The 144,179-nt window shown below is 46.4% G+C and overlaps 1 protein-coding gene, 1 long non-coding RNA gene and 1 pseudogene across 5 annotated transcripts; 2 read left to right on the top strand and 1 right to left on the bottom strand.

Annotated features, from left to right (window-relative positions):
- The first annotated feature begins 29,923 nt into the window (after positions 1–29,923).
- Positions 29,924–73,988, top strand: LOC120845450. 4 transcript variants are annotated; one of them, XR_005716653.3, is made up of 6 exons: positions 34,396–34,532; positions 34,998–35,079; positions 39,094–39,165; positions 40,961–41,199; positions 66,638–66,736; positions 73,733–73,988. It is a non-coding gene; the product is annotated as an uncharacterized LOC120845450 (long non-coding RNA). The 4 variants fall into 4 exon arrangements; XR_005716654.1 differs by lacking the exons at positions 34,396–34,532; positions 73,733–73,988 and adding an exon at positions 29,924–29,964 and having other exon boundaries at positions 66,638–67,377; XR_005716655.1 differs by lacking the exons at positions 34,396–34,532; positions 73,733–73,988 and adding an exon at positions 30,613–30,650 and having other exon boundaries at positions 66,638–67,377.
- A 12,494-nt stretch (positions 73,989–86,482) lies between these two features.
- On the bottom strand, positions 86,483–87,193 carry LOC115318140 (the record flags this gene model as incomplete). The annotated part of the gene is made up of 1 exon (XM_029977853.2): positions 86,483–87,193. A coding segment is annotated over one exon (711 nt), but the record flags the coding sequence as incomplete, so codon positions are not given.
- Positions 87,194–144,151: 56,958 nt separating this feature from the next.
- The window catches only part of LOC115310518, a 4,222-nt pseudogene continuing 4,194 nt past the window's right edge, over positions 144,152–144,179 (top strand).

The raw sequence follows: 144,179 nt of genomic DNA, 5'->3' as shown, positions 1-144,179 counted from the left end.
CCTCTGCTTTCAGAAGCACCTCGTCAACTTTACGGGCCCGACGCAAAGCTTCTCGCAACTAAGGGCGTTGCAAGACTCGAACTCGCTTACCGCGACAGGACAACAATTCAAGACGTCTACGTGCTTCACGACGTCCACACGTCCTTGCTCGGAAAGCCCGCCATCAATGATCTGCAGATACTTACATTCGTCAATGCCGTCACCCAGAAGGTAATCCCAACAGTCGAATTTCCTTCACTATTCCAAGGTCTCGGCAAGCTGCAGAAAGAACACCGCATTCGCTTGCGCGATGGAGCGGAACCATCTTGTATCAACTCTAAACGCCACATCCCGATACCCTTGTACGAGAAAACAAGGTTGGAGCTACAGCGAATGCAGACAATCGGTGTCATTTCTCCTGTTGACGAACCAACCGAATGGTGTGCGCCCATGAAAGTCGTCCTCAAGCCAAACGGATCGGTAAGAATCTGCGTCGACTTTACTGGTCTAAACCATCACGTCCTGAGAGAATGGCATCCCCATTCCTTCCGTCGAGCACACACTCGGACTGCTGCACGGCGCGAAGATATTTTCAAAATTAGATGCTAATTCGGGATTTTGGCAAATTCCACTGGACGAAGGCAGCAGGAAGCTCACCCCCTTTATTACACCCTTCGGGAGGTTTTCCTTCAACAGACTACCTTTCGGCATATCGTCTGCTCCAGAGTACTTTCAAAAACAGATGTCTAGTCTTTTGCATGGCATTAACAGAGTGGTCTGTCACATGGATGACATCCTCATCTGGGGTTCAACCGAAGAAGAACACAACGAGACGCTACGCACCGTACTGCAGCGATTAACCAAAGCTGGATTGACGCTGAACGAAAACAAGTGCCTATATAACGTCCAAAAGCTCACGTTCTTAGGCCATCAACTAGACTACAACGGCATCAGACCCGATGAAAGGAAGGTAGAAGCTATTTTGAAAATGAAACGCCCGACAAACAAAAGTGAGCTGCAAAGAGTACTGGGTATGGTCAGGTACCTTGCCCGCTTCGTGCCAAACCTTTCAGAGGTTCTTCAGCCACTTTCATCCTTGTTGTCGAAGAAGCAGGAGTTTCTTTGGGACTCTCCACAGCAACAAGCATTTGACAAATGGAAGACAGTATTATCTTCTCGTCCCGTACTGGGCGTATACGACCCCGGAAAGGACACAGTCGTCAGCGCAGACGCTTCCTCCTTCGGACTTGGAGCACTGATCCGGCAGCGACAAACAGATGGCAAGTTCGCTGTGATTGCATACGCCTCAAGATTGCTCTCAGACACCGAAAAGCGCTACGCGCAGATTGAGAAAGAGGCTCTTGCCTTAGTCTGGGCATGCGGGAAGTTCGAGGATTACCTGGTTGGAAAAACGTTCAAGCTGGAGACAGACCACAAGCCGCTCGTCCCCATCCTCATGTCGAAAAATCTTGACGACTTGACACTCAGACTCCAGCGGCTGAAGATGAGGATGATGCGCTACCAGTACAGCGTAGAATATGTACCAGGGAAGGACCTACTAGCTGCTGACACACTTTCCCGAGCACCTCTACAACAGACAGGGGACACAGACCTTGAAAAAGACGTCGAAGCTTTTGTTTGTTCCTTGAACAAAGCTATCCCAGTCAAGGACCATTGCCTACAATGGCTAAAAGAAAGCCAAAAATCGGACACAGTCTGTAACCAGCTACGAAAACTAAGCTCAAAGGAGTGGCCATCCAGAAGAGACTTGCCACAAGACCTGAAACATTTCTTTGAGCACCGACGCCAGCTCACCGTAGAAGACGACTTGCTCCTCTATGCAGCCCGTGTCGTCGTTCCAGTCTCGTGCAGAAAAGAGATCATGCACCTCCTTCACGAAGGCCACTTCGGCATCACGAAAACACAAGCAAGAGCAAGGGACTGTGTCTGGTGGCCAACAATAGCAGCAGAGATAACTGCCACAGTAAAGCAATGCAACGAATGCATCAAAACCACGTGCAATCGCAAGATGCCGCTTCTAAACACGGAATTTCCTGACCGACCATGGCAGCGCGTTGCAATCGATCTTTACTACTTCAACAGCCACTGGTGGTTGATCATGACAGATTATTTCTCAAGGTACCCCGAGATAGCACGGCTTGAGAAACTCACATCGCTTACCGTCATTAACCACTGCAAATCAATCTTCGCTCGCCACGGCATTCCAGAGGTGGCAGTGTCCGACAATGGGCCTCAGTTCTCGTCATCAGATTTCGCTACATTTGCTCGAGAATACGGGTTCAGGCATACCACCTCAAGCCCATATTTTCCCCAAGGTAATGGACTTGCGGATGCAGCCGTGAAATGCATCAAGAAACCAATGGAAAAAACAAAAGACCCATACTTGACCCTTCTCTTTTACAGGTCGACTCCGCTGAAAAACAGCTACAGCCCCGCTGATCTACTTATGGGTCGACGTTTACGAACCAAGCTCCCTATTGTTCCCGAGATGCTCATGCCTCACATGCCAGACATGAGAAAACTTCGCGACTTTGAAGAACTATACCGAGAAAACCAGAAGAAAGACTTCAATCGACGACATGGCGTACGCACACTGCCTGAAGTCCTAAATGGAGATGAAGTTTGGATCACTGACATCAAGCAGAAAGGTACAGTGCAGAGACCAGCAGAGGAACCCAGGTGTTACTTCTTAGACACTGACAACGGGGTTGTGCGACGTAACCGAACTCATCTTGTCCCTTTTCCTGCAAATGTCCGGGAGGCGGAAGTCGTTGACTGCGAAGATGCTCAAGAGGCACGTACAGAATGTGAAGGCAATCTTCATTCACACACGAGAAGTGGCCGATGCGTCAAGGCTCCCCAAAGACTTTGACTCTTCTGTATGGGGGAGATGTTGGATAGCGCTGCGCTGAGCAGCCGAGCAGATAGAGCTCCGCGGCTCGTGCGCATGAACCCGTGCCTTGCGCCCGTGGCTAGAACGTACCCGGCTCTGAGCCGATCGCCATATTAAACCCCTTGTTCTGCCTTTCTATCGTGTCACCGTTCCCTGGCGCAACTTGCAACACGACATGCAACAAACTCCATACCCCTCCTGCTGTGCCCGTGGGATATCAACTTACCTTGCTGAGGCAGCCTCATTTTGTCACCGCGAGTAAAGCCTAGCTCCCCTTGTCTGGAGGTGTCTTTATTCATGTATTTTATTTACATTAGAATCACTTCGAAAAATAAACAATATATACAACACTTATTTACAGCATAGCAATAGATTTGCAACACAACATTGACATATGATAGTCAGACGGACGAAATAATTACAAGGCTGACAGAAGACATGGGAATCTGTTTAATCTGGCTTATATATATGGCTACTGGCCTTTGAACTGTCCGAGTTGGGTGTGTGTTCGCCTTATTTTCTGTTTGTGTAGTTCATCTGTGGACACCGTGCTTATGCTTCGCTGTCTGATATCAAGTACTTATGTCACCTGTGCAACAGACAACATGAGATGACAGGCGTGGTTCTCCATAGGTTTATTCTCAAGCATGTGGCCATTTAGTGAACTAAAGATGTCTTTGCCAATGAAGCGCTTCATCAGCAAAGGGTGAACACACTCACCGATGAAACGGAACACTGTAGTGGGCGACTTCTTCGACCGCTCGGGCCGATTACTGCAATTTCGTGCACTACACAATCCCATCGCGGTAAGGAAACACCAACACGATTCGTCCACACAATCAAGCACGACCGCCGCGATCGCAAACGATTTGCAAGGTGAATCTTCGATAGAGACTACCCCTTTGATGTCGTTCTCCGTCGTCAGAACTGTTGCTCAAGCGCTGCCTTGCGTTATCACGTGAATTTCACGCTCCGATGGTTCACAGACTCCGCATCTCGACGATCTCGGGCATCGCCGCGTCGCTCCTCGGTCGGATCCGTCCGTCATAAAGTTAAACGCCAAAACAACAGGGATACGAGAATAGATGCAGACAGGTCCAACTACCCTAACTCGCCGTCTTAATTCCGCCCGTCAGTTTCGACGGCTCCGTAACTCGTAAATGCCACCGGACGAGGTAGAAATTTATAGTACACCGCCAACCGGCGCACTTCCGGGCCGACTTTTTTTTTTATGACTAGGCTTCAAAAAAATCACGTGATGCCATCCCCCTGCTCAAAAGGGATTTTTCCTCTGGCGTGGCTGCTCATTCCCGTTATATCTCAGGAAAAACTCCTCCGATTTGCGTGCGGTCTTTTTGTTCTGTTCCTAAATAACTTTGTGAGGGCAATGGCAATCTTGTTTTCTTAAAAAACTGGGCTAAGAACGTTTAATATAAAAACAGTTATGAATGTGTGCTTGATCGAAAGCTAGAAGTTCAATGTTTTGCTACAAATTGTCTCAAAGAATGGAAAAAAGAAAGACTCTGTTATGGCCTGGGGTACCTACCCAGCGGTCACCATGACGAATTCCCCACTGCCACGGCCTTTTGCGGATTCCCCAGGATGGCGATAAGGGTCACATATGGCGCATCTTGAGGAACTCTTTTAACTCGAGAATGAATAATCATGGCCTCATGAAACTTTGGAGTTTGTCCTATGTTAGTGTTATAAACATGCCCTAATCGTTTCATTTAGCTATCTTTACAATTTAAAAAAAAAGTTCGTTTTCCGTCTCCACCCAAGTAGCACAGAATTTTCTAAAATCATCGGCCATGCCTCGGCCATTGCTAGGCCAACAATCAATTTGGTCGGCCACCGGCAAATCCTCGGTGGACAACCAAAAACCATGGTCGGCAAAAGCCAGGCCACCGATGCCTCGAATTCAGCTCGGCCATTGGCAAAGGGCAGTGCTCGGCAAACTCCCGGCCATCCAAGGTATTTTTTTACATGTTGGCCACCAAGGAAGGGCCTAGCCCGGCATTTGCCCAGTTGCCAAGGCCTTGTTTTCACCTCGGCCACAGGGCAAAAAACAAGGACCGGCATTTGCTAGGGCACCGAGGCCTTGATTTCACCTCGGCCATTAAGCAAAGACCGAGGGCCGGCATTTGCCAGGTCACCGAGGTCTCGTTTTCACCTCGGCCATTGGGCAAAAAACAAGGACCGGCATTTGCTAGGCCACCGAGGCCTTGATTTCACCTCGGCCATTAAGCAAAGACCGAGGGCCGGCATTTGCTAGGCCACCGAGGCCTTGTTTTCACCGCGGCCATTGAGCAAAGAACGAGGGCCGGCATCTGCTAGGCCACAAAGGTATATCCGAGCGTCGTTTTCAGCCTGGCCATGGAGCAAATACCGACGCGGCATTAGCCTGGCCACAGATGTATAACCGAGGTCTCGTTTTCACCTCGGCCATTGGGCAAAAAACAAGGGCCGGCATGTGCTAGGCCACCGAGGCCTTGATTTCACCTCGGCCATTAAGCAAAGACCGAGGGCCGGCATTTGCTAGGCCACCGAGGCCTTGATTTCTTCTCGGCTATTGAGCAAAGAACGAGGGCCGGCATCTGCTAGGCCACAAAGGTATATCCGAGGGTCGTTTTCAGCCTGGCCATGGAGAAATTACCGACGCGGCATTAGCCTGGCTTTGTTTTCACCTCGGCCATTGAGCAAAAAACAATGTGACATTTGCCTGGCCAGAAAAGGCATAGCCGAAGGTCATTTTCACCTCGGCCATGGGGCAAATAATGCTAGCTGTGGCATTTTCATTGCCACTAAAGGTATAGTAGACGGCAGTTTTCTCCCCAATCTAAAGGCAAAATAACATGCGAGAACAGATGTTTGTGTTTGTAGGTTCATCATTCGATAGCGTGTTGATTGAACATATTTGAAGGGATATCCAGCTAGTTTTCGTTGTAGATTCAAAGTTTGAAGTGAGACGCATGCCGAAATGACAGAGACGAGCTTAGAGCATCGCCGCCGGGCGTGTCACGTCCGAATAGATAACTGTCGAGCCAGTCCATCCAGGCTGTCCTTATTCGCACTCCGAGTGCGGATAGTGGGCGCGTTAAGTCGGCGCTTCTTTACTTCTACTCCGACGCTCCGAGTTTCATACTCCGAGCGCAGCAACTAAACGGCGCATAGCGTACAAGAGCGCGATACACCGAGGCTGCGTTCCAAACCTACTCGAATGGATCCGAGTTACACTGGCCGATTATGTCACGTGACAACAAAAATAGAGAAACGCTGGACGCGGGTAGGTTTTCGATAACCACCTTTACCCTAGAGTTAGATCGGTAGATCGAGTAAGCTCCTTCCGACCGTGAATACGGGTGGCAGAAGCCGAAAATATTTCGAAGATAAATAATTAGGCCCGTGTGGAGCCGCAGACTCTAAAGCAAAAGAGACTGCAACGTATGAAGTTTCTACGAACGTTTTAATATTCCTGAAAGGTTTTAAGACCCGTTTCGTGCACATATCTGGAAGGTTACCATGGCCGATCTACAGGGTGAAACAAGGAGACGCCAGGCTCTTCAAATTAATTGAAAAATTCGGTCTCTTATAGCGAGTTCGTTTCGCACGCACTGGCACCGTTCGAGTTCTCTAACAGAAGGCATCGCACTCACAGAGTGTTGCACGGAAAACTGGACTCAAACGAACTTGCCAAATGCACCGAGTGCAGAAGACTGATGCTGCCGCCATCTATGTTGTAGAAAAGGCACCGACTTCAAACCGAAACTAGCGCCTTTCTGTTCCGAGCATAGAGGTTCTGAGTGATGCGTGGGAATGCGAGAATGCAGTTGCTACCAACGTTTATCTACTAACGTTGGCAACTGCAGCCTGTAGTTTATAGTTGCAATGTCTTCAAGCAGCTCGGCTGCCGTAGAGCTAGTTACAGACGGCGTAAATTTCCGCAACCAGCTGTCTACAAAGCAGCTGGTTGCGATCTTTCAATTCTTATAACCGTTTACGCTGAAGAAAACTAATGATTCTGTCCGAGCAGAAGCTTGATCCATTTGAGCATGGTATTATGCGTGAACCACTGAAAGGGTACGGCTTAAAACTAGCCTGTTAGAATATCCAGCGAAACTGGGATTTTCGATTTAAATCGTCACTATAGGTGGATTAGATATTAGCTTTGGTGAGGGCGTCGAGAACGAGAGCTTTCTCGAACAAAATACGACGGGGCAAGTTAGCTGCTTAGGTAAATGTTAAACATGATGATGTTGCCCAATCCTCGGGTAAAGTCACCATCTTTAGCTTTCTCTGATGCTTATTGGGTAGTCAGAGGGGGAGTTTTATCGACAAATGTTCAATTTTTCACCCGCACACGGATGGTGATAGAAATCTCGAGGGTCGCTGTTGCGTTTGTTCTGAGCATTTCTTTACACACTGGTATATTTCAGCGTTTTTACGGCAACAGAGTGATTTAAAACCTGCAAATGAATCGCGGGTTGTCAATTGCTTCCTTCGTGAAATAGCAGGCGCTCACAATTCAAGTTCGCGTTTGATTTCGTTGCCCGCGGGACATGATTTCTATCAGAAAATCTACTTTTTTTTTTTCCGTAGAGTAGATTGTTGGGCTAGTTGGTTTTAGAATTTGGAATACATTTTAGCGCTCAAAAAACAGGGACAAAGAGGCGAGAAACAGACAGCACAGTGCGCTTTTGGAATACATTTTAGCGCTCAAAAAACGGGGACAAAGAGGCGAGAAACAGACAGCACTGTGCGTCTGTTTCTCGCCTCTTTTTTTTCCGTTCGGTTCCGCCACATATCGTAGGAGACGAACCCTCGTCGTCTGCTCCCGCTCCTCGCCGGCCCCGCCGGAGCGAGGCATGACGGGATTGCATTTTGGCGCACTCCCGATTTTCTCGGTGCAGCGAGCGCATGCACGCGTGGGGTGTCAGCGATGAAACGAACTCGGAGAGTGCAACCACTCGTGGAGCGCCGGCCGAAACGAACCCGTTCCTTGCTGCGAGTGGGCACGCGTGGGCACGAGTGCCGTGAAACGAACTCGCTATTAACCTATCGCGCTACGACTTTGTGCAGCGTTGCCCACAGATGGTGCATTTTTTTTGTAAAATTTGAAAAGAGCGAACTTACCTGAAGAAAAAGTAAAGAAAGAAAAAGGCTTAGCTCCTATGGAAACGCAGCGTAGCCACCGGTCTTCAAACAACACGGTGCCGTTTCGCACGGGCCACAAGAGATGGCGCAAGCGGTCGTGACGCCAACTGCCGCCAACGAACGAGCAGACGACGCAGACAGGAACTGCAGTTCCTTGTTGTTACCGCACTTGTTTTTGTTTCTGCGATTGTCGCCGCCCGCGGAACGCGCTCCGCTTTTGAGTCGAAAAGATTGTCTGCTTGAGGCGCTGGCTCTCGGCGCCGTATGCTCGTTCGTTGGCGGCGTTCGTTGCGCCATCTCTTGTGACCCGTGCGAAACGGCGCCGTGTTGCTTGAAGACCGGTGGCGTCGCTGCGTTTCCATAGGAGCTAAGCCTTTTTCTTTCTTTACTTTTTCCTCAGGTAAGTTCGCTCTTTGCAAATTTTACAAAAAAAGTGCACCATCTGTGGGCAACGCTGCACAAAGTCGTGGCGCGATAGGTTAAGAAACCGAATTTTCCGGTCGATTTAAAGAGCCTGGTGTCTCCTTGTTTCACCCTGTATTTATAGGGAGTATTTACTGGCGGCCATAGCTATGTGCGCGACTGCTGAGCCTGTGCTGACGGCGTGCTTCCATAGTTCTTTCGCCACGTGCGTTTCGCACCACCAAGATTGCCGGTCTTAGGAGCCTATTAACGTGAGCTCGTTCCGAGCATGCGCTCTAAACATCGCCCTCAAATATGGCGTCCAGTGAATACTCCCTATTGACCATGCATGCTGTTACGATTTCAATTAAAGAAAACATTCTTGAACCGGCTCGTCGACGCAGGAAACCCCCAAATTTGTCAGATTCCCTGGTTCCGTCGGTTCCGTCTCGCAGCGAGACGGAAGCACGCCGATACCGGCGCACCGTTGTTCAATTGCACGTCAATTCGTTTTAGGCGGTATGCATGGAGCAAACCTTTCCCGCAACGCTAACTGGTGTTTCGGCTTTCCAATCTAAGTAGTGATGGGACGAATCACTGGAGATTCAGATTCGGTCGGATTCGGAAATTTCCGAACTTCCCGTGACGAATATTCGGCAGATTCGGAGATTCGTCAGGTTCGTTGCTGGTTGCAGACGGCACTATGAACCTTGTCGTAAGCCTCACGAATGCGGTCAGTTGTGTTCCAGATTTCGTCTTGCTTGCTTCAACTTATGGTATGTACTGTACTGTCATTCTAAATCCTGGCACGCGCCCAGGTCCAGCTGAGCTGACCGGTGTGGTTGGCGTAGGCCTAACAAATGCACGGTTTTGGTTTCTGTGCGGTTTCGAGGGGATCGGTAAAATGTAGCGAAATGCTGTCTATTATACATAATGTGGCGCAACGCTCAATAAATATATTCAGGCAAGGAAATGATTCGTCTCCTTTTCTAGAGCTAGCTGCGTAAGACGCGAGAGCGATGAAAAGTGTTGCTCGTCCCAGCTTCGACCGCGTACGGCACCGGCGAAGAAAAACGTCACACTGGCACTGTCGTTTCTTCGTCTCGGCAGCAAGTATTGTATACTAGAACTTTATTTGATGAAAAAGAAACAACATAGGGGTGTCTAGCGCAACTTTATTGTTCAGGAACAAACACTAATTAAGATATCATTAACTAGAAAGGTACAAATACTCCTTCCGCCGTACATAGTACGGCGCAAGGACTTTTAGATTGTTTCCCGTGTTTCGATAACAATACCGCAGTGGACACACGTTAAAGATAATCGAATCGAACATACTTACATATGTGTGGTGTGTGCTACTGGTGCTACTATGACCGTAATTATGGGCACGAGATGTGTTCCTGCCGAACTGCACGTACGGCATCAATCTCTTGTGGGGGGGGGGGACTGCTGCGAACCTCGGACGAGCGCGGTCGACGTCTCTGGTAACCCCGGAGTATGAGAACTTGATCTTCACGTAAACATCGGCTCGCTCCGTCGACCCGCCGCTGCACTGGCTGCACGTCCGCTGAATCCCGCCGGGCTGGGGCGGCCACGCCCAGCCTGACGAGATCCACGGGGAACTTTTCATGCTTGCGTTTCGCTGGAAGGGCAGCCGCGGTTGTCACTGCCATGGCCCCGCCGACAACGCCGGAGGTCCCTGGTCCACAACCGGCTGTCGCCGAACCGCCCAAGCCACTCGGGCGATGAAAACATGCGCTTGTATGCTTGTATTTCGACGTGCACCAAGCATGCCTATTTTGGTCGTAATCCGGAACCGAAACCAATGTTCCCGCGATGCCTGGTTTCCATTCTCGACAAACATCCAAAATATTATAAACAAAGCGGAGCATTTTATTAATTACTATGATATTATATTACAACATTATTTTGTGCACTTTGTAGAATTTAGTGAATTTAATATCACGAAAAGTTGAAACACTCATCAACGTGATCTGGCAACCATGGCAACGCTTTGAATATTTCCGAACTTTTCCGAATCGCTTGAGATTCGGCTACTTTTCCGAATATTTCCGAATCTTCAGATTTGGCTCCAGTCAACTTTCCTCGCCGGGGCCTGGACCTGGTGGTGTAGGGATGGGCGCGTCCTGGTCCGGATGGGGATGACCGATGACGGTGGTCGCCCGATGACAGCCCCCCGGGAAGTTGATACTAATAAAAAAAAGGACTAAAAGTTGTTCGATCCCGCTGAACACATTGCGACGTTGGTTGGCTTTACAGTGACCAGTGTGGCCACGTTTATTATGAAACAAAACAACTCAACAGTGAGTTAAAAATCCCAAAATTAAACCCCATACTTTTGTTCCCAGTCTCCCAAAATCGAATCGAAGCCAAATCTGCAGAATCCCTCTAGGGGATCCTTCTGTAGCCTCGTAGGGGCCTCCTTTCCCCTCAGGCTCCAACCAATCCCTTCAAATTTCACCACTCCCACGTGGTACACTGTTCTCCAATGGTCAACAAGCTGTCAGCCTAGCACTTCCAACGGCCAAATCCAAATTCTTTCTAGAATCAACCCCTGCATTTTTCGCAGACGGGCTGGCGCCAACAGCTAAATTATTACAACGGGTAAAAAGCGACAATTTGATACTAAGTGGCAAAAACCTCTATGTACAGGCACATTCGGCTAAAAGCTACAAGCCTCTCCAAGCGCGGGCTGTCCCGCTCCCGGTCCGAGCAGGCTTCCGAAACCCGAGACGCTTCTTAACGACCGCGGGGGGAACCGCTCCCGCGTCGCGGCCGCTCTGGCCCCGCCGACACAAACATAGAAAGCTAAAAAAAACAATGCCGACGCAACTCTGGAAAGATAAACTTTCCTAACAAAAATCACCTTAACTAATAAGCAGGATTTTTACAAACTTAACAGCTCCGAATCTCGATTCGGATAAAGATTCGTCCCATCACTAAATCTATGTATCATTATTCGCTGCGGCTGGGCTAAGCATTCTAAGCAGGGCAGCGGTCTGACTGTCCTTTCATCACAACTGTTCTGTCGCTGAGCTATCAGCACTTCGTCCGAGAGATCAATTCGTTTTCAGGCAAGACGCACGAGCAAACCTTTTCCTCAACGCTCGCTGATGTTTTGGCTTTCAAATCGAAGTATCTTTATTCGCTGGGCTAAGCATTATAAAAGGAAAAGCGCGGTCCTAATCTCCTCATCTCTGCAACTTTTCTGTCGCTGTGCTACCGGCATGCTACCGTTTGACAGACGAATTTCTTTTTCATGCGAGATGCACGAACAAACCTTTTTCGGAACGCTAATTGCTGTCTTAGCTTTCAAATCAAATCGTTTTTACCTGCTGGATTAAGCACTGATCAACTGAAAAGGGGCAGCGCTCCGGCTACGCCTCTCGACTCGACGGTCTCAAAAGCAGCGCAGCCATCTCGTTTGTTTACGTGACGTCATGGAGCGCGAAGAAGTCACTCGCGCTACGAGAAATTTTCGGTGCACGAAGAGCGCGCTCGAGTGTCGGTCTCCGGTGGCACTCCTGTCCGTTTAGTGAAAGGAGCATCAAACTCTCGCGCTCCGGAGCACGGACTCAGCGCGCCCGGTGGTGGATTCTAATCTGCACTCCGAGTGCGAATAATTTTGGATTCTTATCCGCACTCCGAGTGCGGTTTGTGCTGGATTCTTATCCGCACTCCGAGTGCGGATTGCGTGCGGAGGCGCGGACGCTCGTTAGCACGAAGCTGTTGAGTCTGTTGGATCTTATTTACCTGCACTCCGCGTGTGGCGCGATTTTGTCGCGGGAAACTATGAACACAGTGGTGTAGATGTTCTCAATTTTGTGTTGTGAATGACATCGGCTTTTATGCAGCCTCGACGAGTCAGTGGGAATATTGGCGGTTCTAGTTTCAGAATTAGATTAATTTCAAGCAAATATTTTTGCTTTTATTGAAAGAAATAACTAGCCTTGGGTGGTGCACTTGAGAGTAAACGGTGCTCATGCCTCGGGGATTGGACGCAGGTGATCAATGTGTATATATCTGTTTGTGGCGGGGGGGGTGGGACTTTTTTATTAATATTTTCACTGTGGCTAGCATTACGTCCAGTCGGAGCACTGAAACGCGTATACCTAACCCCCCCGCCCTCCTCTCTCTCCCCCGTGAACCTGGGAAAGGCGGAGATTTGGACTTAACTTGGGTTACGTTGGACGTAACGCTAGACACTTCGTAATATTTTACCCACTCCAAAACTCGGGGGCATCCCACTCACATCAACCCCCCCCCCCCCCCCCCCCAAAAAAAAAGGTTCTGGCGATAATTTTTTTTTCTAGGGTTAAATATTTTTATTGACGAAAGAAAAAAAACTAGAGCAGTGCACAATTTTTTTCCTGTATTGTCTTGTGCTTAGATGCGGTGGCATAGGAAAAGGGGGGGGGGGGGCAGGAAAATCAGTCATTTCCAGTAAACAATATTATTAAAAAAGACCCTTCCCTTTCCTATGCCACTGCCCTCATCATCTCAACACAAGGCAATACACGTCTTCTGAACACTTTTAACACTACTAGATGGGGGAATGCCTGAAAAGTCCCTGGCCATTTGTTACTGTAGCTTTTCTTTTTTTTTTTTTAAAAATGATTTGCGCGTTTGTGAGTAGACGACGATAGATGTGATGGCTGTTAAAAGTTGTGGGTTTCGGGCGCAGCGGCAGCGGAAGTTTGGGACATCTGTGTGTGTGTGTGCTTGAGGGGGGCGGCAATTGCGCCTTGAAAATTGTTTGCTCGCCGTCCGTTTCCACATTACTGACCCCACCAGCTAAGCACCACACAATGTTAATGCGCTAACTGTCGCAAAGCTTCCGTTTTTTTTTTTGTTTTTTTTTTTTTGCAAATAATAATAATTTGTTTAACAGAAAGAAGAAAAAGAAAATACTGAAGGAAAAATAGGATTGCTTATTTCCTGCTTTCATGCCTTTTTACAGGTCCCCGGAGCGCGAGTACAGTTCAATCTTTACCCAAATGCGCCACTTAGCGCTAATCAATCTCGAAAAAAAAAAAAAAGAGAAAAAGAAAGGTGAATGTTTTGCATTTGCAGGTGAGCTAGTCGGTGGTGTATAAAAAAACACAATTAAAACAGCGCAAACGAACACAAGGACAATTAGAAGAAGGGACACAGATACAGCACTGACTCACGTCTTTTTATGTTGATGTGTTTTAAGAAGACGAAAAAGAGAGCAAGTCGTGAGTCAGCGCTGTGTCTCTGTGCCGTCTTCTACTTGTCTTTGTGCTCGTTTGCACTGTTTTAATTATATGTTTACGATTATGCATTTGTTTCAAATTGAACTAATTCCGAAACACAGGTCTTCCCCCAATTAAACACCGTGCAACTACTAATATTTCTGTGGAATCGGCGCGGCCAACATCAGTGATGTGATTGCTGCACCACTTGTGCCAAACTCTGCGCCAAGGGGCTAACTCTGCTACATCCTGCTACATTTCGCCAAAATATGCAGGGGTGGAAGCGCTGCGCCAATTGTGCCACCCTGCGCCAATTCACTTCCCGGCGCCAGCCTGCTCCAAAACGCCAATTTCAACTTTTTTTTTAGTGTTTTCTCTAAATTTAGTGGAAAACGGTTGGTCACGGGCCACCATGAGGTGGGTACTTTTGCTTAGGTGTCACTGCGGGTGACTCGTACCAACTCGACTGGGGCTCCGAACCATGTCTAACCTCAGGGCGATTCGTCGATTTTAGTTAATCGAGAGTGCGATGTCGTTTTTTACTACAAAGAGTTTATATACGAACACATCGGTTTGGTTTCGGGCATAGTTGGTTGGCGCGGTTGGAGCGCGCATGCAGTTGCCCGTGGTCCCGATTTGCCGTGATCGTGGAAGATGGTGCCTCGGCACCGGTGGGCTACCTTGGCCATTAACATGAGCAGAAGTAAGTGGTCTTTACTAGCTTTACCTGTTATTTGGTAGCCTACCATATTTGGACGCTTAGCCGTGAAGAATCGCGTGCACAGGCACATCCGTTCTCGAGCTCATTTGTCTTGTCAAAACGAAACCAAAACCATCATTGTGTGCGCGAATGTGCACGCTGTCGTGTGTTGTCTACCGCCGTCAAACCACTGGCGAAAACAATACCCGCGATCTTAAGCGAGTTGGTTAATTGGCAGTGCTACACACTTTTTTGCTTCTTTCGTTTAGCGTGGAGGAGTGGGGGTTACATCAGAAATGCCGTACAACACTCCCGCGCTGCCGATTCCTGTCAAGAACGCACCTTAACTTGCTATAGCCACTCTACTCGTATATGTTTCTGGTTTGGGGGGGGGGGGGGGGTTGGGTAGGGTAGAGAGAAGTTGGTGGGCTTTTTGTCACGTAAGAAGGCAGCCTGCCCCGCAGGGATCAGCGCCTGATCAGCTACATCTCATTTTCAGTCTCGTTCAAACTGTGTGGGGGACAGTGAGCGGACTGCGTGTAGAAGACAGCGCCAGCAGGAAGAAGAAAAAGGGACGCTCGTGGTAGGTGCGCGAGGACGAGAGTTGGAAGGGCCGTGAGGAACGAAAGAGGCGGTGCTGAACGAGCCCAGGCAAGACCCGGACCACAGGGCAACCGTGGCCTTCTACAGCATCGACGGCACAATTTGAGTATTTATAAAGTGTTTGTCTATGATAGCGCTCCTTGTGTGACTTCCTCGGAGCGAGTAGAACTAGGCCTGATCGGGAATTGACAGGCGACCCACATAACTGCCCCAGTTATGTGGGTCACCTGTCAATTCCCGATCAGGCCTAGTTCTACTCGCTCCGAGGAAGTCACACAAGGAGCGCTATCATAGACAAACACTTTATAAATACTCAAATTGTGCCGTCGATGCTGTAGAAGGCCACGGTTGCCCTGTGGTCCGGGTCTTGCCTGGGCTCGTTCAGCACCGCCTCTTTCGTTCCTCACGGCCCTTCGAACTCTCGTCCTCGCGCACCTACCACGAGCGTCCCTTTTTCTTCTTCCTGCTGGCGCGCCGTCTTCTACACGCAGTCCGCTCACTGTCCCCCACAACTGTCTTCTCTTAAAGCACTTCTACTGAGTGCACAATAACTCATAAGCAAGGGTGAGGCAGTTAAGGACATGGACAAGGTGGGGAGTGGACACCTCCTGCTAAGAGATGTGAACTCTAAACTGCCCAAAGTACTCGAGCGCATAAAAGAAATTGACTCTGCTCTTCAAACTGTGAAAAAAAAGGTGAACTTCAGTTGTTTCTAAATTACACAGATTCAGCTTAGTCACAACCCTTTTTTTTTGAACATGGAGCCTGTGGGCTCTTCTAGTCAGTGTTTATGCTGCATATGTATTAGTGGCTGTGATATTTTTAAGACAATATATTTTTCCATCCAAAGTAATTAGATATAGCTTAGTATGTTAACTTGGGTGTAGGGATTACTGTATTTTATGAACAGGGATTAAGAACATTTGTATTTAATGAAAACAGGTCAGCAAGGACTGCTTTATTCTGAAACATGTTGTGGTACCTTAATTTTTTTTATGGAGACACGCAATGCACAGCATTTTATGGAGTACATAAGGTTGCGTTGCTCTTCTAGTCGATGCTTAAAGCTGCATATGTACGAGTGACTGTGGTAGTCTAAAGATATAAAATACACATTTTATTTTGCATCTGAATCCTTGTCAAATGTCAGTAGCCTTGTATTTTGTTACTAAACTTGATATAGCCCTATTGAAAAAGGCCAATATGAACTCGGCTTATTGGAAATATTGTATTCCAAAGAAGGTGATGGAAACCAATAAAAACTTATTGTTATCCGATTAACCCAATACGCACGATGGGAATTCATATCGGAGCACAATATCCCGATATAGTATGCGGTTATTGGTATACAACAGGATATTGGAGCACAATATCCCGATATAACTTGCGGTTATTGGTATACAACACGATATCGGAGCACAATACCCCGATATACTACACGGTTATTGGAATAGAATACGACATCGCGTGCATATTGGTGACCGACATGGACATACTGTACGGCCACACGATATACAAATATTGGTCGTCGATCATGGGACCAAAGGAGAATACAATATGATATCGCGTGCATATATCTCAGAACGCGGGTACCAAGTTACCAACATACATTACGTTGGCATATCCACACGGCAATACGCGAAAAATATATTGGGTGTGGATACACACATAACATAAACGTTCTGCGTTGCGAACACATTAACATTGATCGGCAGTGCAAGTATGTACAGCTGTTAGTACGGCACACAGTACACACAGCCTCGCGCGCTTGAAACTAGACAACCACCAAACCATTCAGAATAACTAGCCGGAACACCCGCCGCGACCTACCTTTTAATGAGAAAGCCCAATAACGACGTGCTCATTGGAGTGATCGTTTTCCAACAAATGTTTATTGCAGTTGTAATGCAACAAAAGTTGATCGCCTAACGATAAACCCAACGTACCGGGATACAATTCGATTTTGCAACACACCATCGCAATACAACAAGAAATTATCGGTGTTGGGACACGACCACCACATCGAATACGATATCAATACGAAGTTACCGACGGTGAGAAATACAACATCATGACACGATATACTAGTTACCGGTGTTGGGACCGAAATCGAACGCTATACGTGACAATGTCGGTTCGCACGATAAAATAATGACGGTGAATAGGTTTGACAGGTCCCGTGCATGTGTAGTTGCTTCTTACGCACACATTTATCGATATTGACCCACCTTTCTGGGTAATCCTACGTGGTACACAAAATCCACGACGACATGCGAGCACATTTCACCCACCACTTTTCGTCGCCTGTTTCGCAAGATACACACACTGTCCAAAAAACGACGTGAAAAATACGTGCACTTGCGCCATCAAACGATACGTTACAGCCTCGTTTTTTGAGAAGACAGTTTCCATCACCAACACGCGCGCGCGCGCAAGCAGTTAGGGCCTAAGTTTGGACTTCGAACTGTTCGAACTTCGAAGGGAGCGAGCCCGGCTGGCCCGGCGCGATGCCGGCGTCGCCGGCGTGCTGGCGAGCCGCCAAGACGAGCGTGCGCAGTGCGCAGCGCGCAGCGGGCGGGCGTCGGTTGTGCCACTGTCACCACTATGTCTGTGTCAACGACTGTGTGTTGCGCGACCCGGCCAGCCTGGCCAGCCGGCGTGATTGGCGTTCGTCGCACTCGATGTCGTTCGATGTCGCTCGATGTCGTGGGCATCGAGCGAAACCTACACACTTTCAATTGCTTCGAAAGGTACGTATACACGACTCTATTACTTGCAGCATTGAGTGCTTTGGCGTACGCGGATCAAAGTAAACACCGAAGGACAGAAAGGATACGTGAGGTTTTTAAATCGAGGCCTTTTTGAACGCCTGTGTCCCCTGTTGAAAGCACCTAGCTGTGCTCTGTTGCAGGCGTCATTTCGACTGCGTGTGCTCCAATGTAACGTCAGTCACTGTTCACACTCTGCTAGCTTTGCCAGTTTGTTATCTCATGTACGAAATAGACATAGAAACCAGCGCCGCGTCTCTTTCGGATACTCAGCCTCCAGCCCCCTTCCTTCCGGCGTGCTTTCTGCCGCGCCCGTTCGGCTCATTGGATTCGCGGGCGCGTCAGGCTCGTTCGAAGAGGCGTCTGAAGCTGACGAGTCGCCGAAGTGTACCGGAGCTTCTCTTTAGGAAAGCCGCAATCGACGCTCGGCGGCTCGGCTCTGAGCTCGTACTTTTCTCCTCCCGGGTATACCATGAGTGCCGATGAACGAATTTGAAAAAGCGCTAGCGAGTGACTTTGTGACGCCGCCCAACTGTCCTTCTATCAACGGCGCAAAGCAAATGATGTACAGAAAAAAAAAAAAAAAAAAGACGCGTTTTTTATATTTTGTTGGCCATGTTTCACCTAAACACAGAGTGAATCGCGGCTGTACGTCGGTTGACTCATTATTGTGCCTAGATTGTAACGGAACCTTTTTGGTGTGATCTTATTCTGATATCGTTATATCTCGCCTTTTTATCTTGGCTGCACACCTCTAGACGACATTCTACGCATTGCACTCCTCGTCGACATGTCGCTGGTGCTTGAGACTACTAATTGAAAGTCACTGTTTGCTCACTCCTTGGTGCACACATTTTATGTTCAACATCAGTTATCTGAAGGAGGCTCCATGAAACCCTGGAATTTGTTTAGAGGTACCTCTACATACTGTGTTAGAGTGCTGTTTTGTGCGTTGTAGGTTCGCACAAAATCAAATTGCACGTTGTAATATACCCTTTGACTGTTTACTACAATTAAAGTTGCAATGAAACATTGGCCACGAGAGGTGACTCGGCCAACATGGCCAACAAATTCCTCACATAGTTTTCTCCATGGGTCATTTTGGATGTTGACAAATTTTCTTGTGAATAATGAGTGTTATGCACGTATGTTTCTTCTACTTTTCAGACAGGTACTTCAGTTAGATAAACCCCAGCAAAAGCAGCAAGAGAGTCTCGTAGGGTCACACCAAGGATAACGGCATTCCTGCTCGAGTCCCGGGTCTTCTCACCGAACTTCACTGAGCATAATGGTACATTCCCTTTCCTTAACTTTGTGGGAGCCAAGGGTGAAAGACGACGCAGAGGGCACGTGACAGGCGGTCGGCGGAGAAAGAAGTCACGAGCTGGCGCGAGACAGTGCGTGCTGAGCGAGGCTGGAGCTGGGCAGGAACATCGGAGCCGGGCTGCCTGGCTTGGAGCGGTCCACCAGCGAGGTTCAAACCGGACCGGTAGAAGCGGCGAGTCCTGGCCATCTAGTCTAGGCCACGACGATCCCGGGGTGGTTCCGCAGCGAGACTCGGGCAGTGATAGCCCGGGACAGCCAGCCTACGCAGCGCTGGCATGGGAAGGACGATCCGCAGGCCTGGACACTGACTCTGACTGTGAGCTCTGATCGACGGACGACAACAAGGGTCGGCGTGCCTGGACTGCTGGCTCTGAACGACGGGCAATTGTGAGGTAGTAAACTTATTCGCTGTCTTCTCGGTGCTGTATGTCACTCCCTGGGTGACGGGCGGAGCGCATACCGATTGGGCGGTGATTATTAGTAGCTAAGCGAACTCCATAAAGAAACCAGTATTAAAATGGCACATCCAACGTGAGGCTCATTCGGTATGCCTCTGCTTCTAGTCGTCCCCAGGGAGTCATACGGATTCGTTGAGCGGGTTGTTCACTAATGCTAACGATGCCCGTTGAGACAAATATGTTGGAATTTTGGCGACTTGTCTCACGGCAGACCTCAGCAGGTGTCTCCTCGAATCAAGTACCTAAAGGGCTTGAAGAACGAGGTTGAATACACGCTTTCTCGGGTACCCTAGAATAGTGGTTGGCAGGAGACTGGGAGCGCGGTTAAGATGTAAGAAAGTCGTCTCCAGAGGCAGAGGAGAGTCACGGCATGTTCGCTGGAAGGCAGGATAACGAGTGGCAGGAGGGGAAACAGCCAGGACTCATTGCAGATTTAGGATTTAGGCTTGGGGTGATGCGGTAGGCAAGTAAGCGCTTGTCGAGGCCTGGAGTGCAGATGGGTTTTTGACAGTGGGTGTTGGAAAGATTGCGGAAATGGCAGTTGACACCGGGAACACTGGCAGACGAGATTGTCAGCGGGTGTCGGGTAAACTGGCGGAAATTGCGGTTGGCACCTGGAACGCTGGCAGGCGAGTTAATGAGCACTATGATTTGTAACTGCTGGGCCAAGACGGCTAGTTTCTTCGCGTCAGTCCAACAGTCGACAAAAGGCGGAGGGACGACTCTCCCTTGAGGGGGGTCGTTCCAAGAAAGCTACGAATTGATTTAGATGATTCTTTCTCGACTTCACTCTGGCCGGTCGTGGCACTGACAGCAAGACTTTTAATAAGTTATGTCGCGTCACGGCCTGGCCGGGGATGCGGCGGTAGACATTTAGGTGGCTTGTAGCTGTCCAGCTTGCCTTGAGGTGTGAACGGTTGAAGCGGGCTTGCTCGCCGAGCGTGAACGGTGGAAGCAAGCCTAAGGCCCACTTCAGACGGGGCAATTTCCCCCAGCAACTTAACGTCGCAACACCAGCAACACGGGCCGCCTGCGTTCAGACCCTGCAACCAAATTGCTACAACTTGCCATCATCATCATGAAATTTGATTTTTCTTGCACTATATAGACGCACAACTACGTGCTAAAAACATGTTTTTATATCTTTGACTGGCATTAATGCTCACTCATGTTTCTGAAAAAGTTTATTTCTAAAAACGATCCATTTGAAACCAGGACCAAGTCTTCAGCTGTCATCCTCACCACCACAGGGGTGTCACGTGAAAATATTGCATCCCTGATTGGCTGCTGCCGCTTCAAACTTTTCCAGTTTGTTCGAGTTGCGTGTCTGTTTTAAGCCGAACCTGATCTCAGAAATTCGTGCTGATCTGGGAAAACCTAGGGAATTACCCGCCAGCAACCTCAAAATTGCTAGAAAAGTTGCCCCATCTGAAGCGGGTTTTAGGGAACTGAAATCAAGGGCAGTGGAGCTCTGGGTTCAAACCCACCTGGAGACGTTTCTTTTCTTTTTGCCTTTTTTTTAGTATACAGTATATATATATTTATAAATAATACTTTTTTTTAAGTTTTAACGTATAGACGCATAATTTACACACTAATTCACATTCAGAAGTGCCTTTATTCACACACTGTGGCTCCCTAGTGCTTGCAATAGCTTCTTGCTAAGCTATTGCAAGCTCTGCAAAGGGAGGGGCATCTTCCCACCCTTTGCAGGCTGTAAAGCTGTGGCTTGCACAGCTCTAGCAGGTCGCACCTCGCACACTGGCTCCATCATCAAGCATAGGGGCTGCATGAGTCGCGCCACACCGTAAGGCTATATACGGTCGGGTCACAGCACCTGGGACCATTCGTCGCTGCATTCAGCTGTGGTATGGTGGCATGGTCAGGGCATGAAGCAGGGGTACAACTTGGAAATGCTCATTTTCATCACATTTGAAGCACATTTTTTTATTACTTTTGTGTCGAGTTGTCAGCATTTTAAGGGCGAGGAAGCAAGCAGCAGCGAGAGCAAGAAAAAAAATTGAAACCCGCTCTTATTGAGAATTTATTACAAGCACTAGGAAGCCGTGGACTATTCTTAAAACGCTTCTAAAGCTGAATTAGCGGATAAATTATGTGCTAGTGCCTCAAAAATAAAAAAAACAAACAATTTAAGTATAATTAATAAGGATAAACATATACACCAGGAGGACTTCAACCAGAACAACACAGTCTGTAAATTTGAAATTTGACACCATAAACCGCTTGGCCACCACCCAATTTTATTTTTAGGTCGTTTATCGAGGTATATGAATTTCGTTTGCAGCTGTGGGCTGCAAGAGAGATAGCCTTATTTTCATTTACTTTACTATTCCCACCAAATATGGCAAGTGACCAAGAATAGAACGTCATTTGTCGGCCGAGGCACTGTGCTTGCATCAAGGCAAACTAGCCTGGCTTGGTAGGCTTATATCTTGTTTCATCACCCGTTTAGGATTCTGTTGTCGCTCATCAAAAGAGAAAAAAAACTAAGTCTGACTTATTCTGGTGTGCAGGTACCCTTGGCAGTAAACTCTGCTAAATGGGGCAAAATATATATTATACATTTTTTAGCAAATATGCATTGTTTTAGCAAAATGAGCTACACTATTTGACTAAGGTGAAACAGAACGAGCCTTTCCACCTGGGTCTGTTTCCATCTTTCGCAGACACTATTTCCTGGTTTTTGTGGTTTGTATCAGACTTTTGTGTCTCTGACCGGCCAAAGCATCTGTGTTAGACTCAGACTGGTTTCTTTAGGATATGTGCAGGTATTCTTCGCAGCAAATGGCTGCCAATCATGAACACGAGTTTGTTCTCGGCCACCAAGAGCAAGTATTTTCAAGGTGAGCTATTGCCTGCCTATATTTTATTTATTTATTTATTTGGTGATACTGCCAGCATTCTGTGGAACGCCCAGGCAGGAGGTGTACAAAAACAATATTCAAAGACAAGCGGAAGTAGTACAAACAAGCAGACAGCGCCACTGCTCAACAAAGTGCGAGAGTAGTGCTTCAATAAAAGCATCTAATGATCTCAAATCAAAACACTTTCAAGAAGCTTATTCCACTCACACGTGGTTCTAGGAAAAAAGGATGCTTTGAACAAAGTGGTTCCACAAAATGGTTCGACAAGTGTTAATTGGTGTTTGTCTCTCATGGGCCTTGTTTCGTTAAATGAAGTGTAATCACACAGACGCAGTCGCAAATTACCCTATATCATATTATAAAGAAACTTCAGCCGTCCGTTTTTCTCTGGGTTGCCAAATCACTCAATCCCGATCTTGGGTACAAATCTGAAACTGATGACATAAACCATAATGGTTGTACACAAACTGCAATGTTTTTTTTTTTTTTTTGCACAGTCTGTAACATATCGATTGACAGCTTTGTATGAGGGTCCCATACAATACATGCATATTCTAGCATTGGTCTTATGATGGTTTTATAAGCAGTCAGTTTAGTTTCAGGTGAACACAGGTTAATATTTCGTCTTAAAAACCAGAGCTTCCGCATTGCTTTACGAGCTATAAACTCAATATGTGCACTTCATGACAAATCAGAGGTAATTAAAGCTCCGAGGTATTGATATTGGTTAGCAGTATCGAGTGGTACTCATTTGATAGAATATGTAAAAAAACAAAGGGTTGTTCTTCCGCGTCAAGGCCATTTGAACACGCCTTTTAGAGTTTAGAACCATATTCCATTTTATGCACAATGCATGAACCAAAGATAGACATTAATTTAATTCTTCTTGATCAGACGGGTTGTTTACCTTGGCAAATAAAACACAATCGTCAGCAAAAAATCGGCTTTGTACATTGGGGTGGTGTATCTTTGAATCGTTAATAAAAATTAAAAACAAAAGTGGCCCAAGGACCGAGCCCAGGGGCTCGCCCGAGAAAACGGGTGACTCGGGGGGAAAAAAACGGTCAACACTAACACACTGCGTTTAGTGTTTCATTCTCCTTGGATGCCATTTCCTATGTGTAGTGGTCTTGCATTAGTATTTTTTGTCTCCCTTCTGCAAAAACACCCAAGTTTAATTAAGACCGGGTTCTTTCTTATACATGCAGGTCTTGGTGGCAAGCACCAGCCAATCAAGGCCAGAAGTTTGCTCTTTGCCGCTCATCGCAAGTGTTTTCAAGGTGAGTGATTGATGCCTATCTGAGTTGTGTGTTTTATTCCTCACAGACACTCTATTTCCGGTCTTTATAGTGGACTTGTGTCAGGCTTTTGTGTCTCTGTCTGGCCAAAGCATCTGTTAGACTAAGACTGGGTTCTTTAGGACATGTGCAGGTATCCTTCGCAGCAAATGGCTGCCAATCAGAAACACGAGTTTGTTCTCGGCCACCAAGAGCAAGTATTTTTAAGGCGAGCTATTGCCCGCCTATATCAGTGATGTGATGGCTGCGCCAATTGCGCCAAACTGCACCAAGGGGCTAACCCTGCTACATTTTGTCAAAATATGGGTAATCTGCGCCGAGCCTGCGCCAAAGGGCCAATTTTGGTCGCCTTTCAAAACCGAAACTAAACTAAGTACCGTAACTGAGCATGCATGAGCTAGGCGGCACAAACAACCGCCCGACACAAAATATCCTGCATCAATCGTCCATGGTTTTTTTTTAATGGTCTTTTCCCGCCATGCCGTCTCTTCTTTCATGCTCTCGTAGTCTCGTAAGCAATAATCTCGTCTCGCGATTTTTTTTTTTTAACGATAGATGTTGGCGTGTGTGTGTGCTGCAACGCTAGCGTGCTGGGTACCAGCCATGACGTGGCGCTGTGAAACGAAACTATGTTTTGGCGCGGCGGGAGTTGCTTTTTGAGCTGAAGCTCTCGCTCCTGAAATCAACGGCCACACGACATTGCAGATATGGAGCTTCCTAAACTGAAACATAAGGACCGCCGCATGTTCATCAACATTCATGTTCTTGTTTAAAACATACGCTGCTACAAAAATCCCTCTCTAACTCAAAGACTGCTGTGTCGATGTATTGATTACCTAGGTTTCTCTTGGTGGGCTTTCTTTCGAGAGGGACCCCGGTACGTGCAAAATGTGTTCTGAAGAAAAGTTGAAGTGAGCTAAAGCAAGGAAGGGATGTTCGCACGCTGAACCCGCAGAGAACGCTTGTTTGTCTCGAGTTCAGTCGTTGCACAAAGCGACCCTGGCTCGCGATGTCTTGTATCAATGCGCTCAGGTTCTTTTTTTCTGTGTTTAGCTCGTACCTCGCCTGCCGGCCTTGCAAGCACGCGGCGCTGGACTCTTTTTTTGTCGCATGCTGGGCAGTTACCTTTTGCATAGATTTTTGGCAACCAGTTGAGACGGAGCGGAGAGGCATGCTTTCGGTTTCGATTAAACAGCCGTTTCGCTCGCGCGACAAAGCACATGCACCTGCAAGCCTGCCGGAGTTTCCCTCACGTGCATGCGAACCAACGATGCGAACATAATTGCACGACAGAGGCACCAGCCGGGACGCTTGCAATTTAGTGTTTAACATTTAATTACTTTTGACGAAAATCTGGCACGTCGGCAATCAGTAAAACGGTGGCAAGCGGTTTTTCGGAATTGCTTGGCAATGCCTACAGCACTGTACACTTGTGGGATGTCGCAATGTCTCTTTGGGGACATTAAAATTGGACATTCAATACTACCCTAAGCTAAAGCAAAGCTTGCTCCAGCTTTGCAGGATGTTTCGAAAACCAAAAAGAGATGTGTCATGTCATTGGCATTTCAGTTACATCTTGATAGACTCCCAGGTGGCCAAACTTGACCATAATTGGTTTATTTCGGCGAGCAAGATTCCCTTCGCGTGTCCAGCATTTAAAACAAATATTTTTATTTTTATTAGAATATCTGCTTTAAAAGCTACTTTTGCTGCTCCAAAACACTGTTTTGGCTGCTCCGAAAGGTGCTCCAAAACGGCTTAGGCCAATCACATCACTGCTATATGAGTTTCAGCATTTGTCAAGGAGCGCAAAAATCAAAGCCCGGGGGTTGGCCATTGCAAAAATGTTGACTCGGAAGCGCATAGGGAGGAAGCTTTACAAAAGTATCCACCTGCCTCTACAAGTGAAACCGAAACTAAGAATGTGGGTTCCATTTGAAAAAAAAATTGTCAGCCCGAATTAACTCAAGGCGGCACGGAGCAAACAAGCCACGGTACTAGTAGGCTTGGTTCAGGCTTTTGTAGGGGTGGTCGATGACTCGGTGTTTTCTAAAAAGTTATCTTTTTCTAAAAGTGTGGTGGTCAAATATTCGGGGATGGGCATTGAGTCAGGATCTTAAGGTAAAAATTTCATCCACATGCCGGGATTCATGTGCCTTAGGGGGACAAGGCCTTCAAAATTTTAGGTTCGCAAAATTGGTGCATCAGTATTGACGTCTCATTTTACATCAGGCCTCTCATTTTAAAACTCACTATAAATGACATGTCTAAAATTCGTTTGGGTGTACTTCCTTCCAGCAAGTATATGGTTCTGTCTCAAAAGCTCTAATCTGATGTTGACTGCACCTCAGGTCTCCACCGACAATTCATCAGGACGAGACCCAACCGGGACATTAGGGATGAGTGGCTTAAGCAAGGAAGGCTACATATACGACAGCTTCTTGCGGACAAGAACCGAAAATAGATAGACGGTGGATGTTTCATTTGCTATGCCTTTTGGCATGCACATTCTGTTTGTTATGATTGAAAATTCCTGCAGAGTTCAATTTCAACTATTGTAAAAAACCGAGCATGCGCTCAGATCGCAGAAGCGCCTACCCTCTGATTCGAAACGATCCGCAAATAAGCAAAGGGCATACCAGACACCCATACACCTGTTTTGAGCCATGCTCAAAATATTAAAAGAGCACATAAGCGCCAGGTGCTTTGGCGTCTTTGCCACAATGGCGCCGGTTGCAGAGCTGACAGACCTGTGAGTGGCACAAGCCATGGCATGGCCTTTGGGAACCAGGGAATCGAGATTTAAAAAGTAGCACAGAAATTGGAGGCGGGTGGTGAAGGTGGGCAGAGTTAACAGAAAACAAGGATGAAGGAAGTTCGTCGCATGAGGAATCTATGTCCAGTGCATATAATTTTGAGTGTGCTGTAGTTGGCTACTCAAAAAAATTGTTACTTAAACGTAACTAATCGCAAATCTCTTGCAGTTTCCACGGCCCACAAGCCTGCAGGCGCCAGTTCATTCTTGTTCAAAGGTGAGGATTCTAGATTTTCTGGATTGCTCTGAAGCAGCAATACTGAAGCCAGACAAGCGGTACGGCATATTTAATTGACGGAGCCCAGAACGACTGGGGACGCTTTCACTGAAGCTTGTTTTGCTGCAATACACGCTTGTATTGCAGCAAAACAAGCTTCAGTGAAAGCGTCCCCAGTCGTTCTGAGCTCCGTCAATTAAATATGCCGTATCGCTTGTCTGTCTGGCTTCAGTGTTGCTGTAGGCGACAAAACATGTGCCAAGTTTTGTCACAAGAGGCATATTATGTCACGCACATGTAATTTTGATTTTATCCGGCTTAGTGTGCTGTAGGTGGCTGGTCAAAGAAATTGGTACTTGGACGCAACTAATCGGAAATCTTTCTGGCCGTTTCCAAGGCCTAAGAGCCAGCAGGTCCCAGTTTGCTTTTCCTCAGGGGTGAGAATCCCAGATTCCCGAAGCAGGAATACTGAAGCCAGACGACCGGTACAGCATTTTTAATTGACGAAGCTCAGAACGACTGGGGGCTCCTTCATTGAAGCTTATTTTTCTGTAATACACGCGAGCGCTATTGACGTATGCCTAGTTACGTCGCAAGAGGTTATCTATGTCCCGCGCATGTAATTTTTTAAATCTTTCCGACTTAGTGTACTTGAACGTGACAGCGCAGGAAAAATCGAACTCACACCAGACACTCAGGAAGACAAGCACACGCGCTGAACTTACAACTCTTGTGTATTCGACTGCTTCATTTTTCTCTTCAGCGTCTGGGTTGACTTTTCAGAAGTTGATAAGTAGAAGAAGTAGCACGAAATACAAAGGAAAATTCTAAAGAGAAGGCAAAAGAACAGTAAAAGAGAAGACAAATAAAGAAACGGAAGAAATATCTATACGAAACACATTTACAAATCGTCCCTCTCCCTCATCGCTATCATTTAGATAGAAATTGCTGCTCTTTGGTCGACAGCGCTATAGAAGGACTACTTACACACTTGTCCTTCAGCTGTGCTATCCTTTCCGCTTCCATTATTTCTCTAGTCAATGCGTCTCTACTCCTACCTATTACAGAACAATTTTCAAAATGTGCTATACAGCCACAATCGCGACAATGGATTCCCAAGTGTCCAGCTACGACTCGGTGGGTGTTATAAAAATGCTCTCTTAAACGATCATTCAAACACGTTCCAGTCTGGCCTACATACTCTCTAACACATGAGAGTGGGACAAAATATACAACTCCTTCAGTACAATTTACAAAGCTCTTTTGGTGCTTTTTCGAACTACCAACTTCCCGGTGTGCCGATCCGTTTACCTTCCGGCACAGGCTTAGAAGCTTATTTGGTGCTGAAAAAGCAACATTAATGTTAATGCAGTTACCTATCTTTTTTAGACCGTGCGAAACTTTATGTATATATGGAACAACGGCCGTCCTTTTCTTTTCTGTATTGCGTTTAGGTCGTTCACCCCATCTTATTCTCTTTAATAAATCCTCTGCCACGGCTGTAAGTAATGCGCTAGGATATCCTGTTGACTTTAACCTGGCGATTTGAGCATCAAAGCTAACCTTAATTGAATGAATACATGACTTATTGCTTTTCAGACCGCGTCAGGATTTTTGCAAGGTGGTTTCCTTGAACTGCTCACCGTATATTTTAAATCTATGTTTGCATGTTGGGAGGGTAACACCTTTCTTCAAAAAGCAGGGGTATGCATTGGTTCATGCATAGTACCAGTTTTGAGTAACCTTTACCTCGCGCATCGGGGCCGGATCCTTTCACGTAGCTTAGATGCTTCTTCTGTTGTGAAGGTGTTTCGCTTTGTTGATGATTTTTTGATTGTGCTAGATTGTGCAGCTAAGGACTTGCAAATATTAGTCTCTAATGTTCTTTCCTGTTGTAAATCCTGTATAGATCCACCAGAAATCACTCATGAGCTCTCCAAAGAAGGTTCCTTACAATTCTTTGACCTCAGATTAATTTTTTCGGAGCATCATGTATGTTGGTCATACAAACCGAGAGGGAAGAAACCTCTTAATTTTCAGTCAGCACACTCCAAGCTTGTTAAGCGAGGCATTGTTAAATTATGTCTCACCAGTGTGCTTAATAAGTCTTGTATTCATTCACTTAAGGTTAGCTTTGATGCTCAAATCGCCAGGTTAAAGTCAACAGGATATCCTAGTGCATTACTTACAGCCGTGGCAGAGGATTTATTAAAGAGAATAAGATGGGGTGAACGACCTAAACGCAATACAGAAAAGAAAAGGATGACCATTGTTCCATATATACATAAAGTTTAGCACGGTCTAAAAAAGATAGGTAACTGCATTAACATTAATGTTGCTTTTTCAGCACCAAATAAGCTTCTAAGCCTGTGCAGGAAGGTAAATGACGGCACACCGGGAAGTTGGTTGTTTGAAAAAGCACCAAAAAAGCTTTGTAAATTGTACTGAAGGAGTCGTATATTCTGTCCCACTCTCATGTGGTAGAGAGTATGTACGCTAGACTGGAAGGTGTTTGAATGATCGTTTAAGAGAGCATTTTTATAACACCCACCGAGTCGTAGCTGGACACTTGGGAATCCATTGTCGCGATTGTGGCTGTATAGCACATTTTGAAAATTGTTCTGTAATAGGTAGGAGTAGAGACGCATTGACTAGAGAAATAATGGAAGCGGAAAGGATAGCACAGCTGAAGGACAAGTCTGTAAGTAGTCCTTCTATAGCGCTGTCGACCAAAGAGCTCCAATTTCTATCTAAATGATAGCGATGAGGGAGAGGGACAATTTGGAAAAGTGTTTCGTTTAGATATTTTTTCCGTTTCTTCATTTGTCTTCTCTTTTACTGTTCTTTTGCCTTCTCTTTAGAATTTTCCTTTGTATTTCGTGCTACTTCTTCTACTTATCACGTTCTGAAAAGTCAACCCAGACGTTGAAGAGAAAAATGAAGCAGTCGAATACACAAGAGTTGTAAGTTCAGCGCGTGTGCTTGTCTTCCTGAGTGTCTGGTGTGAGATTAATTTTGCTGCGCTGTCACCGCCAAGTATGGTTCACCAACTCGCCCAAGCTTCCATCCTATCGACTTAGTGTATTTTACGGGGCTGCTCAATGTAATTGCTACTTGAACGCAACTAATCGCAAATCTCTCTCCCAGTTTGTCCCAGTTTCCACGGCCTACAAGCAAGCAAGCACCAGTTCGTTTTTCCTCAAAGGTGAGCATTCCAGATACTTTAATTAGGTGCACGGTGTAAGATAATACTCTTCAGGTGAGGACAGCGCGCTCTTGGCCACGGCCCGATGAAGTTCGCCCTTCACACTCTCTCACTTTGGTTTCAAGCAACGCCAGCAGGTGACTCGTCGACCCGTGGGCACGTTCAAGACGGCTCGTGCCGCCTTATGTACCACACGCGCAGAGCTCCAGCGAGGTTGTCACACGTGCAGAAAGACCATGGTGTACCGGGGTGTCATGACAACGAGATAATGATTTTTTGCTGTCACACAGTTTCGCCGTTTGGCCGCCGGTGACACTGGCAGTCGCGGGCACGGTGGCAGTCGAATGATGCAGTCTTTCGGATGCCCGTCGAACGAACACTATTTGATTCCTCGTGCCGCGCGTTCAGCCCCGGCGTGTCCTCACCTAAAGAGTGTATCTTTCACCGTGGTTAGGTGCAAAGCAGGAACTGTAAAGCCAGACGAGCCGATAGGTTTATTTAATTGACGGAGCTCAGAATGATCCGTGGCAGTGGAATGGAAGCTTATTTTTTCACAATCAAACGCAGACATAATTTTGAATCTATCCAGCTTAGTGAAGGATTGCTACTTGTTGCGAACTAATCACAAATTTTTATTTTGCAGTTTCTATATGGCTACAGCTAGCAGGTGCTGCTTTCATTAAAAGGTGAGGATTTCACATTCTGTTTTCAAACAGCAAGTTTTTGAATGAGGGTCCTAAACAATTAACTTTCTTTTGCAGTAAATGCCAGATCCTCCAGTTCAGGAATATGTTAAATATATTTGGTATGGATAAGCCCAGTGTTTTGCTTCTTTATTCATCATTTGACAACAACACTTTTTCTTTTATCACTCAGAAATACACACAAGAAGAGGCTGCGTTGCAAAGAAATGTCGTGCTGAACGTGATATTCCAACTCGCATATAGTTTTATTGGTAGCCGATATAATATATTGGATTCCAATATCCATAATACGCTGAGTATATTGGAATCGTAAACCCTTATTGGATCCCCATACGACACATGGGGATCCAATAAGGGTTTATACGGTATTGGATTCCAATATTTTCAGCGTATTATGGATATTAGAATCCCATAACAAATCCTTATTGTAATACAATACAATAAATGTAATGTTTTCCAATACACTGTCTATATTGTATTGCAATACAATAAAAAAGATATTGTTTACCAATATCCATAATACGCTGTTTATATTGGGGTTTTCCAATAGGGAGGGCTTTTTAAGTAGTGATTGAACATGTGTATTCTTTATTAAACAAAAGCTGTAGTCAGCGAAGGTAGTTTATCTGACACCTTGCAGTGGTTTAGTTTTCTGGATACATGTTTACAATTGGTCTATTAAGTAGACGGTTTTGTACTGGCGTGGCTCAAGTTAGGCTTTTATTGTCGGGGCCTCCCATATAAAGTCTATCATGACTCTGCCTGCTGCCGGAATGGTTCTCAAAGCCTTTCCTTTGCATAAATTGCCAATATTCCATATTTCAATGCAATAGAAATAGAAAAATGTGTATGTATGTTGCTTGAAAATTATTCTGGGATGTGCATGCATATATTTTTGCTTCGTTTTCACATTTAGCAACAACAAATCACTTTTAGTCACCTGTTTGACCTCCGTGACCTGCTCCAAAACCTACTTCTACGGCTACAAAACTTATTTTTGCTGCTCCCGAGCTGCTCTAAAGCGAGCGTTTTACTGCTCCAAATTGGGACTTTTGCTGCTCCCAGCCCTGCTACAAAAGGCTCTAGCCCGCTTCCACCCCTGAATATGGCTAATCTGTGCCAAACCTGCGCAAAAGGACCAATCTTGGTCGCCTTTCAAAAACGAAACTAAACTGAGAACCGTAATTGAGCATGCGTTGGCTAGGTGGCACAAGACGCTGCCCGACGCAAAGTACCCTGCATCAATCATCTATGCAGTCTTGCATGATTTTTCCCGACGTCTCGCGTTTCGCACTCTCGTCGTCTCGGGAATCTCATCTCGCGTCTTTTTTTCTTTTTTTTAATATTTTAGTGATAGACGCGGCGGTGTGCGCGGACACTCCGACGTTAGTGTGTCGGGTTCCAGACTTGCCGTCATGCTGTGAAACAAAACCACGTTTTTACGTGGCAAGAGTTACTTTGTGCTCACAAAGCTCACAAAGTAACTCTCGTCGCGCGACGTCGTGTGTTGCCGTCCCCACTTTGCTGCAGATATAATGCTTTCTAAACTGAAACGCATCGACATTCCTGCTCTTGTTTAAATCATACGCTGTTATAAAAATCCCTCTTTAACTCAATGACTGCTGTGTCGAAATAATAATTACCTAGGTTTCTCTCGGTGGGCTTTCTCCCGAGAGGGACCCCGGTACGTGAAAAATCTGCCGCGAAAGAATGTTGATGATGAGAAGTGACCTAAAGCAAAGAAGGCAATGCCTGCACGCTGAACCTGCACAGCACGGTTGTTTGTCTCGAGTTCAGTCGTTGCACAAAGCGCTCCAAAAACTTCTTGACCCTGGCTCGCAATGTCTTGCATCGATACGCTCAGGTCCTTTTTTTTTGTGTGTTTAGCTTGTACCTCGCCCACCGGCCTGGCAAGCACGCACCGCTGGACTGTTTGTCGTATGCTGAACAGTTACATTTTGTACATGTATATTATTTTGGGAACCAGTTGGCGACAAAGCGGAGTGGCATGGTTTCGGTTTCGGTCGAACAGCCGTTGTCTCTGCTCATGCGACGAAGCACGTCTAGGTGCAAGCCTGCCGAAGTTGCCCTCACGTGCATGTGAACATGATTGCACGAGAGGCACCATCCAGGACGCTTGCAATCTAATGTCTTGCGTTTGCTTACTTTTTATGAAGATCTGCCACGTTGAAAACCAGTAAAACGAAAGCAAGTGTTTTTTTTTTGTTTTTTTTTTCAGAATTGCTTGGCAACGCTTACAGCACTGTATACTTGTGGGATGTCTCAGCAGCAAAAACACAAGCAGCGAATTCCGCCCAAACACGTCGTATCACAACACAACACAAAGTGCCCTTCGTTTGTCCAGCATTTAAAACAAATATTTATTTTTCTAAGAATGTGTGCTCCAAAAGTCACTTTTTCTGCTCCGAAACACTGTTTTCGCTGCTCCAAAAGCCACTTTTGCTGCTCCAAAACACACTATCTTGGCCGCTCCAAAGGCCACATTTGCTGCTCCAAAACACTGTTTTGGAGCAGCAAACACCTAAGTGCAAGACCTAAGCACAAACTTAGTGGGACTTGAATGTGCCTATTATCAGTGCTGCATTTGAAATCAGAATGGCAGTGCCCTTATATCTGTCCTTTCAGTAAATTTTACATGATATAGTTCCTTAAGCATCTGTCCCTTTGCAACACATCAGGATTACAAAATTGTCAAATGATTTTTAATAATTTTAACGACCACATTTTTTTTTTCAAAGTTCAGTTTACACTTTAGGGACAGCGACCATCCAGTGGTAGTTTTCAGCACTTTAGAGACGTCTGGAGGCAAGTTGGCTCACCAGATAGCAAAATTCGTTGTCATAGCACCGTTCAAGACCAATTATTGGCTACAATTGGAGGACGACGACCATTCCGAGGTAGTTTTCATCATTTCAGAGACGTCTGGAGGCAGGTTGGCTCACCGGAAAGGGAACTTTGTTGTCATAGCACCATCTAAGATCAATTATTGTCTACAATTGAAGGACGACGACCATTCCGAGGTAGTTTTCATCATTTCAGAGACATCTGGAGGCAGGTTGGCTCACCGGAAAGGAAACTTCGTTGTCATAGCACCGTCTAAGACCAATTATTGGCTACAATAGGAGGACTACGACCATTCCGAGGTAGTTTTCATCATTGCAGAGATGTCTGGAGGCAAGTTGGCTCACCAGAAAGGAAACTTTGTTGTCATAGCACCATTCAAGACCAATTATTGACTTCAATCGGAGGCCGATGACTATCCCGGGGTAGTTCTCAGTACGTTGGAGCCATCTGGAGGCAAGTGTGGTCACAAAATAGAGAACTCGAATATAATAGCACCATTCAAGACCAATGATTGACTATGATATGGGGACGATGACAATACTCTGATTATCTTCAGCATTTGAGTTTCCTTTGGAGATCCCCCATCGCCTTGCAGAAGTGTCTCAACACCTCTCGCGGAAGTGTCTCAACGTCCTTCTCAGTCGTCGAAATGGATGGGCATTGGCTCCTTTATGACTGCCACTCGTGCATTCTTCATAGAACTGTATCCATTCAAACGCATTTCTTTGCGAGAAAACATTTACATTTCTATAATACTGTGCACAAAGTTTTTTTTATGTATATCGGTATATTCATATATATGGAATTACTGGACACCCCTTCATATCACGAGAACGATGACTGATTCACTTGTACAAATTAAGCATGGGACAGTCATTCTTCCTAGCACCTCAGTCCCAACTGAACTGATTTAACAGATTCAAGCCTGCACAGCAGTGACTGGAGATACAGCAACCTTGTATGAAAAGTGCCGATAAGACAGTGCAGCCAACAGAAGGTGTAAGTTGACCAAAGTGAAATAAGTTTTTAATCACCCTCGTACGACATGGATCCTTCGTAACGTCTGCATTCTGGCTCCAACCATACTTATTCATTGTTTAGTTTACTTCATGAGCCAATCTTAGTAACGGAATACATATAGTATTTACACCAAGACACTCTTTGTGGCTTTGTTTTAAAAAATGAAAGTTACATTAAAGCGGTTTTGCGCAGGAGAGGTATACAGCCAAGGGAACATAATATAGGGGGCTAATTGTAACGATCAGTTGGCTAATTAAGTAAAATTTGTTAACTTTTTAATAAAGGAAAATAGACATGTGGTTCCAATTAGAAACTTGTTCAGCGTCACCTAAGGCCACTATATCAACTCTTTTTCAAAAGATATAACGCAGGGGCTGTATATTACAGCGTTCCATGAAAACGCTCAATTTGGACGCGTTTCTAGGTTTCGATTTGTTATTGCAGTGCATCTCTGCGCCCACGGTCCTGCTCGACAGTGGCTGAGACGTGCAACACAGTTGCGCCCAACTTCCCTCTATGCTACAAGGTAAGCGAGGGAGTGGCTTTGCGCCGCGACTACCGGGGGAAGAGGAGGAGGAGGAGGAGGAGGAGGAGGAGGGAGGGAGGGAGGGAGGGAGGGAGGGAGGGAGGGGAGGGGGAGGGGGAGGGGACAGGATTGCGGGCGCAGAGATGTGCTCGGATAAGTAAGCGAAACCTAGAAACACATCCAAATTGAGCGCTTCATTAGAACGATGTAAAATGCTGCCCATGCTTTATGTTCTAAAAAGAGTTGATTTAGTGGTTTTCAATGGCGCTTTGCAAGTTTCTAATTGGAACTATGTGTCGATTTTTAATTATTTAAAAAGTTAATTAATGAATTTTAAATAATTAGCTGACTGATCGTTACAATTAGCCCCAATACTCTATCCCCCTGGCTGTATAACTCATCTGCACAAACCGCATTAGTGTAACTTTCACGGCTTTTAAACAAATCTGTTTTGAAAGAAACACCTGGTATATCTTTGTGTAGGTTAAAACTTTTCTACTTTGACCTTATTATGGTCATAAAAGTCAAAATTAAATATGTTGTTAGCCTTCAGAGAGTGATGAATCAGTCAGCTATGAAATTAGACTGTTTGTGTCTCCACTGCAGAAAGAAAACTTACCATATGCAGCACGAATGCTAACTTGGGGTCTTTACATGTAACCTTGTAACTTGACCTTCTGACTTTCTTTGTGCTGCATCAGTCATTATTCTGTTAGCTCATAAAATTGAAGATAGTTAATTTTAGGTTAGTTCAAAAAGCAAGCTTCATTACGGTCTGGTTTCTCACTTATTTTAAATAGTCAGTGTTACGTAAAGTTTCCCCAGATTGGTAAAGTTCCATCTTTCTGTGGCAGTCGTGCATTTCATTCCTCTGGTTCTATTATGCTGTTCTAATTTCTATGCCTAGGTGTTGAGGGTTTTTCTAAGTGTCTGTTAGTTCTGTCTTTTAGCAAACAAATACAAGCTGTGCCTTAGACCTAGACATTGTACAAAGTTTCTTTTCTATTTCACCTGCTCTGCCTCAGATCTCAATCATGAAAACCAACACTAGGATTATCACATTAAGCTTAGGTCATTTATGACCTACATGATTTTCCAAAATAAACCATTCAGATTCCCGATCAGCCTTCATAAGCATTTCATGTTTTTGTTAGTACCTGAATTATTTCCTTAAGAAATTAGATGAGCAGATGCTCGAATAAGCAAGGCTTGAGTCTAGGGCTGGGGTCCAGTTGCTTGCCAAGGATAATTTAACCATACATGTTTGTATAAAAAATTTCCAAGTGCAGCCAGAAAACAGAAATACTGGGTATTTTCATGATGCCTACTTCACCACACAACTTATGTGCATTGCAACAAAGTGCACCCCAAAAATAAAAGTAAATATTGTATTCAATTTTCACAACAATTTAAATATATCGAAGTGCAAATACAATTACTGAACGATTATTAGCTTCTACGGTATTGCAGAACATGTTGTAACATCTGTACCCAGAGGGGCATGGCGTGTGAGCTGTGGCACAGTACACTGCCTGTCTCCCTAGTTGAACGTAAGGCGGTGGCGGTCTTTGAAGTATGAAAACTCATACTAGGTCATCACATTGTGTCTATGAGAACAGTCATCTCTTCGCACCACCCGCCACAGCCTGCCCTAATACAGTGCTGAGCAAATCTCGCATCTTAGTCGTTAGGATTTCTTGTTGCCGCTACAAAGTGCGGTCACCAGATAAGTTTCGACTGTAGAACGACACAGTTTTCCGAAGCTAAGATTTTACTCGGGAGACAAAGAAACTTCTCTTAAAAATTGTCCCAACACTAAAAAAAAAAAAAGCCTTTTCGTTGCATTATTGTCTAAATGCGTTGTTCACCGCAATTTAATGAGAACGGAAGAATGGGGCTACAATCGGCTGATCGCCGAGATCGTGCACTGCCGCTATTCAACGCGCTGATTGGAAAAAAGGAAATGCGTTGAAAGTAAAAATCTGACGTTTACAACACCCTGTAACTCCGAATTAGAGCACAGCTCTTAAAGAAGACGAGGGAAGGGTACTGAGGGGAGGGTATACCCCCTCTCCCTGCTCCTCCTCACCCACTCATCCTCCCTGCTACTCCTCCCCTCCTCCTCATCCTCCTTCACCTCCCCCTCACCTCATCCTTCAAGCTCCTCTCTCCTCCCCTCCTTCCTTCTCTTCCCCCTCCTCCTCCTTCCTTCCCTCCCCCTCATTCTCCTCCCTGCGCATTGCATCATGGGTAGTGTTCCATAATGCACCGTGCGGTTACGCCGACTCCACTCAAGCCGGAAACGGGTGCCTAAGAGCTGCGCTCTAAGATAAACAAGGTTGTAAATAGCAATACGTTACAGATATGCGCAAATAACTGCATACGAATAAGCACGCTGAAATAAAAACCAATGGGAAGATGGATGTGAGCCGTGCGTGAGCCCCACATCTGCATACCTTCCCTGGTTAGGGCTAACACACACTGAGACTGGAAAGTCAACTTGAAAACGGGTCGATAAACACTTCACATAATATTTTGCATCTGTCGCAATCGAAGGTCATTCTGTTGAGGCTCTCACGCTGCTGTAGCCTAAAACACTTTGTACAACCAATTTCGTCCACCGTGTAGACCGCCACAAACCAGCCGGCATGTTTTAAATCCAGGATTAAGAAACGACCAAGTAAAGTACCCGATGTTGAGCGCTCACGATAGGCATGGTTTAGTGCTAGGTTTAGCGATAAGTGATTTTGGTGCAACAGAACAAAACCAAAACTCGGCTTAGGTTCCCTGCTAAGCTCTGATTTGTGTTAAGCTGCATTGGTGCAACTGGCCCTAAGTCTCAGACCGCCGCACCTTACTGTCACGACCAAGAAGGCACCCAAAACAGGCAGTAGAAGGTGCGGGAAAGGCCGTCGTCTGCTCTCCGCTCCTTATCTGGGAAGCAGCTTTACCGCATTGCACGCGGAGAAGCCGTTGTGGCATGCCGATAGAGGCGTTCGGAGCGCTAACGACAACATGCCGGCGGAGATGATGGAGAGAGCCTAGATTTAAGAGAGGGAGCAGTAAGTGTGCCTGCATTTGATTGTCGCCTGGCCAGTCTAGCGACAAAACTGGGCAAGAAAAGAGGGACATAAAATATAATACAGATGACCCAGGCTTTTAACTTGCAACAAAATATATATTGGCTTCAAGTTGCTTCCCAAAGCTCCATGAGGGCGTGACACAAAGAGGGAGGGGGAGAGGACAGTGAATGAGAGAAGCAGGGGGCTATGTGCCTATGCCAACAGCAAGCATATGCAGCGGGAAGTAGTCTGCTGAGTGTCAAGTGACATGACACCATTGGCTACAATATGTTTGCTTTTTGAAGCCTACATTTTACCTTTCTCTTCCCTTAGTGAAGGCACCTATATTGTTTTTAAACGTGAATTCTGTTGTTTGATTATAGGGAATGAATTAGATTGTTGCACTTACGTTTTGTGTTAGTTCAATCAATCAATTAATCAATTTATTTGCACCTGTACAAGTACAAATGCTGGGAGGCAGACAAAAAGCCAACAGTTGTTTGCTTGACAAGGTATTCTCTTTCATCTTCTTGACAAAGCGAGCTACAAAAACAGCGAAGAGATAACTATCATATGTCTCAGAGATAAAAACAGGAAAAAACAAACAAACAACAGAATGAACACTTGTAGGTATGACATTGTCGTGAAAACACTTATTGGTTTGAGAGCCCTGTGTTCTCTTTCAACATAGAACACGTGGTTGTGCACCATAGAAGTGGAAGTTCGAGAACAGTGATAATATGCAACCACCAGCTCTGCAAAGAAATGCTGCATGTAAAGCATACATACATTGTTATTTTCAGCAGGAGGTCGCATTTTTCGAATGTGCTCTCGCTGCACAAGCATTTATATAGCAGACGCATCTGAGGGTTCTGTACTCAATTGATAGTTATTTTTTAAATTCTGAGTATTAGAAGATTTGTACCTAACAATCCATCTTATTTTCTAATAGCACCACAGGAGCTACTATCGCCCAAAGATGTCACAGGTGGTCATGATTCTTTGAGGCAGCGGAATTTCACCGGTAAGTTGCCCCTCTCACCGACTTTTTGACATGTGTGCTTGCCTCTAATGGCCCTTTCAGAAATTTGCATCAGGAGCTGTAGCTTTGACAGCATCCGTTGCAACCACGATGTCTGCAACGACCACAGTGTGTTGCTTGGACACACATTTGACACAACTTCAGCAATAGACTTTTTGCTAATTACCCAAGCACGAAGAGGAATGCTGGAAACGTAGGTACACATGCTGCACGCGCTTGCCTTCTCTGCATAAAGGATTCGAGGCAAAAAACCAAAATAGGGTTTCGAGGAATGTGTGTGCAATGTGCTATTTATTTTAGATTTTTACCTTTGAACAGATTCGCTTGCAGACACCAGCACATGCAGTGTATGTTCATACATTCTCAGCATTCTCTTTTGTGCATGGTTAATTTGGGATATGGTCTATCCTGACATATATGGCAGTATGTAGTGTTATTCCTGTGACAGAAGATTCTCTATGGCCATCAGCTTTTTCTTTTATTGGCCATGCCTTAAAAAACAAGGTCTTTTCAAAGTATGATTGGAAGCAGGTAGGTGTTTTTGTTTGTATAGGCTTGATGTTGTTATTATTCCCAGGACATCATTCTTGCAGGCCTAAATAGAAGAGCAAACTGTGATTCACCGCACTAAAACTTGAATACTCCAGTCTCACCGCATTCTTGTGTTGCAACTATAGAAACATACAATAAGTTTCCTTGTGCAGTGTATTACTGCAGAAGAAAGCAGGCATGGTTCACACACTTGCAACTGCCTACAACCGGCACGGCAGTCATAAGCATTTATAGAGGTTTAAAGCCAGTCTTTTAACCTCTCCAGCCAGAAGCAGTCACAAGTATGTGAAACAGCCTTTGTGCCTGTTTTATTTCTGTTAATCACTACCCCTGGAATGAGATCAGTTGTGAGCAATCGAAGCAGCACCGACCGAAACCTAGTTCAGGCCAACATCTTTATGCAAATTTTTAATGCACATTCACAAGCCTGTTGAAAGCATTTTACGTGCATAATCTTTTTCTTTCAAACTCACTACAGATATAAGCACTGCATTAGCATGACCCTTCCCTATTTGTTAATTTTTCAGCACACAGTCGCTGACCAACATACTAAAGCAGGCTCCTCTGGTCCGTGCAATTTGCTTTGTAAGCAGGCGGTCAACTGAACCTTCAGTCTATGTCCAATCTGATGTTGAGGTTGGGTATACTGTCCCTATCACGTGAGCAGATAGCTGAAATTGTAGCCACAAGGCTAGCTCCCTCCTCCCTGTGAAAGTAGGGTGTTTTCCGGGTGGCGGATCTAAGGTTTGGGAAGCCAGTGCTTTCCTGTGGCCCTTTCAACCTTCCCTTGACACTTCTGCTTGTCCAGCGCATGCTGACAGCTACTTGAAGTATCTTTTTGGTTGTAACGTTTGTCTCGACCACAGTTTTCAAGGGCATAGGAGAATAGTTTCATTGATTAACCCTTAACTTGACACTGTAAGTCAAGCAGGCTGTCATGACCATGCTCATCTCTTATTGGTGCTGTATCTTCAGAGTTTAATGTATTAGCTGTTAATTGAAAGTTGGCTTTGAGGCAAGATGCCGAGTTATTAGGTTGTAAACCAGACTGAGGTTCCTGCAATTTGACTGAGGCTTATTGTGCTGCAAGATCAGTCTAGGTTCACAATACCTGGGTGGTTGAGATGAATCTTCAAAGTTTTGTTCTAATTAAATCTGTATGATTTTCTTTTTTAGCACCTTTCAAGCTAAGTAGTTAATGTTTTTTTGTGCCTTGTCTTTTCAGCAGTGCATCTTTAACACCTTCAGTTTCTTTTCTACTGCAAGCCTGGTACTACAGCTTGTGGCCCGTGTAGAAGAATAGAGGGGTGAAACCAAGGCTCAAGTGACTGTGGACTCATGGCCCTCAGACAGCTAGAGCACCAGACCAGGCACAGACCAGAGCCATTTATGCTCCACTTCTAGAGGACATGTTGCAGTTTGAAACTACCAAGACTCATGGAAGCTGCTGACAGGAGGCTGTTGGTATGTTCAGTTTTATTCTTTAGTGGAATTACTTCTTGGAGCATTGTAATTATTTGTGTAATAATGGCGATTCCCTGTTTAATATCTGCAGAATATAATTGTTAGATATACATCCTTAGCCATTGAAGATCTGGAACTTTCCACAAGTTCTGGTGGCAACCACATAAAATTGCAGTCATGGAAAACACCAAGCCATATAGAATTTCTGGTTCTAACTGACATCTATCGAGAATCACTCCTCTGGTAGCATACCTCTTGACTTAAAGGGGCCCTGCAATCATATTTAAGCGTCTACCTTCTTTGCGATTTCCAAATCTATTGGGGTTCGGGCGAGGCAGCGGGCACGGAGAGAGTAACTAAATACCAGTGCGTTATATTTTAACCGGACGATGTGGAAACCTCCTCCACCTACGGGGGCGACCTGCGGTGCCGAAAGCGCGCAATTTGTGTAGTCTACTGGTCAGACCCGCTAAAAGCTTCTTTTTAGTCGAAATACAAAATATAAGTGGCGCGAACCGTTTCAGATATTTATGAAAGTACTTTTTGTTCAGTATTTTAGATCAGAAAATAAACAAATGCAGTTTATAAAGACGTAAACAAGAAATGACTCGTCGACATATCCACCACCAATCGGTGGAAAAGGCGGCGCATACTAGAGGGGTAGTGGGGTCAGGCACCGATGAGCGGCGAGTGTAGAAAGGTCTCCGATGTACGTGGCGGCGCTGCGGTCGTATACGGTTCGAGGATCCGACTGGTTCCGAGCGTTTCGAAGGCCTTTGGCGAGCAGATTTGGCTTGCGATTTGGCCGTTTGGTGGTATGGTAGCGCGAAGTGGCTGCCTTTCTGAACTGATTTTTAACTCGTGTTTGCTATCGTTGGTGGCCAATGAAGTGTCATGCCGAATCAGTGTTTAATCGTGCAGCAAGTGCAGTGCGAGCCACCCTGGCCGCCCGCTTCATACAGCCTAGCCGGAACATGCTTTAGTGGCGCCCTCTCGAGCCATCGACACGGAGTGCGGCAGCCGTGTGTGCTTGTTGAGCTCACTAATCCTGCTCTAGTTCACGACCACTCAAGCGACGAGGACGTCATGAAAGAGGGTTTTTGTGCTTGTTTTTGTATTTTTAATTTGCCTATATCTTTTAAAATAAAGTAAAATTCGTGAAAAGAACAGTTTCATTAAGATACGACATTCAGTGCACTCAGGTTCGGTGCAAATTAAAAACCAGTACAAAAGTCCTTGCAGGGCCTTTTTAAAAATCAGCCATGTAATCCCTGTACATTAAATCAAATCATTTATTGCATCTGCAAGTACAGATGTCGAAACCACGGACAAAAAAGCCAATCTTTGTTGGCTTACTAGGTCCGGGCCCCGAGAGCTTGGCAGATGGTGACGGAGATGCAGGAAAACAATCAGGGTAATAAATGTATACAGAAAACGTGTTAACTAAACGATTAACATAACTTAATACATGTTATACAAAAAGTAGGTACATAGGTTCGGAGATAGAAATTCACCTCACTATTGTTCTATATCACTCAGCATGATATCTTCAAACATCATTAGATACACTGAGCCTAATATGCTCCTAAACAAAAATAAGCACAGATTTAGAAAGACATTATCATGCAAAATACAACTTTTGTGATTTATACATGACATTCAATTAAATTTGCAACGTAAACAACAAACCGTTGCTATATTCAGTGGTAAAACTGCTGCGCTAATTGCGCCAAACTGTGCCAGAATGAATAACCTGCTACATGCTGCTCTAAAGGCTGTATTTGCGCGCAATTTGCGTCATGTCTGCGCCGAAAGGGAGCAGTTCTCGAAAAGGAAACTGAAAGTGTCTGGCACGGGACAAGCGATGCCACTGAAAGTTAAGAAAGTAGTTTTTTTTCTTGATGCCTAAGTAGTATGTGCGAAGAATAGAGCTACGCGAATATTTTAATTTTCTAATAGTAGTTTGAAATAATATGGTGATATTCGCTTAAAAAATTAACTGCAATATTCATACATTTCGAAGTGTTGATTGCGGTGGGTTAGCCCCCTTGAGTGCGCTTCTCCTCAAACACAGTTGCACTGCGGAGAAGCAATACCCATGAAGCTGACACAGTGATCTCGCTACCCGCTTCGCCGCAGCTCATTCGCGCGCTTATGCGAAAAGCACATCTTCAAACTAGTATGGTGCACGCGCAGGCCTAATGTATATTAAAAGAAAAAACAAAACAAAAAAAACATAAAAGTTTTGGGATCGTTATTATTACATTGCAGTAAAATCTTCAAAATTTAACTGTGACTATTATTCAAGGGTATATGTTAGAGTCCGTTGCAAGTCAAGGAGGTAGGGTGAAGGTAAGACGGGCCGGGGCAGAGGAAGCAGACGGAACACTTAAGGGGACACACTCCCTAGAGGGGTCAACTTTTGAACCCTTGTCTTAAAATTAATGAAATTTACAGGGTAGGCTGGTAGTCATGCTAGAGGGTGCGTAACCAAATTTCAGGTCTGTCGGTTAAATGAGAAGGAAATTAGAGTAGCTTCTATCAGCAACACTCCTACATTGTTTAGTTAATCTATCGTCAGAAAACTATTGCGATATTCAAGATTTTTATTTGCTAGATTTGTAGCAGGATGCCTAGAGGGTGCGGCTATGGAATGTTTTTTTCTAAAAAATAATTTATTTCTATAAATTTTCTCTTCTGCAAAATTGGTAAACTTTTTGGTCTTCCGTGTCTTTGACAAAATGTCAACATTTTTTATAAAAGACATCCGTAAATTGACAAAAAAGTTACATAGCCGCACTCCTTATTAAATTTCAGTCAGGAAAAGGGAAAAATGAGCTTTCTCTGTTTTGCCATTATAAAACGATAGATTGACTAAAATGGAATTTATACCAAAAAGTGGAACAGAGAAAAATGCGTTCAAAGTGCTCCAAACCCTACTTTTCTTTAGCTTTGGTGGACAGAAAATAATTTATAAAAAATGAACTATACAGTGAAATTTAATCAAACTTTTTGGGAATACTCTCTAGATGTTGGTGGATGTAAATATGTCATTTTTCAAAATCAACTTTTTTTGCAGAAAGTTTTTTTTCTGGGCAGTGTCTCCCCTTAAGAGAGATTTCCCCCTCTCTGCTCCAGCATTCCATCTGCTTCCTCTTTCCTGGCCCGTCGTACCCTCACCCTACCTTCTTGAGTTACAACAGGCTGTAGGCAGCAATGTTCAAAAAACCTCTGTTTATTGTTTGTGCTTTTTTTAAATTCAGAATCAACAAAAATATTTTTATATAGGCACAAAATTTTTAAAATCCCCTCTATTATGTATGGCTAGGCTCCTTTATAGGCTTAATTTTATGTCAAATTTGTCATTTACTTGCCATCCCACTGTAGGTACTGGACGTTCTGAGGCTACTGTCTATAAATATAGCTAGATTAAATTTAACTACTCATAAGTGGGCAATTAGGAACAACCTTCGTGAGTCCAGCTGAATTTTTGTTTAAGCATGGTGGAACAGTAGTAAAAGGCATAGAGAATGGTGCAAAAAGTCTTCAATATTCAATTAAAAAATATTCGACCGAAAGAACTATTACTATTCACTTTGAATTTGCTTGAAACCCAACATCTATTTTTGCTCATGCCAAATGAAGAGTTGTCGTCTTTTTCTTTTTTTTTGCGAACGGTGCTCACATCGATCGCAATGAATAGCTACCGCTACTCGTGATCGGTTAGAGTAGCTATGTGCTCCGCTTAGCTGTTCTATGAACAGCAGCAAGTTGAATACGAGGGAGGGCAATGTGAGGCACTTTCAACCATAAGTGTCCGTTTGATGTTAAATTTGTGACAATTACGTCACTGTAATAAAACCCGCTACAAAGTAGCCGAAAATATCTTTTTACGTTAAACACAGACTGAAGATGCCATCGGTACTAATAATAGGTTAATTGAGACTTCTACAAAATTGCTGGCGTATGACTGTTCAATAAATAAATAAATAAATAGCTGTACAGGCCAGGTCCTCTGTGGGCATAACACTTCAGTCTCCCAATGCTCCAACAGCTACAGTCTTTTCTATGGACTAACTTTCGAAGAGATTGTATAAAACTTTCTGACATGAAAGCTCAAAATTGTCTGCTCCAAAACCGATTTTTTCCTGTTACAAGAGCTGCTCCAAATCACCTCTTGTCAGTTTCACCACTGTATATTCCTAGACTTCTCAAAAGCATTTGACAGGGTGTCTACTGTCTCATAACCACCTTATCGTGCAATGTCACAATTGATCCCTTTATTGTTGCCTGGATTTTCTAATTTGTTTCCAATCAAGTTAGCCGCCTCGGTGGCTCTGAGACGACAGCGCCGGCCTACAGATCCCCAGGTGGCCGGTTCGAATCCCGACCGAGGTGCCCCCACAATATGACGGAGGCTTATTGCGGAGAAGGCGTCGTGTAACCGAGCTTTCGGTTGCACGTCAAAAGATCCCCAGGCGGTCAAAATTAATCCTCAGTCCTCCGCTGGGGCGTGCCAGATGCCCGTCGTAGGTTTGGCACGTAAAACCCCTAAATCTGACTGACTTTTTTTCCAATCAAGTTCAATGCACTGTTATAAATAACTTCATGTGATCCAAGTCCAACTTAACATTGGGCATTCCTTTAGAAAACATGCTCAGACCGCTTCTTTTCCTAATCTGTATCAATGATCATCCTTTTCGTGTTGCGTCCACTATCTGACTTTTCACAGATGACTAATTTACTCCTGTCACAGATGGCGATCATCACTTATCCTTGCAAACTGCCTTATTATCCATAGCGGGTTGGTGTGATAGTGGCTGTTGTCCTCGAGGATAAAGAAATGCAAATTGCTTACATTTGCTCAGCTTTCATTACCATCTTTTTATGTCTACAGTATTAACGATACCATCATCAGCACATTCTTGTTTTATAAATATGTTTTTCTTTATATAACAAGAAATTTTACACGGATCACCCGCATTAGACCTACTATCGGTAAGGAAGACAGCGCACTTGACTTTCTCCTGGACAATTTAATACTAGCCCCTCCTAATAATAAATGCGTTGCATACCTTACCTTTGTATGCCCTAAGTTAGAACATTCATCATCTGTATGGTCTCCATGGCAGAACTATCTTGCTGAAGAATTAAAACTTCTCCAAAAAAGTTTTACAATTTAGTTATTCTGTCTACTCTTCTTATACTACAGTGATGTGATTGCTGCGCCAAGGGCCCAACCCTGCTACATGCTGCTACATTTTGCCGAAATATGGGTGATCTGCGCCAAGCCTGCACCAAAGGACCAATTTCAGTCGCATTTCAAAACCGAAACTAAACTGAATGCTGTAATTGAGCATGCGTGAGCTAGGTGGCGCAAGCGTCCGCCCGACAGAAAGTACTCTGCATCAATTGTCCGTCCGGTCTTACATGGTTTTTCCCGCCGTCTCTCGTTTCGCGCGCTCGTCGTCTCGTGGGTTTCGTCCGTCGGCTTTTTTAAATTGTTTCAACTGTAGACGCTGGCTTGTGCGTACGCTCCGACGCAAGTGTGCCGGATACCAGCCATGCCGTCATGCTGTGAAACGAAACCACGTTTTTGCGCGGTGCGAGTTACTTTATGAGCTGAAGCACTCGCTCCTGAAATCAAAGGCCGTGGGAAAACTATATTTTGTCCCTGTCTGCCAGTCACCGTGGTCGCGCGAACTCGAGTGTTGCCGTCCCCACGTCACTGAAGGTATGGCGGTTTCTAAACTGTAACGTAAAGACCGCCGCATGTTCATCAACATTCCTGTTGTTTAAATCATACTCTACTACAAAAATTTTTCTTAACTCAAATACTGCTGTGTCGAAGTATTGATTACCTAGGTTTCTCTCGGTGGGCTTTCTTTTCAGAAAGACCCCGGTACGTGAAAAATCTGCCGCAAAAGAAAGTTGAAGAGAGCTGAGCTAAAGCAAAGAATGCAATGTCTGCACGCTGAACCCGCACAGCGCGCTTGCTTGTCTTGAGTTCAGCCGTTGCACAAAGCGCTCCAAGAAATTTTTGACCCCATGGCTCGCGATGTTGTGCATCGATGCGCTCAGGTTCTTCTTTCCCGTGTGTTTAGCTTGTTTAGCTTCTGTCACCTGTATTCACCAGGCACGACTAACCAGCGCCATTCTAAGGTTAGTAGCACGACTAAGTAGTCGCGAGCTAAACGAGAAATACGCGTCTAACGAGCAGATTATGTTCTGCAATATTCACGAGCGCGAAGCGAGCGGGTGACTATCTATTCAGAACTAACAAGCGGAAGATACGTAAAATGATAGGACACGGATATGCATATTTCAACGCAACTGCATAAATGGGTATTGTTTCGTATAAAAACTAAACTTTAAATGTTTATCAGGAAAAAAGAAAGTTACAATGAGAGACATGTTGTCCGAGACAGTTTTACAAAGAAAAATTTAAGAACAACACCAGGGAGAAACACGGAAGCCGCATTGCCAGCGACATAAACAAATATGAAAGCGCCGGTAAACATGTTTTTTCTTGTCGTCCAGCGCCCTGCTGAGATCTCTTTAGCGGTATCTCGGTCCACTGAACATGGCTATTTACGCATTATTTGCTTCTCCAATTCTTTCTAGATGTGCCCCCAGGGTTCCGAGAGAGTAAGGGGTTCGTTAGCGCTGGCGGTCAGCGGTGCTATACGCGTTGGCCATGGCACTGAGTCGCTAGTCACCCGCTAAACACGGGTTAAACTAGCCCTACCCTATCACTAAGATTTGTCAGTCGACTCCTCAGTCGCGCGGGGCGACTATGCCCTAAACACGACCGGTGAAAACCAAGCGCTCACCTAGCGGCGACTATCGCTTGCCACGTGATAATTTTAGTCGATGACGTCACTAGTCAGTGGTTAAACAGGCGCTACTCGCGCCTGGTGAATACGGGTGCGTTTTTTGTCGTATATATGCTGGACAGTTACATTTTACTTTGCATACAATTTCGGAAACCAGTTGGTGACGGAGCATAGAGTCATGTTTTTTTTTCGATCGAACAGCCATCTCCGCTCGCGCGACGAAGCACGTGCAGCTGCAAGCTTGCAGAAGTTGCCCTCATGTGCATGCGGACATGAATGCACGGCAGAGGCACCCTCTGGGATGCTTGCAATTCATTGTTTTACGTTTGCTTACTTTTGACGAAAATCTGGCACGTCGGGATCCAGTAAAACGTTGGCGAGCGGTTTTTCGGAATTGCTCGGCAATGGCCTTAGCAATGTATGTACAGTGTAGACCGCATATAACGTATGTCGCGGGAGTCGCAAAAATCCGCACTATAAGCGGTACCGCACTATAACCAAAACATCAATTTTTCAGGCCAAAATACATGCCATCAGACAACTTACCTTTGTAAAAGAATTTATTTCTATGTTAGATGAAAAAAATAAAGCTTAGTTTGAGGAAAGTCTTTATTTCACCAGACTAGTACACTTCTCTCTCAAGTGTGTCACACATTTTGAAACAAATGAGCGGCTTTTGCCTGGCGCAGCCTCTTAGCGGCGTCGCGGGTTGCGGACGGACGTTGCGAGCGTTCAGGATTGCTAACCCTAATCACTTTTCTCCGGAGATGAAAACGCGTGAAAATTCGCATCCTTTATACGGTACGCGCCAGTAATACCTTGCACTTGAGCACACGCATGAAATGCCCCAAATAAGAAATCCGGGCGATGTTCGAGGACACAAATGCTTAGAAAGCACCACTGTAGTCGAAGTAAACAAACACGACGACACGGGCGTTTCTGCCGACTTGAGAGCGCCGCCACGACATCGCCGCTCGAGTAGGTGGATCTTCTCTTCTAATACGTGCCGGGTTATCATAGCGACACACGACGAAAATTCACAGTCAAGGATAGCGCTTTTACGCGGGACGACGATCACAACGTTGATCAGAACCGACGCCTTGTTCGCGGATAGAAGCAGCCGGCCCGCGCCGAGCATGCAACGCGCGCGAACACTCCTCCTGTCGTTGCGGTTGTTGGTTTCCAACGCAGTGGAGGGACGCACGCACGTGAACGACACGTGCGTGCGTCCCTTCGTCGCTAGGGCAACTGAAGCCTCTCTCTTCGCTTCTCCCGCTTCTTCGAGCACCCTCCTTGCCCCGCGAGTGCCGCTTGCGCAACGCTTGCGGCTCGCGCCGTCAGCGCCGTTATCTAGTGTCGCACAGGCAAGCGTGCTCGCTGCTCCGGTCGTCGGCGCGGTCGGCGGGCTGTGCCAGAAACCGCACTATAACCGGTATTTCCCGTCGCGCGCCTGCGTTTTAAGCGGTATGTAATTACACGGAGTTCTATGGGAGGCGAACCGGTGGTTTAAAAAAACCGCGTTATACCCGGTCCTGCACTATAAGCGGTTACGTTGTAAGTGGTCTATACTGTATACACTTGTGAGATGTCTCAATGTCTCTTTGGAGGCATTGCATGTGGACATTCATTACTAGCCAAAGGCAAAGCGAGGTTTGCAGCAGCCTTGCTAAGAATTACGAAAAGCAAAAAAAACAAAAAAACACCCGCTAGTCGTAATGCACTCTTGTCTTGTGTACAATTTCGCATTTCACTGCAGTAGTTACGTGTTTCATCAGCCTAAGACTGCTTCCATATATTATATGACTGGTCAACCTAATGCTGTCGATATTGACTACTAAGCTGGTCATTTTCAAATAAGGTTTAATATGTCCAGTTTCGTTTATATTTATTTATGATGGGTACATATATATGTATAATTTAATTGAAGCATTGTGAAATCGGTCATGTCATTGGCATTTCAGTTACATGTTCAAAGACTCCCAGATGGTCTAACTTGGCCGTAATTTGTTTATTGCAGCGAGCAAAGCACCCTTCGTTTGTCCAGCACTTAAAAGGAATATTTTTATATTTCTAGGAATATCTGCTCCAAAAAACACTTTTTCTGCTCCAAAAGCCACTTTTTCTGCTCCAAAACACTGTCTTGGCTGCTCCGAAGGCGACTTTTGCTGCTCCAAAACAGTGTTTCGGCTGCTCCGAAAGGTGCTCCGAAACGGCTTAGGCCAATCGCATCACTGTACTAGCATCTCTGAATTGCATTAGAGAGTGAATCCCCCAGAGCCAACGTTACTAGAGCAACTCAGTCGGGAAACTGCCTTAGGAGCCTGCTTTGAAAAATTGGCTATGATCCGTACTTGAGAACCGAACTAGACAAGATTGTATTGCTGCCATTTCTCTCGTAGCGCCCACTCTGGGAACTGCATGGTTGCACGTACCAGATCAGCGGAGTTGCACAAGGGCCGGTGGCGCCATCTCGCAGTGCCATCTCGAAGTAGCTATATAAAGCAACTTTGATATTTTGACTCGCCGCTAAGAGGCGGCACTGTAATCGTATCTAGTTGAAGGCGTATAAAAGTGCTCTTCGCTCATCAAAAAAAAAAAAAGTTTTTCTTTGAGGACCTTCTATCGATGTTACGAGATAACCCCAAAGAGTTTTGGAAATTCATATTCCCCCAAAACAATGATCGGTCTGTCTACCTGATGGATGAAAATGGAAGTCCTGTCTGTGAAGCTAACGTTTCGAGTGCAGTGAATGAGTATTTTTCGTCTGTTTTTACTGTTGAAACAGAAAATAACTTTCCCCTGTTATGTCATTTGGATTTAGAGCCTATGCCACCTATTGAAATTTCCCCTGCTGGAATTTCAAAGCTCATCGAAAGACTTAAACCCACTTCTTCTTGTGGGCGAGGTTATATCTGCTCAAAAATGTTTGCTAACACAAAAGTTATTTTAAGCTCGTACCTCCACTTACTATTTGCGCAATCATTGTCCCAATCACGTCTTCCGGCAGATTGGAAATTAGGCAGAGTTGTTACCGTTTTTAAAGCTGCCATTCACTCCTTGGTTTCGAACTATCGCCAAATATCATTAACCTGCATAGCATCAAAACCTTTAGAACATGTTTTATTCTTGCACATTGCATCGCATCTGGAATTTAGCAATATATTTTATAACCATGAACATGGATTTCGGAAAGGGTACTCCTGTGAGACATAACTTCTGGAATTCACCCATGATCATCATATTAACCTTCAAGCATGCATCCAGACTGATGCCGTATTTCTGGATTTTGCAAAAGCATTTGACAGGGTTCCTCACAATTGTCTCATCGCCAAACTCTCATGCCTTAATATTGACTCACTAGTTCTGTCTTGGATTCAAGAATTCCTTTCTTCACGCTCGCAATTCACATCCGTTAACAATCGTGAATCTAACACAGAACGAGTGACATCAGGAGTTCTCCAGGGATCAGTGCTTGGAGCTTTACTTTTTTTTAATATTCATTAATGATCTCCCTGTATTTGTCGTTTCTACCATTCGGCTTTTTGCCGACGACTGTGTACTATACTATACAAATTGTTAATCAGAATGACCACTATGTGCTACAAAGCGATTTAAACAACGTTAGCACATGGTATAATAACTGGCTTATGTCACTGAATAAATCAAAATGTAAATTAAATTGATTTACTCGAAAATAATCATTATCAGTATTCTCATACTCAATAGGAAGCGGTCTGATAGAGGTTGTAGACTCATATAAATATCTCAGTGTAACAATGACAGCTAACCTTACCTGGTCTGACCACATTAAAAACATTAAAGCTAAAGCATCCCGAACTGTGGGTTACATTAGACGCAACCTAAAAGCCTCTCCCTCGCATGTAAAGAACGTGGCATGTAACACATACATAAGGTGTCAAAATTAGAATATGCAGCATCGGTTTGAAACCCTCATCAGATCTACCTTATCAACAATCTGGAATCAGTTCAGAACCGGGCAGCAAGATTTACCTTGTTCGAGTATGACCGCGCCACCAGCGTATCTGCTCTAAAGAATGAACTGAACCTCCCACCATTACAAGTCCACCGTAAAATTGCACCCCTTTCAGCCCTTCACAAAATTAACTATTATCATCCTACGCCTCGCGACGCCCTACTGCGTTCTCTCCTCCGATCATCGACCCGACAAGGGAATTCTCGAACAATCGCCCGTTTATCTGGTAGCACGAACGCATTCAACCACTGTTTCTTTCCCCAGACAATTGTCGACTGGAACAACTTGCCTGATGCCATAGTAACAATTGAAAACTCTGAAGCATTCAGAACTGAATTATTGAGATTATTTGATTAAACAGCGAGGTTTAATCTTGAAATGTGTTTATTGTGCCTAATGTTTTTTTTTGTGCTTTTATGGGAACTCGTGTTAATGCGTGTATATTTATTTTACCTTGTTCAGGTAATTATTGTATGAAACTTATCCACGCAGGCCCCCACCCCCTTATGTAATGCTCTCATGAGGGCTTTTAAGGGTATATGAATAAGTGAATAAATAAAAAAGTTTGGTCTTGGTGGACGCACGCGGTCCGGGTTTCAAGGGTTAGTTGCCTAATTGAGTGTTCTAATAACGTTGCCCAGAGCTAACCATTAAGACGAGAAATATGTCGGCGGACACTGTTTTACAAATTTTACCACATAATCCAGCACTTAGGAACACATTGTTTCCATCTCCCCTTTCATTTTTTTTCCAAGACGAGACATTACCTGCAACAATCAGGCCTTCTTCGTGTCCACTGTGCAAACTCTTTGATACCCTTAACAATAACAGAAGGAAACGCTTTGCCCGACCACATAGTCACTGCTAACAATATTTGGAATCAATGGTTCTAACAATACCACTCAAGTGATAAGATGTCCCTTGTTAATTTTTGTATGTATAACTTTTGCTAAAGAGTGATAATGCCTCAGACTAAAAAAAATTCAGGAAAAAAGTTTTTTTCTTAAAAAAGATTATGTTTATGTTTATTAACTTCAAAAGAGTGGTTTCAGAAACTTTTATTCATAAACATGCAAGATTTATCTCACAATAAATTATTTTCGACATATCCGAGTGAATGGGAAACAAGTTTTTTGCGCATTTTATTTAGCACGGCTTAATGCTTGTTTAACAATCCCAGAACATCTCACCACTTTCGTTGTAAGTGCTATTTATTCTAGGTTTAGCCCGTAGAAGTTTTCCAAGTTTAAAAGTATCAATGGCCAGGAGAAGCCTATACATCCAAACAAAAAATCCAGAAAATTTGGTGAGAGCAATCTTATTGGTTGAGACCCGAAACAGGGTTTATCATTGGTCCTGTCCGGTGAAGTGATATTCTGTTATCTTTGGTAACACCCTTTCACAGTATGTTCCACTTCAGATCCTATTCCTGCTTTGCTGCTCTTCCTTAGTATGTTTGCCTCTTAGTTCTTGCCAGTTTATCTGTCAAGGAATGCCTGCTACAAAAGTTAGCTCACCTGCAAGTGACACAAACTGGTAGCTATTGCCTGGGGAACAACAAAGCCTCAAAGGAAGATGCTAAAAATGCTCCAGGGGAATTTTGCCTACCTCAAAGTCATATAAAAGAAAGAAACCTAAAGTTGAAACTCCAAATGAATTTTTCTCAGTTTCACTTTTTGGCAGGAAATATGGTATTAGGAAATGTATCATTTGACATATTGAAAGGGTGAAGATTTCATTCAGGGTGTTCTGGACTGAAATTTCTGATGGACACGTTAAGGTACTTATAATCTGAAAAAGCTAAATTCATGACGAAACTGAATACTTTAAAACACTGAAATTTGTTAAAATCGCTTGCTTTTTTGTGTGTTATTGTTTTTCTCTGGAATTCCATTTTCTACAATTAATGTCTACCTTAACTTGCACTATGGGTATTTTTCTTCACATTAAACCAAACATTTTGTGGGATGCAATTTTTTTAAATACATTTCCTAATAAAGTGACTTTTTTCTGGAGTTTGTTAAGCATAGTATGGGGGGGGGTTGTAGAACTGGCCTATAAGACTTAAACTTTAGATGTCATCAAGCCTAATGGGGTTCAATTCACCCTGAAAGTTTAAATAAATTTGAGAGAATGGTTCAAAAGTTGACCTTCCTAGGCCATGTCTCCCCTTACTTTTTTATCTGTGTATACTGTTCTTGAGTTTATGAGTTGTAAGGAGACCGAAGAAGACGAGGAGTGCAGTACGAGAAGAAGAGAAGGAAGAAGATATAAAATCCAAAAGATGGTGACCATTCTTTTATAATGTGGCTCCCGAGTTTTAATGTTTTGGAACACTACAAAACGGCACAGCCGACTGAATTGCAGTAAGTTGAAGGGGTGACCTTCGAAGTTGAAAGCGGCGACAGGGGAGTTATACATTCCATGAAATGTCAGCTGCATGAAGAGCCTATGGCGTTACCGCTAGCGGTAAGCACCAGCACCTTCATTCAATATCTAGTTGACAAGCCAGGCCGAAGCCTTGAACATGTTTTAGAAAAAGTCAAGGTCAAGATAAACATGAAACTGTCAGATTATCAGAAGTTCATCTTGGAAACTACTTGACCGAAGCCAACAAACCTGCACTCTGAAGATGCAGGCCTTCTACTTGCAAGGATGCTTGGATTACAACAGATGGTCCATCAATTCAAACTACTTCAGACAATTGCTTTCACATTGCAAGCGGCGAACAAACCACGTTTTAAGATAGTGAAGCCCGACATCTTTGATGGGGCTTTTAGCAACCCAGAATGCTGGATTAATTTCTATGAGCATGCTTGTGGGCCTAACAACTGGCAGACAGTTCACGACAAAGTTAAGAAGAACTTGTGTCTCTTTCTTGATGGCATGGCCAAAAAGTACTACGAGCTGTGCGTGCTTTTGCATGAGTATGAGTCATGGCAGGAATGACAAGACAATTTTCTTTCCTCTTTTGGTCAGAAGCTACAAGCATGGCAACGAGCAATAGCCTAGAAGTACAAAGAGGGGACTGCAATGCCATACATTTTTAGAAGAGGATACTTGTGCAGCTTGCAGATTCAAAGCTACCAGATTCTTCACTGGTTCCTTTAATCATTCATGGGATGACGAAGGACCAGTTGTGTGCATACATCTTGGCATAACTGCCAAGATGTATGCAACAACTGTCTGAATTAGCCAACACACACAAGCAGCGGAAAGTTTTTTTAACTGCTCAGTTCCACTGAAGCCCAGCGTGCCGACACACAAAAGCACTGGAAGCTCTGTCACCAGGTCCACTGGACCATTTGAATGAAGTACTGCCCCCAATGATTGGATACAAAAGTAGACCACTCCCAACACCGTCAACGTGGCCCAAGAGGGCAACGTCAAAGAGGCCAGGGGGAAGATTGCAATGCAAAAAACTAATAAAAGAGGGTTTCGGTATCTGACCAATGACGCCAAGGGAGAATGTTTCTTTGAACAATCATAACCTTTATATCTTGGTCAATGTAAATAGAAACAAGCTTCAAGCTTTAGTCGACAGTCGAGCAACTGTCGCTGTAATTAACGTGGACCATGTCAAGGATGCCAACATATCTGATGAACACATTGAGGTGAAGGGCTACGATGGTGAAAAGCTGGTGTATTGAAATTGGGCAGAAATTATCATCTATCAAAAAAACCACGCCAAAGTCAATGCACTGATGAGGCAGAATGTTGCCTATTGGTATAGGTATTTGGTATTTATTGCATGCCCAAAACACTGTGAAGGCTATCAACTCCTGTTGCCTTGACCACTCATTGAGCAGCTTTGTTTGAACATCTACTGGACTGGAGAGGTCAGCATTGACAAAGCACAAGTCTTCAGAGATGCACAGCCGACTCCAGAAAGAGCTCTCCGAAAACACAAATCAGCAAAGGACGTCACACAGATGTACCGGGAACTCGAATGTCTTGGAGATTTTCCAGAAATGACTACAGCAATCGAGGTACCTTTTAAGCTAAGGGTCATAATGGTTGTCATGAGGAAACCCTACAACATGTCAAGAGGGAGGAAGGTGTGGCCAAAGTCGGAGCTGCAGAAGATGCTAGACGCGAAAAAAAAAACCCATCTACTTCAAGTTTCACATCACCAATTACTGTTGTTCCGAAAGAGGATGGGTCGTTTCATCTGTACTCGGATTACAGGATTATCAGCTAAAAAACATCTATTTTCGTCTCCTATGCCACGAATTGAAGCCATCATCGACGAGACTGGTGGCTGTAAGATGTTTTCGCGCATCAACTTATGCAAAGGCTTCCGGCAAGTCTCATTACAGGAAGAATACAAGTACACACCTTTGTGACTCCATTCGACATATACGAGTGCAGCCGGCTGTAGTTCGCGTGGAAAGATTCTCCAGTCTTGTTTCAGCAAATGATGAATTGGGTCTTGAAGCACTTCATAGGAGTGTTCTCCAGTGTACATTGACGACGTTATCGTCTGCCTGAGGACCGCCGAAGAAGACATCGAACAGCTCACAAGTGTTCTTAAAGCTTTGACTGCGTATTTAAAAATTTATGCTAAGGAAAGCGAGTCAAGGTCATCTTCCTGAATCGTACGCTTGATGGCTTCACAAAGACGACGAAGCAAGAATCCGTCGATTGGATATCCATGTTTGTGAGGCCATATAACGTTCATTCTCTGCGAGGTTTCCTCGGCTTGGCTGGTCGATTTCGGGCGTTCATAAAGGGCTATTTTAGAGAAAAGAAATGCCTCATGGGGCTCGCGAAGATAGAAAGACCATTTGAATGGACTAACCAGTGCAAGATTGCATACCAATATCTGATCACTGGTGTTTCCAGTGATCCTGTGCTGACCCTGCCAGGTATCAAATTACCATTTAAACTGAATACCGACGCCTCGCACTATGTAACAGGAGCTGTGCTGTATCATAGACACCACTCTACCCCTGAATCAACAAATCAAGGTTATCGGATACTACTCTTTCACCTTCTCGGAAACACAGATCAACTACACACCCACTGAGAAAAAAGCACTGGCTTTGTTGATGGCGATTTAATATTTTCATACTTACCTCAATGAAAAGAATTTCAATGTTTACACGGACCATCAAGTGCTGACCTACCTTCTTGGTTTGATGGAAGCAAAAGTGAAGCTGGCGAGATGGATAAACAAACTGCGACAGTTTGAGTTTTACGTAAACCATCGTCCTGGAAGCATTCTGGCTGACGCAAATGCATTGTCCCGGCTGGCTGTAGACCTCTCATTCGAGGAGACTAATCTTCAAAAGGTATCTGAAGGAACAGAAGATTTCCAATTCGAAGACGCCAAATACACCATTCCTGGCACACTCGTCCATAAAGTGCTGCAGCTGTATCAAGATACTGGAGATGCAGGCATACATTGTGGTTTTTGGTGCACTTACAACAAACTGGTACAAAAGTTCAGATGGAACCACATGAAGGAGGACATCTGGAAGTATGTTACAACTTGCTACCAATGCCAACTCCATCAAGCCGAGTACCGTCCGCGAACTAACGAAATGGTTCTTCCAAAACACCCCGGAAAACCCTTCAAGACTGTTCATCTGGATTTCGCCGATATAAAAAAGAGCCCACGCATTCAGAAAACTCAAGCACATTTGATCTGCATCGACCAGGGCACACGAAGGGTCGCCGTCCGTCCTGGAAAGGAAGATGCAAATAGTGTAATACGTCTTTTGGAGTGGGATGTATTAAAAATGGGAGGACCGTCATTTTTGACAACGGACCTACCTGCCTTTGTAAGCGAACGCCTCTGGGACTGGGGTCTACAGCGCCGAATCACTTTGCAATGGTCATCTTCATACCATCCTGCAGCTAATGGCATGGCAGAGAGGGTCATCCAAGACCTCCAACAACACGCAATGATGTATCCAACCTTCAAAGGCGTATGGAAACGTTGCCTCACGGCAGAATTGGCTCATCACAACGTTCGCGTACTGCCGCTCCTGGGTGCAATACTATGCTGTCTTTGAAGACGCTCCTAAATTGCCAGGGGACCAGCAGCTGGGAATTTCGGAGAAACTGGAGCTGAGGGAATGAAGGAAAATAGCAGACAAAAGGTTCAAGTATCGAGGCAGCATGAAGAAAAACTTCAGGGCTCGCCACGGCAGCCAGATACCCAACGTGCAGCTGAATGACTTGGTCTTAGTTCGTAAAGACCTCCTAGGGACAAACTCCAACCTCCTTGGCCCTTTCGCGTTGTCAAGATGTCCAGCCAGCAAGGCATTTTGAAGACCATTGGATATCGAAATAGTGATGCCAACTCAAGTTTGCCACAATTGGCAATATTTTACTTTATCATCCCAGGAGGTATGAGTCTCAAAGTGTGGAAATGTAGGGAGACCGAAGAAGACAAGGACTGAAGTATGAGAAGAAGGGAAGGATGTGGATGTAAAATAAAACCAAAAGATGGTGACCATTCTTTATAATGTAGCTCCTGAGTTCTTATGTACACTACCTACCGTAATATCCCGAGTCATCGCCCATCCCCGAGCCATCGCCCACCCCATTTTTTGGGCCAATATTGATTTCCGAAAAAACACCGAGTCATCGCCCACCCCTTCAAATACCCCAGCGCGGACTCTGCGATCCGCGAACACTCATCCTACCCGAATGACGCGGCCGCGGACCTTACAGTTGGAGGACGTCCGTGACAAAGTAAAACGAAGGAGGGAAAGACACTTCTTTTTGTTTACGCATTTCCTCCGTGAGTGACCCCAAAGTGGTCGTGTATCCGTGCGAAAAGAAAACGACGGAGATAACAAAATAAGAGTTTGTTAACGTAACCGCGGAGTGTTAGGTCAAAGTCTGTCTCCGCCGAAGTAAGGTCATTGCGAACCCGCTCCTTCTTCCCGCCCGTCGCGACCGCGGTTGTGCAATATTTTAGGCAAAGCCAAAGCGTAAATAAAGCTTTGCTGGAACGTCCTACACAGACGTTTGCAGAGCGTCCCAACCGTGCATTGATAGCCCGCCGTGCACGGATGCACGTATGTACGCACCAAACAAGAAAGTTGCGCAAGAGCTTGCAATTGACAAGGCGCCCGACTTGGCCCGACGCCAAAGTATTTGCCAACGCGACCGCCGGCTTTCCCGCTTTCCCAGCATTGCTCTTGGTCGCTTCTTTGGTCCGCTCTCTCGCTCGCTCGTTGCGCCTGGTCGGTTTTTCTATTTTCTTGTAGACTTTTCTTTCTTTCTTTTTTAACTAACTAGGAGAACATAGTGGTGACATTCTTTCACGGAACAAACGTGCGTGCTATATGCAGATCGGCGGTGTTTCTAGCGCGTATGCAATCATCGGACTTTGCTATAGTAAAATATTCTTTCGTGAGCATTTTTTTCTATAAAACAATGAAACTAAATCGAGTTTTGAGTTTGTTGTATTTCTTGTGCATCAGCGCTAGATACGCAGAGAAAAATAGGCAGTTTTTTCCGCTTTTTTTTAAGTGTTTGTGCTCACCCACCGAGACATGGCCCACCCCACTTTTTTAAAGAATTTCAGGCGGTTGGGGGGTGGGCGATGACTCGGGATATTACGGTACATGACTTTTCTTGTTCTTGAGTGTAATGGTCACTTATTTGCTATCGCAAATATCAGCAGCCTATCCCTTGTGTAATGCCCAGTTGCAGTGATGTGATTGCTGCGCCAATTACGCCAAACTGCGCCAAGGGACTAACCCTGCTACATCCTGCTATATTTCGCCAAACTAAAAGTAATCTGCGCCAAAGGACCAATTTTGGTGGCTTTTCGAAACCGAAACTAAACTGAGTACCATAATTGAGCATGCAGGAGTGAAGTAAATTCGGAAGACAAAATGAAGGAGTCATGTCAGCCTAGCTGGTTGTCACAAGACTGAGCGTTTATTCGTCGTCGTCGTCGTTTTGCCTTATTTTTCGGCGCGGCCGATCTTGATAGATCGGTGGTTTAGGGTAAAAGAAGAAAACAAAACAACTTCGGTCAGCCGCGTGAACCGCAGCGCGTGCAGCGTCATTCGCTCCCCAACACACAAAGTGTTGTGTGTTAGGGAGCGAATGACGCTGCACGCGCTGCGGTTCACGCGGCTGACTTTTTTTTTCAAAGATAAACGCGGGCATGTGTGGATGCTCCGACAGTAGCGTACCGGGTACCAGGCCAGCCATGCCGTCATACTGTGAAACGAAAGCATGTTTTTGCGCGGTGGGAGGAGTTACTTTGTGAGCTGAAGCACTCGCTCCTCAAAAGAACGGCTGATGGAAAACTATATTTTGTGTCTGCCTGCCAGTCACCGTGGTGGCGCAACGTCGGGCGTTGCCATCCGCACGTCGCTGCAGATGTGGCGCTTTCTAAACTGAAATTTAAGGACTGCCGCATGTTCGCGGCGTGTTCACCGAAATTCCTGTGCATTTTTAAATCTTACGCTACTACAAAAATCCCTCTTTTACTCAGTTTGCTCTGTCGAAGTAATGATTATTTAGGTTTCTCTTGGTAGGTTTTTTTTCGAGAGGGACCCTGATACGTAAAAAATCTCCCACGGAAGAAAGTGGGTGGAGAGAAGTGATCTAAAGCAAAGAAGGCAATGTATGCACGCTGAACTCGCAGAGCGTGCCTGTTTGTCTCGAGTTCAGTCGTTGCACAAAGCGCTCCAAAAGCTTTTTGACCCTTACTCGCGATGTCTTGCATCGATGCGCTCAGGTTCTCTTTTTTTGTGTGTGTTTAGTACGTACCTTGTTTGCCTGCCTATCAAGCACGTGCCGCTGGACGTTTTTGTTGTATCCTGGACAGTTGCATCTTGCATACAGTTTTGGGAACCAGTTGGCACTGAAGCGGAGTAGCATGGTTTCGGTCGAACAGCTATCTCCGCTCACGCGACGAAGCACGTGCAACTGCAAGCTTGCCGAAGTTGCCCTCAGGTGCATGCGAATATGATTGTACAAGAGAAGCGCCTGCTGGGACGCTTGCAATTCATTGTTTTACGTTTGCTTACTTTTGACGAAAATCTGGCACGTCGGGAACCAGTGAAACGGCGGCAAGCGGTTTTTCGGAATCGCTCGGCAACGCCTACAGCATTGTACACTTATGGGATGTCTCAATGTCTCTTTGGAGACATTGAAAGTTGACATTCATTTCTAGCCGAAGGCAAAGCGAGGCTTGGAGCAGCCTTTCAGAAAGTTTCAAAAAGCGAAAAGAAAAGCACGCGCTAAGACTCGTAATGAACCTTTGTCTTGTGTACAATTTCGCATTGCTCTGCAGTAGTCACGCCTTTCATCAGTCGGAGACTGCTTCCCTTCATTATATTATATAACTAGTCAACCTACTGCTGTGATATTTACTTGTAAGCTGATCATTTTCAAATAAATTTTATTATGTGCAGTTTGGTTCTTATTTATCTTCAGCAGTTACATATGTGTGTATAATTTACCTGAAGCACTGCAAAATCTGTCATGTCATTGGCATTTCAGTTACACGTTGAGACTCCCAGGTGGTCTAGCTTGACCATAGTTTGCTTATTGCGGCGAGCAAAGTGCCCTTCGTTTGTCCAGCACTTAAAACAAATATTTTTTTTCTAAGAATACCTGCTCCAAAAGTCACCTCTGCTGCTCCAAAACACTGTTTTGGCTGCTCCAAAAGCCACTTTTGCTGCTCCAAAACACTGTCTTGGCTGCTGCAAAGGCCACTTTTGCTGCTCCAAAACACTGTTTTGGCTGCTCCGAAAGGTGCTCCAAAACGGGTTAGGCCAATCGCATCACCGCAGTTGTGAAACCTTCAAGGTAATAGTGAAAAAAAGATATTATGTAAGGCCTGTTTACACATACAACCACAGCTCTACATTAGGGCTATTAGTCAAGACCTGGGAATACAGTGTAGACCGCATATAACGTAAAACGCGGGAGTCGCGAAAATCTGCACTATAAGCGGTACCGCGTTATAACGAAAACATCAATTTTTCAGGCCAAAATACATGCCATGAGACAACTTACCTTAAAAAAAAAAAAAATTATTTTATGTTAGTCGAAGAGGAGCCTTTATTTCACCAGACTAGTACACTTCTCTTTTAAGTGTGTCAATTTTGAAAGAAATGAGCGACTTTTGCCTGGCGCAGCCTTTTAACGGCGTCGCTGGTTGCGGACGGACGTTGCAAGCGTTAGGATTGCTAACCCTAATCACTTTTTTCCGGTGATGAAGACGCGTGAAAATTCGCATCCTTTATACGGTACGCGCCAGTAATACCTTCAACTTTAGCACAGGCGTGAAATGCTCCAGATAAGAAATCCGGGCGATGTTCAAAAACACAAATGCTTAGAAAGCACCACTGTAGTCGAAGTAAACACACACAACGACACAGGCGTTTCTGCCGTCTTGAGAGTGCCGCCACGACATCGCCGCACGAGTAGGTGGATCTCCCCTTCTAGTACGTGCTGGGTTATCATAGCGGCACACAACGAAAATTCACAGTCAAGGATAGTGCTTTTGCGTGGAACGATCGCAACCGACGCCATGTTTGCGGATAGAAGCCGGCCCGCGACTGACATGCAACGCGCTCTAACAGTTCTCCCCAACCTGCAATTGGTCTGTCGTTGCGGTTGTTTCCAACGCACGCACGTGAACGACACGTGCGTGCGTCCCTTCGTCGGTATGGCAACTGAAGCCTCTCTCTTCGCTTCTTGGAGCCACGACTTCGAGCAACCTCTTTGCCCCGCGAGTGCCGCTTGCGGCTAGCCAGGCTAGCGCCATTATCTAGTGTCGCACAGGGAAGCGTGCTGGCTGCGCAGGGCAATCGGCGCGCTGTTCCAGAAACCGCACTATAACCAGTATTTCCCTTCGCGCCTGCATTTTAAGTGGTATGTAATTACATGGAGTTCTATGGGAGGCGAACCGGTGGTTTAAAAAAGTCGCGTTATACCCGGTCCTGCACTATAAGTGGTTACGTTATAAGTGGTCTATACTGTAATGCTGATCTTGTTTATGCAGTCTTACATTTGTCCTACACCAGTGATACACAGTGGTGAATTAGTGCTAAATTAGGTTCATCAGCTCTGTGCTGTACATGTGTACCAGCCTCTAAAAAAAATTTTTTTTGTTCATGTTAAATTTGTTTTTTACCTGCGTGTCCCTCCTACATTTTCTTTTTTGAAGGTGCCTTTTAAGTTAAAGGGACACTGACAGCCCCCAAATTTTTTTTTTATTTTTTGCCAGGCGCTTCATTATGGTGTCGGAGGACTACCCAATTAATATTTTGCAACAGAGTAGCGTATTTGTTTAATATAGCCAAAAGACGCAACTGCTCGAAATCGAAACCGAAACCCGACGGAGGTCGGAGAAGTGGAGAGAAGAGGGTGAGTGGCGGAAGTCACGTGGCTACACCCGACCGTGCGTTTTTGTTTTTGTTTTCTCCTCTCCATAGCAGACGACACGACATGCGGTGTGCTATGCGGCGTGCGGGAACTGCTCGCCGTGCGATTCTTTTGCAGTTATGTTTGTTCCGCTCGTTGTTTTGTACTCCAAGATGAGTTGTTTTGTACATTGAGGAGTTGGAGGATGAGTAGTAGGTGCCCGTGGTGAATTTCCATGATCGGCTCCGAAAAGAATACACCCAAGATGTTGCGTGAAGAGCTGGCTCACATGTCCTGCATCCGAAAAAAAGTGGCATTGTGCGACAGAGTTTCCGAAAGATCAACGGGATCGGGACCAATGGCTGGCTGCAATTCCTGTAGAACATATACGGGCACCTCGGAAAGCGGACGCTACCTGATTTATATGCTCCTCGTATTTTGTGGAAAGTGATTACATTGAGTTCGCAGGTGTCAAAACGGAAATCCCATACCATTTAATTCAGCGAAGTATCGTCCACAACTTTTGTTTGTTTCTTCAGTGATGATTGTAAAAAAAAAGAAAAAGATATGTAAACATCGGAAAATGTTAAAAAAAAAATAGAGCTACACGAGGGATCGATCCCAGACCTAACGCGTGTGAACCGGACGTCTTTCCCACTGAGCTACTGGCACATCTCACTTCTGGTGGATCTCTTTTCTTAGTAATAATTCAGCCGGTAAACTGTAAGTTGGAAAGTTTGCTGTCGATTTTTCTCTAGCAAAAGCACTCCCGGGTCGAAGTCGGGAAGCACCACGCTTTGGGGACATTCGCACGTAGTAAAGAAATCGTACGCGTGCATATTCAACTCGAAGTAGACACGTCGTGCTTGACGTTTGCGCGAGCGATGTCTTCAGCCACGAGAAGGGAGCGACGGCTCGGCGTCTTCGTGCAAATCTGCTTGGTGGCCGGGCGTGTCGTACGGGATGAATACCAATTCTTTTGATCAGTCCCAAATTTCTCTTTTAACGGTAGACAGAATTCGCCGGTACCGCAAACGACAGTTCTGAAATAGAGGTCCCATGCCCGTCGTCCGCTGCCATCGCCGTCCCCGCGAGTCTCACGATACGCGAAACGACGAACGCACAGAATGCTTCCGGTTGTCTGTGGAACTTTTTTTATCAATCAACGTATTTACAGCTTTTTAGAAGCCACAAAAAATGGGTTTCATATTTTTTTTCTATTTTTAATATTGAGTGTGTGCCTTCAGTGACCCACGACTTTGATTAAATTTGGTGGTCGCATCGATACCTTAGAAAACGGCCCGTGACCGCGGAAAGGAGAGTGAGCGAGACACGAACCGGCCAGTTCTTGATCGGCGGTTTTCGGGCGGAAAGAAACCGAATTTTGAGCCGCAAATTCTGTTCTGGGTAGTTGAGCTCTCATATGTCACGTACAACTAAAAACCTTGGCGAGCATAAATACCCTGTCAGTGTCCCTTTAAAAAATAAAAAAAGTGTGCGAGGAAAGGCGGTCACTCTTTGCAGAGAAGCACTGGTATATGCGTGGTAAGACGCGATTACACGACTGGGGCTTCTACTTTTTTGTGGCTTGTACGTTTTGAGTTTCCTTTGCCCAAAGAATGTTTTCCACTCTTTTCGTGCCAGACAAGAACACACTTTCCCAAGGCAATTGATGCCCCTACATTCTTTATTTTTTGTAGGGACATCAGGTTTGGTGACGCAGAACACTCTAAACCAATCTCTGATAAGACTCAGGTCTTAGTGTAAAGAAATATTTTCTCCCAAATTGGCACTCCTTTTCTGAGAGAGTAATTTTTTTCCTGCCAAACATTCCATAATGCACTTTGTAGAATTACTCACTTATTCCCTTCGCTCTGCGATAACTCACGCTTGAGAGCCCCCTCGACAAAAATATAGATCCGGACCCACGGATATCCGCGCCTGTAGCCCATGACATCTGCATCCAATTCACAATCCGCGAAATCTAATTTATTTTTATCCGCACCTGCCAGTTCACTGGGCATAACCGTGGGTAGTTCTTGGGCATTTGGTGCATCCGCAGTGCTTTACTCATGAAACTTCAGTACCCCCCCCCCTCCCCCTTGGAAGTTTAGACCGTATGCAGTGGAACATTCATTATACAACATTTATGGGAACGCGCGAAAGTGTCAAATAATGAACCCGGAGTCGTATTACCCAAAACGACAATAATTACAGCACTTTGACAAACCTGCGCTAAATTATAGTAAAATGCAGGACGTTGAATAAACTGGAAATGCTTAATCAAGGTTCCACTCGATATGCGGTTTTATGGGCAATTTTATTTTGCCTATTACTGGTGCGATGACTTACACCAGAACATGCACCCATACTGTAAGTGGCAAGTAGCGTATTATTACACAGCGTACTGTGCTAATTAATATTGGGAGGGGTGAGTGGGGACGTAAATTATTTTTGGCTGTGCTACTGTACCTCTTTACAAGATCTAGTGTGCCTTGTGTGGACTTTCAGAAAATGGGTCTATTGATGCAGCAATGCAATTGGAACCGTTCAATATTTTTTGGTGTTATAGGGACTGGATCTGTTTATGTTATGCCTCTGTGGTTGCAGCCTGTAGAAGGGGGTGGATGCAAGCTGAGTGATATAGCCCTCAATATGATAGAGATTCAAGTTTTAGGGCTGTAGGCTGTGGAATAAGCATTGCCAAAAAACCTCAAACGAGGAAAATGACTTTAGCGTTGACAAGGAGGCTGTCATGTTACTAACATGCTGCGCAATGATACGTAAGGTGGAGCAAGCTGCATGGCTCGGACAACCTGAAATTGTGCAATGTCTCTTAAGAGTGAGCTCCTGTGATTAATTTCAACCAGACGAGACATATATATGTACCTAGCAGAGCTTGCATTCAAATTTGCCACTTGACAGAGGCACGTGATTGTTTATGTCGTTTGCACGGAAATTGACTGAATATCATATTCAATCTTGGTTCGTACATAACATGCTTAACTGCATGAAGCAAGTGATAGATGTAAGGGACATACTTTAAACCTACTTTAGGTGGACAACATCTCTGTACAGCATCTGCTCTCTTCCCCATATTACAACTAATGCACAGAGTATATAGAATGTGCACTAAAGCACAGGTTACATTGATATTCTTGACAGGCATTAGATACCCAGAGGTTTGATTTTTTTCTTTGGTGTTCTGCGTGCAGGCAATTAATTGTGTGTTTTTTTTTTGTTTTTTTTCTAGAAGCCGTGGTCGCAAGGCACCCATGACATTGAAGTCTTCCAAACAAGGCACTATGAAGGCATGACTTGTAGCGGCACTGGAGCAAGCGACACGGTCCGGGTGAGCCGCAAGTGTAACTGTTACACTGTAAACAGGAAATATAGACATGTGTCTGACAAAGCACAGACTCATAAAACTTTCATGTAGCAATAATAGTTTAATTTAACTAAACAGTGCATCAACAGAGCCTGACCCAAGAATGGGGAATTGGGGAACCGGCCAATGTGTAGAGTCTAACAGAAACAAGGAAGGCGATAAAAACAAATGGGGCAACATGTTAAGATAGGACAATAATGTCGTGCCTATTTTTTGTTTTCAATTAAGATTTTATAGGAGCTAGCAAAATATGTCCTTGCAATGGAATAGACCTACTTTTACAAAAAGACCTTTAATGTTTTTGTTAAAATAAATTGCGTCTGAGGAGGTGGAAATATGATTTTCCCAATTGCGCATTAACATATCTTCGAGCTCCACAGGGTAATAAAACTTCCCGAAACGTAAATATTTTTATGCATGCTCAGAAGTGTTTTTAAATATAGAAAAAGTCAAACAATTTTTTTGAGAGAATTCAAAGATATTGTCATCCTCAATTTTTTTTTTTCATTTTCGTTATTGAACACTTAGAAACATGTAATTCAGAATCCACCACCAAGACCTGTTGTATTCTATTGTCTTAAAATAAAGAAATAACGGTTTTGCCGGGTCTGTTGCAGTCAATTTCTGTTGGAGGTGCTGTGTCTCAACAACTAGTGGTTACTCGAGCACCGTATCCACAGTGGCCATAGTTGGTCGCATTATCTCCCAGGCACCACAAAGCATCATACAAAAAAATGTTTTTTTATTTATATTTTTTTTTATCTGTGATGTGTCTGGTAGTGCCTATGGAAACTGAACTTTGTGGTGCATCAGTCCTCGGGGTGCTGTGCTTGGTTGATTGCTCTCAACTGTGCTAATTTCTCGAAGTAGTATTTTAGTGCATGTAGGGAGTTGACAAAATGATTCAAATAATTTATCTAGAAGTCACTATACTCCGTTTGTAAGTGCAATGGATTGTAGCGGCCGTTGCCAGCTGTCTCGGGCAACTTAGCGCATCAAGTGACAACACATCACAGCGCCTCTCTCCGAGGTCACTACATTGAGTTGACTTGTGTGGCCTGTAGCATGGTCTGTGTTGTATTGTAAGGTATAACGAACATATGAACAGGAAACATTATGAATTTTATGCCCCAATTGATGGCGGGCATGGCGAGGGTAAAACAATAGCAGGCTGTGTCTAAAAAGAAAATGATAAATGGACGAAGAAGCAGAAAGCTAGGCAGTGTCATTGGAGCAACATCATGCCTTCGCGCAAGTGGTGACTCTGGTATTTGTAATACCGTTGCACACTGGCTGATGTTTACACCACACAACTGAAGGCTGAACTCTCTTAACACCATGGTAATGGGTCATTTCAGATGAAACTGAGTAGTAGGTAAATGGTTGACATTTTTTTATTTGCTTGATATTTTATATGTCATTCCCTAAATTATAGTTTACACCAGTTCATATTTACAAACTGTAGCGCCACTGGCGCCGCGCATGCGCGATGGAGTGTGGGCGAGAAGCTCGCCGTCGCCCATAAACAAACCATTGGAATGCGATGTTGTCGTTGTCGGTGTGAGTCCCCGTGCCCTTTTTGGCGTTCGAATTGGTGATTCTACGTCGTTTTTGCGATGCCTGACTACTTGAGCGGCCTCAGGGAGATTACCGAGGCTCGTTACACCGCAAAACTTCGCGTGAATAATGTGGCATGCGGCGATTCATTCCGCGTGGACGCCGCAGAATGTACGCTAAAGCCTGATTCGCATGATGAGATTTCGCTCGCAATTTTCAGTCGCGAAGTCACTCGGGCTGCAACAGCGTGAACCGTAGCTGAGATGGTCGACGCCGATACTGAAAATCGCAAGCAGAATCGGACCAAGTGAATTAGGCATAACAAGTTGGTGATGGCCACTGGTAACAATGATGAACATCTTTTTGTATCTACTGTTTACATGAAGCCTGCTTACCAAGTTTCAAATTTAAGTCTTTTGAGGGCTGCACTTACTTCTTATCGCAAGTACGGCATCAACATTTGATGTTCGGGCCGGTGTCTTCTAAAAGAGCAGACAAGCAGAATTGTCTGAGACAGCAGACGATAGTTCGAATGATCAGGCGGCCGTTTGAACTTGAAGACGCACTGAACATAGTCATTATACAATGGTCGGTACAACATGACGGTTTTTTGGCATTCATGTGGGAACAAAAGAATAAATTGATGACCACCAGTATTCGTGAATTCAACCCGAAGTGCTTCCCGCCCAAGCAGATGTGGTCCGACGGCATCTGGTTTTCCCTTTTCACGGCACATATCCACGTTCTCGAACGAACCGAGCACATGAGAACTAACCTTCAAACCTTTCTAGACTCTTTTAGTACAGCCCCAGTCGTGATGTTTTGACGAGAAAGCGGGTTTTTGTCAGGTTACTTTCAAAACAACGCAGGAATACACGTCTCGCACGGGGACTTCCGCCCACAGCCCCAGACCGGAATTGTGCCCGAAGCGCCACCACCGCACTGTGACGTAACAGAGTTGAGTTTGTGTATGAAGGAATACAAAAAACACTTTTGGATAAAAAACTAAATTTCTAGACACAAAAAGGTGTAGATTATGAAAAGCTAGGTTGTCACTTGCATTCACGAGCATGACTGATGTGATCAAGTTTGATGTGAATACCTTAAGTAATAGTTTTAGGCAATTATAGGCTAGAGTACCCAAAAGCCTTGCGGAAGCAAAAATAGCGTCGTCACCAGTGCGCATGTGCCAAGCCTAGACCTTGTCTGGATTGGCGCATTACGACGATGCCATTTCTTTGAAACGCACAAATTTGGACACATTCTAAAACTTGCAATTAGAAGTTCATTAATTTTGAGAAACAATGTCTGGGTTAGGCAAAAGAGGCCTTGAGAACATACGTTCATCATTCATGCTCCTTTTTTTTTTCATACTTTATATTGAATACAAAATATTTGCATATAACGAGCAGATTTAAAAATCCTCTTGACTAGAATATCTGCAACAAATTTCTTGTTCAGATGCCGCAGTTTATAAATATGAGTTACGTATTAAAATAAGGACTTAGGAGAGTACAAGTGAAATCTCGGCAGCAACCTGCAGGGTTTCTATTTAAGTATCGTACAGTAGTGGAAGGCTTGTAAAAACTATAACAATATTAAATTCAAAACTATTCAACAGAAAAAAATATTCACTTTAAATTCGTTTTGAACTCAAAATCCACTATACGTCAAACTCGTTTACATCAAACTCGCAAGAAAACGTCTGCCAGTTCGATATAGCGGGTTATTCAATTAGAAGTATTAATGAATTTGACTCTCAAAAATCCACTTTCTGCTGAAATATTACACAATGAAATAGTCTTGCATCTTCTGCTGCTTTTTCTTCATTGCATCCGCAATAACAATATTTTTCTACGCTATCGATGGACTCCGAAATTGAGGCCGCTGCCTTCTATATTCGCACATTAGGGCCGAACTATGCCGAGAGCACGGAGCACGTCCGAGCAGTAGCACCTGCAGAGCTTCCGTTTCGCTTTGCAAATTGGCTTTCCCCTAAGGCAGGCAGCTGCGTTGGGGGAAAGCCAGCTAGCAGAGCAAGCTGGCTTTTTTTTTTTCGGGCGGCCGCCTCAACCTTCTCGGAAGAAAAGGCAGTATTCTCTTTTGTGGACGGAGTCGGAAGAGGAACCATGGAGCGCCCTCCCCCTGCTCCCTGCGCAAAAGAGATTTTTTTTTTTTGTTCCGGGCGGTCGACCAACACCTCCCAGAAGAGAAGGCCGTAGCGCTCCTCTCGTGACGTCGCAAATGAAGGCCATCGGGGGCGCACGTCGAAGCGAAGGCAACGCGCGTGGGTCGATTGTTGTAACGCGGTTTTAGTCACATAAGCGTGATTTGTTAGCTAAAATGAAAGCTGCCCATAACAATGGGTCTAGAAAACATTGTATTTCACGGGCAAAGCATTACATCGCTAAATAATCGGTACAAAATGGCACGAAGTATGCGTATAAGACGCCTATACAAAGAGATTGTTTTAAGTTGAAAACATTGAGTCACGCAATTGTTGTAGGAATGCATAATTTATACAGAAACGCTTCAACGAAATTGTGAGACACGCAGTGAGTGGACACAGCAAAACAGATCAGTTAAAGATCAGGTCAGGTGGACGTAGTCAACGTGGACACAGCTAGAGAAGGGTCACTTACAATCATGTAAACAAAATATAACTTCTTTTGTATACAATAATACTATTGCCGTAATACAGTTAAGGTCCTGGTATAAATGCGGTAAAGGCAATAAAATGACATTAGTATCAGCAAACACGAAACCACAAAAAATGCATTTTGTATGATCGCACAAACTTGTCATTCACCTTCCAGTGAAAACTAGAATGTTACAACGCATATTTACAAATGTCGACGCCACTGTACACGGATAGCGACAAAGAACAAAATTCCACTCTATCACAAAATTTTAAAAGAAAGACTGCAGCACTTACTTGCGTCCCACATGACCAAGAAAGCCCGTAAATAAGTTGTTTCTCACCTGTCGATCGTATCCATATGTCCCACAATATCTGGCACGAAAACATTTGAAGACAAGCTCCAAGAAGTCCCTCTTAGTCGAGATCTCGAGAGGTCTATCGATAATCAACCAGTGTCATTGTTGGCTAGTTTCCACACACGTCACTCAAACAGTAGCAGGACTTGTTCCGCGAATCCACGTAAATGCCGTAGTATCAAGCGAACACAAAAACTACCCGAGACTGCGGTGACGACAGGAAAACGTCGGGAACAAGGATCAAAAGAACCTCACACGAGAGCAGCGGAGCAGTGTGGGAGGCTTAACGTTGTCGGCCCATCTCTTGCTCGTGTGCGCTCCCCGCGGCGATGACTTGATTTTTTTCCATTCTCTTCCCTTCTGAAAGTCCCAGCGTTCCTTTTCAGACAGTCTGCAGCTCGCACACAACATACATTTACCAGAATCGGAGCCGTTGGAGGGAAGATGAAAATGTCTCACCGAACTGGTTCATTCGAAAGTTGTGGGGAGCTGCGGGACTGCACATAGTCCCGCAGTTATAGGGGTAATCATGAATATAAAATTGGTACTTTCAACCTTGGTAGCACATTGTATATTACATTTATATTATATATATATAATAAATTGTACAAGACAGCACTTTTAAGACATTAATGTCGGATAAACGCGCACAAACCCCACCGTGCCGCTTGACAAGAAAAATGTTTTTCACGACGATGTGATATTTTTTTTTTATGTAGTTGCACCATGGCCTTCCTTCTCCGACATTGTGATGTAACCACTCGGAGCGCTACGGCCTTCTTTCTTAGAGGTGTTAAGTCAATGCGTCCGCCCACAAAAAAGAAGCCAGCGTGCTCTTCAAGCTGGCTTTCCCCCAATGCGGCCGCAAACATTGGGGGAAAGCAAGCTTGCAGAGCAAAACGGCACTCTTGGCAGTTCGATGTATCGGTAGTGGCTGCTATTTTTGTTCAATGTAACCGTAATTGTTGATATATATTATCGCTGTAACATTACTGTGCACAAAAGTTTTTCAATATAAGAAATAATTCCAAGTAAACGGGTTCAATATAGTCGGGTTTGACTGTACACACATACCTACAAAACATAGTTCCTGAATAATGTGCAAACATTTCTCTTGATGTGACAACGGGTTTAGGTCAACTAGGGTCAGGACAAAGCAGCTTCGGCTTTCGACAGCACAGTTCATGGTGTTTTCGAACAACCTATTGCCAGGCAAGACTAACGAAAGATGTGTCTAGCCCTATACTCTTGCTCCTAACCAGGGTCCTGGTTGCTGGAAATCGGGGCAAGCAATCTTTCCAACTTTAAACATTTACTGTGTTTAGATGGCACGAGCTGCTGAGGGTGATGTCATTTTTGTAGGATCTAATGCCAACGGCATGTGCTCATGAGAAAAATGCATATAGGCACATCCGGTTACCAAATAGCACCGTAGTGCAGTCAATGGCACGGGCTTGTACCGGAGGACGCTCTTCCACATATTCCCAACAGAACAGAAGCAAGTGTGTGGAACAAAATGATCAGATCTCATCACTTTCAACAAAGCACACATGAAGGAATGCTAGGTAATGTTATTCCCTGAAGTTTGACTGTCATTGCTCCTTGAAAGAGTATTACATATCCGTCCTTTGCTTACTGTTAATGTGTACTTGCCAAATAGGATTCCCTGTTCACTTGTTTATTTTTCACTTGAAATAAATTTACATATTTTTGTTGGCTCCTGCCATGAATTAGGGTGTGTTTCTGTAGCCCCCCCCCCCCCCAAACAGAGGAGGCCAGCTGCATGACAAGAAATTGAATAGGCCAACAGGCAACCTGCAATCCACTTGTTAGGGGAACATGAGCGACACTAAATAAGCTATGCTCCAGAGTAACAACACTTAGGCCATCTTATGGATTAAAATTATTGTATTCAAATTATTTGGAGCTTTACTTAGAATTTCAAGGACAGCTTTCCGTCGTCCAGAAATGTTGAAGCGGTTCATGGCAGAGCGGTCTCACTCAATCTTCTGGCGGTGCCACAAGACAATCGGGGAGTGGAGTCCCTAAAGGCGCATTCACACTTCCAAAATCTGGTGGTCGCGCGACTGCTTTTTTGTCGCAAAAGCGAGCGGTTTCAACTCCAAACCAGTCGCTTTTGCGATCATCACCGTCTCTCGGTGACCAAAATGCAGTCACGCAACCACTGCGTCTTGCAAGTATGAACAGACCTTGAGCGTGGCCTCTAGTGAGAGTCATTGGGCTAACCATCTTTGCCAAGTTTTTTCTATGGACACCATACCAGCTTGGTTGTCAACCCAATGCCATTGCCGGCCACTGGCATCCTGCCGGTGCCACACTGTCAATTCGGCGGCCGACCGAAAGCCGCCCTCGGCCAATGGCGTTCTGCTGGTACCACAATCTCAGGTTGGTGACCAACCCAAAACCGCCCTCGGCCACTGGTGTTCTGCCGGTGCCAGGATCCCAGGTCGGTGGCCGACCCAAAGCCACCCTCGGCCACTGGCGTCCTGCCGGTGCCACGATATCATCTCGGTGGCCGACCCAAAGCCGCCATCGGCCATTGGGGTCCTGCTGGTGCCAGGATTTCAGGTAGGTGGCCGACCCAAATCCGCCCTCGGCCACTGGTGTTTTGCCAGTGCCACGATATCATCTCGGTGGCCGACCCAAATCCGCCCTCGGCCACTGGTGTTTTGCCAGTGCCATCGATATCATCTCGGTGGCCGACCCAAAACCGCCCTCGGCCACTGGTGTTTTGCCAGTGCCATCGATATCATCTCGGTGGCGGACCCAAATCCGCCCTCGGCCACTGGTGTTTTGCCAGTGCCATCGATATCATCTCGGTGGCCGACCCAAATCCGCCCTCAGCCACTGGTGTTCTGCCGGTGCCACGATATCATCTCGGTGGCCGACCCAAATCCGCCCTTGGCAGCTGGTGTTTTGCCGGTGCCACGATATCATCTTGGTGGCCGACCCAAATCCACCCTCGGCCACTGGTGTTCTGCCGGTGCCACGATTTCAGGTTGGTGGCCGACCCAAATCCGCCCTCGGCCACTGGTGTTCTGCCAATTCCACCATGCCAGCTCGGTGGCCGACCCAATACCGCCCTTGGCCCTTAGTCTTCTGCCGGTGCCCGGCCATTGGTGCCCAGCCGATGCCTGAGCCAGGGGTGCTCGGCCATGGGGCCCGGCCCTCCCAAAGCCCGGGCAGGTGGGCCTTTCTTATGCCGAGGGACCATAACGAGGTCGGCACCGACCTCTTTGGCCGGGCAATGGCCGATGAAAATAGGCTCGGCCATGGGGATATGGCCATCCTTCGGCCGGGCTCCCCGTGCTACTTGGGCACCTCCCACCTTAATTTTTTTGGAGCTGAGAGGAGAAGCAAAATGGCAAGCACTGGTATCTTAGCTGGCTTGACCCTGTTTCCCTCCTCTACGAAACTTCTATAAGAAGCCCTCTACCTCCCGCATAATGAGCTCAAAAGAAAAGCGCCCCTCCTCCACCTTCCTTATCTGTAACCCAAGGCTATCGGCTACCTTGTACGGGAAGGACTTGGATATGGACTCTATGACTCTAACCACTTCAAGATTATTAAGAGCGGTAGAACCACGACTTGCTTGAAAACGTCTTTAGCGATGGTGAGCAGGGCATTTTGGTTCTGCTCTCAGCTCGGAGAAAGCGGCGTGCTTCGGAGGCCCCAAGCACGCCGCTTCTGTGCACAGCTGGATATATTTCAACCACAATAATTCGCCGGGTGTAACTCGATCATTTAAAACTACCGGGTGAAACAAGGAGACGGTAGGCTCTTTAAATCGACCGGAAAATTCGGTTTCTTAACCTATCGCGCTACGACTTTGTGCAGCTTTGCCCACAGATGGTGCATTTTTTTTCGTAAAATTTACAAAGAGCGAACTTACCTGAGGAAAAAGTAAAGAAAGAAAAAGGCTTAGCTCCTATGGAAACGCAGCGACGCCATCGGTCTTCAAACAACACGGTGCCGTTTCGCACTGGACACAAGAGATGGCGCAACGAACGCCGCCAACGAACGAGCATACGGCGCCGAGAGCCAGCGTCTTTAGCAGACAATCTTTTCGACTCGAGCGGCGCGTGTTCCGCAGGCGGCGACAGTCGCAGAAACAAAAACAGGCGCGGTAACAACGAGGAACAGCAGTTCCTTGTCTGCTAACTTCGGCGGCTCTCGTCGTCGTCTGCTCGTTCGTTGGCGGCAGTTGGTGTCGCGACCACTTGCCCCATCTCTTGTCTCCCGTGCGAAGCGGCGCCGTTTTGTTTGCAGACCGGAGGCGTCGCTGCGTTTCCATAGGAGCTAAGCCTTTTTCTTTCTTTACTTTTTCCTCAGGTAAGTTCGCTCTTTGGAAATTTTACAAAAAAAAATCCACCATCTGTGAACAACGCTGCACAAAGTCGTAGCGCGATAGGTTAAGAAACCGAATTTTCCAGTCGATTTAAAGAGCCTACCGTCTCCTTGTTTCACCCGGTATATCAGCGTTTGTTTTAGCTGTGATTTGTGAATGTGAGCATAAGAATAGCCAGGGTGTACCAAACTTACAGCATTTCCTTTTTAGCTATTTTGTGTTTTCGTATTCTAAGTTCACCCTAGGTTTTCTAGTTCCCTGCAAAACAAGGATGGCGTGTTTATCATCTGCATCTTGGGCATCATCAGTATGCTGCATCGTCGGCATACTCTGTGAGCTCGCCCCTTGTTTGACGTGTACGATTTTTACCAAGTTTAGCAACCAAGAAATGTCGAAACAAACTAAGGAAGTACACACTAAACATTGTAACACCCATAATCGTGTAAGAAGGGTGTAGGTTAGGAAAAACGCCCTTTCTACAAGCTTTTTACGCGATTTCTGAATATCGGTGGGTGTAAAATAGGTGTGCTGACGTTTTACACCCTTTACACGCCCTCTTTACAGCGATGCTGTCAAATACACCCTCGATTTTATAGCCGTTCATATTTATTCCTTTGGTTAAACTGTTGTTTATGTACGGCGGTACAAGCATCGAGTATAATTAATCGCCACACGGAGTCGCGTAAGATTAAGAAGTGCTAGAGAGAAGTTTTTGCAACTCCTATTGAAATCTTCGTTCGACACGAGCCTAAAATTACGTTTCGCGCGTGCATCAGTTTTATCAGTTCAACCTTAATTAAAAAAATCATCTCTCGCAAAAAAAAAAAAAAAAAAGTGAACGAAGAGCTGTCAATATACAACCTAGGCAACACACAGTATTGCGCTGTTATGGATATAAATAGGAAAGATTCTGCCGATATTATATTGGTCTAGCCAATATCTGAAAAATGGAATGGGTCGCGCCGACGCTATCCTGACATACCGTACCTGGCGCCGTTTTTGGTTGACTGTTAAGAGTGTCCTGCGTGCATCGGCTATGCCGGCGAGGTATTTCTGTTTCTTGACTGCCTAAAATCCGACGTTAAAAAAAAAATAAAAAGCAAGAAGAGTGAAAAGACGGTGAGTGTGGAGGCGAGCTGGTGGTAGCTAATCATGTCGTATTTGTTCTCTGTGTCTGTTCCTTCTACTGAAAGTTCTTCCGATTTCTTCCACCGCAGTCTCAGGCGTAATACGACATGGAAAGCAAAATTAAGCGAAATAGAATCTGATTACTTTTTACCTGAGAAAGACCTTTTAAGCTGAAGACTTGAACAAACCTGTGGCGCCTTCATTTCGGATATTACAAACTCACCTGACTGGGTTTCGCACTACGTATAGCACCTTCACTGAGAGTTTATTTTGGAGTGTAGCTCTGAAGAAACAATGTCGCAAGACAGTCGAAAGTGCCGGATTAATGACACCCCCAGGGACGCGACTCTTATCTCTGCGTAATGACACCAAAATATCTAGCTTTCCGACGCTTTGTTTTTTCGGTTTTTCTTTGGTAGACGTGAGACCGCGTCTTCGGCGGCGTTCAAAATTATTTTTTGTATTTATCTTGTGATCTCGCGGTCCGCACCAGAGCATGCGAGTCAACATGAGTGGCAGTTTGAGACGCTCAAGGTTGCACTACGCAAACCAAGTCCTGGCGAGTCCGATTTCGGGACCTTCCCCGGGCAGGGCAGGGGCAGAGCCTTTTATACTGGGAGAGTTCGGCGGTCTATTGATCCAGCCGCCAGTCTGGCAGCACTGATCGAACAGTCTGGCAACTGTGCGCATGGCATTCCGAGTCATCCGCCATGATGTGCCTTGTCGTCTCGAGCCGGCAGCCGTCAGACTAGCGGTGAGCGAGAGACGACGGTGAAAATGATCGTTCTGCGCTCCGCGAGACGTTAGAAGAAAACGTAATGGGGTGCTGTAGTACCGTTGAGTGCTCGAACAGCGCGAAAAAAGGGTTCAGGATGTACCGGTTCTCGCAAGGAAAAGAAACCGTGCAAGGCACAAGCTCCGGGAGGCCAAACCAAGGAGCGATAAGTGGAAGCCGACTTCGAGTTCTCGATGGTGCGAGGTAATATTATAATTATTTTATTTTGTGAGTTAAACGCGTTTTATTTTGACTAAAACTGTGCAGCGACTTGACGCGGCAGCGTCAGGTGAGAGTGCCCGTTGATCACGAAGCCGTTTCCTGCCGCGCAAGACCTGATACTTGCGAGCGGCCTAGCTTGCCAAATTGGAACTGTGTATAATGTACGGAGCCGATCACTGCAAGTGTGTGCACGTCGCTTAATGACGCGTGCACTGTACGAGCGCATGCGCTCCGTCGGCACGTTCGAAGCATTCATCTCGCTCTCGTAGCTTTCTCTACGCTCAAGTTTTTGGAAGCGGCCTCGTAGCTCCGCTTCGCCGTCTCGCTAGTGCTTTTGTTTCGCTAGCGATACCTTTATTATTTTTTTTAATACGCGTAGTAAATATTTACTTGTTCTGCCTTTTTCTTTTTCTTTAGGTGCACTTCGCAGACAGTGAATTCGAAAGCGGTTGTCGATCCCGAAAAGCTCAGGCAGAACGCGATGCCGACGCTGCTTCTTCACAGCAAACCAAACAATGTCGGAAAAAAGAACCCAAAAGACCGGCAGGGGAGGAAGCATGAAGGAAAATCACGATCGGTCCGCCGTATTCCGCACATTGGTGCACAAACCTTGTGATGTGGTAAACAGTCGGGAGCGATCTAGACAATCGAAATTACCCACTACAAAATGCGCACAAGGCCGCTGAGCTGTGTCGGACGTCGGGCGTTTTTGAGCGATTCCCCATTTATAAATGAGTGCCGTTCGTAAACGGGCGGTTTGTTTGCTACTTTTTACATGAATAAAGCGCCGAATCACCAAATGGTTATTTTATGACTTTCTCCTCGAGGCAACAAAAGCGCGAACGGCAAAACCTACACGCGTATACAACGCACGTCAATGGGGACCCACTTGCCGGGAGGCACATTTTGGCGGGAGCGGAACCCGCTGAATCCGGTAAACCTAGCGGGCCGTAAGCCCCTCCCATATGCCGAACTCTCCCAGTATAAAAGGCTCTGGGCAGGGGGCAATACAAAGCAGCAGAGGGAGATTAGCGGCTTTGTCCAACCCCCTTTGAGCTCGTCTTTTGATAAGCCTCTAAACCTTCTTTTGTGTCTTCGTGTTGCTGTGAGCGAGTGCGAAGGCCGCTTCTAGCAAATCAGAGGGGTGGCGCGAAACACGTGACCGCTCTCCGTAGGACAAGGACGCTTGGACGAAAATTTGTCTCGTGATTCGCTCTGACGCGCTGATGGGCTACTGGGGCCGTAGTCTTTGCCGTATGCCAAGTTATGGTGAGTTAGAGGTGCTGCGTAGGTCCGGTTTACAAAAAGGGGGGCGCCCGTCAGTGTATTCATGTTTTTCGTGCGTTTCAGTCGCGGCCATGATTTTTCGTCGTGAACGACAGGAATACATCCATGCCAACTTTTCGGAAATGGTCGTTTATTTCGTCGGAGTCGATGGAATTATTGTGCTGTATTTGTTGGGCGCGTTTCGACAAAGAGCTGCTCATCGGCGGCCTCGAGACTTCCGTTGGATGTGATCGACTGCCTTCAAGCTCGGCATTGTGTTTGCGTTTTGTGCTGCCCAAATCAGATTACGCATCTGTCACGACAGAGAGGTGCTCATCGGTGACCACGAAACTTCCGCTAAATGTGAGCAACCGCCTTCATCCTCGTCATTGTGTTTGTTGCTAGTTCTGTGCTGCCCGAATCGGATTATGCATCTATCACGGATTACATGACATCGCTGTTTTATTTTGTAAGTACTCTGCAAGCCTGCTTCTGATCGAAGTCCAAAGGGGTTATGTTCGAAAATGTTTCATTTCTCCTAAAAAGAAGCGGAATTGACGGAAGCGACGATATCGCGTTTGATGGGTTAGATGGTCAAATGGCGAAAATAGGTGACTTTCGTCATTTGAACCTCTAACCAATCAAACGCGATATCGTGACTTCCGCCACTTCCGTTTATTTTTAGGAGTAACGAAACATTTGTCGAACATAGCCTCCCTGCTTCCGTTTCCATAGACCATTTTACGGTTTACAAACATGAACTGCCGCTTACGTCCCAAGCAACTCCCGGTCGTACCGTCTTTGGAAGCCTGCCTGTTTTGTCCACGTCACCAGTGCAAGGAAGCACAAACGTCACAAGAAAAGTACAGTTGGAGAATCAACTAGGTCCTTCGGTTGTACAATTTGAAGGGGTTATGAAACAATATCCGGTTGAAATATCCACGGTCCGCCACTGGTTTAGAAGCGTCTTGGTCGTGGTGGAATTGCGAGGATAAAAGAGAACTATTTCTTTCAGTCTTGTCTTCGCCATGTTTGATGACGTGCGCGTGAACGTGGCTTTGCCCTTTGGCACGCTTGTAATTGCACGCACTTGCCCGCATAAGCAGAGACATGGCTGGGGCCAGATGACCTGCTTGCGATCGTCTATAGAGAATTTCGTAGAACCTGTTAGAACCTTGATTAAAAAATAAAAAGTGGACCCGCCATTTGCAGTCATTTTTTCGTGCACTCTTTCGGGTTATTTCGCCCTACTTTATGGGTTTTAATAATCGCGCCTTTTTTTATTTCCCTATCTGGCGGTAATACACCCAATTTAGAGGGCGTACTGTGCAGTCATAACGCCCTAATAAAAAGGTGTACAGTAAAACCACACCCTAATTTAAGGGTGTTCAGAATAACGCCGTCCTTTAAGGGTGTCAGCGAAACACACCCTATTTTAGGGGTGTTAAGAACAACGCCCTTTTTAGGGCGCTTCGCTACACTCAAATGGGTGTTAGTTATAGGACAAGCCAGTCACACCCACAAGGGTGTTACGATGTTTAGTGTGTAGTGTGCAACGTGTACGACAAGTGGGAACCGGAACTCCCAATTGTTTCCGTATACAGGTTGCTTAGCGAGATCACTTGTGTAAGGTAGCAGGGATGGGGATCGAGCCCAGGACCCCTAGGTTATGCAGCGCGGTCGATCGGCACACGTGTTCTCAGCTGTGGTGTGCCACAGAACCCCCTAGGGCCAGCCGTAACCGAACGCGATCCGAATGAAATGGGGCTATGCGCCCTGGTGTGTGCGTGCTTCTATTTTGGTATATTCCACCTGCGTAATAATTTTCCAGCACCGGAAGAGTTTACGTATCAATGATCTCAGAACCCTGCAGCACTGATAAAACTTATTAATGGAGCGATTTAGGTGAGTTGGTTTATGATTTTAAATAAGCTTCGAAAAAACAGACAGGGTCCAAAAGTTGACATTAACGCTGGCGCACTCGCAACTAACATTGATTGAAAAAAAAAAAAAACTACCTGTTATATACCGGTAAAGGAGCTGTGCAACGATTTTAACGTTGAAAGAATTGGCATTTTCTGCTTTTAATATTGTTCACTGTGCCACAAATGGCAGAAAACAAACCTCCTTTCATCGAAATGTTGCTATTCCGCCGCGTAATAGCGAGGCGAAAATTAGAATATTTCCCGGCCTGCAGCCACGAGCGGCGGCCATGAGAAACAGGCGGCGTGACGTCACTTTGGTAGTTGTAAAAAAGATAGCAAGTCGTGCGAATACCTGCTCGATAAAAGGTAACTTTTCTATAAGTCTTGTCGTTCCAACATATATATAAATGCGTCAAAACCCTGGTGTCATCGACAAAACTTTTATTATACGGAGTTTTAGTGGCGCCATCTATCCTAGGTCCACAAAACCGCAAATAGCCGCCAAAAGCCGGAGGGTGAGGGGGACAGCGCCGGACGGGCAAGGACGGGTATGGCCTGACCCGGATGAGACTTTCCTCCTTTCACCGTATATTTCTCGGGGCGCCCTCCAGCACGTGGTCACGCGGTCGCGAGCGGATGAGTTCTCGCTAAAGCGAGAACTTTTCCGGAACCCCGCGCCTACTCAAGTGACGTCACTGCGCACGTGACCCGGAAGATGATGTGCGAGTTGAGAGGCGGCAAAAGCCTGGATCTTTTTCATATTTTTTAAATAAAAACTAGGGTATCCAGGCAAAATCTGCTTTGTGTAGTTCACTGCAGAAGTGTCAGGCATCAACTTCCACACTTATTTAAGCAAAGCCCTGAAATTGTTGCACAGCTCCTTTAAGAGGGCGCGGTACCTCTATTTATTCGTCCGTTCCAGCCACCAGATGGCGCGCGGCTCGTGACGTGGTTGCATGCGCAACTTCTCGATGGCGCAAGTATCGAAGTGTGAAAAGGCCCGCGTTATCCGCTGCGTGAAATAGATCCCCGAAATGTATCGGGTTCTCCCGGCGGAGGAAGTTTCTGCCTCCCTCGCGCGCGCTTGGTATGTCTGCGGTCAGTCAGCTCACTGTGCACAGCATCGGACGTCAGTGATAATACGCGCGGTGGCCGAGTCCGGCCTCTGCGCTGTGTGATGCGGTGGGTGGCGCTCGTTTCTGTTCGGAGGTAGGAATAAAAATGTTGGTCCTCTTTTTTACGACGCTCGTTTCTATAGCTTGGATTTTTATCTCAGCTGACGTACAGTACCGCTTCTTCGAAATCGACTTTGTGGCGAGCAGTTGAGAGTGGGGTTAGCATTTTATTTCGGTCAGCACTACACGTTCAATGGAGACCTTGGGCGACGATGTAAATATGTATTCCTTTCCAAAGTGTGTCCAAGGTGCGCAGCGACAATCGGAAATGTCACTGTGCACGCGACCTTCGGTTGGTAAAATACTTGCGTTAAATTCACTTATTCAGTCAAATCATTTTAGCCAACGTCTTTTATGTGTTTGGACAAATGACATGGTCGAGTCTATTGATAACCTTAGCTAGATAGGACGTCCGGAGTGCCCGGGCTTTAAATAAATTTGCTTTGTTTATGTGAATGTATTAACTGTTTTCTCTTTTCCGTGCTCGGTGCTATGCAAAAATCGCTTAGATGTTAGGGTAGCGTAGTGTGGCGGCGTTTTGCACGCCGACTCGCTATTGCATTCGCTATGCACAATACGTGTTTAGATGGAATATGGGGAATCGTATTTCCGATCGATATGATAAATTTACTTTGCTACAGTGTTAATTATATTTTCCTGATTTAAACTGGTTCGCCCCTGATCTGAGCCTAAATTCAAATTCAAAGGTGCCGACAGGCCTAGCGTCGTAACAGCCGTAATGCAAAGAAAAAAGTTAGTTCCATGAACGGAAATCAAAAAGGATACGAGGTGATTCGGTGTTATAGGAGTAATGAGTGCACGAATGATGCAATCGTACGTTTTTTGTCTATGATGAACGCTCCGCATCGCTGGGAAACGCTCAAGCTACCAGCAAAGACAGCAAGCTGGCGTGAAATTTTCATCGAGCGGAAAACGAGCGTCACTTTCAACAGGCGCTTTCATTTTGATATAACTCACATGCGCGCGAAATAGTAACAGGTAAGGCAGCAAAATTTAGATCTTAAGTCTCAAACACCGCCAGACTCAGCCGTGTCGGGGGCATCTCTCGCCAGTCAATACGTCAAAGGTATTTTGTTTATTTATTTATTTAGAAATACTACCAGTTTCCACCGGAAACTTTAGTAGGGTGGTTACGAGGTAAAACACAATTTACATGCTTTATAGTGCAATGTTAACACAAAAAAAAAATGACAGTGAGGAGGATGGGGCTACTCAGTGGAGACACGGGAGGATCTTAATACACTTATTACACTTGTAAATGGTGAAAATATCATTAAACCACTAGAATAGGATGAATCGATAGGAACACGTAGAATACACATCATATGAGGTGATTGCCCTGAGCGGTTGAGAATGATTCTCTGGATGTGGAGTGAACAATGTCGTCAGGTAAGCTATTCCACTCGGACACTACTCGCGGAAAGAATGAGTATTTGAAGAAGTTGTTGTTACTCCGATATTCTTTGAGTAGCCTTCCGTGATTCCTTCTCGTAGCTCTGGAAATGTGTGAAGTAACATATTTCATTTTATCTATAAGGGTTTGGTCATTTAATATTTGAAACAGGAACTTTAGTCTTGAGATTTTTGCCCTTTTCTCGAGTGGTGCTAGTTGAGCTAAATCGCATAAGTGGGACGGTGAGTCAGAGTAGCGAAATTTATTAAAAATAAATCTAGCAGCCAAGCGCTGTACCTTTTCTAGTTGAGCGACGTGTGTTTTATAGTGAGGGAACCATACGACATTAGCATATTTCATTATGGGACGTACCAGAGCCTTATATTCTACTGACTTTGTTTCGTGGGATGCTGATTTTAAAACTCTTCTTAGATACCGTAGTTTGTTAATTGCTTTGGTAGTAATGAAGTCGATGTGAGTTTCCCACCTAAGGCTCTGCTGAAACTGGAGTCCGAGATATTTGTACTGTTCGACTTTTTGAAGGGGAGTGTTGTCAATGGTGTAGGAAAATTGCAAAGTGCTTTTTTTTATTACTGATTGTCATATAAACGGATTTTTTCGCGTTTAATACCGTTTGCCAATCAGACCACCAGTCACTGATCATTTTCAGTGCACTGTCTAGTGGAAGCTGATCGTTTTGAGTTTTGACTTCGGTGTACAATATGCAGTCGTCGGCGAACAGTCTAATGTTTACATCAATGTTGTCTACTATGTCATTAATATAGAGTGAAAAGAGAAGAGGTGCTTGCACAGATCCCTGTGGGACTCCAGAAGTAACTGCGGTTAACGGTGAACTTTGCCCGTTAACTTTGACGAACTGTTTTCTACCAGTAAGGTATGCTTCAATCCAACTAACAATTTGTCCTGGGCCAAGTAAGGTTTTAAGCTTTAGCAGTAATTTCGCGTGTGAGACCCTGTCGAAGGCTTTGGACAAATCTAAAAGGATAACGTCAGTTTGGCTACGATTATTAATTGCTGAGGATAAATCTTGCACACATTCTGTTAACGGCGTTACGGTTGAAAGTCAAGATCTAAAGCCATGTTGACGGCTGGTTAACAGGTGATTTGTTTCTATAAATGCAGTGATGTGTTTTAGTACAACATGCTCAAGGATCTTGGAACACGACGATGTAAGCGAAATGGGTCTATAATTTGACGGGTCTTTCTTATCACCTGATTTGTGTATAGGTACCACTTGCGCAAGTTTCCAGTCAGATAGTATTTGGGCTGTTTCGAGTGATTTAATAAATATTAGTGTCGGATACTTAGCAGACCATTCCGCGTAGCGTCTAAGAAATACGTTTGAAATATTATCTGGGCCACAGCTTTTCTTAGTGTCTAAACTTAGTAGAAGGGATAGAATGCCAGGTTCAGATATGGTGATGTTATCAACGAATAGGGTATAGCTGTGATTAAAAGGGGGTGTCCGTCCATTATCTGTTGTAAATACGGATGCAAAATAGTCATTAAATGCCAGAGGAAGTTCCGAGTGTTCGTGAGAGAGTGATTCGGTAGCGCTGGATTTCCTTGGGTTCACGTATCTCCAAAATTTGTCTGGGGAAGTTCTAATAAATGACTAAGAGTGGAGTTCAAATACGATTGTTTGGCATTTTTGATTTCTTGTTTCAATATACTATTCAGAACCAAAATCTGGTTTCTGTTAAGTGGTACTTTTTGCTCCTTCGCATTTTTCCTTAGCCGGCCGAGCTTACGTTTAGTATGAATAATGTCTCGAGTTATCCACGGGTTATCCTTTTTTGTTATTTTATTCTTGGTGGGGATGAACTTAACCATACAATAATTCACTGTTTTCTTTAAAAAATCCCATAAATTACCTACGGAAGCATGGTCATCGAGAAAGAGTTCTAGAAATAGATCGTATTGCATATCAAGAAAATCAAGAATGCCAACATCGTCCACTTTGCAGTAGTCCGGCAGTACGGAACATAGAGATTAGTTTTTAATTGGTGGTCGCGTTTTAAAGGATGCCAAGACCATTGAGTGATCAGAGATGCCGTCTAGAATATCTACCGTGCAATCAAGTATTTCAAAATGTTGACTTACAAATATAAGGTCGAGTAATGATTGAGATGAACCATAAACACGCGTGGGCTCTCTTACTATCTGGTCGAGGTTATAACAAAAACATATTTCAAGTAGAGCGTCAGCGTTTACAGTTTTTTCACAGACATGACGTTCCCAGTCAATTTCTTGAACGTTGAAATCGCCGGCCATGATGACTCGACTATTACTGTTTATGTTTTTATCGACATAGCTGTGAAGAATGTCAAAGAAACTAGGCGGTGCGCCTGGAGGCCTGTATACGGCACCAACAAAACATGAATACTCGTGAAAAGAAACTTTGCACCAAAAGGATTCAATACCAGGAACATCAGGCATTTCAGTATATTTGAAGCCCTTTCTGATAGCGAGGGCCACCCCGCCGCCACGACCACCTCGATCTTTGCGTATTATTGTGTAGTTGGGCGGAACGACCTCGCTATCCGGGACACTCGGAGACAGCCACGTTTCAGTGATAATGACGACATCGGGATCGGTACTCAGGAAGCATGCTTCAAGTTCAATCAGTTTATTAACAACACTTCTAGCATTTAAATTCAAGATCCTTATTTCGGTTTGGCGACGCTCTTTATTTTTGTGCTGTCATGCTGGGCCTGATAGGGCGCTGTCGCCTGCCGTGACTCTATCGCGAACCGGGGATTTATCGCCTATCGTTTCGTCCCACGCGTACTACACGTTGTTGATTCGCACCTTGTCATAGACAAGAGTTACTTTGTCACCCGCTCTTTTGTTGTTTTAGTGCAATCCAAGAACTTCTTTCTGATTAGCTGGACTCGCTTCGAAAAATCCTCGTTGATTGAAATATTAGTGCCACGCAGTTTGGAACAGTTTCTTAGTATTGTTAGTTTATCTCTGAAGTCCAGAAGCTTTAGAATAATCGGTCGGGCTTTTCCGGGTGTTTGACTACCCAGTCTGTGAATCCTTTCAATTCCAGACGTAGAAACGTCAAGAATATCTTCAATTATGGTTTTAGATACTCGTGCTTCTAAGCTGTTACTGTTCTCATTTTCTGTTTCTTCTAGTCCGAATATTATTAAGTTGTTTCTCCGTCCCCGGTTTTCTAAGTCGTCCATCTTGTCTACAAGGGTACTTACGGTATTCTCAAGTTTTTCAATTTTCCTATCTTGTTTTATTGATGCCGCTTTAACACTGTCGATTTCTTTAAGCTTAGCTTCTATGGCACCCAGCCTTCTACAAGCTTCTTTTTGGCTAGTTTTAATCTCTTGAACGTCGCATGCAATTACATTAAGTTTGTCCATTATATCTTTTAATTCAACCGGTCCTGGATTTGATTCAACATCTCCGCACAACAACAGCAGGCTTTTCAGGGACTGTAAAACATCCCCTAGAACACAACAGAGGTACCGTGGGCACGGCAGCATTATCAAACACACGTTATTACTGTGGTTTGAACAAGGATAACGTTTTCTCACCTGCACAATGAACACAAATGGGTTATCGACTGTCATGTTGGCGAAGCCGCCGTGCCCACGAAGAAGGTCGAGTTGTCGCGCGCCCTTTATGTCCCTCGGGAACGCCGCTTGTGCTGATGCCGTTCGCGATGCGGTAGACGGGCAGTGAAGAGTGGTGATGAAATCCAAAGAGGCGAACGTTTCTTGGCCATGGTTGATGTCCTTCAAATGGCATTCCCTGCGCCGGCTACGACGCTTCCTCGGCTGAATCCGCGCTGTTCTCGTATCTCCGCTTGATAGTCGGCATGAGGTGCGTCGAACTGTACGTGTCAGTTACCCATTTCAGCGAAACCTTGATTTCGCAAAACTATTGCGCGTTAGAGATATGCATCGTTTTAATCAGCTATGACTATACCATATCTTACCAGTTGCGCGCAGTGCTTGGAAGCCACGAGCGAGAAATAAGTGAGAGTTTATTTTGTAGGACAATCGTGACGTGGAAACCCATAAAAGAGAGTCCCGATAAGAAGAGGGCTTCCCTTCTCTTCAAGTGCATGGGTTAAGCGCGATCCAAACCAACGCTTCTTTTTGCGCCTGTAGGTCGTGCGGCTGCGGATGTGACGCATTTCGGGGCGTTTTTGCTGTTTCCGGGAGCGCTTTCTGAGTCAGAACCGTGCGCTTTGGTTTGGACGGGCGCAACTTCGGGCGAGCGCGCACGCGCGCACGCAGGCACGAGCGCACAAGCGAAGTGCAACTGCGACAGACTGGCCGGCCAGACGTCGAGAGAAAGAGAGAGAGAGAGATCGCGTTGTCATGTTGGAAGAGAATAAAAGGGGGGAGGAGAGGGCAGCCAGACAGCGAGAAACGCGGGGCCGGAACTAGCTTGCCCTCCACCGATTGGCCGGGACACAGGAGCGCCCTACTACGTCACCGCGCGTTTTTGTGCGCGTTGAGAAGTTGAAATTATCCAACTTTCTTGTGCGCGCCCGGAAGGAGCGAAGAAGCGGCGCGACGTCACGAAAATATTTCACATCCGCAGCCGCACGACCTACAGGCGCAAAAAGAAGCGTTGGTTTGGATCGCGCTTTACGCTCTCAATCCTGCACCTGTGGTAACACTTCAGGCTCCCAAAATTGTCTTCCCTGAAGGACACAGTGGCCTTTAGAATTGACGGGTGCTAGGCGAAGGCCAGCGACACATCACGGGAACGAAGGCGAGATGCTCCGGGCTTTGAAAACGCTCCTGATCGCAACAACAACTTTTTTTTTTTTTTTTTTTTTTTTGTCGAGGCACAATTTTATTTTTATTTTTATTTTCGTCTACCTTGATACCCCCAGCGCCAAAGATAACATAAACTGAAAAAAAAAGGATAGTGGAAATACAACGACAACGCACCCACTGGGACCCGAGTCAAGGCAAGAACAACTAACTACTAAAAGGAAAAGAAATCATGTTCGCATACACAGAAAGAACGCCTCCATGGAAACAAATGAATCATGCTCTTCTTCTGTCAGTCTCGTTGTGCGTCTGTCAAAAGCCACAAAGGAGCAAGACAATCAGCGCCTAAACCACCCGCCCCCCTAAAGAAAAAGAAGAAAAGAAAGGTTTTTTGGGCGCCCGTGGTCGCCCAAGCGATGACCTTGGAAGGGTATGCAATTGTAGCACCTTTATCCACCGGCTGTTCCCCTGTCTAAAATGCCGCGGTCTGCTTCCCCCAGCTACCAAAGTCCCCGTTTTCTCTTCCCCGAGTATCTACTCCGCAGCTATTCTGAGTCATTCCTATGCTTTCCAACGTTGCAAAACTGTTACACCTATATTTGCACACAAGTATTAGCGCCGAGAGCGAACACAAGCGTCGCTGCGGTCGCCGCGCCCTGTTTGGGTGAGGTGTACCGTGATGTTAGGGGAAGATTAGGATACGAGGTGCCACGATGTTATGGAAGTAAGGAATATACGACGGATGCCATCGAACATTTTTCACTTGTTGGACGTTTTAGAAGTGGAACGTCGCGTTTATATTCGGTTGAAAAATAATAAAGCATAGACAAGGCTTCTAGATCTATTGAAGGAGCTTTTTCAGAAGAACTGATGCTGCCGGAAAAGCGCGAACGCTCCCAATTTGTTTGTGGTGTTTGCCGAGCTCGGTGGTTGTACGGGCGGCGGAGAAAAGCTCACCGGAGAAACGCTCACCGGAGATAAGCTCACCGGGGAAAAGCTCACCGCAAAACCGGCAGATCCGGAGAAAAGCTTACCGGCCTTTGAGTGGATGCGGAGAAAAACTCACAGATTTTTTCAACTTAGCGGATTCTGCGTCAAACGTTGCAGTTTAACATAATTCTTACTTGTTACTTCATTAAGAATATATCCACTTTTTTGTAATATTCTTGAAGTTGATTGGGCATATTTACTAAGTCTTCAGAAATTAGTAGTCACCCATTTTGTATAATGAATCCGCAAGGGGTATAAAATCAGAACATCTTACACCCGTAAAAAAAGACAACAATTGTGCCGTCGGTACCTCTATGAATAAAGAGGTTTGTTCTTTGCAAGCTAGTATGAATAGCGGTTTGTGAACCGTTTCAGTCCAAATATTGTACAGTGCCTAATAGATAAGTAGGTGTTTGTTGATGTAATCAGTGTCGGCTAAGCTGTTTTCCTTCTGTTAATTTCACTAACAAAACTTTAGTTGCGAGAACAGCTTCGTCCTGTCGTGTTTGTTGTCTTCACTCCGTCGTCGTAGCTTGAGCGGTTTTCACCGTGTATAACGTTTACCAACTCGCCCGATTCACTACCTTACAGGAGACTAGTTCTTATATAGGTCACGAGTAACAACGGTGCCAGTGGGCAGCTCTGAAGGTCACGGGCGGTTCAAGTAGAAGGGCATTATCACACAAAGGCAACGTGTGGAAACACCAGCACGAACGGCTAGAAAACGTGCTCCTCCGTAAAAAAAAAAGAAAAAAAAGGAAAAAGCTTTGATTTTCTTTGACTGTTTTATCCTGTTCTCAAAGGTTAACAAAAGCTTGAAAGAGAATTTTAGGCACCGCGTTGTTGCGCATTCATATTCGGACTTTCGGCATTTACAGTTTTAATTTTTAGGTTTTAGGCGGACATTATTAAGTTTTCGAACTTTTTCCTGTTCTTCAAGTTCATTAAGTGTTGTGTTGGGCTTTCGCTGCCTACAGAGTAAGCCACAGAAAACACTCGCCCCTAATTATTAATTTGGGAGCAATATACCCAATAAGCTTAACAAATAATACAGAAAGGACATTTTCTCTGTGTAGAAAGCACACGAATTTAATGATAGTAAAGTGATATATGTTACGCATGATCCAACAGCCTACATATAAAAAGAAGAAAAAAGTTGGTGAGATTTTCTCCGCATACGCTCAATGGCCGGTGAGCTTTTCTCCGCATCCGCCGGTTTCGCGGTGAGCTTTACTCCGGTGAGCTTTACTCCGGTGAGCTTTTCTCTGGTGAGCTTTTCTCTGGTGAGCTTTTCTCCGGTGAGCTTTTCTCCAGTGAGCTTTTCTCCGGGATTCGGTTGTACAGAGCCAGGCGTGACGCAAAGGTAGGACTTTGCATAGATGGCTCTTACGATCATCGCTATGGTTTACAACGAACATAGAGATAATATAATAATATGGAGAAAAAGGCCCAGCATCTTCCCATGCTTCGCAGTCGCCTCGAAATGTCAATGCACAGAAGCAGACATTGTCGGTCCCGGTGAGACAAAATAGCAAGTTTTCTCTGTCATAAACGCAAAAGCTGGTAAAAAATCATTTGCAAAGACAATATTTAGTGTCCTTTTGCTTTATTTCCGCAGAAACAACCGGCGAAAGTCATTGTATCAGAAACAACTCACCCTGACGAACAGTTGAACAAAGACAAAGCGTAGTTGTAAAGCGAGCGCGCTTCGCGTCGTTCTGTATCTCGGGGCGGACGATGTCAGCTCCGCTGCTGTCTTGGCCCCGCTGACCTCGAACTAGACGCTTCGCTGTGCTTCGCTGCGGTTATTTGACGAGCTCGGCGATCCTACGAGGCTGTATATATAGACCACTCCATTTAGAACTCTCAGGGCGGCGACATTTTGTTAGACCACAGCACCTTCTCTCCACATCCGGGAAGTTCAGCAGGTTCGGCGGGGTCAAACGAGAGAGAGGGCACGCGACACACTCTGCTAGCTGCCGACAAACCCGGAGGTCGCCGTTTTCCATCTTTGGGCTGTACCGGCGGGCTGAACCCAACATCGAACTCTAGCTCGTGGCTGCCGTTGTGAAGTGGTTCGCGTTTATAAAATATTTCTGGCTGCTCTAAAATTAGCCCTTAGCGCTCTGTTCTTTTATTTCAGTAAATGATCAAATAGCGTATCTTTGTTCCGTTACTTCATTACCAGTGCACGTTTTTATTTATTATTCCAGACTTCCACTCATTGTCGCTAAACGCGTACGCCAGTACAAACTTCGTATAGTAAAATCGGTACAGCAACCGGATTTACTTTTCGCCGGAGAGACCGGCCACTCTGACGCCGTTTTTTCTTCCTTTTTTTTTTATTCGCACGCAAGTAACATTGCAATTAGGCAAGGTTAGTCTTTTTATCGAGCATAGCACTACACATTGCACATCAAAGTCCGCACATTCGAGCTTGAAATTCGTAACATGATGCGATTTTAAACCGAGTTTAAACGTCAGCCCCGCCCCTCCCTCGTTTTCGGAAGAGGCACGAGACCCCAATGATTAGTAGGCCACTTCACTAAGGGATGCTGTGGAATGTTTAGGGTGCTTCGTTTTCTGTTAGGCACAGATAAACTCCCCACTTTGAACTTTGTGCTAACTTCGGGAAGCCGATAATCCGCAGTGCGAACAAAAATGACTTATCGGGGTGCCCAAGATATCGCTTTTGACCGCGTTGTAGACTACCATTTGCGTAGGTCAGGGTTTGAAAGGAATCGCGATCGTTGAGACGTTTGCTACGCGTCGCTGCAAAATAACATATGCACCACCTTCATGAGCATATTTGGAAAAGGTTGAATAGACCGATGTCACCAAGCGATCTGCGCAGGCGCGCGCATTCCGGAAGTGGTGCCGCCGTCATGCTACTTGTAGTCATCCCTTCCCGGCTACATACGGCTGCGGGTACGTACATCATCATAGATTATCATTTGGCACGCCCCGGTATCACCTTGGTTCTCTTGCATGTTTTTACTTCATAAGATTGTGTTGTTTGTGATGCCTTACTTTCCTCAGCAAGTGCAGAAAAGCAGTTTTAGTCGTCTTATCGCTTTAGAATCGCTTTGTCGTCTGCTTCGTCGTCGTCTGCTTCTTCGTCTTCGTGAACGCGTGAGCCCACTGCCGTTCACGGGGTAATCCCACTGCGGCCGCGGAAAAAAACAAAACAAAAAATCAACGGCGCCACTACTCGAGCATTCCGACTCCTCGGACGTCTCAATTACCTTACAAACAAATGAACATCTAGTGTAATAGCAAAGAACAAGAAAATTCGAAGGACCATCGGCTCGGTGTAGCACCACGGAACAGCATCAAATGTGATGTAAAACTGAGCTTGGTGGTGCTCAGTCTTGTGCATAACTTTTAATCAGCCATCAAGTAAGAGGAGCTAAATAGACTTTCTCGGTCAGCGATTGTTTTCTAAAAGTTGTATCATTCTGGTTGACAGCCTGTGCGACAGAGTAGAGATGAACAGCGGGAGAAGCCTCCACACAATGAACTGATCTACAGAAAGGCCATGCCTGACGCGCCGTAATAATTGGCGTCTATCAAAAAGAAGCAACTATGCCAGATACCTTGTGGTCGGTTTGCCTTGCTGCATACCCGACCCGGAGGAATAACACGGAGCCAACGGTTTCAACAACAAGAAACTACATTTAATGGGACATGGACGAGACGATTAACATGGTTACCAGCGGCGCCTGAGTCCAGGCAGCGACTCTCCGTGCGCCGCCTCCGATCTGCCTTATCAAGGCGGCTCATCCGATGTGCGCGTGGCTGGCGTGACGTCGCCGCCACGCGGGAAAAGTTCGGCTTGAGCCTCGCAGTCGGGCAACTTGGCTTGGGAGCCGCCAGGGTGCCCACACTTCCCCCCCCCCCCCCCCCCCCCCCTCAGGCTTCGTCCGGCATGTCGATGACGGAGACGTTGTGGGCGTCAGGGGTGGATGGCGCTGTTGGGCGGACTGACGTTGTAAGTCCGGCCGGCGCCTGCTGGACGAGCGCGGCGGCTGCTGACGAGCGCGGCGGCTCGGTCAGCTCCAGCTTGTCGCTTGTTCGGAATCGGGGCTCCACCAGGTGGCTGCTTTGCACGTGGTCCTGTAGAGGGTGGCCGCGGTCCACGATGAGACCGGCCGCCGTGTCGTTCAGATGGCGGGTGTGGCGACGGTTTTGTCCATGAGTCAGCTTCGTAGAAAACATGGAAGCAGACGACATGGGACTCAGTTGAGGGCTGAGCCTGACGTTATCTTCAGACCCCTTCCAGAAAGTTTGAAATAACGGATCTGAGGTGGGCACACAATCTTCTCCCCCCTCTCTTGAAAAGGGGGCAGATCCGTGGAAGTAGAAAACTACCCCCAAAATGCGAAAGAGGCCAAGGAGACAAAAAAAAAAAAAGTTCCTCTCTCTTTGGTGTCACCGACGTCGCAGGTTATACTGCCGCCTTGGTGGAGACAAGGGGGTTTCCGGAACGGGACTGCCGTCAGTGTCGTTCCGGTCCTGCGAGGAATCTTCGTCTTCTGCTTGGAAAAATCGTTTAAGGTCGGTGACATGAACAGGTCCGGTTTCCTCACTAGACTCACAGTTAACTAGTTTGTAAGTGAGTGGTGAGCACTTTTCACGCACGCGAAACGGACCTTCCCACCTGTTGGCGAGGGAGGCTGCGAAGCCTCGAGCGGCGTCACTCAGTGGGTGAGTACGCCGGAGTACAAATTCTCCCACCTCGAACTGCAAGTCACGTCGCCCCCGGTTGTACTGTTCAGCCTGCTGTACCCGGGCGACGTCGAGATTTTCTCTGGCCTCTCGAAGGTTATCGGAGAAGCGCTTTCGCAGGTCCTCTGCGAACTTCACGTAGGGGCGAGGCCTTCCTCCAGACTCTGTAGAAAGGAGGCTGTTAGAAAGCGGGAATGCGAGCTCCTTGCCGAAATTTAATTGGGCAGGAGTGAGACCCGTTGACCGATTAGTGGTTGTGCGGGTCGCGAATGCCAGCTCGGGCAGTTTCGCGTCCCAGTCCTTGTGGCGCTCGGTGTAGGCCACTAGCATCATCTTAAGGTTTCGATTTACCCTTTCCGTGATGTTTGCTTGCGGGTGGTACGGGGAAGTTCTTTTGTGTTTGATTCCCAGTACCGCGCATGCGTCCACAAACACCTTACTCGTGAGATAGGAGGCATTATCGCTTACAAGCTGTGCAGGAAAGCCAAACCTAGTGAATGTTTCGAGTAGACACTCCCAGATTTTTTGCGAATCTAGCTTCCGCAATGGAAATAGCTCAACCCACTTCGTGAAGTGGTCGGTTACCACGAACAAGTACTGATTGCCCCGGGTGCTACGTGGGAAGGGGCCCATGACGTCACAGCAACAAATCTGCCAAGGGCTCTGACTCGCGATTGGTTGCATGAGACCGGGGGGCTGGCCACCACGTGGTTTTGCCTTCTGGCACACAGAGCAGCTACGAGCGTATCGGAGCACATCCTGCCTCATGCCTGGCCAGGTAGCAATTTGGGATAACTTTTCGTAAGTCTTGCTCCCACTGCTGTGTCCTGCCAAGGCAGAGTCATGCATGTATCGGATGAAAAGCTTACGTAGCTTGCGGGGTATCACGGTCCGGAATGCCGAGCCATCCGGATCGTCGTCGGCCTGGGGGATGTAGCGTAGCAGGAGGCCGTCGTCGCTCATCAAGTAGGAGTCGAACTCCTCGTCACTTCGGCGGTCGACTGGACCTCTTGCTGCCAGCCAAGCGGACACGCGTTGACAGAGCCCGTCATCCAGCTGCGCCTTGCGAAGCTCCTCGCGGCTCACCAATGTACCCCACCGTGAATCTGGGGATCCTCGTGTCGTGGCCGCGACGGTCACCAAGCCATGGGTATCCTGCGAGTGTTCCTCGGGAAGTGGAGCACGAGAGAGCGCATCAGCAACTTTGTTAGTTGACCCCGGGCGGTACACAATGGAGTAGTCGTACTGTTGTAGCGTAAGCGCCCAACGAGCAAGACGCCCAGCTGGATTCTTAAGTCCCCTTAGCCATGATAGCGCTAAGTGATCAGATTAAATCTGGAACGTTGCGCCGTCTAGGTACATATCAAATCGCTTCAAAGCATGAATAATGGCGAGACATTCACGTTCTGCGACACTGTAGTTGCGCTCGGCTGGAGTTAGCGTGTGGCTCGTGAAAGCAACTGGCCGAAGCACACCGCCATACTCCTGCAGCAAGACAGCACCCAGGCCACAGTCGCTTGCATCTGTCTGCAGAACGAACGGCTTGTTCAAGTCTGGGAGCTGTAAACAAGCGTTGTCAGTCACGGCTTTTGAAAGGGCTGCGAATGCGCATTGTTGTTGTTCGGACCAACACCACATGACGCCTTTTTTTAGAAGGTGATTGAGCGGTTCCGATATCTCGGAACAGTGTGGAATGAAATCCCGGTAGAACGCAATCATTCCGAGGTATCTTTGTAGGCTCTTTACGTCATGTGGGCTTGGGTATTCCGTTAGCGCGCGCAACTTATCTTCGTTGGGGCGGAGCGTGCCGTTATCCACAACGAATCCAAGGAGGTTAATCTTGGGCGCGGCTAACTGAACCTTTCCGGGATGAATCGTGAGCCCAGCATTACGCATTCGCTCAAGTACAATGCGAAGGTGCTCGACATGCTCTTCGATAGTTCTCGAGAAAACAACCACGTCATCCATGTATGCCATGGCAAATTCGTACTTCGAGTTCCCAAGTACAACATCCATCAGGCGTTAAAAACTGGCTGGAGAGTTAGACAAGCCAAACGGCAGTCGGGTGAACTCGAACAACTCTCTGTGGCAGATGAAAGCCGTTTTTGGAACGTCTGATGGGTGAATCTCGATCTGAAGGAACCCGCGACTGCAATCCAGCGTTGTAAACACGGTCGCGTTACCGAGCGCGTACATCACGGAGGAAATGCTGGGGAAAGGGTAGCTGTCTCGTACGGACACATCGTTAAGCCGCCTGTAATCCACACAGAGTCTGGCTGTTCCGTCCTTTTTCGGGGCGAGAACAACGGGGAATGCCCAGGGGCTCTTCGACTCACGTACTGAACCGGTGTCGATCATTTCCTCGAGCGCCGCATCAAGGAGTGCCCTTTTGTGGACGCTGATTGGTCGAGGGTTGCACCTCCGAGGCGGCGCGTCACCGGTTTCAATACGGTGCAGCAGAATGTCAGTCTTTCCAGGTGTTTCCGTGAACATCGGTGAGAAAGACTCCAGGACGGCTTGCAGCTCCTGCTTCTGCTGGCTGCTTGCGGGGCACTTTCGCAACGATTCTCGAACGCCGGCAGGCAAGACGTCTGGCACCGTGGTGAAGTGGGCTGCAGTGGTCGAGTTAGGGATGCAGTCCTCCCTTTTGGTAAACGGAGTCAGCTCCGGTTGTTGTCCCAGCCGGTATCCACCACCAGAAAAGTCGAGTGTCATGCTTTCGCCTGTAATGAAATCTCGGCCCAAGATCACAGGTACCACAAGTCCTGGCATATAAAGAAATCGCTGACGTCGCTTCTTTCCATTAAACCGAATCTGCAGCCTCACGGCTCCTCCAGCTGTTATCGCTGTACCAGAAGCTAGCTGCAAACGGGTTTCGCACTCCCGGAGGCGTATCTTTTTTGCTTTGCAGAGTTCGAAAACGAAATCCCCTATGAGCGAGATAGCGGCCCCAGAATCCAAAAGTGCGGCAATGGGAAAATCGAGCAGAGATATTGTCATGCGCGGTACAATGATGTTAGGCGCGGGCTGGATTCGACATACCGATGGAATCTGTGCCGCGGCCTGACCGCTCCCAGGGACTGCACCGGCCGTCGGCGAGTGGCTGTCTGGTTTCAGTGTCGCCGGCCGTAGTATTTTCCCTGGTTCTGGTTCCGGCCCTTTGCCGCCGTCTCGTGCCACCGCTTGTTTGTAGTGTCCGGAAGTCTTGGACACTGGTTTCGGTGATGGCCGGGCTGCTCGCACTCGTAGCAGCAGTCCGACGACAGTTGCCTGCTTAGGCCACCGGCACCGAGGTGCCCGTCGGACCGCCTCCAGTGATCGGATAAGGAACCACTATGGGAGGGCCTCCACCAGGCTTGCGACTGGCTGTTGTGGGGAGGGCTTGTTCCGTTGCGGCGGGGGTCAATGCTGCTGGGCTGCGGGTTTGCGACCGCACCGTGCCAGTTTTCGCCAGCACTTGCAGGAGCAGACTGATGAAGATGGTTCGCTTGGGTGGTGATCTCCGTTGGGCCCCAGCTTGCGATAGGGCACGGCCAACGACCTCCCACCTGTCGTGGCGACCCCAGCCCGAAACCCTCACGGGCCTCGCTGTGACCTCCGGGGACCTCTCGGGGAGAGTTAGGCGAACATACGCTTATCCCGCACGGGAGTTCACCATGCATGCCACGCCAACTCTCCTGGTTGACGTGGTGGGGAAGGGAGGTCTCGTTCGGACAGTCCACTTGCGTGGAGGCCTCGGGGCCCCGCCATGCGCATGCCGGCTCGAGCGCGTACTTGGCTGGTGGCGGCGGCACGTAGTTCCGCTCGGCATGAAGAGCTTCCTCGATGAGGCGGGCGCCCCGGGCTAGCTCTTCAAGGGTCTCAAAGGTGCGGTTGATCAGGTAGACGTGGTACCTGGGGTGACACTGTCTTCTGACCCGAGCTACTCTGTCCGACTCCGGTGACTTCGGGTCCGCCCTCTTGAAGAGCTCTTGCATGACCCGAACGTACCGGACCAGACTTTCATCCGGGTGCTGCGTCCTTGCCTCGAGCTCTCGGAGAATCTGCGTCGCGTAGCCTGCAGGCAGGAACTCTTCGCGAAGCCTTGTCTGGAAGTCCGCCAGGCTGGTGAAGGGGGCCTGTGACCCCAACCAGCACCTGGCGCTGGCTTCCAACGCCAGCGGGACAATCCGGTCCACGATGAAGGCTTCTGAGGCACCGGAGGCAAGGTGGTACGTCTGCAGCTCGCCCAGGAAGTCTGCCACGGACTTGACGTCGTCGTACCCCATGTAGACCGGAACAGTCAAGTGTGGTCTGGGCTCTCGCGGTGGGGTTTCCTGCTGGCCAGGCGTGTGGGCCAGGCGCTGCATCACGGAGTCGCACATCTCCGTGACCTTCGTAAGCAGGTTCATTTGTGCTGCTGCGGCCATCGCGGCTTCCTGCTCCCGCGTGAGCATGCCTGCGAGCACAAAAAAAGAAACGCCCCCAAAAACCCAACACAAGCGCGGAAAACGATTGCCGCGTTCACAAAGACGCGGTCACAAACACGCCAATACAACAAACGTGGACGTGACGGAAGCACGAAACAACGATAGGAAACACGGGGAATATGAAAAAGGCTTACCGAAAGAAGAAACCAAGCCCCGTGAAATTCCTGCGAGTGGGTAGCATACCACGGTTGGGCGCCATTGTGGTCGGTTTGCCTTGCTGCATACCCGACCCGGAGGAATAACACGGAGCCAACGGTTTCAACAACAAGAAACTACATTTAATGGGACATGGACGAGACGATTAACATGGTTACCAGCGGCGCCTGAGTCCAGGCAGCGACTCTCCGTGCGCCGCCTCCGATCTGCCTTATCAAGGCGGCGCATCCGATGTGCGCGTGGCTGGCGTGACGTCGCCACCACGCGGGAAAAGTTCGGCTTGAGCCTCGCAGTCGGGCAACTTGGCTTGGGAGCCGCCAGGGTGCCCACAACCTGAAAGCTTGGGGTGGAGATGATATTTCGTGCACAGTTTCTATTCAGTTTGTTTTTGTTTGCGCAAGATCCGAACGCTAACAGTCGCCCGACGGGGGAAGTTTTTTCTGCGGTCTCGACTGGTGCTAATGCAGAATGGATCAGTAACACCAGCCTAATAGACCACCACAAAATGGATGGGGTTCGTTTGTTACATTTTTGGCGGTAAGTACGCGTTGCACTTCTAAATTGCATTATGTAATCTTTTCGCGTAGGTATGAAAAAAAAAAAAGATGAAGGCTGCTTCCGAAAAAAAGTTGTTTTATATCAAGTGGTGTATATCGGGAATCGCTGCTCTTTTTTAGTGATTGTCCTGATCTTTTGAAGCACAGTTGTGCTTGAAACATGTAGTCGCAATAACAGTTATAACCACCAAAATACACCGACTAAGAAGTGTATTAAAAACAGCCTCCGCAAAGCAGTGCGGAGGTCTTATTTAGATAGACCAACGAATAGGCCGCTACGGAGCAAATGGTCAGAGATTGCAGCTTACGGAACACTTCGGCACGCTCTATGTCTGGTGCCCTGTAATCTTACATATTTTAGCTGACGTGCAATAATTAGATATAAATTATGAAGCAAATCGCGAAACAAATCGTAAAACTCTTTTTCCTGCCGCTCTGTCCGGCTCTGTCGACTTTTCTTTGCCATGCTTCTTTCTTGCGGGAAGACATAATATCCGAGGCCTTTCTTCCTGGTGCTGTTATTATAGCTCTGTGGCATACAGCATGTGAAGCCACCGATTGAAAACCGTAAGTCAACACCTGGCTGAAAGTCTCGTACTAACCCGAAAATTTCCAAACGCCGGGCGTACAATGCGCGCCGACGCGGCCAGAAAACTGGGGAGAACTACAGGTACCAGAATGCACCGCGGGAGCGGTGGCGTCGCGCAACTCCTCGTGAGATCGGTGTATTTCAACGCCCGGATCGTTTGGCCGCCGTATCCTCTGCGTGACGTTACCAGTCAGCTTTGGAGAGAGCGAGATTTAGCAGGCCGTTTTTCTCCTCCATATCGGTATCCCCGAAGAAGGCGCCGCAACTGAGCATGCACGCCTCCAGTCTTTTCTGCATAGTTCAAGGTCTCGTGGCGGATGACGCAGAGCTAAACTGGCGCTTAGCAGGTTACGGAAACGATCTGCTGAAACTCCTTATTCTCCTCACTCTACTTTGGCGAACTACCTTTCCCTTTCCGGCCCTTTCATTCTTCCCTCTTTCTTGCCCTCATCCAGTTTGTCTTACAAAAATACGTTTCGAAGTCGAAGTAAATAAATATTGTTGCAGTTCAGGGTTGCCTTCCGGCGCTTTGGCCTTTTAGCAACTTCATTATCCGGTGCTCAGCATTTCGATGTTTGTTATTTTGATAATGCGAAGTTTTGAACTCAACCAATCACCTCTATTCACCCCCCCCCCCAAAAAAAAACAAAAACAAAAAAAAAAACATAATTTTTAGCGTGAACTTTATTATTCTGAGTTGATGAACATCCACCGGTGACAAAAATAGTAAATTGGTTACGACCGAAAAATTCCGGTGATTCGAAGTATTCTATTCGGCCTGGGTAAGACCAAAACACTCCAGTTGGTGACAGTTCCCGCCCTAGCGGCGGCTAGTTTCTTCGAAACGCTCCCTCTGTAGAAGTTTATGAAACATTTTATCTCGCCAATTCTCCATCCTTCCAGTGCCTATTCAGAGGCCGGCGTGGTTCTTGGAAGACAACCCCAACAACATTGATGCCGTCCGGAACCATTGACCTTAGAAACGCGCCTCTTCGCTTGGGGAACCGAGATGCGTTGATTGTTATTTGTTTCTTTGGTCTAATACAGACCATTCAAAAACTCGCGTTCTGGTTGCCACCAACTTCGTCTACTGGGCTGTGAAGCGCGTTCGAGAGTGTGCAATAGCTTTCTACCCGAGATTATGAAATACTTTGTGTTAAAAAAGGAAATCATATTTACTCTGTTCTATGTCGTCCTCCAAATGGTAATATTTTGAGTTTCATGCAATTTTTAGAGGCGTTGTTTTGTTTTGCTGATCAAGAGAGGTGCCTCTTGTTTCTGTTTAGTGATTTTAATATAAATATGCTTGAAGATTCTCCCCTTAAAGATGATTTTGTTGGTTTATTGACTTCAAACAATATTTCCAATGTAATTATCCCTCCAACAGGCGTCAGATTGCACCACATTGACATTGCTTGATCTATTTCTAACTAATCATGATGAAAATAATATCAGTGTTGGTGAGCTTAGTAATGGGATCAGCGATCACCTTCCAATAATCATGTTTATCAATAAGAATATGTCAGATAGCGCAGTTTCAAACTTTTCAACAATGTCTCAAGACATAAGTTCTAGGACGCTGGAAGAATTTAGAGAAACAATCAGCACTATAGACTGGAGTCCTATGTTTAATTCTACAGATGCTGATGAGTGTTACGATTTTTTTATAAGTACTTTCAAAAATGCTTACTCCACTTCATTTCCAATCAAATGTATCCGTCCAAACAAGAAAGCTAGGAAGCCGTGGGTATATGGTCACCTTTTGAAACTCAATAAAAAGAAAAACGTACTTTATGACTCTTTTGTGAAAACACGAAACGAAGAAAAATTACGCCAATTAAAAAAGTTCAGAAATTATGTTAACGCTCAATTAAAACAAGCTAAACAGCTTTATTACGCGGCTAAATTCGACTCATCTTGTTTAAGGCAGCCCGATATAGTCTGGATAGTCTGGAAGCAACTGCATTCTCTTCTGCGTAGCCAATCTAAAGATACAGCCATCGTTAACATGACTATGAACAATGAAATTATTTCCGGTAGTGAACTTGCAGATAAATCTAATGATTACTTTGTTAGTGTCGGGAATAGCACTTACACTAGTAATGCCAAAGATAACGTCTCCCGCACTAGCGAAACTATGTTTTTGAATCCCACAGATACTCCAGAAGTATCCTCGGTGTTTATGAATATGAAAAATAGCCGTATCGTGATTGTGATGATCTCTTATTCAAACCTGTTAAATTTTTACAAGATTTGATATTACCATGCATAACTCGTTTGTATAATCTCATATTATCATCTAGTGTATTTCCTAAAAACATGCAAGTGGCTAAAGTTTCTGTCCTCTATAAAGGCGGGGATAAAAATGACATGAGTAATTATCGCCCCATATCGATTCTTCCTGTATTTTCGAAACCAATAGAAAATATAATATATTCTCGACTATTAACCTTTTTTGAAAAATATTCTGTGTTGACGGACTCGCGATTCGGTTTCAGAAGGTGTAGGTCAACAGAAACTGCTCTATTAGTAGAAAAAGAGACAATATTAGAAAATTTCGAGAGTAAAGTTTTAACGTTGGAGATCTTTGTAGACTTCAGTAAAACATTTCAGCGGATAAATCACAGAACTCTTCTTGATAAATTAGATTGTTATGGTATTCTAGGAGTTCCATTGGCACTCATTTCTTCCTATTTACAGTACCGTTTCCAATACGCTCAAATTAATAGTAACAGATCTTCTATGCAACGCATGAGTTCCGGGGTCCCTCAGGGAAGTATTCTAGGCCCAGTATTGCTTATCACCTATGTTAATGATATTGTAAATATTGGAACGTCTGCTAAATTTATTATATACGCGGATGATACCAGCATATGTTTTTCTGATTCTAGGGAAGGGGTGCTCACTTTCAAAGCGAATTATTTTTTAAATAAATTAAAATCGTGGGTAGTTATCTTATTAACCCTTGTTATTAACACATGTTAATAACATGTTATCCCTTGTTATTAACACATCAAAAACAAAGGCAGTTTTATTTCAGTGCCCAGGACCACGCATTAGGTTGCCACGCGATTTGTTTTTGGGGGATTGTGCGATAGAGGGCGTCGATAGTATAAAGACGTTGGGGGTAATATTTTCTTGTCACATGTCCTGGAATAATCATGTTGCCTATATTCATAAAAAGCTATGCAAAGTTCTCGGAATACTGAATAAATTCAGGCACATACTTCCGGTAAATATTAAAAAAACTAATTTACAATGCTCGGTTTTACCCTGTGCTCTGCTACTCCCACCTGGTATGGGGTTCGACTACAGAGGGCAACATTAACAAATTACGCCTATTACAGAAAAAGGCACTCAGGATATTCGAAAATGTTCCGCGTGACTATCATTCCCTTCCTCTTTTTGAAAAACATAAAGTCATTGATATAACCAATTTGTATGCACATAGACTGATAGCTAATTATCAACGATCCGTAAGGGAAAATAATGTCATTTCTTTAGATATTGGTAATCTAGAAGCAAACGAGTCTGTATATCCATCGCGACGTAGGCCCCCCTGGCGTATTCCCTTTTCAAGGACAGATGTTGGTCTACAAAGATATCGCCACCAGTTACCACTTTTATTAAACATCCTGTTTTCCCGTGATATTGAAATGCACTCTGTTAGTCACTGTTCCATTCAAGAAGCTTTATAATAAGTAACCACCACTTTTTTTGTATACTGTTGATTGCGAAGTTGAATTCTTTATGTTTTTCTCGTATTGATCTTCCGTATATATGTATGCCTATGTATGTGTGCGAATATTCGTTCTTTTTTGTCTGTATGTGCCGGTGTCGCACTTACCTTGTTCTGGGGCGCTGGGACTCGTCAAGCTGCAGACCTGCAGCTTTTTTTTCCAGCGCCCCTGTCACAAATTTACCGTTTGTGGCAAAAATAAACGAATTTGAATTTAAATTTGAATATGTGAATAGAATTGGAAATTTGAAATGTCCTTGTCCAATCGCATTTTTCTTCCTCGGTTATCAACGCTTTTTAGCGTCATCGCGAGACGTTCAACCATAATAATCTGGTGCTTAAAAAAATAAGCACCGAAAAACATGCACCGACTTTTTGCTCAAAAATAAACACCGGAAAAAGCATACCCTAATTATAAGCCGGCCATGTCACCGTTTTGGGCAATTTGTGAATTTCCAGAAAACAGCGAGTTATCACCCTCCCCTAGAAATACCCGGACTACAGAGCAGGCGACCCGCTTGCCCCCGCGTCAGATTGCGGCGACCACGAACCGTACGGAGCTCAGAGAACGTCCGTGAAAAAATATAAAGGAGGCAAAGAACGATCTGCTCTGTGCGCGCTTCATCCCCGACTTCCACGACCCCAAGGCCGAAGGACGTTTGTGTGAAGTTTCGAGCTCGGAAGTACCAGACCACTTTAACAGATTGACGCCTAAGAAGAAACTGTCTCGCGTATTTTGATTATATCCTAAATTAAAAGCGATCTGAATACATTCAGAACAAATTAAAAGTTTCGTTACAAAATATTTATTATTACTAAAAATATTCGGGTGTACTTTATATACTACACTAGGCGCGTGTGGGGACGGTATTCGAACTATGAAATTTCTTGAAACAGTCCCGCTCCAAGCAAAGGGTGCTTGCACATTTTTCACAACTCCAATTTGATATGCTGTGGCAGACGCGACACCCCAGCTGCATTTGAAGCTTCACGGGAAAAGGTCCTGCCCCGCCTCTCACATCTCCAGGAACTGTCGGAGACCTCGTCGGGACGCAGTGCTCTTGTTTCCAAGGCGGAGGTAATAGCGCGCTACATTCCGCGCGATAGACAACAACTGGAGCGACGTTTCTGAAACTAGCAAATGAAGTTTCCAGAACTTAACCAAAGAAATGTTTACCATCTCTGGAAGCATAACCCACCACCATTTTTTGTCTTTTATTCTAACACGGTAGTTTTTGATGGCCTGATCTGCAAGGTCTACTCCACCGACACCGGTGTTGTATGTCTTAAAACACTTCGGTTGTGGTACGCTGGCCTTTCCCTTTTTTTCAAAGGAATTTCTCCTCACTGTGCTCAGTGGGTAAACGGTGTCATAGTTAGTCGCCATTGTTACCACACTGCTGTCTTTCCACTTCACCAGCAGAATCTCGTTGTTGGTGTCAAACCGGTAGTCATGGTGTCCCCGGGGTTCCTTTTGCAGCTTCTTTCTGGACGGTAGCGGGCTTTTTTTGGCCTCATTTCGCAGATGTTTCCGGTGTGACGTATTCCTTTCTTGCTCAAAATATTCAACAATTCGTGGCTCGTGAAGAAGTTTTCAAAGAAGACGGCATGGTGGAACGGTATCTCCAGGCTACTCAGCATTGAGAGAACTACACGTGTGCCAAGGGGCCCTTCTTGGGTGGCAGCTGCCTTGCCACAGTATGCGACAAACGCATAACAGTATCCGTCGGCGCTGCAAAGCATCCAGTTTTTGTACCCAAAACGGATAGGTTTCCCTCGAATAAATTGCTTTCAGGAGTGAAGGCCATAGTATTTGACCACTGTCAGCTGACAACAGACGATCAAAGATGCCATGCTGCACGAACTTTTCGCTTGACATTCCAACCGCGGTCTCACTTTGAACATTTTGTCAGTTGATCTGCCAGCATTCTCATTATCAGCTAAATGCAAAGCGCAAATAATTTGAAGAAATCGGTCCCGCGTCATGGACTGGCTTACACAGGCTACACCTAAATCTTCGTCAAGACTCCAGTACTGGCGTTGGGTGGCAGCTTGTGATAGCCACAGTGTCGAGCTATTCCAATGAAGTTCTGCAAGTCTCCTGTGGTCAGTGTAAACCCGTGCTCATTGTTCTGCTTAACATATGTGCCACTTCCTGTTATAATATGCAGCAGGATTTCCTGACCTAAAATTGTTGAAACGATATCAACTGGTGAGGAGTGACAAAACTTCAATTTCACCCTTCTCGCGCGCTGCACAGCCCTTCTGTTGGTGCTGTCCAAACGCTGTAATCGGCACCTGTCTTCGCCCATTTCGGGTTGTCATCCCTTCGTCTACTCTTTTTGGAGGGTCGCGGTGAGAGCCACTCATCAAATGAGCTGTCGTCTGAGGCGTACACGTAAAGTTCCAAAGTTCCTATATTTGGGTTAGAAGAAAATATTTGCTAAAATAATTCTGGCTGCTGCATATTTAGATGTAACACTCTGCCAGGAAAAGGCAAGCTAAACATTACTCACCACAGACATCATTGGTGCTTACAATATTAGTGGCATCGTCATCCGTCTCTTCTTCATCTGTCTCTACAGACGGCACTGGAGGTATGACGAATATGTCTATACTTCCACTGTCATTCGTAGTGATCGATTCAACAGCGTCCAAAGCCTCGCCCAACCGCCAACATGGTCTGCCGTCAAAAAAGAAGAAAGGCTTCATTGCCGGAAACCAGCAATCGCAACCCACTGTTTACGCCCAGGCGCCTAATGTGCTACACAAAGTACAGCTCTCTTAACTACTTTAGAAGATCAGGAAACGCAATATTTTTGTAAACTTTTCTTGCTATGTTAAACTCTACAATGTATAGACAGACATTTTATGTGGAAATCAGCAACGTTGAACGAAAATTGTAAACCTACCTGAAAATATGCCCGATTCCGGAACTATGCGATTTTGGTGTGCCTCGGGAAACTTCTCGAATTTGCTGGGAGAGAGTAGCGTATTTTTTTTTATTGTAGGGCATCCCCCTGCTGTCAGGCTCCCGCGCTTGTCGTTTCCTTGAATGTTTTCCTTCGCCTGGTAGATAGCTTTGAGTGCCTGTACTTCTGAAAGTGCACTAGGCGCTAATGGGTTAAAGTCGTTTGCTGTCGCATTGCTTCGTACAAGTCCACGCGCAGATGATGCTACAAGAGCGAGCCCCGCAATTTCAGTGTTTCTACCAGGAACGCGCGGTAGTGCAGTGCTGGAACTGTTCAAGGCCATATGCTGGCGCTTGTAGCATTCGCTGTGTATGGACATAAGCTTAAGCAAAGTATGCGTGCCATTGTTGTACTTTTCTGGAGTCTCGGAGTCACTTCATCTGAATTGTGGAGCAAACAGCACTGCGCAATTATGATAAACTCTGAGATCCATTTAAGTTGGTGCGCCACGCTCTTGGCTGTACTTGCGTGACTATAGACATTTCCACTGTTTACAAAAATCGCAGTCCACTCACGCAAATTATGTGGACTGCAATCCACGCAAGCACATCAATAAAAGTGCCCCTAGACGCTTTTCGGGAAACATGTATAGCAAGCAGTGCTTAAATCTCCCGTAAGTTGAGGGGTGTTCATACAAGAAGGTAGCGGAAGGGGGGGGGGGGGGTTCTGACAAGATGTGTTAGATGCACATTAAATAAACGTTACTGCTGTCCCTGCCCATGCTGTACCTGCAGCCCTCAAATTGCTAATCCACAAATTTCACATACCTGAAAAGAAGTTTTTTGTTTATTGAAACTTTGATTTCACTAATGCTGGGGCTGTGGAGGAGGGTCTCAGACCATCTGTTATGTTCAGTGGGGTGTCCGAGACCCCCCAGATTTTAGGCTGCCGTCACGAGGTCCTTGCAGAAAACTTGGGAACATAAAGGCGAGTGAGTAGTGAGGCGTATGACAGAGCAAGGTACAGGCTGAGTTATTTTTAACTGTTTGTTCTTATTTACATCTTTGTCCTTTGTTGTGAGGAAGCTGACGATGTCAACGCTGGACGGTACAAGTTGATTCTTGGCCATACTTTCCCAGAGCCGTTCGAGCGGCACACAAATTTCGGTTACAGCAGTGGCGTCGTCTTCGTCGACAGCGGGGGCGTCGTCTTCGGCGAACGCTTCGTCGCCTGCAGCAGCTGAGTCTGGCAGCCTGGTTCGGGTAAAACCACAACGTTTGAAGCAATGTGCGATCGTGTCGGTCCTCACGTCCGTCCACGCGCCACTGATCATTTGCACAGCTTTGGCCAAAGTCACCTTGCGGTCCTTCGGTGTCACGTTGGTCCGTACATCGATGAGAAGACGCTTGACAACCCGGTGACGTTCATGGATCTTAAAGTTGGCAATAACGCCCTGGTCCATCGGTTGAAGCTTGGCCGTGGTGTTTGGCGGCAAGAAGAGGACTTCCACGGCGTTAAGCAACGGATTGGTGTGGTGCGCGCTACAGTTATCCAGCAGAAGCAGGACTTTCCGTTTCTTACACGCCAGTTTGATGTTCGGAAAGGTATAGCCCAAAGATGGAGAACGGCAACCTCCCTGTTTGTCCTCTGCTAGCCAAATTAGGCGTGTGCCCTCTTTCTCATTTTGCCCGGCCGAATTTCCTGAACTTCCCGGATCTGTGGAGAGGATGCTGCGGTCTAACAAAATGGCGCCGCCCTGAGAGGGCTAAATGGAATGGTCTATAAAACTCGACTTTTGTGGCTGCTGATCTGCTCCAAGTTGGAGCTTTAACTGCTCTAAAGCTGCTTCAGAGGGGCATCTTTGCTGCTCTCGGACCTGCTAGAAAAGGCTGAAGCTTGCTTCCACCCCTGTTTAATATTAATCCTGGTAACCCCTGTCCACTAGCACTAGTGGAAGCTAGACACAAATTTGACTGGCCCAGCTTGAAAGCAGTTGAAGGGAAAATTGACTTGTACAGTGAAACTGTTAACGTTTTTCTTTTTTTTTTTAATGGACATCACGCAACTATTTTCATGCCACTAAAAGAACTGCACCAAACTGCCGTGGACCAGCCCTGAGCTCAGCTTGTGTTTGACCCGCGCAGGACCACCAGAGACGGGTGTGCTGCAAGGTAGGGCGGAGACACAGGGTAGGTGGGATCCCCCGTTGACGGCTGGGTACCGACTAATGCGGGAAGTTTCCAGGCCAATTAAACCATTAATGGTTGCCGCCGTCTCCGACTGTTTTTGTGCAGGTTTGTCCCGTCGGTGTGACCGCGTCTCGTAAAATGGATTCATAAATGAATTCATCGCGTACTCCGTCCTCACGGTGGGGCCATAGTCCATTTGCACGATTGTTGCACGAGGTTTCCAAGGTTTCGGAGGAACCCCGACGGTTGTGGAGCATGCTAACTAGACACCAAATGTGAAAAAAGCTGCATCACGCGGCAGTTAATGGACGGTGGGGGCCACAGGGCTCCCGTTTAAAGCGGAGATTGTGTCGTGGGGCCGGACCATGGGTCTCGTTCGTTTTGACAGTTATTCGGTAAGCCCTTCGTGGTGCTTCGAGTCAAAGCGGGTGAAAAATAATGAAGCTCTCTTAATGACAGAACGAGCGGGTTGGTATGAATAATTGTTTTTCCGCCCCTTCTCGTTTTCTTCCTCAAGTTTACGCTTTCTTAATGTTTGCGATGCTCAAGCGGGAAATGATTTCCCTGGAAGAGGGTTGCAAGTGTCAGAAGAAGTATCTCTGGTAGTCGCTGCGGCCAGACATAAGAGCTGTTTGCGTGTGCTTCAACTGCCGTCCTATGGTCTGTGTGCGGGACTCGGACACTGAGCCAGTCAGGCGGCGCAGCCGCGCTGCGTCTGTCCATGGGATCCGGGCACGCCGGTGGATGGTCCCTCTGTCTCTAGAGCGGCTCTTTTTCCTTGCAAATAACTACGTCACGCGAGCCTAGCTTGGAAGAATTCTGTGTGCAGGTTCCTCTTTAAAGCCCCTTCTCACTTGCTACCACCAAAATAGGTATTAAAACAGGAAGGTTAAGAGAAAACAAGATTAAAGGTTGGCTAACCACCGCCAAGGGAAGCAGGCCTAATTACCAGACTTTTTTTTGTTCGTAAAATATATATAGCACTTCCATAGGGGAAAAAAAGTAGGATTTTAAAAGTATGAGCAACGTATTCTTTTGTCTTTTCCTTTAGGTCACTTGTCCCTTCTTTGACTGTTCACTGAATTGTTGAGTGGTCCGTTCGCTGGGGAGGGGGGATATCTCTTCAAGAGGGACAAACGCGAGGGCCTCTAGCAGAGCTAGCCCGTGGGAGGTCTCCCCTTGCTGGGGTTGACTGCCCCCCCCCCCCCCCCCCCAGAAGGACGCCACACCAGGGGTGGTGGAGGTATTAGCCGGCAGACCGTCCGCCTCTTTGGGTCTTCTGGAGACTAGTTTTCTTCCAGGCCCCCTTTCACAGGAATGCCTCATGTCGGTTTGAGGAAAGCCAGCCCCGGGAGAGCACGCTTGCTGGGTTTGGACGCCATCAGGGGGTAACAAGTTCCCAGGCTCCCAGCCAGATGGCACCCTCGTGGACGGGAGGTCCCAGTTCTTTGATTGCTTTTCTCTTTTGGGCGTTTCATAGTTTCTTCTTTCTAGATAAATGCCGGTGGATAGATTACTTCCCCCTCCCAGTAATTAATGAGCAAAGTAATCCTTGCAACCATTGAAGTAAGGATTCTTCTAATAGCTTCTTTTTCAATAATTTTACATTTATTTTCTGACGAGGGCTCAGTTATCCGTTTCTCTCATTCCTTTTTTTTAAAGTAAGTGGACGGTCATAAAAATAATGGCTGAAATCTAATGTCATATCTCCACAGATGCAATTAGAGTAGGGTTGCTTGCTAGATTTGAATAGGTAATACAGAAATCTGCCATTGTTTGTCAGCAACTGGGCAAGTAAAAAGTCTGATGGAAACTAGCCGCGTATTTTTGGGTGTCAGGTTCCATTAAAAGAGTACTGTCTCTCCACCTTGTCATCCAACTGCGATTCCATTCTTCAATTACCACTGAGTATAACTTTTTTCATGTTGATGAGAAAATGTACGCTTATTTAATATTTGTAGTTAATTTGATTTCATAGACCTTTCTGTGGTATTTTCTGGGTTCGATATGTCTTGGAGTGTGGATACACTATTTGTTATTAATTCCATCTTTCTGGGCTGGTTTATTGTTTTACTAAAATATAAAGCATAGAATATGGTTGCATATGAGGGAAGTTTATAGTTACCTATTTTGAAGATGTAAAACATGGACTTCATGGCTACAAAAGCTGACACTACCTCATTCCAAAACACGAAGCAATCCTTATAAATTTTTATGTCCACTTGTTTTTCTATAAAAGGCGTGGCCTTATATCGGTAAGCTGTCTAGCGACCGAGAAAACCGGGAAAACCTGGAATTGTCAAGGAAATTTCAATTGCAGGAAAAAATCGGGGAAGTGTCAGGGATATTGTCACGGGTGGTGACTAAAAACAATAAATGAACAGGAAGAAATAAACGTTTAATGTGGCGAACTTGTGCCAAAAATAAAAGAGTACAAAAGATAATAATAGAGCGTCGCGGGCGTCGAAGTCGGCGTGGCAGCAGAGTCGAACGCTGGGGCGAGACTGACTGCGCTCGCCTGGCGGAATCCCTTATGTGCCCTCGTGGGTTTCTGGATCGTTCGGCGCGTAGAACATTCTAACCGTGAATCAACAAGACGGTTCTCGAATTCACCAGAACGTCAAATTACACTGTCAACAAAAATGTGTGGCCGCTGCCAGGAATCGAACCCCGGCCTTCTGCGTGAGAGGCAAGCGCGATAACCGTTAGGCCACGCGCGCGCTGCCTACTTGGCCAGCTGCGCGCGCGGCATTACTCCCCCCTTTAAAAAGTGCATCGTCCCGATGCAACCCAAAAACAAAACAAAGCAAATAAAAAGAACGGTAAACTAAAGAGTATTTGGAATACGTAAGATCCACTTGTCTATCGAGCGTAGTACGGCTTCATGCGCACGACGTGGACGACTTCTGGTCGTGGAGGGCGGCGTGATGAAGTCCGTGTTCCGTCGGGCATCACCTCGTAGTTCAGATCTTCGAGTCGACGAAGCACTTTGTAGGGTCCAAAGTAACGTTTCAGGAGCTTCTCGCTGAGACCGCGGCTGCCAATCGGTGTCCACACCCACACCCTGTCTCCGGGCTGGAAGTGGACGTCCCGACGACGAAGGTTGTAGCGGCCAGTGTCGACACGTTGTTGAGCCTGAATCCGAAGTATGGCCAGCTGACGGACTTCTTCTGCCCTTTGGGCAACCACCTGGGCATCGTCGCTTGCGTCGACAGCCGCTTCGTGGGGTAACATAGCGTCCAGCATTGTCGTTACCTTGCGCCCATGCACCAGCTGAAAGGGTGTCATTCCGGTGGTCTCTTGTACGGCCGTGTTGTAGGCAAATGTGACGTACGGCAGCACCTCGTCCCATGTCTTGTGCTCCACGTCGACGTACATGGAGATCATGTCGCCGATGGTCTTGTTGAGTCTCTCCGTTAGCCCGTTGGTCTGCGGGTGGTACGCCGTGGTGCGGCGATGGCTGGTGTGGCTGAGACGAAGGACTTCTTGCGTCAGCTGGCCCATGAATGATGATCCACGGTCTGAGATCAGGACTTCGGGAGCACCGTGCCGGAGGACGATGGATTCAATGAAAAACTTGGCAACTTCCACAGCAGTTCCGGAAGGAAGGGCTTTCGTTTCGGCATACCGCGTGAGATAATCTGTGGCGACGATGATCCAGCGATTTCCCGACGTCGACGGCGGAAAAGGGCCAAGTAGATCCATTCCGATCTGCTGGAAGGGTGCTGTTGGCGGAGGAATTGACTGCAAGAGTCCGGCCGGCCTCGTCGGAGGTTTTTTTCGTCGCTGGCATTCATGACATGATCGTGTGTACAGGTGGACGGTTTTGGGGAGCTTGGGCCAGTAATACTTTTCACGAATACGGGCCAGGGTCCGGCTGTAACCAAGGTGTCCGGACGTCGGGTCGTCGTGGCAGGCTTGAAAAATCTCCTCCCGAAGGTCGGTCGGGATTACCAGCAGCCATGGCGAGTTGTTGTTCCCGAAGTTCTCTTTGTAGAGTACACCTTGTCTAATGGCGAAGGTCGGCAGCGCTCGTGAAAAACCACGTGGCATGGCACTCCCGCGCCCTTCCAGGTGCTCTATTAGTGCGCGCAGCTCAGGATCGTCTCGTTGACGCCGGGCCATGTCGTCGATGTTCACTGCGCCCAGAAAACACTCGTCGTCATCGTCGTCGCTGCTGCCGGAAGGTGTTGCGACGGGAGCTCTGGACAGGCAGTCGGCGTCGCTGTGCTTGCGGCGTGACTTGTAGACGACGGTCATGTTGAACTCTTGTAGTCGGAGACTCCACCGCGCGAGGCGTCCTGACGGGTCCTTGAGGTTCGCAAGCCAGCAGTGCGAGTGGTGGTCCGTGACTACCCGGAACGGGCTCCCGTATAAGTACGGACGAAACTTCGTGATTGCCCAGACGACCGCAAGGCATTCTTTCTCAGTCGTGGAGTAATTTCTCTCCGCCTTGGTCAATGCCCGACTTGCGTAGGCGATGACTCGCTCGGTGCCTTCTTGTACTTGAACCAAAACCGCGTCAAGCCCTGCGTTACTTGCGTCCGTGTGAATCTCGGTTTCCGCATCCTGGTCGAAATGTCCAAGAACAGGGGGAGTCTGCAGTCGTCGCTTCAGCTCGTCAAATGCCTGCTGCTGTTCATCGGCCCATTCGAACTTCTCGGCGTCCTTCGTGAGGTGTGTGAGCGGTGCGGAAATTCTTGCGAAATCTCGAACGAAGCGCCGATAGTAGGCACATAGCCCAAGGAACCTTCGGACGGCCTTCTTGTCTCTTGGCGCTGGAAATGCTGCGACGGCACGAGTCTTCTCGGGGTCTGGGTTAGACGGCCACGTGGTTAGTAACCTTCGTTACTAACCACGTGGCCGAGGAACTTCAGTTCGTCATAAGCAAACCGACACTTTGACGGCTTCAGGGTGAGTCCGGCGGTCCGTATGGCTTGGAGAACTGCTCGGAGTCATCGCAAGTGCTCGTCGAAGCCGCTGGAAAACATGACGACGTCGTCGAGGTAGACGAGACAGCTCTGCCACTTCAGTCCTGCCAGTACTGTGTCCATGACACGTTGGAAAGTTGCTGGCGCCGTACACAGTCCGAAGGGCATCACTTTGAACTCGTACAGTCCATCCGGCGTGACGAAGGCTGTCTTTTCTCGGTCCCTTTCGTCGACTTCGATCTGCCAGTAGCCGCTCTTCAGGTCCATCGATGAGAAATATCGAGAGTGGCGCAGCCGGTCTAGAGTGTCGTCGATGCGGGGGAGTGGGTAGACGTCTTTCTTCGTCACCGTGTTCAGCTGCCGGTAGTCTACACAGAACCTAAGCGTCCCGTCTTTCTTCTTAACCAGTACGACTGGAGAGGCTCAAGGACTGCTTGAAGGTTGAATTATGTCGTCGTTCAGCATTTCTTGAACTTGCTCCTGGATCGCCTGCCTTTCTTTAACGGAGACTCTGTATGGCGATCGATGCACAGGGCGCGCGTCGTCCTCGGTAACGATGCGGTGCTTCGCAACGGTGGTTTGGCGCACCTTCGACGACGTGGCAAAGCAGTCGCGGTATTCGGCGAGAAGGTTAATCAACTGTCGTCGTTTCGGGCCCGGGAGTTTAGGGTCAATGTCGAGCTTCGCTGGCGACGCACTGTCTTGCTGAGGTGGCGAGAATTCGTCAGTAATGGCGGCGACAGCGGCGGAGTTTTGGAGTTCCTCGACCTGGCCCACGGCTGCACCTTTTGTGAGGTGTTGCGCTTCATTTCGGAAGTTCGTGACGAGGACCACAGTGCGGCCATCCTGAAGTTCAGCAACTCCTCTTGCGACGCCTATTCCTCTTCCCAGAAGCAACTGGAGGCTTCCTTCGAGCAGAACTTCGCCGCAGAAATCTTCGGTGATCCCGACGGGTACGAAAACACTCGACCGCGGCGGTAAGTTCACGTGGCTGGCGAGGACTCGGACCGCAGATGACGTCGCTTTGGGTTCCTCCGGTGGTGAAACAGGCTTTCGCAGCGTCAACCGGTTTGCTCCGAGGTCGATGACGCCGCCATACTCGCAGAGGAAGTCCATTCCGAGGATAACGTAACTCGAACAGTCTTGCAAAACGGCGAACTTTACAGGGCACGTCTCACCGTGGATCTCGACGCGAGCGGTGCATCGCCCGACTGGTGTGATAAGGTGCCCACCGGCGGTTCGTATTTGAGGGCCCTCCCACGGCGTTGTCACTTTTCGGAGGCGACGGGAGAGCCTCCCACTCAAGACTGAGTAGTCTGCTCCGGTGTCCACGAGCGCTGATGCGTCGTGGCCGTCGATGATGACGTTTAGGTTATTGGACACCGTTGCAGGGGCGTGCTTTCGATCTCTGGTAGCGTTCGAGTGGGGGCCCTCCGACGTTCGTGGAGGATCTTGGCGTCGGTCGTTTTCGGCAACTCCACCTCCAGGGGTCGCCGCGCCTAGTTTCCCCGGCGAGGAGCGAGGGGCGACAGGCTTTCACGTCGGGGTCGGTGCATCGGCGAAGCTGGACGTCGTGGCGACGGCGACCGGAACTCTCGGCGGGACGTAGGCTCGGGGGACTGAGGTCGTCGCAGGTACTCGTCGATCTCCCGAGGGCGTTCACCATGACGGGGTCGCGGTCGTTCGGGTGGAACCCGCGCAGCCCGAGTCGACGGTATGGGCATCGGCGGTAGGTGTGGTCTGCTTCCCCGCAATGGAAGCACAGAGGGCGTCGGTCGGGCGTTCGCCAGACATCGGTCTTCCGGGGTGCACGGGGCTCCTGACTGGCGTACTGGAGCTGGTCGTCGCGGCGTCGGTCGTGCTGCGGCGCAGGAGAGTGACGTCGGGGCGGCGCAACATAGGCTCGAGGAGGAGGCGGTGGCCGTCGGGCCACTGCGGCGTCAGTCAACGTGGGCTCCTCGGTGGCTGCCACGGCGACGGTAGCCTCTGGTTGGATGGCTCTCTGAACTTCTTCCCGCACAACCTCGGCGATGGAGAGCGTCGCTGGTCGGTTTGCAGCTGGCAGCAACCGGCGGATTTCCTCCCGGGCGACCTCCCGGATGATTTCGCGGATGTCCGTACCAGGAGCGTTTTCGCCGCTAAGCAGAGCGGTTGCAGTGACGCTTGGCTGCCGCTGGTAGTGGGAAGCGCGCGCTTGGAGGGCGCGCTCGATGTTTGTCGCCTCGCTGACGAAGGCGTCGACGGTTGCCGCCGGGTTGCGGACGAGGCCTCCGAAGATTTCGTCCTTCACGCCCCGCATCAAAATGCGCAGTTTCTTTCCCTCGGTGGCCTGAGGGTCGGCGCGGGAGCTCAGGCGGAGCACGTCTTCCACAAAGCTCGTGACGCTTTCATTGGGGCCCTGGGTCCTGGTTCGCAGTAGGTCCTCGGCTCTCTCTCGGCGGTGGTGGTTGACGAACGTAGCCTTTAGATTGGTCTTGAAAATGTCCCACGACGTCAAAGAGGACTCATGGTTCTCGTACCAGTGTTGGGCGGTCCCCCCAAGCGAGAAGTAGACGTTGTGCAGGTGCTGCTCGTCGGTCCAGCCATTGTGGCGGGCAACGCGTTCATACTGGTCAATCCAGTCTTCGACGTCTTCGTACTGTTCGCCGTGGAATGGAGCCGGTGTTCGAGGGGCGACGGGTAGGTAGACGACGGCAGGAGCGGCGGGGGTCTCCGACTGGTTGGCCATCGTCGGCTGCCTCCCAAGTAGCACAACTCGCCGGTTTGGGACTGGGGCGGTACCGGTCTGCCGGTAAGATCCTACTGGGGCGACGCTGGAAACGCACCGCGGGGCGACAACGGGCCAGTGAGATTGCCAGTCACTGGCCAGTGACTGGGACTGACTGGGACGCCCGGCACTGGGCGTCCCAGCGAGTTCCCGGGATGCTGCCAGCACAAATCCCCAGCGTAGTACCAGTAACGCGGTAAGATACCAGCAAGACCCCAGGCTAGCGGCCTCAAGCCATACAGTCCCCGGGCTTGTTTTGTCCCAGCGAGTTCCCGGGCTGCTGCCAGCACAAATCCCCAGCGTAGTACCAGTAACGCGGTAAGATACCAGCAAGACCCCAGGCTAGCGGCCTCAAGCCATACAGTTCCCGGGATGCTGCCAGCACAAATCCCCAGCGTAGTAACAGTAACGCGGCAAGATACCAGCAAGACCCCAGGCTAGCGGCCTCAAGCCATACAGTTCCCGGGCTTGTTTTGTCCCAGCGAGTTCCCGGGCTGCTGCCAGCATAAATCCCCGGTGCACTACCAGCAGTACCGCAAGATACCAGCAAGACCCCAGGCTAGCGGGCTAAAATCGTACAGTTCCCGGTCTTGTCATACAGCCTAACATGTGGTTTTGTGTGCAATTTACACCTGAATAGAAATGATGTAGTTCATAAGAAGGGTAATTTTAACAACAAATGGGTGTAAACAATTATGTTGCACTGTACATGAAAGTGAATTTCTGGCATAGGTACACACCTTATTGGTAAAGCGGCTGCCACAGCCATCTGTCGCTCATACACATGATAACAAATAAAACATACAAAATTGTTACCGTAATTGTTTATTGTCAGCTCCAGTGAAGCTACAGCTTGGCTGGTCGTCATGGGCTTGTCGCTAGAGGAGTGCGCTGGATGAAAGAGGCTGCATGTCACGGGCCTAGGAAATGTTCTTCACACTTTTCACGCAGCTTGTGATGCAAGTCGACCATGCACCTAGGAAGGGGATGGAGTCCTTCATTAGAGCACCTGCAAAGAGAATCAACAGCACAGTAAAATGACAGGGTAAATCAATACCAGCTGCACATGATAATCCAGAAATTCCAAACTGGGCAAGCACTTAAAAGGTTAAAACAGCGCAAAGGACGACGGACAGGGTAAAGGACACGGACAGAGCGCTGACTCGAAACCAAATTTTCATTGAACTCAACAGAGCAATATATACACACTATTGAGAACAAAAAAAAGAAAATCAGCCTGAAAAACACCCAAAACAAAAGCACAAAAACTAAGTAAGTATCACCTCTAAAAAGATAAACCAAGCTAATCAAGTGGCCAGAAAACCAGAGGCATGAGACAAGAAGCCCATGTAAAAGAAAAACTTTTTGTAACCAATGCGTTAATTGTCTTCATTTCATTTTCAATCTGGAAACTATATCAAAACAAAAATACTTTGATTGCCCTAAGGGACACCTGTTACAACACACTGGATAACCAAGCGGCAAAAATGGCCCAGTTATCTCATAATCAAGGTTAGCTATTTGCATGAAGAAGGCCCACTTCAAAGAAAGGCTCGTGGAAATCATCTACTTTAATTCAAAAGGGCATGTCGAGAGACGGGCAAACTCGCCGGAGTAGTTGGCATGTAGTTTAACATGGCCGTTCGTCCCGATAGGTGCGAGAGATCCAGCATTTTTAGGTAAATATAGCGATTCATTAGTCTTACTGAGACAATGACAAATCATATCTTTGACATATTCGCGACCCTAGCAAAACGGAGAGCACCAAGCGGGAAAACCGGGAACCAGCCAGAACAGGTCGCTCTGCGCCTCTCCACGTCTCTGGCGGCTTTCGCGGACACGTGTTGTCGACGCGGTGGCAAACAATGTAATTTGATGAAGGTCTGAATATTTCTCAAGTTTGCGTGAGTGTTCATCAGTGTGATGAAGCCTCAGTAAATTGTTTTTTTCTATCACGTGCTTGAAAGCCTGTTTACTCCACAACACACAATCGCGTGCTTTCAATTTCTTGGATGGGGAGGAATCAAGGAAAAACGTTTTGATTTCTTCTCTGTCTCAAATGACATTCAAAGTGACGACTACTCGGTAACTGATAAGTGGTATGTAAAACAGACGAGGTGTTTCACTGGAGGGAACCCCAACGCTGCAGTCAAGTGAATGGGAAGGTTCAATAGCTGCTTTTCTTGAATTTGGCTGTGTTTGATTAGCGTCAAGATTGAGCCACCCACGCTGGTCGATGCATTGGCTATTCATCTTGGCAGCTTTTCACCGAAAAAGCCTCTGGACCACACCGAAAAAGTTGGGCTGATTTCGCATCTACTTGATTCTCGAAAACCTCCTCGCTGCATACGATTAATGAGGGATATTGTCTGCTTTCAAAAAATGGGGGACGCGTCTCGCAAAGTTAGAAGCTGTCGAGACATTATGATCTATTGCGCCTCCAATATTTATAATATACCCTCGTTGAAGCCAGCAGCAATATTCGTCTACATTTCTCAGGTTGTCCGGCCACAAAAGATACTCTCTTTCTCCATTCAGGATTTGAAGTCAAGTTTAATGCAGAGGGGTTCTGCGTGAATCTCCGATGAGGACTCTCTTCAAATTTGTCCGCAATCATCTCCGTGCTGCCGGCTAGAACCATATGGCTGAGTTTAGGTAGTATCTCTCCGTCTGTCAAATATACTTTGATTCAGCAGTTCACCTAATAGCTTGTCAAGTAAGCTCATATTTCAGCCCAAATAATATACTAATATCCCTTTAGTGGGACATGGTACGTAATATAATGCATAACCCGCACATTCGTCAAAATGGCTTCGATTGTCACTAAAACTTGAGTTGAAATACGAGTATCAGCTGCTTAGTGGGGCTCAAGAAGCTCAAGCTTGGCTCAAGAAGCGCTTGCTTAATTTTCGTAATTTTCCTGCAGCCTGTGTTGCTGATCGAGCAGACGACTGGAGCTGTTTCTTAATACGCACAAAAGCTCGATTTCGCCGACAGATAAGTCGTATGGTCAAGTGATGCGAGTTAGTTGAAAATTGCTGTCGGTGGAACAATTCTGTAGTCATCGCTGCTTTCCTTACCTGATCAAAACTGATTAGAGTCTATTACCGTCTCTCCGGAGCCCATAGTTTCGGTAATGAACGAAACCTCCGAAACAAGTTTGACATGAAAAGAACAAAAAGCACCGGGAAAACAAAACTATGCTCTGCAAGTTTATCTGCACCAGCTACACTTAACCGTCGCAGTTGAAATACCTATAAAATAGGGCATTAAACAAAAGAAAATCTGTTAAATTGAATGCGCTACCCGTTCAGGCGGCCCGGCCGAGCCGATGCAACCTGTTCCCAGCCGCCATGTTTGTTTGGTGGTGGCGCCCCCTATAGATCGTTGGAGTCGCGAATACAGCTCATTGTTGTACACATACTAATGAGATTGGATAGACACATGTAAACATATAATATATTGCAGAGTATGGCCCCTGTGTTCCCACATAATGGCAACCTGACTAAAACTCATCTGCAGACTTCACCAAATAAAAAATAGCGACTTACCCAGAAACTAGTATATATTATTAGCGTCTACCATAAACTCACATTGAGTGTTTACCATCGGCATGCCCCATAGCCCTTGAAAATGCCCGCAAGCCTCACTTACTTTAAGCATATGACATCATATGACAAGAAACATTCCCTCGTGATCATCATTAATATCTACAGGTGCAAACAGTTCAGGCAAATCAATAGAAAGATAACAAATCAGTAGTGAGGTGGTGTACAGTGGCTGGTAGGCGCAGGTTAATATGTATGGGACATCTATTTTCTGAGTAATATTGCTTATCTGGTCAATTTTCTTCACAGACCCATCACATACTGAGACAAGGTTCTCAATACAGTGAAAAACAGGAAGGAGGAGTGAGTTCCAGATTTAGCTTTGCACAAGCTATGTGGCAACTGACTTCATCCTCTTAGAATTTATTGGAGTGGATCTGGGTATGATTATGTCTAGCCCAACAATACTGCTAGGAGCACCTTCAAAACCTTCAGAAAGGGGTAGAGGAAGTTTGAATAATAATTTCCGTATTGCGATGAGAGCTGCTCATACTGAGAATTGATGTGAGCCAATGTCGGCCATCCTTCTGCCTGAAATATCTATGCGTCAGCCACCCCCTATCAGAAAAAGTTTTAGCTGAGCGCTTTTTACGGGCCGCTCCGCTCAGCCACTGAGCAGGAAAGTAACCAGGCACGCACGTAACGCTCAGTCGGCAGAGGTCATCGGGGTGCAGGAGTTGTCTGCTCCATCGGCATCTGCGTTCCGACTGGTCATTGCTGACTGAGCGTTGTGAGCATGCAGGTGCTTTCCTTTTGAGTGGAGCGGGTCGTAACAATGCTCAGATAAAACTATCTAATGTCTATGTCGCAGCCTCAACAGCCAAACGAGCAGTCTTCTTCCTCGCTTGCACAATAGACCAAAATTGCACTGCATACTGCTTTAGAGGCTTGTTGGCATGTTTCCAACTTACTCTCTGCAGACAGCTAGGACTGTCGGTAAGCGAGGAAAAAAAAAAGTGTGAACACATATCATGCACGCCAAAAGAAAACATCAATGGAACTACACGAGACTGCATTAAAGTTGCCAATTGGGCGCGTTTTATACCGCACAGCCACTGCGTGTGCACAAGTAAACTAGCTCTACATATACCGCTCAGCACACCACAGCTAGGCTGAATCACATAAGTGTCACACTTGCCGAGCTTGAAGTACAGTCGTGATCTCTACGAGTGTGAACAAGCGATCGTCGACTGCTCAGTACTGGGAGCATCATGCACCAGCGGACTTGCTCTCCTTTTAAAATGCCTTGCGAACCAAGCATGGTAAGTCGTCTGATAAGGAGAGAACGTCACCACGGACAGCACTGAGCAGTTGATAATCGCCTGCTTACCTTCATATGTATCAGGTCTCTACCTGGCCGAAGTAGGCAGTATGTGTGCAGCAGAAACGGCTGTACTGAAATCTCAAAAGGATGAAAGATCAGAACAGGCTTGGTAAGCTTTCACGTTGCAAGTATGCCCATGCGAATTTCACTTTCTAAAACATAAACACGCATTTCAAATTGCCATCCAGGACAAGCTGCTATTACACAGCTGTATATATAAGGCAGCTTACCATCAACAACCTTTGCAGACTGCCATGGACCTGATTCTCGGGTCGGCTGGTGATGCAGGAACGAATTGGCCTAGTCGATGCTAGCTTCCGTTCGGCAAGGGCTGCACTGAGTATAAAGGTGAAAAAAGTGTTGTAGATAATGTGAAACAAACAAAAGCAATCCTAGCATCCACAATTCGCCAGAGGCACTGAAAACAAAAATCAGAGGTTGGGTCAATTATGTTAATGCAATATACTTCGGACACATACCATGACTGCAGGTAAGATAGTTGCTGCCTTCAATCTAGATCTGCTTGAAAATTTACAAGCCAAATAACAAATATTTTATAAGCTGAAATATATTTCAATGGAACTACAAAATCTGAAGCCTATCTCTGCAAATATAGTGCTATCTAGTACACCAGGGATGAGTAGAATTGGATTACAGCATCCCCCTTACAAAGATTGAAGCAAAACAAGTATAGAGTCTGCCGTGCCACTAGAGTAAAACCTCGTTAATTCGGATCTCATGGGACCGGCAAAAATGTCTGAATTATCCGAAGGTCGAAATATCGAAAGAACAAAGAAAGCTGTGCGAAAACGTTTCCTTTGTTTTGAAAAGAAATCTGTTATTACCGCCTGCTTTCTGGACGACACTTGGGCGGAGACGGCAACTTTCCTTAGCGCGGTCGAGTGCTCCACCGCACTCGCACTGTCGGAGCTATGCATCCCGTGCGCTGACAATGTAGTACAGGAAGGCCTCTTCTAGTTTCGGGTGCACCACCTTCCAAGGCCGCTTTCTTTTCGTGTTGAAGTTCTCGCTCTCGAAAGCCTGTAGGATATCGGCCACAATTTGTACGTATGTAGCCAAAGTGCTTCTCTTGACGTCGCAACCTTCCATCACTTGTCGAGAGACGCCGCCCTCCAAGGCCCTCAGTATTTCCACTTTCGTCGCTAAATTAGATCTAGTACAGCTGCAACGGAAAACGAGTAGCAACACTGACCAGTAATCGGAGCGGCGAAATCGAGACAGCTGGCGCTATTTTCCCCGAGCGCCGATAGCGAGAGTGCCAGTCACGTTGCACTTTTCAATGCGGGGGTGGCCGGCAAAAAATTGAGGGATAGGATAGTTGTTAAAATGGCGGGCTTTAGGATCCCCGCGTTGAGGCATAAAACGTGACTGTCACTCTTGCTATTGGCACGCTCGGGAACAATAGCCCCGCGTGTCGCGATTTTGCCATACCGGTCATCGGTCACTTGTGCTACCCTTTTTCCGTTGCAGCAATGCTTCTGCTGCTTCCATGCCAGGAGAGTAACGCGCTGAAGCACGGCGATCCAGAGCAAAACTGGTGCGAAACACGGAGAACCGAAAGAGCGAAGAACCACTTGGAAAACCGAAAAAACCACGTGCGCACTTCGGATGGATAGCGGTCATACCCTTTGGAACAAACGGTAGCTAGCGCCACCTGCCGAATTCGTCCGAATTAACCATAGTGCGCCGCGTTCCCTCCGAATTAATGAGCGTTTGCTGCCATTGACTAATACATATGTTTGACGGGACCGGATCGACAGTTCAAATTATCAAAATTAGCGGGGGTTGAATTAATGAGGTTTTACTGTACAACAGAAACGACTCTACTGTGATCTCGTGGAGATCAGGGTTCGGAACAGGCATGAAGGATTTGGCACGAGAAATATGCCAATGTCATTATTCATTTTTGCAACATTAAAATTACTCTGAAAGTGCGACCAGCTGCAGGGTGTATTCACGCAAATCTTGCGAGTGCTGAATTGTAGGCACAGTGCCCTGGTTATGTTCATGTGCGATATATGACCAAATACCATAGAGACCAATACTGCAAACCTCTCCGAAAACCAATGGGTGCGATGGCGAACGGCGTGAGTGGCGCTGTTCACCTCTCTTGCCGTCCCTTTGTGTTTGTGTGTTGCCACTTCCAATGGGAAGGCTGCAGCCATTATTGGGAACATTAAACAAACAAATAAAAATACAAACACAACACACACAGCAATACTGGCAGCAAGTTGAGACGCACTTCTGTTGTAAACTCAGCATTCCGCCTACGAATGGGATGCGCAATTCCCCTAGAGGGTTTCATTCCACGTGAGTGGCATCGGAATTGCTAAAGGCCAGTCCATAAACACAGTCTGTGTTAAAAACAATCCTATCAGCAATAAGTTGCTATTATATTGCTCCATATATACACCAACTCAACTCTCCTACGTCACGCCGCGGTGGTGGCGCGCCGGACGCACTTCCAGTCTGGGGCGGTGGGCAGAAGTCGCCGTGCCAGACATGCATTCCCGTGTTCCTTTGGAAGAAACGAGACAAAAAACCTGCCTTCTCGTCAAAATGCTGCGACGGGGGCTGTACCAAGAGAGTCTGGGAAGGTTTGAAGATCAGTTTTCAGGTGTTTCTGCCCCCTCCGTTCGCCCGAGAACGTGAATAGTAGCCGTGAAAAGGGCAAAGCAGACGCTGTCAAACTACGATTGCGTGTGCAGGCAACACTTTGTGGTCGCCAGATGTATTTGCTTTGTTCCACATGAACGAGAGAAAACCGCCAAGTTGTCCGGACCATCCACGGGTTCAGTGCGTCTTCAAATTCACACGGCCGCCTGATCGTTGAACTTTCGTCTGCTTTTTCAAACTTGTCTGCTTTTTGTCGTCTGCTCGTTCAAACAAAAGCGGCCCGTAGACCAAACGTTGACCCGGTAATTGCTATAAGAAGTAATTGCAGGCCTCAAAAGACTTAAGTAGGCTCGATGTAAACAGTAGATACAAGATGTTGATCATTGGTACCGGTGGCCATCACCGACTTGTTACGCTTGGTCTGTTCCCGCTTCCGATTTTCAATATCGACGTCGATCATCGCCGCTACCTTCTACACTTTTGCAGCACGAGCGACGTCGCGTCCGAAAATAGCTAGAAGAATCTCATCATGGTTTTGGCGTCCATTCTGCGGCGTTCACGCGAATGAATCGCCGCACGTCAAATTATTTACGGAAAGTTTAGCGGCGTAACGAGAATTCATAATTTCGCTCAGGCGATTAAAGTGGTAAGAAAGACATTGCGATGACGACGCAGAATCGACACTCCCAACCTGAAAAAGAGTATGCAGACTCACACAAACGCCGCCAACGTGACATTCGAATGGTTTGTTGACGCGGTGCTTCTTGCCCGTACTCCATTGCGCATCCGTTCGAACTGTCGTCTGCTCTTTTAAACTTGGCTGCTTTTTGTCGTCAGCTCTCTCAAACGACAGCGGCCCGTAAACCAAACGTTGTGAAACCAAACGTTGTGAAAGAAGAACTAAGTGCAGGACTCAAAACACTTTTGAAGGTTGGTTGCGGTAATTAGGCTAAGTGTAAACAGATACAAGAAGATGTTAATCATTGTTACCAGTGGCCATCACCGACTTGTAATGCCCGATTCTACTTGCGGTTTTCAGTATCGACGTCCACCATCTCAGCTACGGTCCACGCTTTTGCAGACCGAGCGACGTCGCGACTAAAAATAGCGAGCAGAATCTCATCGTGGGAGTCGGGCTTTAGCGCCCATTCTGAAATGAATCGCCGCACGTCACATTATTCACGCAAAGTTTTGCCTCGTTAGTTTTGCTGAAGCCGCACAAGTAGTCAGACATTGTTAGGAAGACGTAGAATCAACAATTCTAACGCGAAAAAGAGCACGGGGACTCCCACCGACGCCGACAACAACGCAAGTCACTGGTTTGTTTATGGGCGACGGCGGGCTTCTTGCCCACCATCCACCGCGCATGCGCGGCGCCGGTGGCGTCCGCTAGGGGCGCTCCGGTTTGTTTGTAAACATGAGTTGGTGTATAGAGCACCTTACCATGAACAGCCTTGGCAGTCTTCCATCAAGCCTGGCCTTCAGCAGAGGAAGCTGTCATTCTGTATCGCCTCAGGACACTCACATCAGGATGGTGAAAGTGAATGCCAACTTCTACTTGGTAAGGACTGCAGCAAGTATAAAGATGAAAACACAGATTAGAATATACGATAAAAAATATCACGGACCAACTTGAAAAAAGTGCACAAAAAGACAAGGACAAAAGGACAGGAACACAGAGGACGCAGACTGGTGCACACTCACAACTTGATCTATTGAGCATAAAAGAAAAAAGCAAAAGAATCAGAGAAATGAGAAAGGCTGTGTTCGGAGAACGTGAGCTTCAGAAACCGGGGCGTGAGCAAAAGATGTCACGTAGATTGTTTTACAGACACTTCGGAATTAACAACAGCCTTTCCATGTAATAAGGTGGTGAGTTCATTCTGATTGAACATCCTGAAAAATAACAGACAAAAAACAAGGAATAAAGGAGAGGAATATATACACTACATACGAGTGTAGACTCCCAACTCACAAATTGGAGAAGAAAAACAATAAAGAATGCGGAAGGAGCTTTAGCAAAAGTTTGAACAGGTCCAAGTGGAACGTGCTCCCACCCATATGCATAAGACTGTAAACACGATTTTCTTGGCAGCTCAGGTAACAGACGGATGTGCGAACACATTGGTCGCCCATACTATGAATAATAAAGGCCTAAAATAATTCCCTTGTATGTTTTTCACAGTATCTGCTAATTATTCACGTTTTCTCTAAAAGCCTCGTCCCACTAAAGTGACAAACACCGATTTTTGTCCGACGACACCACAAAGTTCCGTGTCGCCGATGCTGTCCCACTGCAACGGCCAACACCCGCGACAATCGCCGACAAACCATCGACGACGGACGAGTTCTTGTCTGTTGTTGGACTTGAAGCGCAGCAAGCAGTCCCACCGAGGAACATCGGTCGGATACAAACTTATCCTCCTCGCCCGCTCGTGCCCTCTGTTGCCTCTCTTTCCACCCTTCCACCCTTCCTCCCGTGACTTGCTCCACCGCTCGACCTTCAGAGAAGCCCTTGGCGGCCTCTCCCCGTTCCCGCAGTTCCAGTCCCTCGATTGCTCATAGTGGTCGCGGCTTGCTTGCTGGCGCTGGGCAGTCATGTTGCGAAAGGCTTGTCTGTGGCTGGTTTTGCTCGCAAAAACTTGGTGCGCGATTTGGTGCTTCAAGACGCCGAGGTCTACGCCCCTAAATCAGGATGGATACACCCATGTTCGAGGACTGACCAAAGACCGCTCACCACGAAGTAGGACACAACGTTCCGCGGCAAGCCATTCCGGCAGACGAGACTTGTCATCACGTTCTGTGATAATCGGGATGCCGTATTGTCCCCCATAAAACGCCTGCCCTCTATCATTCGGATATGAAGTTTTAAACATCCTCAAAATCAGGGTGAAATTCCTTGGTGCTAACTTAGAAATCCTCGAACGACCCCCAAAAAAAGAAGGAACGATTCGGGTATTCTAGTTCAGAAAAAGTTTGGTGTCAATTGTCACGACTGTTTGTGGAAAGTCGCCAACGGCAAATGAAGAGAAGCGGAAGCTTTAATCAAGAAACAAAGTAATTGTCTCCACTTTCACCGTGTTTGTCGGCGCATTTAATGCCCAAAGAGCAAAATATGAAAACCGCATCGCCAGACTGTTTATCTGTGTATTTTGAAGTGTTTTGTTGACAACTCCAATCCCACTAGGAAAGAAGTTTCCTCGTCCCCGTGTCCTGCGTCGTGTCCGCGAGGTGGGACAGCGTGCGTCGTGTGTCGCTCGTCGTGTGTCGCTGTCGTTTGTTGCTGTCTGTCGCTCTAGTGGGACGAGGCTATAAGGATGACACACGAGCAGTGTAAATAGTGCATGAGTAGGTGACAATTCATCGTAGACTTTAGAGAGAGATTAAGCTGTCTTTATGTATTGGCCATCAATCTGTTGCCTTAACAGACAAGGAAATTATGGTTTTAAAATCTGCTCTTGCTAATGGGTGAATCGGCGCATTCCACTTGGGCCTGTGCTTGAGCTCCTTCCGCATTCTTTATTTCTTCCTTCTCTGTTCATGCGAGTCGAGAGTCTGCGCTTGCGTATGGTTTACGCGTAACTCTGCTTGTCTCCTTGCCTTTTGTGGTGAACTGTTTTTCAAGCTGTTCAATTAGTAAAGCTCACCCCCTTACTACAATCATACAACAACTAAAAACAATTACAACCTACACCATTCGCTCAAGGCAGTACCAAACGAAAAAATACAGGGATTGGGTGAGGCATGTCTAACACTATATACTTACACGGAACTAAATATACCTCTCATAAACTGGCGAGACACTACCTTAATTTAGGACATGCTCGTAAATTTCCCCAGAAGCGGCATCAAAAAATTATTTCGTGGGCACAAAGTTTTGCGATCAGGAGCGGTATGCTATGCAAATCACCATGGGATGAATTCATCGCGGCACCAATTTTTGGCAATTCTTTTCTGATAACGAATCACGAAAATAAAGCCGTTTGCAGACGACTGCGCGGCGGAAGCTACGGACTTGCTCGATCCTCCTCTGCCTTTTGCCTGGCTCAGCTCTCCGGACGCAAATACGCACACGGAATCCACCCGTAGTGTCTAACCTAGAGCTTAGACGATGGAGGGGCACCGCGCTGAGTTGAGTGCTTTATTTTTCATTATTTTTTTTTTTTTGGGGGGGGGGGGGCACCGCGCTTTTCCAAACATCCTAGTTTACCAGTGAACAATACGGTGGAGGGAGGCAATCACTCTTCCTCCCCTCCCCCTCCCCTTTCCGCCTCCACCCGCCGGCTGGCCGGCCGGCCGGCCGCCCGCGCGCCCGCCGCCGCCGCCGGCGCTGCCGTCCCCCCCCCCATCTCCCAAAAAGTTCCGCCGCTATTGATGAACCTGGACCGAGTACACAGCCTATTTGTGAACGAAGCAAAACAGCCTCGCATAGCACCATTCGCGCACAATTAGTAATACTGGTAAAAGCAAGCGATCTAGGTAGACAATAACAAGCATTTTGAACGGAAAAAAGAATAATCTAGCCCTAACGGGCAAAGAAAGGAACTTACTTTGAAACGACCGTGTCATGATCTTGGCTGTTGAGCAGATTCGACGTAGTTCCACGGCTCACAGTCGCTTCCTTCTTTTTCGGACACATTTGAAACTAAGTTAAACTCCACGCATCACGACTAATCGGTAAATTGGCCTCAAGACAGAGACGTGAAACACACACGGCCAACACGTCCGGCAAAACAAGGCTGCGGATTGGATTGGATTGCGTTCGTTGGCTATTATGGATGTCTAACGACTTTACGGAATCTATGTGCGCGTATCTTCAACACGCTTGCAATAAAACGATCAGCAAAGCGCATTAAAAAACTATTAAAAAACACAGTAATAATAAATCATTGAGTATGCAAAAATTGCCACAATATTAGAAATACGTCCTGAACACGTAGCGAAAAATTACATACGAAACTAACCGTACCATGTTTTCAAACGAACTCAGCAGACATATAAACTACTAAAAACAACGCGTTTTTGATTTGGTGGTTTGGTCTTGGGGGTTAACGCGCGATGCGGGTGATCTTGTGGTCGGTGGTTCGAATCCCGGAAGCGCGAAGTTTTTTATTTGTTTTTTTTACTACGTTTTTTATTTCTTTTTAATATTTTTTTATGTTTTTTGCAGTTGCCGGCCCCTTACTTTAGGGTAAAAATCACGCAAAATGTGGAAATAAGAAGTGCGAGCCCAAATTTAAATTGATGCAATGCACAAGCCCTGGCCCTCTTGTTTTGCCGGGATAATTCGCTCCCTCCGTGCTAATTTCTGGGTCAGTGTAGTAGGCAAACAGCGCAAGTCCTTTCAACGAAGTAAAGAAGGTAATAATAATGGGAATATTGAGAGCAAAATGAGAAAATGAGTAAGTGGTCAAACTGCCACAGTGATGCAGCCGAAGTTTGTCTGAAGGTGGTCAACTTTACCCACTATTAAAACTGAAATACCGCTATTTTAAGGCAGTTATTTAGCTGAGCTCACAGCGCGGTACGTATTAAGCACATCTCTTATTTTTCTGACTTACGGAAAGTAGTACTTAATTTTCTTCTGGTACATCAGTGATATTTTCCTCGCCTGCCGCCTGATTGTACTTATCGAGGTTGCGCTCCGCAGTTTTACTTTTTTATTAGGCCTAGACATGTTTTTATTCCTGAGATCCAAGAACAGTGTGGATAATTAAACTAGCTTTCAGAGACGGCATCGTTCGGTATTAGAACATCTATGTTTCGCAGCGTCAAGGGGTCACATTCACGACCCGGCAGTGTAAACATCCACAACGCCTTTATCGTGTTAAAAAAAAAAAAAATGTTTTTATATTTGTTTTTTGTTTTTTTGGTGCGGTATGTCGTATATAAAATAAGCTACCGGGGGACAGATCGTCTGGCTATGTCAAAATTTGAAATATTTCTGTTAGATGATCGTAACTACCACAGAAAACAGCCGATTCTTGACTGAAATAGCATATTTTCACACTCAATTAAAATCACCAATAACACGATTTCAGGAGAGTTGTGTACTTCTCGTAGCGTCATAAGCAATACACACATCTCTTTCTTGTGCGGATTCTGCAATGCAATGAAAATTATAGTTTTTGTAACTCAAAGCGCGTGCTCAATCATGCCACGTGTTTGTTAATTGTGGTTGTTGCTCTTCATTCGGATTCTCCGCTATACCGTTTTTATTTTAATTTTCTTATCAGAGCCAAATACGTGCGTATACCACCGACCTTAAGTATAGTGCATCAAATTAAACTAGCTTCCTGAAAAGGTATCGTTCGGTGTTGTGTAATTTATTCTTCATGGCGTTGGTGGTCAGATTCTCGAATCCTGAACTGCAAATGTTCCTCGCCGCATTGTTTTTTTCTCGCGTTTTCGCATTAAAACACGTCAGCCTTGCCATGCTGGGATCAAATACACCAGCGTCGGCAGTTATTTGCGAAGGATTGATCTATGCGAATATTTCCACTCGCTATTCATGAATTGCCACAGTTCGTCAGAATCTGAATGACTTGACTGCATAGTAAAAACAGCAAAAAAAAAAAAAAAGATAAAACGATGTCGGTTAGTAAACGGAACTTCCATGGCGGGGCTCGCCAGCCTAAACAGCAAAGCGCCGATTCCGGCCAGTCACTGAACTTCCGTGTAAATACTGGCCATCAGAGACAGCAAAGTGCCGATGCCGGCCAGTTACTGAACTTCCATGTAAATACTGGCCATCAAAGACAGCAAAATACCAATGCCGGCCAGTTACTGGAACCTCCATGGAAAGACTGGCCAGCAAAGACAGCAAAAACCCGATTCCGGCCAGTCACTGTAACTTCTTCGGCTGAACTGGCCAGTGAGCAAGACGAAACCCCGACGCCGGCCGGGGCCGGTAGCTCACCGGCGCCAAAGGCCGGGCGCCGCCATCCTGTTACCGGGACCGGCCGGCGTAGTCCCGATACCGGCCGACGCGGTGTGCTACCTGGGCTGGTCCTGGGTGGTAGAAGTCCGTGTTCCGGGGGTAGACCTTGGGTGCGGCGACTGGATCGGGTCTCGATCTGGTCTTCGCTCGGTCCTCGGGAGGCTGGGTCCGGACTTGCACTTCGGGAACTCGGAGGGGAGCGCTGCACGGGCATGCGGGTACCCCGCACCTCCACCAAAATGTCACGGGTGGTGACTAAAAACAATAAATGAACAGGAAGAAATAAACGTTTAATGTGGCGAACTTGTGCCAAAAATAAAAGAGTACAAAAGATAATAATAGAGCGTCGCGGGCGTCGAAGTCGGCGTGGCAGCAGAGTCGAACGCTGGGGCGAGACTGACTGCGCTCGCCTGGCGGAATCCCTTATGTACCCTCGTGGGTTTCCGGATCGTTCGCGTAGAAGGTTCGGCGCGTAGAACATTCTAACCGCGAATCAACAAGACGGTTCTCGAATTCACCAGAACATCAAATTACACTGTCAACAAAAATGTGTGGCCGCTGCCAGGAATCGAACCCCGGCCTTCTGCGTGAGAGGTAAGCGCGATAACCGTTAGGCCACGCGCGCGCTGCCTACTTGGCCAGCTGCGCGCGCGGCAATATTGTCAAAAAGCAAGCCCATACAGGAAAAATGAGCGGGAAACACCAACGAGTGCTCTGAGCAAAAACTTGAGACCCTAGGTTCAGAAAAATAGGAAATAAATTCTGCTTAGAGCGGAGCGCCAACTTTGCTCAGCCGATGTAGAGTGTGCTACCCGATGGAAAGGGCACAGCCGAGAAATCCAGTCCAAACCTTGGATTTAATTGAGGGCGCTACACTAGGCTAGATTCAGGTAGAGCTTCTAGATTTAGTAACAAATGAAAAAGCCGCAGACCCCAATCTAAGCCTTAAGCCGAAAGTATCCCAAGGTGTGCATCTGGCGGCCACGCTGCCATTCGGTTATTGGCGTGTGTGGTTGAGCGTTGGTCTTTACTGCGTTTCCGGAAGTGGCCTCTCAACTGATGATGTCGGTGGCAAGAGAGTACTCGTTTAATCCGGACTGGACGAACCCGATATTTCGGAATATGCAAGTTGGATTAAGCCCGTGCACAATGATCCTTACAGTGCTCAATGCCTTGTGTTGTAATGGTCTTATACAAATTACTGAGAAGATGCAAGCAAACTGGTGAACTTTCAAAATTGTAAAACCCGAGACGATGAAAAAAGAAATGGTACAAAACAAACACAGAACCTGTGTCTGTGTTCTCATTTTCCTTTGTCCTACTTCTCGGGTTTTACAATGTTGGTCTTATATATTAGAGCGCAGCTCTTAGGGGCCCGTTTCCGGCTTAAGCGGCGTCGCCGTCGTCGTCGGCGTCGGCGTCGGCGTCGGCGTCGGCGTAACCGCGCGGTGCATCATGGGAAATGTCCCATAATGCACCGCGCGAGCCCCCCACCGGGGTCACGTGACCTCGTGGGCGGCACGTGACCCCCCGAGGTCACGTGACCCCAGTGCATCATGGGAAATGTCCCATAATGTACCGCGCGAGCCCCCCACCGGGGTCACGTGACCTCGGGGGGGGGGGGGGGCACGTGACCCCCCCCCCGAGGTCACGTGACCCCCCGAAGTCACGTGACTCGCGATGTCGCGTGACCCCCAATGACGTCATTGTCACTGATGACGTCACCGGCATCCACATAGTCATCGTCATCATCACTGATGACGTCATCATCACTGATGACGTCACCGGCATCCACATCGTCATCGTCATCATCACTGATGACGTCACCGGCATCCACATCGTCATCGTGATCATCACTGATGACATCACCGGCATCCGCATCGTCATCGTCATCATCACTGATGACGTTACCGACATCCGCATCGTCATCGTCATCATCACTGATGACGTCATCAGTGACGTCACTGATGTCGTCACCGGCATCCACATCGTCATCGTCATCGTCACTGATGACGTCACCGGCATGCGCATCGTCATCGTCATCATCACTGATGACGTCACCGGCATCCGCATCGTCATCGTCATCATCACTGATGACGTTACCGACATCCGCATCGTCATCGTCATCATCACTGATGACGTCATCAGCGACGTCACTGATGAAGTCACCGACATTCGCATCGTCATCGTCATCATCACTGGTGAAGTCATCAGTGACGTCACTAATGACGTCATCGGTACCCGCATCGTCATCGTCACTGATGACGTCATCAGTGACGTCAGTGATGACATCATCGGCATTGGGGGTCACGTGACCCCCAAGGTCACGTGACGCCCCCCTGGTTAGTTTAACCCCCCCCCCCCCAGTGCCCTTCCCTCCTCCTCCTCAAGAGCTGCGCTCTAATTCGGCGTTACAGGGAGTTGTAAGCAGCTTTCACTTTTTAACCTCCTTGACAGTGGTCAGGAAATTTCACCTGAAATTGTCAGGAAAAATCTGTTCTTAGAAAAAAGTTTTGATGCTATCCAATTCCTGGCGGAGTGGTTAATTTCAATTTAGCCAAAGCAGCATCTACTTCTGCTAATCTGAAAGGAATGTCATTGATTCTACTGATATCTTTGAGTGACATGAGACTCATGCTCTTATGTGCCGAGTCAATGTTAGGGGCATCTTCCTCGAATAGTATTGTTAGGATAAAACGTACTGCCTCCGCCAAACTTCTCGTCCGAACTCCATCTGGTAACAGTAGAGGACAAAGCACTACCAGGTGTTTAAGTTTGTTAAGTGCTATCTTATATGCGTGGCTAAAAACATTGTTTCCATGGATGACACCTCAAAGCTCTCGAAAAGAATTGTGCTTTGCATCCTTTATGTTAGTTTCGTAATCTCGGTGCGCTTCATGATAGGCTTTCTTAAAACGTTCTCTAGCGTTATTTTTGCAATTTTGTCATCTGTGCCTAAACGCCCTAATTTTTTACTCTCAATAAAAAATTGTGGGGTTCACCATTTAACTTCATTTGCTCTAACTACATTCAAGTAGATCTCTGTAAGTTCATCAATTTTGTTATGTGTTGTCCTCACTACATGTGCTAAATAATTTTTGGAAGCGAGAGGTCTGCTTGACATATCCCTGAGTCAGCATTTTCTTTATTATTTTTTATTAATCTTTCTATAACCTTTATTCGCCCGTTTTCGTTAGTCTTTTAACTGGGCAGCTGTTTCCAACAGCTGTAGTTTTAATGTAATTCTGGTCGCTGCCTGAAGGAATATTCAAAACCTTCCTATCCGAAATTTGTCCTAGTTTGTGTCCCTTTACAATAATAGGTAGATCAATCCAACTTTCGCCATGTCGTGAAGCGAAAGTTTTTGAGGAGTTTGTGTCATTGATTCACACTAATTTTAAGCTTATATATTATTCTGCTACTTTCTCTCCTCTCAGATCTAATCTGCCAATTCCCCCCCCCCCCCCCCCCCCCCCCCGCAGCTGGGGTTTTTGGCATTAAAGTCTCCTAATAAAATTAACTTTTCTGATTTGTGCTGTTCTACGACTTCGGTGATTGTTTTAGCCAACGTGCTATGTCGTGATATGGTTGTATATAAACGTTTGCTAGCACAATCTTTTTTGTTTTCGGTGTTACATCGGACTGCAAGCAGATATCTCGCTGCGGTAATGGAAAATGCATCGCAAAAATTGTCGTGAATTACCAATGCGACTCTAGTTTTTGTTTCGTATGCTTAGACATTATCTTTAATGCTGAATCCTAAAACCTTGTTTTTAAGATAATAGGATTCCTGCATACAGGTAATGCGGGTTTTTATTTCCATTGTATCTATATTAAGTTGGTCTATAGCTCTTATATAGTGGTTCGCTGTAAAGTGCAGGATACCTAGTTGGCTATCTGAGCTGGCCATTGTTAGTGTTTTATGTTAAGGTCTGTTCAGCTCAAAAGTGGAAAAGGATAACTATTGGATTAGCGCTATGTACCCATGAGTGTTAGGTAAAGCGGCATTAGTAGGCCAGGTAGCGCCGGGCCTGTTGCTCCTTCAAGCAGCGCCCCGCATGCCTTCGAACAAAACGAGTGTTTGACATCAAATTTCGTCTTGAACCTCTCGTTGTTTTTCGAACGCATACAGTGGACTGCTTCTGAAGTGCCCTGCACTTGACCGTGGGGTGGTCACCGGAACACTCAGTGCAGGCCGAAGACTGGCCTGCACAGACTTTAGCTTTGTGGCCATAAGTGCAACACTTCGTGCAGCGCTGGACCGCAAGGTTCACATAGACGGGGCAGGATGTCTATTCAAAATTCACCCTCGAGCCTTTGAAGGAGGATGCCTTTCGTCTGGGACCCGATTTCCAGAATATAGACTATGATGCCCCATGTTTCCCGAAATGAGGCCACGACCTAGTTCTGGTCTTCTGTCGGTGTATCTTCCTGAATTGCAAGGGGTGCCACTAGGTTCTAGCTTCCACCCCTGGGTCAGCCCCACAATCTTGACCTGTGGCGCTCATTTCTCGGACCGCCTACTGATAAGTTGCGACGCGGTTTCATCGATTGCTTTAATGGCTTCCACGAAGAGGTCCAGCGCAACTGCACTTTGCCCGAGGACAATAGCCCCTCCCCTTGTTTGAGCTTGACGCTGCAGAGCCCTAGCTACGCGGGCTTGAAGGTGGTACGCAGAGGTGGGAGATCCCTACGTAGGGCTCCTCCCCATCCGCTGCCTTGGCTGTTGGGTAGATCAGGAGGCTTTCCCTGGGCACTGCGGGTTGTTGTGGTGGTGTCTGCTTCGGGGCCACGAGTGGTGCACCTCCCTGCTGCTGGCCGGGGGGGCTTGGGCTCGGAGTCGCCGGCTCTGTCGGAGTACCTGCGAAAAGGTACGCTGCAAGGCAGCAACACCCTCTGACGGGAGGGAGGGCACCGGGGCCCTCTCCTTCTTCCCTTTGTAGTCGGCCATTGTCCCCGGCAGCGTTGTGTTCTCATTAATAAGCTCTATGGCAAACCCCAAAAGACGCCCGTATGCACTGTGCACACTGGGCACCTGTGTCTTCAAGATTCCGGTGTTCACGGCTGTATGACTTCGATTATTTCAAGGTTGATATTGACAAGGGTGGCGGTGTTAGGGTTCAGTTTAAATTTCAATAGAGTGGCCTCCATTGCGGTCTTTTCTAGATTCTGCTGCAAATCCCCATCGGCCTTCTTAGTTATTCCTTCCACCGGGGGGAGGCCTCGCCGCTGCTGCTGTTTGCCAATAGAGTGTCTCATATGACAAATATGCTTGCAGAAAAGATAGACCGCAAAATAAGAAGAAACATCAAAACAAAAGCCTCGCACCAAGCACAGCCCAGAAAGCAGCAGCTGCTACGTGCAAAAACAGAGAGACCCACAGTTTTTGCGCCAAAATGCCACGAACTTATGCACAAAGGCACTTCCCTAAAAAAAATGCAAAATAGCCAGAAAATAAAAGCAAAAAGTGTTTTATAGGAAACCAAACGTACTCACGTGGCCGCGCAAATGCGGAGAGTACAATACTTAACTCTGACTAGCCATTTAACTCGCAGTGGAACCTTTAAACAAAAATCAACCAAAAAAATAAAAAAGGCGAGCAAACCGCGTTTGATAAAAAAGCTTGCAAATCAGCCTAAAAGCTGGCATATAGATATCGCCCACGAAAGGGTGGTTCTGAAATATCATCTATAACGCGATATTATCGCGAAAACACGATAATATCGTCACGAAATCTAGCTGTCAAGCATACTGGGTTGAAAAGCGGAACTATTCACCGACGCAAGAATTAGACGTTTCAAAGCAGATTTAACCACAAATGAGGCGTGAGTCTCCAACGGCGCGCATTCGTTATCGCCACATCTCCACGTTGTTTGAGATTGCCCGTTCACGTGGCTTTCGTGTTGCTGTCTACATCTGTCCCGGCGTTGACAAGAGAGTGATTGCGATGTGTACTATCTTGATCACAGTTAGCGCAGACACCGTTGCGCGTGGCAGCGGGCACTATCAGAGCGCTCTACCGGACTGGCGCGCAACTGCTGCGCATGCATCGCGCGTGCGGCGAGATTATATTCTCGTCGCGCGCATCACATCATCTGAGCGCTCGCCTGCCGTCTGCTACGCGCGTCGTCTGCTACGTGTATCGTCTGCTGCGCCTGTCGTCTGCTACGCGCCTTGCCTGCTACATGTGTTGTCGGCTACGTGTGTCGTCTGCTACGTGTGTTGTCTGCCACGACTGTTGTCTACCATGCGCATGCTACTGGTGATAGCAAAAACTTTGGCATCCCCGAAAGGTGGTGAACACTCAAATGAAAGCTCCTCCAATGTGCTCATCTGCTTTCCTGGCTTAGTTTCAGTATTTGTTAAAGCAAATAAACATTGTGACTTTTTTTCTTCTCGCGTCAGTCTGCGCCAGCTTTGCCGACCCCGCTTCCTGTGAAGTCTAGAGCTACCTCGGGCGCGATGATCATAAACTAATTGTCGGCCAGCGCGTCTGCATCATTAATTAACGTGGTCCTGACTTTGATAACTGCATTTATAGCTTGTGGTTCTTGTCTTCTTTATTGTTATTGCGTTTTGGCCTGTGATAGATGTGTGCTGGTGACTGTGGGGTGCAGACGTCTAAGATTTCTGCCCATAAGGTTTGCTGCAGCCAATTGCTGTAACGACGACGTTGTGTCAGTAGTGTCGGGTAAGAAAAGTTCAAACTTTACTGCTGAAGTAAAATTGAATGGCTGCTACCTGCAGTCAAAGAAAAATCAAGTCAACTAAAACAGGCTGAGTAACGGGTCATATCCCCGTTTAGCTCGACTACAGCCGCCATCATTGGCGGCAGCGAGTCGTAAAGACTTGACACGAAAGACGCGTCTCCTTTCAAACGTTCCCATTCTGCTTGGACTGGGTCCCACAGCTGGTCTTCTGTGGCGGAATAAATAGGAGTCCGCACAATGGCCACCTTCATTCGGCCCCAGACGTTCTCAATGATGTTGAGGTCCGCGCCCTTCGGAACCCGTGGCAACTCCTCTATGCCGCACTGCCGCAAGTGGTCCTTCGGAGTGCGCGCAGTGTGGATGGGCGCGAGATCTTGATGAAAAAAGTTCCCGTCGGGGAAGAGACCACTCCGAGCGAAGCCTTTTATCCAGCCTTTTATCAAACGGAATTGCAGTAAATCACTAGTGTGTAGCGAGAACGTAAACGAACGACGAATTATTTCCGCAACGAAAATCATCAAGATCTACGTAGAAAACCTAGCATACTAAGCACAGATTTTCTCCTGAAAAGACAGTATGCGTGCCCTTTTCACTGCGGCGTGGCCTCTCACTTGAGCCCAGTTTACAACTCAATAGTATATCTGTACCTGTAACTCAAGAGCACAAGTTTTTAGGAGTTGTTTTTCATAAGAAACTTCCGTTTTTGGCCCATATCAAGGAACTAAAGAAGTGCCTGCAAGGGTCTAATATCCTCAAAGTACTTTCCCACATCTCTTGGGGGTCAGACAGGCGATGTCTCATCCGATTATACAATGCCCTGGGTCGTTCCTGTCTGGACTACGGTGCAATTGTGTATGGATCAGCACGGGAATTTTTTTTAAAAATGCTAGATCCAGTCCATCATCTTGGCCTTCGACTTGCTACAGCAGCTTTTCGGACTTCGCCTATAATGAGCTTGTATGCAGATGCTTATCAAATTTCTTTAGGAAAAAGGAGACAATATTTTAGCCGTTGTTATGGATACAAAGTTAAATCGGACCCTGCACATCCCGCCTTTAGCTGTGTACAGACTTCTTCTCTCGTACGACTTTTTGAAAACAAGCCAAGCATGGTGCGACCATTAAGCTTTCGGCTTCAAAGTATTTCAACCCCCCTGCAGCTTGCAATCCCTGAGAATAGCATGATTACAAGGGTCGAGAGCATTCCTCCCTGGAGTGCCGTAAAAGTTTCATGCGCCTGGTCACTTTCCAAGTTTCATAAGAAATCAGTCGAACCTCTCGTGATTCAGCAGGAGTTTTTAACATTGCTGGAGAAATATCATGATTACATACAATTTTTTACTGATGGTGGCAAAACCTCATCCTACGTAGGTTCTGCAGTGTTTTCACCACAGTACAAGACAGCAAGACGTATCGATAGCATTGCAAGTATGTTTACTGCTGAGCTTTATGGTATAATGATGGCCCTTGAACATATCTTGGAGAATCATGTGATGAAAGCTATTTTGTTTGTTGACTCTCAGAGTGCCCCGCTCTCAGTTTGCTCCCTTACCGACACAAAAAAACTGGCTTACACAACAAGTGCGTGTAAAGCTGCACCGTGCTCTCCTACTTGGATTCGATATTAAATTCTGCTGGGTACCGAGCCATGTATGAAGTATCGGTAATGAAAGGGCAGATGAGCTAGCCGCCTCTATCAAGGAGAGGATTAAAATATCCCTTAAACTGCCATATGAAGATTTTAAGCCAGCTTTCAGAAGAGCAATTACTAAGGTATGGCAGTCAGAATGGCATAGGGAAATTGACAATAAAGTACACATTATCAAACCTTGTTTGGAGGTGTGGGAGAGCTCCCATCACAAGAATCGTTTCCATGAAGTTTTAATGTCTTGATTGAGGATTGGCCACTCGCGCTTGACACATCTGCATTTGCTTTGTGGTGAAGATGCTCCACAGTGTGAGCACTGCGGCAAAGTAGTGACATTATTACACATCTTGTGGAATTGCAGGCACCTACATGAACAGCGACGGGCATGTTTTCCAGAACTTTTTAGATGTCATCTCCCGTTTCACCCAGCCTTCCTTCTTGGCGATAAACCACTAGTCCCTTTTCGACGTCGACGCGTTTTAGAATTTCTTGAAGTAACTGGCTACATACACCGGTTGTAAGTTTTATTCATAAAATATATCACTCCCATTGTACATATCTTAAAATGTTGTAGATTATGGTCAGCGTGTAATCTTAAAATTCATAGATATAGTAATTTTTTATACCCAGAACTCATGTTTATGTGATACACGATTCATGTTCATAGTCTACTATAGCTCTGTTTCTTCGACCCTTGTTTCTGCAATAGTTTATGCACTTGGCGCATTTTGGCCCTGGTAGCTCTCGCGCCATAAAACTCAAATCAATCAATCAGTGGAAAAATAATGGGTGTTGTTTTAAAAAATCATCGTGAAGCAATGCATGGTGATAGAGCTTGTGAAATAATGACAGACGGCCATGTTTACGGCGGCGTGATAGATCATGCAACTCAGCTTGATTTCTTTAATGCGGTGACACTTGAAAATGGAGAGTAGTCAGAGAAAATAAAACGCGCACCACGGTTTTGCAGCGACTTGACGTTACTTATAATCTAGGTTTGATCAGGATCCCAAATGGCAGAAGCACGTTCAATTTTGGGGCGGATTGGAGTGATACAATCAAGTTTACGTAAGTGAGCGGGTGTTTGTTTAAGATTGTGCTTTATGAATCCAAGGGAACGGTTAGCAGAATCAAGGGTGAACTCAATGTGCTAGTGCCAGGTCAAATTAAACTGAAAGTGGACACCCAGGTACTTATAGGTAGAAGTGAGTTCAACAGTATTGTTATTCAGAAGGTAAGAAGTTGGAGTCTGAGAGGAGCATTTGTTAAACGACACATGTTTTGTTTTGTTGTGGTTGAGGGTCATTAGCCACGAAGAACACCACGTCGTTAACTGGTCCAGGTCTGATTGGAGAGCTTGGCGATTGGTGTTATCTGAGACGATACGGCAGATGACGCAGTCGTCAGCAAAAAGGCGGACATGAGATGAAACGCAAGTGGGTAGGTCATTAATGTATATGATAAAAAGTAATGGACCCAGCACGCTACCCTGGGGAACTGCAGATTTCACTTGGGCACAAGAGGAGATAGAGTTGTTAAGGGAAGTGAACTGAAGTCTATTTGAGAGACAGTCTTTTATTCATGAGAGAACATTAAAATGAATGTTGAGCTGTGCAAGTTTTAGTAGAAGCCTGTAATGAGGAACGCGGTCAAAAGCCTTTGAGAAGTCGAGAAAAATGGCATCAACTTGTGAACCAGCATCAAGAGATGTATGTAAGTCGTGAACGAAACCGGCAAGTTGGGTGTCACATGAGTAACCCCTGCGAAAACCCTTCTGATACTTGAAAATAATGTTATGGTCCTCTAAATAGCGCATGACTTGAAACTGCATGATGTGCTCTGGAAGTTTACAAATAGTGCTGGTTAGTGAGATAGTTCGATAGTTCAGTGGGGAGCATCGATCACCAGATTTGAACATGGGAATTACCTTGCCTATACGCCAGTCTTGAGGATATAGACCTGTAGAAAATGGCTGCGAGAAAATGGCTGTCAAGTCTCCAGAAATGCCTTGCGCAGTATTTTTAAGTCTTGTTTTTTTTTACCGGTGTGATCAGAGACAGATAATTTAAGCTAATTTAGTAGAGACAAAATGCCGAATTCTTCAATGACTATTTCGGACGTAGACATACTGTTATATTCCTGGCCAGCATGTAGCGCCACGGGGTCCCCTGGTGGCCTAGTGTGACGATGACTGGAAGTGCGGTGCTCTATATTAAACATGGAGCCACCCGGCTCCCTCAGTTAGGGCCGGTTGCACCAACGTCGCTTAGCGCAAAGCGGAGCTTAGCCGGGAACTTAAGCTTAGTTTCGGTTTCGTTCGGTTGCACCAAACTCGCTTATCGCTAAACCTAGCACTAAACTACGCTTAACTTAAGCGCCCAACATTGGGCGCTTTGCTTCTGGTTGTTTCTTAATCCTGGATTAAAACATGGCGGCTGGTTTGTCACGGTCGCCGCGGTGGACGAAATTGGTTCTGCAAAGTGTTTTAGGCTACATCAGCGTGAAAGTCTCGACAAAATGACTTTCGATTGTGACAAGGATGCAAAATATTGTCGCGTGAAGTGTTTATCGACCCCTGTTTTCAAGTTGGCTCTCCACTTTCAGGGCGTGTTAGCCCTAACCGAGAAACGTACGGAGCTGTGGGGCTCACGTCTGTATTCCCGTTGGTTCTTCTGTCAACGAGCTTATTCGTATGTACATACTTATTAATTTTCGCATAGCTGTAACGTATTGTTATTTACCACCTTGTTTATTTACACTTGCAGCGCGTATCCTTCAATCTGATCAGCGCGTTGAATAGTGGCAGTACATGATCTCAGCGATCAGCTGATTGTCGACACCTCTGCCGTTTGCATTAGATTGCGGCGCTTTTAAGTAATAAAACAGCGAAAATTCAGTTTCTTTCGTTTCCTAAGTTTTGAGACAATCTTCAGTGAATTTTCCTTATCTCGCGAGTAGAATCTTGGCTTCAGAAAACTGTATCGTTCCATAACTGTAACTTTTTTGCTGATCGCATTTTTTTTTATATACTTTGCTTTATATCTTTCATTCGTTTCCCGAGAACGGAATACTGTTGTTTCCGAGTTGTGCTCTGTGATGGTGTTTTCCCTTTACTTCTGTCGTTTGTTGTCATTGTGACGATGGTTGAGACTATATACCGGAACACGTTTTCAATAAAATTCAGTTGAAAGTTGCGCCTTGTTGTGTCCTCCGTAACCTTTTTGGTGATCGCGAATTTTTAGGAATATTTTGCTTTATATCTTTCATTCGTGGCGACGACAAATCGTAACGACTACTATGTTAGATTCGTTCATTGCTGTATCGGGGCAGGCTGGGGCAGGTGATGCGAAGAGACGACCGTTCTTATCGGCGCGATGTGATGTGCTAGTGGGAGTTTTTTTTTTTTTTTTTCTGAACTCGACAGTGTGAAACTGATGTCCGTTTGAGGCTGCAGCGGATGTTCAACGACGGTAAAGTGCAGTTCTGTCACCTTGCTGATAGCAACGAGCACCGTCGATGCAAGGTCTCGTGACCTGACCTCTCGACGACTTTTATTCGACGATTTCCGGGCATTTTCGCAGCTGCCGTGGCGAGTTCGTCACTGTTTTGAACTTCATCGGTCTCAGGCTTGACTTGGTTTTAGTAGTCATCTTACCTGCCTACTTATATCCATGATGTTTTGTCTTCAGCGATGTAGTGAGTAGAGTGTCCTTCTCGCGTTCGGTGAGTTTTGAGGCCCCCGATGGCTCCTTCGCCTCAAAATGTGAGCACGAAAACTACTACCACTGTCAAAATATCCTGTTATCAACCGATATTAAACACACAATCACAGATGTAAAGAGCATTCGTGTTTATTTGAAGCTTTGACTTCTGTTATTGAAAGTTAAACGAAAAAATGATTGAATTTGGAGACCTTTAATTTGTTACTCACCGAAGAAATACAGCGAAAAGCAGACGCCGACGACGACTACTACCGCAGTTTTTCTTTTTTTTTGTTTTTTTTTTTTGTTTATATCACGTGATTCCTCTCCGCCAATCGTATTCGTCGCTCTGAGCGTTCCCTAGTTTGCTCTGTTTGTCCCTAGATTCCCTACGCAAATCCAGCGTTTAGCTAGGGGCGCGTCTGTAAAGCCGGCTTAACGTTGGTGCAACCGGAATTTAAACCCGTGCTTACCTAAGCTCGGTATAGGGCGCTAAGCCGGCTTAGGAAAGCGCCGCTTTGGGTTAAGATAAGCGACGTTGGTGCAACCGGCCCTTAGTGTTGTGTTGGAAACGAACTACGTGTGTCATGCTTCCGCTTCTTGCCGCCGACGAACGTTGGCCGGTGCGAAGCGGGTTCGGTTTACACTTGTAACACATACCATTAAGCCTGTTTAACGTGGGAGATGAAGTACTGTCCTCAAAAGTAAACGCCAATGAAAATGATTCATTAAGGAGGTGAGCACACTCTGACCGGGGAACTGAAACGTCATTGTTGTCGATGAGAGACACTTCAGGATGACTATTTGGATTAACTACACCCCAAAATCGTTGAGGGTTATTTAAGAGTAACGACGACAAGTTATGATGAAAGAAATGACGGCGGGTTGATTTAAGAAGCGACTGGTAATCACTATCACACTTTTGGTAACGGAGCCAAGAAACTGATAACTTGTTCTTATCTGCTAGTCTGAACAAACGCTTTTTTTTGTTTAGTCGTTGAAGCTGCTGACTAAACCAAGGCGCACAGTTCTTGCTCTTTATTGATACTACAGGAATAAGCTTATGAATTAGACTAGTAAACGTATTTTTAAACAAGACCCAGTTTTCTTCTACACTGCGCGATATAAATTGATGCAAGAACTGTTCTGAGAAAAGAGATAGGTCGGAGTTAAGCGCCTCAAAATAGACCCTTTCCGAAATTGGTGCTGGCAG

Source organism: Ixodes scapularis, unplaced genomic scaffold (assembly GCF_016920785.2).
Source record: "Ixodes scapularis isolate PalLabHiFi unplaced genomic scaffold, ASM1692078v2 ptg001158l_1___fragment_5__unscaffolded, whole genome shotgun sequence".
Taxonomy (NCBI): Eukaryota; Metazoa; Arthropoda; class Arachnida; order Ixodida; family Ixodidae; genus Ixodes; species Ixodes scapularis.
This window is presented reverse-complemented; position numbering and strand designations above follow the sequence as displayed.